Source organism: Lytechinus pictus, chromosome 2 (genome assembly GCF_037042905.1).
Source record: "Lytechinus pictus isolate F3 Inbred chromosome 2, Lp3.0, whole genome shotgun sequence".
Taxonomy (NCBI): Eukaryota; Metazoa; Echinodermata; class Echinoidea; order Temnopleuroida; family Toxopneustidae; genus Lytechinus; species Lytechinus pictus.
In genome coordinates this window covers 24,516,185-24,660,000 of record NC_087246.1, presented here as the reverse complement: position 1 = coordinate 24,660,000, position 143,816 = coordinate 24,516,185, and the positions used below count along the sequence as shown (strand labels likewise).

The window sequence follows — 143,816 nt, the reverse complement described above, 5'->3', positions numbered from 1 at the left end:
ACAGCAATACAACAAAACTAAGATATCAACAGAAAAAAATAATGTAATAAAAATACTAATCGTGGCGATGATGAAGGTGATGCTGCTGCTGATGATGGTGATGGTGATGATGAAGGTGGTGATGATGATGATGATGATGTTGATGATGGAGATACTGATAATGACAGCAACAACAAAAATATTAATGATGATATAGATTATAATGACTATAATCAAACTGATACAAAAATAGTCAAGTAGTAGAGTGGTAGTTATGGACATATTAGATGTAGTTGTCATAGCAACGGTATTCGTGTCATTTCGACAGGAAAATAGCCTCTATATTCTCTTCTCACGCCTAATTGTCAGAGAAAATACATTCGCATATCGACCTTTTGTTAACATTAAACATTTCATGCCAGAAGTAGTTCATCGTGAATGTGTATAATGTATTATTCTGTTAAAATATCATGACCTTTCTTGAGTAGTTATAGTAGAGTACCTGGGAGAGAGCTCGTTTTCAGCAATTAATATAAATCATGAAGACGTCTCTATGTGGTACGTTAATGGGGAGAAGCCTTGATATCCTTTTGTCATTTAAAGATCACTTCCTGAGGAGGAAGTAAATTGAAGCACCCGAACCGTCAACTAATCATCGTGGTCATATAAAAAGAAATAGGAAACAAAAAAAAAGGAGTAACGATAAGCAACGAGCCATTGAATCATTGAATGTCGAATATTTCAAACGTTTTTTTTTTCTGAAGAGGTTGTGTCCAAGGATGGCGGAGAACGGAACTTCAATTTTTGTATCTTTTTTTTAATCGAACGAATATTCTTAAAAAAAAATATTGATTGCATGATGAATTAAAAATGTTGACAGAATAGTTAGAAAGAAAGAGAAAGAAAGGCAGTGAGATGAGGAAAGAAATAAACAGAGAGGGAGGGGGGGCAGAGAGATGAGAGAGAGAGATACATGTAAGGGGAGGAATAATGTTACAAATGTCATTACAAGAAAGCATGTACTAGCATTTTCATTAGATAAAAATTCTTAAGATTTCATTTGAATCTCACCAATAATCAATAAGGATACAATATGTAATGGCATATGGCACTACGTGAACGATGTGTTAACGAATATAAAGGAATATAAAACAATATGAAAAGAAACATAGACATCAATTATACTATAGATACACGGTATGTATTAACGAAAAGCCGATGAGAGGGGATTATGGGGAAAAGAAAAAAAAAGAGAAAACAAAAGAGTTAAAGAAGATTAGGAACAGGAAGAAAGGAGAACACGAGACAGGGGGTGTGATGGGGGGAGGAGGGAGGGGGAGATATAGAGAGAATGGAAAATATATTTTTTGTTCAAATCATATACGCTAAGAGGAAAAAAGCGTAAACAATCGTGATAATTTATTTGTAAGACAATTATAATAAAATGTGCATATATCGATCCAAATACAGCCTTCATACAAAATATCATATTTTAAATATTAAATGGAAGTATTAACAACACCCAACAAAGATTTTTAAATCTTATACAACTTGTTGTATATCCACAAGTGATTTGCAGGGGCCGCGGAAGCGGGGGGGGGGGGGCTTCAGCCCCCCCACTTTTTTTTTCCAAAACCGTGTACAAAAACGAAAAAAATGACCATAGGATTGTGATTTTTTGCATGGTCAGCCCCCCCCCCACTTTTGGCTCTGCCCCCCACTTTGAAAAACGTTCCGCGGCCCCTGATTTGGTACATGGCTCTTAACCAGATCAGTGGATCCACTGCAGCTTCTATATGGCGCCTTCTGAAGAGTCACGTGATTATAAATAGATTTATGTTGGTGGCGCCATCACATATTCGCTTATTGTGATAGATATAGTATGAGGCGTGTTTGCGAATCCGTAGTTGTTTCAGATGACGTCAACATCGACTACATAATCTGTTATTTGCAAAGCTAAAACGTTTTATACTTTATCTTTTTTTTCATTTTTAAAGGATATACTTTTAACTGGTGTATGCTCAAGGTGTCATCCTGTTGTTTTTTGGTTTGTATGTATGTATGTATGTATATATATATATATATATAATAGAAATAGTCTGCTTCGGCATATGGAATAAAATAATCATAAATGGTTTAGTAAATGCCGTAGAAATAAAATCGTACATATATATATATATATATATATATATATATATATATATATATATATATATATATATAATTGAAAAGATGCTACAACAGCAAGAAACAAGAAAGCAAGGAGGCGAAGCTTGGCCTGGGTTCCGGCCCTTGGGCCTTCTTCAGGTATCTAAAGATGAACAAGAGAAACAAATGGCTATAATGTACAAACAAATTCATCGTGTGAGGATATTACCAAATACATATATAAAATTAGGTTACTACATTACTGATACTTGAGTAAGGCTAAATTAAAGTTAATAGCGTTTTGGCAGGCCTTATGAGACCTATTAACAAACGTCTTGTGAATATTTATAAGCATATATATATGTGGACATATACTATATGAATGATGTATGTAACTATAATATATAACATAAAAATAGGTTTATTAGTAAGGATATTCGTTTATATTATGTACTGTTTATATTAAAATTATAACAAAATTCACATATAAATACGCACACTTTAGTAAGCACGTAAGTACTCTCGGATCGCACACACATACCATTCGCGCATCCTTTCACATACCTATTCATGCACACACACACACATACACAAGAATATCCTAGAAATACTTCATAGAGCTAAAAAATTATACAATGTATGTCCAAAAGGTATTACAATATTGTAAATATACGTAGTCTTGCTATGGTTCATGTAAATATATACAATACATTTATTTCTACATTATATTTGTTTGTAATGTGTGCAGAATATAAGAATATAAGACATATAATAAAGGATTTTAGGTTCCAGTCTCACCACTTGAAAGACATGTAGGACACTCTTCAGCGTCCAAGTAGAGGAAATTAGCTCGCTCAATTCGCTCGCTCGTACATAGATATGCACGGTCAGCCCAATCGTTATTCTGAATAAACATTAATATTACAAAAGCCATAAAAAATCGTAATAAACATTATCTGTTATCACAAAAAGAGATAGATGGTAGTTATTTTATTATGTATCTACCGTATGCATAGCTAATGATAATAGGTGGGGGGGGGGGGGGTTGCTCACAATAAGTTTGAAATTTCAGCTCAATATTATCCCCCACTGTCCGGGACGGACTTTCTCCAATGGCAAATCGTATTTTGGTTCGAAGTTGGTTTTCATGGTATAGCTTTTAAAGTAGTATCAATTGAAATCAGGATGATGACGATTTGGGATCGTAACATTCTCTCATCAAAAATGCAAAACTATGGAAAATTAAACTTTATTTCAACACAAAGTCGCAGATTTCTATCGATTATGGTAAAAAAAGTAAAAAGTGTATGAACTGTTTAAGTGAATTTAGCATCAGCAAAAAAAGTGAATAAAAATAAAACAAAAATAAGAATCCTGATTCTCCTCAGCAACTCCTTGGTATTGGTGGTATTTTTTTCTTTAGTACGACCAAGCCCATACTTACTTAAGCTATTACTTTGTTTTGTTCGCATTATGTTGAGTTTGAAATGCGTATCAGCAGAATAACTATATTTCCGATAATACTCGCGACCTTCTCAAAGTATTCAATAAAACTATGTACCGCAAACAATGGAAGCGAAATCGATTCTAATCCCTATGCGACAGCATCGTTCTTGATAATACTTAGATTGCGTGTTACAAGGTATCCCTTCATTTTGGTCACTTTTTCCCCCTTTTCATTCTTTTTCGTGAGGTGGTAAGACATATGTAAAGCTATAGATCATTTCGAGTACAGGCTACTCTTTTATTGATCTCACTTGTGAATGAGAGGAACCAAAGCATATGCCATATACCGGATTGTTTGTTGTTATCTTAGCCCATATTTCAATAAATCTTTCAAATATATTTATAAAAAAAAATATCTTACTTAGAGTCGAGATATACGGCGGAAGACTTTTATCTCCAGGGAAAGACGTGATGATGGAAAAAAGGGAGAAGCACAACAAAACTAAAGTGTTGAGAAAAGAGTCAAGGATGAGGAAAGATGGAGAGGGATAGAGGGAGGGAGGGAGAGAGAGAGGGAGGGAGAGAAAGAAGATAGAAATAATAAGAGAGGAGGGGGAGAGGGAGAGTGAGGGAGAGAGAGAGGGAGAGAGAGAGAAAGAACATACATATGTAGAAACAATGAGGAGGGAGAATGAGGGCAGAAAATATGTACATTCAGAAGAATTAGAATAAAAAGAAAATACAGGCAAAGAAAGATAAAGGCATTACAGGAGAAATGACGTAGAACATGTAGAGATACAGAGAGAAATAATGAATACATGAAATATGTAGAGAAGAAAAGAGAAAGGGGCAAGGGCGAAGAGGGAGAGAGGAACAAAGATGATCTATAGTGAATAAAGGAATTTGATTCTGTAAAAAAGAAGTGTGGACGCGGGAAGAGTCCATTATAGAGCCAGAATGTTATGGTTTAGATGCAGCGGAAACTGGGTTAAGAGAAGAATAGACAGCGTACAGCAATCTTTGCTGATGCATTACGGATACAAGCGAAAAACGGGAGATCTCCTATAATCAATATTATTCTGATATTTTTTCTGTGTTTGATCAAAAGATTCCTTTTCAAACGATATTTCTTCACTAAAACAGAGTGTTTTCTTTACATACGTTTAAAGCCGGCGTTCTTTGTGCATTTTTTTCATTTTACCGTGTTAATGCTAAAATCCACTAATTTGAAAAGCGTCAATAAAATTAATTAAATCTAGCGCACGAAAGCTTGACCCGCTCTGACATTTAAAGATATCGTATTAATTCTTAAACTTCTAGATGTTTGCAATTTATAAAGATATAGTTTGGCTTAGCATCGCATAATATTGTACGTTTTTCCTTTTGGCTACGATAACTGACACCGTCCTTTTTTGTAAATGATTTAATATCCTGGTTTTTCGATGTTTCAGTACTGGAATATATCTCCCGAAATTTCCATCATGAGGTAAAGTTTTTATACACTTTATATGTGTGGGTGCGTCGTGGTCTAGTGGTTCTGACTATCGCCTTTCAAACAGAGGGTCGTGAGTTCGAATCCTAGCCATGGCGTGTTTTCCTTCAGCAAGAAATTTATCTACACTGTGCTGCACTTGACCCAGGTGAGGAAAATGGGTACCGGCAGGAAGTAATTCCTCAAAAAGCTGTGCGCACCAGAATCAGTAGACTAGCTCAGCCAGAGTAATATAGGAGCGCCTTGAGCACATATAGCAAGGTGGATACGTGCGCTATACAAATCCTATATTGTTATTTATTATTTAAACATGATTATTATTTTCTTTTCTTTTAAGTTCAACATGTTTAGTGCATATTCAAAATGTTCATTATAACTTCAGTCGGCGCAACCCAAAACTTTATATCTATCTATTTGTTTATTTATCTATCTATCTATCTATCTATCTATCTATCTATCTATCTATCTATCTATCTATCTATCTATCTATCTATCTATCTATCTATCTATCTATCTATCTATCTATATATCTATCTATCTATCTATCTATCTATCTATCTATCTATCTATCTATCTATCTATCTATCTATCTATCTATCTATCTATCTATCTATCTATCTATCTATTTATCTATCTATCTATCTATCTATCTATCTATCTATCTATCTATCTATCTATCTATCTATCTATCTATCTATCTATCTATCTATCTATCTATCTATCTATCTATCTATTCATTCATTTATTTATTTCACACGGTTAAAAGCCCATTCAGCATAGCTGTTTTTCAAAGGGGCCGTGAAACAATATACAATATTAGATACACAAAAATGATCATAGTTTTTTAAGCAAACAAAGTAATTCATTAAAAAATAACAATATTACACGGATACAAACAACTAAAGTGGATAAATTAACATTAGAGAGTGCAAGTGGGATATGAATTATTAAAATTCAGTTATCTTGCACTTAGGTATACAACTAAAAATATACAAATCGTTATTCCCTATTCCCCCCTTGTGTTTCCCCGCCCTTCCCAAGTGAAATCATTATATAAATCTCAATCAATTTATCTACCTCTCTTTTAATTCATTCATTCATTCATTTTAATTGATTTACTGATTAATCGATCAATCAATCGATTTACTATTTTGTTCTCGAGGTTGCTCATGGGGATGATTATTTAAACAGCACATAATAATATAAATCATTTTCTTTTTACCTTGATTAAAAAAAAGTTTTATTAAGGGCGTTTTGTACGCAGATGATTTCAACCACCTTCGTCAGTTGAAGCCGGTGAGGAGACAAAAAAATTCACCAACACAGTCATGTTTAAAAAATGTATTTGACAACAATGTAACAATTAATTCGTCAACAAGCTTCATGTTAGATCTGTATGACAATCTCAGAACATTCAACGACAATTTTTCTACTCCGACTGCTTCCATTATCAGCTTGTCCGCCTTTTGTGTTTGAAATTCTATTATCTTTCCTACCGTTCATAAAATGATATAGCTTTTCTCACTTCAATCTATCGCATCGCTGAGATCCGTAATTGAAATCAATTCTGCAGTGCGGTATTACAGATTATTAGTGCGGTTTGCCGTTAGTTAGTATGTTATCTGATATGATTTTGACTTACAATTATTCCTCATAATATCATTGAATATCAATTGTGGTCAATGCATAATTATTGTTGATTATAGACATAGATTGGTAAATAACAAGATTCATATTGATAATAAGTTTTGACAGTGATGCTGCTGACGATGATGACGAAGAAAAAGGAGATGGTGGCGATGACGATGACGACGACGACGATGACGATAATTACAATAATAATAATCGAAACTGCTGCTGCTACTGCTATACTATTTCGTAACAATTACGTATTCTGCTACGATAAAACCTGTAGGAACTCGGCAGGACAGCTGCTTTTATTTTTGGCTAGTATGTAAAAAAAATACACAGGAAACATTTTACGCCTAAGGGGGCTTTGCAAGAAAATATTTGCAATCAATTATAATCAAATATTTATCAATTTTACAATTGATAGATCAATTTTAACTGCGTCAAATCAGATAACTCTGCTTGTTTCAGGAAGCAGATTAGCAATCAACCACAAATTTGCAATTAATTGCAAGATTAATGATTAATTTAGGAACCAATACTTGACTTGCAATTGATCGTAAGTTCCTTGCAACACCCCATAAGTTAATCAGGTATAGTGGCTGACCTTAAATACGGCAGAAATTACTCTCGGTACTTTTTTAAAAATCAAAGTGGAGACAATGGCAAATCGGGGATTCGACCCCACAACCTAACGGTTATTACGTACAGTTTACCATCCACGGTAGATGTCAAGTAATCAATTCCTGTAATGAACATACATGCCCCTCCTATATTTAATTACTTCTTGGCCCCGTCTTACAAAGAGTTACGATTAATCCAATCAATCGTAAATCTATGGAATTTCATCCATACCATATTTTTTTGTACAGAAATTTGCACAATGTCCTTAGTAAACAAAAAGAATCACACTGAATCTTCAAGAGAATGACGAATGTATGAATATACATCACATCGAGAAAACATTTTGAACAAATTTGCATTTTAGATGTTGACGTTGCTGGCTGTCCATTGTTGTGATTGATCGGATCAATCGCAAATTTTAGCAAAACGGGGTCCTGTTGTCGGTCACATAATTATGCAACCAGAATTGCTGTTGTATTGCATGAAGACTATTGACTTGTCTTTAAATCCTCTTTATGTCCCTTATTTCTATCTCAACAAGACCAAAACCAGATGTTACGTGGATGTTTGTTGTGTACCTGCATACTTTAATACGATGTAGAATTATATACAAACTCGTCTCTAAAAAAATAGTAACTAATATAAAATTCTGAGGAAAAAAACAACTTGTCGTTTTTTGTTGTCATAAGTCTAATGTATACCTATTGCCATTTTGATAACATTTCAATCACATTCTTTGATAGAAGGTTATTTTCGTCTTCTCGAAATCTTCATTAATTCAGTCCATTGTCAGGATTGTAAACTCATAAAGTCATTTATTGCTCGAACCGTAATTCCGAAACAGCAGTAAGAATATATATAATCGTAGACCTAAGTAAAATCCCCCACACCTAACTACAAACTGACAAAATACCACATAATATACGGAAGTATAATACACCGGTATATATGTGAATAACTTTTGCATGAACTACGTTATGTTCAAGTAAAATGTTTGACTTTGTTATCATGATTATATTTGATGTGAGTTTCTCCCTTTTCTTCATTCAACGCTCAAACTCTCTTTCTACCTATACCCCACCCCTCCTCTTTCCTTCTCTCTCTCCCCCTCTATTTCTCTTTCTCTCCACCTCTCTCTCTCAGTCATTCCTTTTCTATATTAAGCAAACCTCAAGAGCAGCCGCTCAAGAGTGGCGTATAAATCTTTGACAGATTGAAAAAAAAAACCGCCATCTTTATGACAACAAGCTTCTTTCAACATGTGCAATTGAGTAAATCGTTGAGAATCCTAATGGTATTTAACAGCGGTTAAAAGTGATTTGGTTCTTTTACTTTCAAGTGGCTTACCTTACAATGTTTTGTACAATATTTCAAAGATGACTTAAAAATCCCTCGACTGATGCCTAAATCATTGAGAGACAACGCTCTTTTTGTATTTCAAGCGTGATCAGTTATTCTTTTGGTTAGTATTTCAAAGAATTTTTTTTTTCATCTTAAATTATTTTGCAGTTGAATGACCGATTTTTTTGTTATTTATGACGTGAAATACTTATGTCTCACATAAACATTTGAAAGATATAAACTGAAATGGAATAAAAATTCTGATCTTTCTAGCAGATCATTCATCATTTTATAGTGTCTCTATCGGAGTTCGCTGATTATCAAATTAACGTGGTTTTTCTCTGTCTGAAAAGGGGAACATTCAAACAAGTTATAGCCCTCACATAAAAGTAAGTGGAACTTACAACTGTTACAATAAACCACTTTTCAAAGGTCGCGGGAGGGGCACCGAGAGACCCTTTTTTCTCTCCTACCTCTTATTATTTTTGTCATGGCGATATTCCTAGAAGGTTCCTTGTGTGTGTCATTATCACAATTAAGAAACATTTTATTTCTATTCATTCTTTATTTGTTTTCTGTATTGTTATCTTTACTCTGAAGCATTTACCAAGGATAATGGCCCTGTGAAGCTGAAGCCCCCCCCCCCCCCCGATTTAGTTATGGGGGTGCTGCCTGTATCATCCATCATAGGGAAATGTGGTAGGTAAGCTAAATAGTTCATTTTGTATCAAGACTTTTTTTATGCTTGTCAATTATTTCATGTACATGTAACAAGAGCACTTTCATTTTGTAGCAAAACCATATTTTTTTTGCATGTCAAATTGAAACCAGCACACGCTGTTAAAGATCGTTCCGTGGGTGCTGATAGTTGATAAAAGAAAATAAACTAAAGTCATTAATCGGTAATCATACATACGGTGTTGAGAGAGGAGCATGATGAACTGATGAAGACAGAGCGAAAGAGAGGTGTGATATATATATTTCTTTTTAAGAAAGTGGGAAATAAAGAAAGGGAAGACTAAAAATAGGTAGGAATTGAACCTACATATTCCAGAAAAGATGAAGCGATTGCTGTACCCCTTTCCCGTCTCTCCTTTTTTTTTCAAAACGAAAGGCAATATCTACTTATATATCACTACAATTTTATTTTGTTCAGATCATTCCTGTCACATACCATCAAACCCTGACGGCTTCTTATCAATCTATAAAAAGGTAACTTAATAACTCTTTTCGCGCCAACAGAAGACACTTTCATCTTGTTCATCAAAAAAGAATCCACGACTGACACCCAACACCCCCTCCCGCTTCCTCCTTCTCCTCCTCCTCTTTTATGAGATGTAATTCTTCACACTGTTTGTCGAAATTGATTCTTTAAGATAGTATTCTCGGCTCCTCAACAAGTCAAACAATAATGATGGAGAGTGATTGAGAATACCAAGCCACAGCCGAAAAGTAGTTTCCGGACTAAGGCCGAGTACCATCGATTTATATATTAGCCTCTCTTTAGAATTTCGGCTTTGGCGCTGATATCTTTTTTTGCCTCCTCGGTTTTTCTTCCCTTATTCGATACATGGCAAACAAAATCAAAAGTGCTTTTCTTGTGTTTTCCTTTCTCTGGTTTTTTTTGAGCAGCTTACATGCTTAGGCTACCGAATGTTAGATAAAGTATATTGATTTAAACAAGAATTACAATAAGCATTGAACATGTTGAAAACTGTAAGTTTTTGAGGACCTGACAGGTATTGAAAGATCAATGTGATGTCTCCCCATGAATCATCGTAAACGCTCTATATGATTATTAAGATTGTATAACGGTTAGTTTGATAAGGTTAAGCTTTAATATTAATTGAAGATGGCCTGATATGATGTACCCCTTCCCCGAAATCATTTCATATTTTGATTCTTTATAACATTTAACTATCCACTAGATTACGTTGAAGTCATGGAGACGAAAATATGGAGGGGAAAAATATGGAGGCAAGAGATCTATTCGATCTTGTAAGCCACCGGATTTTTAATCCATCACGAAGTATAGCATCTAGATGTTTGGCAACTGAGGTTCAAGTACTTTTCAAAAAAAAAAAACTCTAGTCCGATAAAACAAGGCATAATACAGATCAATTTAACCCTCTGAATGCCGCGAGTGTCAAATGCGGGAATTGTGGTGGTATTCCCGGGATTCCATCGGCCTGGATAACACGGTCTTACTCGGTAAACATCAGTGAGCATGATGAAGTCAACATCATGAATGGTCAATGAGTTAGCATCCTCGCTCCTTCATTTTTATTTTATATTTTTTCTCTATATTGAGACGACGAAAGTGATACGCAGTTTGCTTTTGGCTCGAAACAATTAGATCTCTATTTGCCGAACGATTAGACTCTTCAGATCTCGGCTGGGCGAGGCGAAGGCACGGATTCGTCACAAAATGCCGATGAAAATCGATTAGCTCCTTCGTCATCATCCCCGGAAAGTTGGCGGGGCGCGGCCCGCTCGCGAGCCCATGAAAGAACTCGTAAACGAGCTTCCTGATAAAGTGTGCGTGGCCTCCTTTTACTTTGTATGCATTTCTTCTTTCTTGTCTTCGCTTTGACGATAAAGCATACGTTCCTTTGCATGCTCTTTTGATAATGATATCAAACGCTAACATCCTTGACAAATATTCAATTATTATGGAAGATACCAAGGGAATTTGGGTCAATGTGTCGACGATGCGCAGCTAAGTGGGCTTTCTTAATGGAAAATAAAGGAAACAATGATGGAGAACGATTACGAAGTTGTTCAAAAATATTTGAGGCATTAGAAAATGTACATTTATAACAAACACGTCAGACCTCCGGCAAAATTTGCTGGGGAAAAGTTGTCATAACCAATGTTATATGACCAGGGAAATGAGCTCATTGAATGTTCCTAATCCTTTCACTTAGGGGATAAACAAGTCAAGTCGAGTTGGACAAAGCATTTAATATGTGAAAGGGTAAATATGATGAGGACGAAATGATGACAATGGTGACGATGTTGGAGAATGGGATGATGAAGTTTTTCGGGAACAAATCAATTAAGATTGAATTTCCTTGTTGATTCGGTAGGATCGCGCGCGTCTTTATTTGTTCCCGTCGCATTTGAGGCAGGAAATTTGAATTAAATGGCAAGGAGATGGAGATGGAATGAAAAGCGTAGAATGAAAAGATCGCTACATCATCCATGTTATTAAAAAAAGGGTAGGGAGCGAAACCAAGATGTGAAACCCATTTTTTTGTTCCTTTTCATTTCCAGTGTGGTAAGTATAATATAATCAAGAATGTTTTACAAGATCCTTCATGATTCAAATAATCTATTGTCTGACAAAAAAACAACAACAAAGACATTTGTCTTTCACGCTGGCAAACAGGCGTATTCGAAAACTGGAGCCCCTCCCCCCAAATGAAATACTTTTTGTTCAATCAATGTATTGTATTTTCATATCTATCGAATTTCATTGAATATGACGTCTTGATTGGCTTTCATCATGTCTATCATGCCTTATCAATTAAAAAAAATATTTCTTCAGCATATCCTTAAATAAGCACCCTCCATTTCTTTTCTTACGCCACTGGCAACCCTTGCCTAATTTCAAACAATAAATATAATATAAAAAAGAAATGCAAATCAATGACAACAATACATGCATCTTGTAATTCTGATTATTTTATGCATCATAAAAAGGGTCAAAACTTTGAACAAGAATTACAAGAATGAAAGCAAAATTAGTCAAACAATTAGAGGATTAATTGTGTGTGTCATCAATTTAATATCAATCTTGCGTGATAGATCTAATTAACTAGCACGCTCACATAACTAGCATGTATAAGAAAGCAAACACGTTATTTAAAATCCAAAAACCAACATGATTTGATAAAATAACTTTGAATGTCTGTATGCTAATATTTAATGTGCAAGTGTGATTTTATAATTGCTCTCTATTACTTCGAGATGGGACTTACACAAAAAATATAAATAAAAGCTTTAATGCATGCTATCTGTTAATTGTTATATTTATGATTTTTGATACCAATGAATAAAAGTTGACCGAAGATGGAATGTATTACTTTACAATTTCAAATAAATTTACCCCCGTATTTTTTTTTCATGCTGATAGCTTGCAAAGGATAATTTTCTTGCGATAAACTAGCAAATTACTTTTTGATTGATTTAATTAGGCGTGCATTCGAAAGAGTATACTTGACAACTTGAAAATGGCGACGTCACTGCTTGGAAACAAGTAATCGAAGCATCACTGTGTTTGCTGACATGCTTTAGGCTTGATGAAAGCGACGATTTCATCGTTAGTCGCGAGCCATCGATCAAGTACTATAATCGTGGGTATATGGGTTGATTCAATTTAAGAAAAAAAATTCACCTTCCGTCATTTATCTGAGGTTGATGCAATTGAGTTTTTGCTTTACGAGTTTCCAGACTTTCCATGCAGTGTTTGAGCGATCGAGAGTAAGTAAAACTGAAATTCCAAATAATAAGATTTGCAAGTAGCAAGTGAAAGAGCTTCACATTTCGTTTAAAATATCAAAATTAAAGTTTCGTTTTCTGAAGATACGTAATGACTCTAAACACATTTATCTCCATTTATTTTGATGTCAATCTCTCCCCCATTTTTTTTATTACATAAAGAGAAGTGATTATGAATAAAAAAAAAAATCTGATTTTTTTAATCAGGGAGAACACACTACATTCATTTAATATATACTCACTTAATTTTCCATCATCACCACCACCAACACCACCGGCAACACCGCCACCACCACCATCATCATCATCATCATCATGCACCGACACTACCACCATCGCCATCACCGTCATCACCATCATCACCACCACCGTCACCACCACCACTACCACCACCACCATCATCATCATCATCATCATCATCATGCACCAACATTACCACCATCGCCATCACCGTCATCACCATCATCACCACCACCGTCATCACTACACCACCACCATCATCTTCATCATCATCATCATCATCATCATCATCATCATCATCACCATCATCATCACCCCGTGACCACTAACACCCCCACTATTACCCCCATCCTCTTCCTTACCACCAGCATCACAATTCTGTGTATTCTCTATGCCGCCCTCTCCTCCAAACAATACATCTCTCACCAATGACAACCGTCACCAATCACTAATCTATATATTGAAGCATCACATTATCAACCCAAACTGCAACCAAATGAATTCTAAAAATCACACCCTCGTTTAAAACTGTCACTTCAAGTTTTCTTCCACAAACAAACGAAGCTCATCAATTTTCGAGTTTATACGCTCCTTCACTCTGCGAACAAAAGAAAACGATCTATTAATTGCACATGACCGTGTTGAAAACGTTCAGGTTACCCGAAGGCTCGAACCAAGTCTACGGCTCGACAAGAAAGGGCCGCCGCCTATTATATGCTTTTTGCAAGAATTAAGAAAAAGTGAAGTGTTTGTAAGGACCCCCTGTAACGCTCATGAAAGTCAATTTCTTTTCTCACAATTTACTACGACTTGGTTGACGGGAGCGATGGATGACGCGTGCACGACTGTCTAGAGACCTGCCCGAACACGTGGGCTCCTTTCCTTCTTGATCCCGTAGACTGCTGCATACAAATGATGAACCGAAATTTTTATTGAGACATTAGCGGACTAAACACACGTGGTATCAATTCGCATGGGAATCCGATTACTGTTCTTTAATTAGTGTATTCATCTTTTCATTTCAACTACACCACAATTTTTCTATTTTTTAATTTAATTTTTAATTTTTAATACTCTGCTGGAAATAGTTATTTCTTCGTTTCATTTCGCTTTTTCCTCATGACGATGTAAAATTCTTTCTGTCTTTTAAATATATTTCCCCTGGTTTTTGAAGTAAGACGATGATGATGATGATGATGACGATAATAATGATGATGATGGTGATGATAATGATGGGTGACGACGACGATGATGATGGTGATGACTATGATGATGATGAGGAAGATGACGATGATGCGATAATGACGTGATAAAATTAATATTATGAATGTGAGCCAGAACTATGCGCGTATCTTTTCATCGTGCTGTCTGATAGAGATTTTATTCCTCCAAATATAATTGTCCAAACATTGGAAGGAATGAATATGTTGAGTAATGAATTCGAAGTTCTTGTTGTTCAAAATGAGTTTTTGTTTAGTCTCGTTTTCCAATTGAATGGGCAAGTGTCCCAATGAGGCGAAATTTTGAAGAGGCAGGGGCTACCGTTGTTTTTCATATTCGTATTTATTAATCTCCGCAGAAAATGATACAAAATTCTCAATTTAGCGTAAATTCGATAGCATTACTGATGATAAATAGGTGTAAAAACCTAAATTATTATATTGTTTTTTTTAAGAATGTAATACGCAATGTAAACTTGAGATGGACATGTCAGTAGAAATAGGAAATTCTACTGGAATGCATATAATGAGAATCCCACAGATATGGGGATATTTGGGATATAGTCAATTGATTCTGAAAATTTGAGCGCGAACCAAGCAAGCATTAAAGCGGGACAATTTTTATAATAAATAATTGATTTATTAATAAACGGGCAAGAATTTTTTTTTTTTTTTTTTTTTTTTTTTTTTTTTTTGGGGGGGGGGGTGTTGTTGATGGGAGAGGGACTCCAGCTTCCTTTAATCCCCTATGTGGTATGCCTAACAATTTAGTCTAATTGGAATGCTCCCTAGAGAGTGGAGAAAGTGCAAAAATTGCGTGTCGGTATATCAGGGTCCGATTCATTAGAGGTAATAATATCCGTCTGTAAAGCGCTTATAGAAGAGACATCGTTCAGATGTAATAAGCCTATATAGAGACTGATAATTATTATTTTTATTATCATTATCATTATTATTATTATTATCAGTGAACCTACGCCAACATCACTGAGATAATGAAGAATTAAGGCAATAATATTCTTGCCAACAAGTAAAGGCTAAAGGGGATATAGTCTCGGTAGTTTAGAACAAATTTTGATGTTATTATGTTTGGGAAATAATGTACGATAGAGATGTTCAATACGTTTACGTACGAATTACGCAGGGTAATTTGTTCAGATTTTTTTTATTGACAAAAGAGATCGTTTTAATTCCGGTCACTTCCCAAACTGAACTCAGAAAAATCAGGCGTTATTTTTTTGTCAAGAAATTACCGTCGTATAGCAATTGTAGTTGGTATGATACTTCACGAGTCACAATCACTTGTTCTATTATAACACCCCCTACTGAGCGAGTTTAAGCAACAGTCAGACAGGGATATTTACAAACATAATCTGCAAGCAAAACAAAAATCATTTCTAGAAATATCTAGACCTTCCCATTTTGTCAGGTTTATATCCTCTTTTATGATTTTCAGCTGAAGCATTGGTTTGATGGAGATAACTCAATGAAGCCCCCTGTAGGGAGATACATGACTTGGACTCCGGGAATCTCTAGGCGATGACTCGACCAAGCTTCCGCCGACCTGGCTGAGGTTACGACAATGGATACCGGGGATACGAAATAATTTTCTGCAGCGATATAGCTATTTTGTCTGAATAAACAACACACACTCAAAATTCTGACATGAATTTATTCTAACCATTAATCTTTTAAATGGTTATTCTGTTAGAAAAGCAGAATATTGCAGACTACAAATTAAGTTATGCAAAATAGCATTACTACCTATCTAAACTTCAACCTTTTCTTATACCTTTGATTAACTTAAGCATTCAATTTTCATTCACTCGGTAATATCGTTCAGATATTTCAGTCAACGCCCCAATGATACTTCGAAAAAAACTAGCTCCTTTCCTTTGATACTGTAAACAGTTAAAAAAACCCACATATTTGGAGGCAACCAGATGATTTATATTCTCCCCACAATCGTGACAATATCTCTTCGTTCTCAGAGCTTTTATGAAAATTGAATATACAAACACAGACTTTAAAAAAAAATAACCTTCCATTTTACTCTAATCCAAAAATAGGAATCTGCAGGACTATAAGTTCGGAGTTTTTTTTAGAGGGAGGGGAGGGGGGGGGGGGGGTGAGCTCATTCAATATTATTCCGTTAATTATATAGAAAATAATCACTAGATACCATATTTCCAATTCTGTCATTGTAATTATTGTTGTCGAGTTTCTTTGTAATTATGACAGATTTCTGTTATTTTGGGCTCGCTCGATCCTATGATTTTTTTTAAAAATAAAAGTGCATTGTGTCCACAAATCATCCCATCTTTGTCTCTCTCTAAAATTTTGACGTCTCTGGTGCATTGGTTGGTAACACTGATGATATATTTATTAATAAAAAGAGTTTCAATTCACTTTTATTTATTTATTTATTTATTTATTTATTTATTTATTTATTTATTTATTTATTTATTTATTTATTTATTTATTTATTTATTTATTTATTTATTTATTTATTTATTTATTTATTTATTTATTTATTTATTTATTTATCTATTTATTTATTTATTTATTTGTCGTTTATAAAAACTGCTCGACCTAACCAAGGAGCTCTGTATCAACAATTAGTAGCGTAATGGGTCAAAAAATTTGAGGGGGACAGACTACATGACGAATGGGGGAACATCTTCCAAAATATGTGAGCGCACGAAGCGCGCGGGGAAAAAAACTTTTCAAAACAAAAATCAAATTTTGTGATAAATTATGAAAAAATTTTTTTAGAGAAATTTCATATTTCAGTCTTTCTTTTCCTTTCAATTTCTCTTTTTTCATGTAAAGTTTGGGGGTACCACGGTCCTCAACCCCAATGTGTTCGCCAGTACATTCAGTATTGTTTTAACCAATATTAACTATAATTGCTAGGTTCATATTCAAACAAAGCTTATAAGCTGGTTAAAAAAGATTAAAGAGACTGAGAGTGTTCTCAACACAATTAAGAAAAAAAAATCTCCGAAAAAAATCTCTGAATACTGTATATACTGTCATATTTAATGATGCGTGTTAACGGAAAGAAATAATTTTGGAAAGGTATATCCTTTGCAATATACTTGACAAAATTTCGGAGTAGAGTCGCTACAAGCACAAGGAATGTAATATGCTAATGAACACATGTATGACGAGATCACTTCAAACTATTGAAGTATTAATAGGAATGGGACAATGAAATGTACATTTTGTCATGACAGCATGATGTGTGCGCAGCAGTATGTGAATGAACAGAATGGGTAATTCAAGACTCAAGAGGACGCTATCACGATGGATGTGGTGTTGCAGCTTTGATCTTTTTTTTTTTTGTACAGTTATTCGATTCGTGGTATTTTAAAACAAACACTGAAATAGATGAAACAGAATACATCATACTATGTTCCGTCTCACCAATGTGGATATTGCACGGAAAATGAATTCAGATTATATGATTTCAGTATACCCCTGAGGCAGTGGGCCTAACAGAAATCTTACCAACAATCTTGTACGAGTACGAATGACTTTAATATGCCCCCCCCCAATTTGTTATTGTGTTAAATTACAGCTCAAATGTACATATGTTGAGTATAATTTTACAGTAAATAATCACATTTTCATGACAAAGCATATCCCTGTTTTTTTTAATGAAATTATCCAGCAATATATTGTTGCTATGTCAGGACAAATTTTAAGCTCATATATGGATAATTCATATTCAAGTCGTTCGAAAAGTATCGCGTAAGTTTTCTCAAAGTTTTAGGAAATCATAATATAAGTCAATGATGGATCAGTGATAACTGGCCCTGCACGTTGAATTCTACATGCCTCAATTGATTTTGTCTGTATAAGTTCATTGTAATTATTTCGACCACATTACTTTGTTCTGTTGAAAATGAAATAAAATAAATTGAATTGAAACAGTAAGATCAAAGCTCTTTGACAAGAATGAAGCAGAGCGCCCCCACAATACATAGTAAGCCGTTGGGCGTTGTGGCGTGCGCCTGTAATCCAAGCTATGCGGGGAAGTTACAAATTGATGCAGAGGTTCGAGCCCTGGTCACGTCTTTCGGATGGTGACGTTAAAGGTCGGTCCCAGACGTAAAAAAATGATATCTGATTGATACACGTCTGACAAAACTCAAATACACACACACACACACGCCGAATGGTATCCAGTTTCCCCAGCTCTACCTTATTCTTCCCTCTCTCATTTTCTTCCTTATCCCCCTCTCTCACACGCACATAAACCTCACAGCTCAGTACACTTGCTCACAGACACTTTCACACACAGAATCAAAACCCCACTATCATCAGCATCATCACCTCCAATACCCATACGACCCCACCTTTCTCCATACATAGCAGTCATGCGAAATCTAGAAGTATATATGGTTCAGCACAAGTATACAACACGCAACGATCACTGTTTATCAATTACTTCAAGACACGATTTAGATTATTTCTTGATTAGACTTTCCTCTCGTGTTGTCACAGAGCTGCATGATTTCATGAAGAAGAGGAAATGAATGGCGATAGACTGGAATATACAGGGAAAATTACGGGAAAGTTTCCTCTTTATTGCCAGTGTATTTTCATTCTAAACGAATATATTGAAAACATTCTAACTTTGGGCCAGAAAGTACAAAAAGTATTATTCGGACATGCATGATCTCACCATCGATATAAAGGTGGAGGAATACCCCCAAATTGTGTACACAATACCGGGACCAAAGGGAGATGTATAAAGACAGAGGAGGGGCGGGGTGGGGTTGGGGGTAAATAGAGGCTGACAATTTGGTTGCGGAGACAGAGAGCGAGTTCTATATTTATCAAGTCATTTATTAAAGTATATTTCAGAAGCATTTATCTATAAAACAACATAGAACATAATATAGGCCCATATACATGTACTGGCTTAATTGTTCCATTTTCGACTCTACGTGGAATGCCACCCTAGAGTTTACTGTATTTCTAACTATTGCAATAAAAGGCCTCTTTGCAAAATGTACAAGAACAAGTTTCTTATTTCAGAATATCATCAATTATATATGATAAACGTCATCATCAATGTCGATTTTCTGTCTGAGAAAGACAGAAGATAGTAGGTCTATATTCAAACGTACATTTCCAATAAGCATAGTAAAGAACGGATTGTCTACATAATTTTGGTGTATGATAACATTTCTTAGAGAAATAGAATGAAATATTACCTTAACCAAAATCGTATATTCCTATCATGGTTATTGCAATTTATGGAAATCTCAGAGAACGACACACAAAAAGAAATACAAAACAAATCAAACAAAACGAACTTAACACAACAAAACAAAGTGAAACAAAATAATTAGAATTAAAATACCTTTTTTAAGTGGGTAAACCCCCAAAGTGCTTGTCACCTTTCATATTTAATACTACTTTATATGGATGTTTATGTCCTGAAACGATTAATTAGATAAATTTTGAAAATTTACATGAGAATATATTTTAATTTGGTGTCCGATAAAAAATAAAACATCTGTGTACTTCTTTTTTTTAATTTAAATTTTTTGATCTGAATCTTTTTCACAAGCATGGAATGGACTTAAAGTTTCAGGATATGACTTTTTGTATTCTGATTCCCAATCACCAAATCTGTAATTTAAGTGCTCAAACTGCCCTTTTGAATTGAAAATCACCAAGAGATTGTGATCGATATCTGCAATATTTCACGAGGAATCGGCGGTTGCACAAAAAGATACACCGTTACACTTCTGTAAGATCGGAAGGTTAAATGATACTCACAATATACTGATCCGTTACCTAAACTTTACACAGGCTTAAAGCAAGTAAAAGTTAGAGTAGAAGATATTCATATTCGAAAGACTTCATATATACATGTATAGCAAAATAAGTTCAACGGCCATAATCATGGGTGTCGATCAGTATTCTTGGTTGGGGGGGATGATGACACAAAAGTTCTTGTGGATGGGGATCTTTCAACATTACCCCCACTAAAATCACAAGTTAGGACATTTGGGAGTGATTGATATGCATGGTGTTCTTGGAAATTCCTTCATTGTTGTAGTGTACTGTACTTATATAATTTTTTTTTTTATTCAATTTGTGTTTCAAGTAAGCCTATTCTAAACTCATACGAAAGAAAAAATGACAAAAATTATCTGGAACATGTACATAGTGATCTGTTGATTGAGCATGATGTATACACAGGGGCATCGATCCATTTTCCAGATTGGGGGGGGGGGCAAAATCATGAATCAACGTTCCAAAGACGCTCGATCATATAAAACGAACAAACTCACCCACACACCCCTACACCCCCACACATGGGCCTATATTATATATATATATATATATATATATATATATATATATATATATATATATATATATATATATATATATATATACATATATATATATATATGAATCATGAGAAAGAGACACATATCTCAACCTCACCAACAATGCGAGCGCGAAGCGCGAGCTGAAATTTTTTAGTTTGACATGAAAACAGGAAAAATGTACCTGTTTAGGTTTGCTTGTAGTAACTCATGAGGAGCACATGTATCTCACTAGAGAGCGAGCTAAAATTTCTTTATATTCTGACGTGAAAGCTTGATATTCTAAGCACTTTTGGTACCAATGATTAAGATGGGTATCTAGAAGAACAATAGATGCGAGCGCAAAGCGTCAGCTGAAAATTTTAATATTTCGATCTGGACAAAAAGACAATTTAATGGACGCTTTTAATAAAGAACAAGATATATATCCAACAAAAGATTATTGCAAATCGAAGCGGGAGTTCTTTTGAGGTATAGAACTGAAAACGGGACATTCTATTCACCTATTTAATCATGAAAAGTATGGGGTTTTGGTACAGAAATGATGCGAGCGCGAAGCGCGAGCTGAAAATTTTTATATTCCGATCTGAAAAGCAGACATTTTGAGCACGATTTTAGATCAAAATCGAGTTGGTATCTTAATCTCGCTTGCTGGTTTTAGTGTAGCATTACATTCTTATTTTATTTTTAGTTGCACATGCGGAATTATTGGGAGGGGGGCAAAACGATATGTTCCCCCCAAATATTTTCATTGGTGGGGCTATTACTCTAATAGCTATATGGTCATTCCTTAGACGATTTATCTTGCCACCCTTTTACTCCCGTTTGTTTTTCCACCCTTTTGAATTAATTGATTTATTAAAATTAATTCATTCACCACTGGTGGGATGGAACACCCTATCAACAAAAGTTGTTTTTCGTTGGGTTCCTTTTATGTCATGTGTTAAAAAATATCATATACATAAACATTTCATTCTTTTTCATCTTGAACTTCCACCCATCTGTTTAATAGTCCTGAAAAAGAATGTTTTCATTTAATAACAATATACACAAATTGCGAGGGAAACAAACTGATTGATGGCATACTATAATCATCACTATAATCATCATGATCAAACTTTTCATTTTTTCATCATCATTATTATAATTTTTCTACCCTAAATTATTGGGGGGGGGATGCTAATACAGGCCACCCCCCCCACTTGAAATATTGGGGGGGGGGATATATCCCCCCCATCCCCCCCCCGTGATCGACACCCATGGCCATAATAGCGAGTTTTTCCAATTGCAAAGGGGACGGATTCTAGAACATGGAAAATACATTGAAAATGCCCGTCAAATGACAGTGAACAGCTGAGAGGTATTTGTCGAATATTGGTGATCCGGCCTGGACAGTAGATCGTCCTACGATTTCGAGCTGACAAAAAATTGTAAATATGTCGTTTGTCCAGAGTCACGAACGACACTGCTTTTTCGATTCCCAGATTTTCGACAAAGACTGCTTTGTTGTGAAAGGCTTTTGACAATAGATTATCTACGTTCCAAAAGGCGTGTCCGTAGTGGTTGCAAAAACTCGCCAATGTCATCCTGCTCCTGAATCTAAATGGGGGGGGGGGGGGGGGGGCCTCAACCAACAACCTGAATACAAATTCAAGAAATAGATCTAAAAAACAGATTAATTATACGACTCCATGGTGTCATTGTTAGACCAAGTTCAAATCTACTTCCTTATGGAGAAGCCTAATCGTATTTAAAGCCCAAATAAAGCTTCGGTTATGGTCAATAGGCCTAATGTGAATCATACTTGAGCATCATCTAACATGTCAATCTCTAAATACGGAAGTGTAGTGGCTCATGATTTTTTCAACCAGCAATTGACTTAAACAAAAAAAGGTCAAATATTCAAATCTTGGCTATCTAGCGCCATCTATCGGTGAGGGTTTAATTGTCTGTGAAAAGGGCTTTTATCCACTCATCTTACAAATTTAGTGATTGGACATCAGAAACATACAGACTAGATTCCAATCCCATTACATTACAAGTCAATGAAAAGTTAATTGATTCCTGATACTCTTCTGGTGCTTGATCAAGTATTCATTTATCTCTCCTTCTCTCTTTAAAGAAAGTCAGTGCATTTAACAGTGTCACGTAAGGGTATAACGTTGTTAGTATATAGCTTTAGGAAGAGAGGAAGAATACAGCCGACAGATCATAATGAAACAATACACCCATGTTATTCTACCCGAGTTTACCATTCCAAAGCAGGAAACGTAAAATCACGATGGATCTGGAATTAAATGAAAATAAATAGTTACATCAGAGAACACAAATAAAAGGGAAATCAAGAAACATGTAAGGGATAGAAATAAAGACACGCCACATGGTAATTAACACACAACAAAACTGTTTTGGAGATTTTTGTTATAGTGTAGCTAGATTGATGTTAGTTGTTCTTTACCATGTATATGGACTGAAAGTTAAAGTTCTGCAAATATTGTAATCCAATTTCAATATTTCGAACTGCACTCTTAGATAAAACAAGTGGAATGCCTCTGGCCGTCTCACCTGCATCACGCGATTCAATATAGCAGCAGTGCTGATTTTGAAAACTACTATAACTCGCACAAGATGTTCAGTGATACTTGGTTACTCTTATTTCCACGTTTTATGAACTAGACCAATACACTTATAGAGATATGATGGCAATTCAACAAATACCCCCAACGTGGCCAAAGTTCTTTGACCTTACATGACCTTTGACCTTGATCATGTGACCTGAAACTCGCACAGGATGTTCAGTGATACTTGATTACTATTATGTCCAAGTTTTATGAACTAGACCAACACACTTTCAAATTTATGGCTGTAATTCAACAAATACCCCAATTTGGCCAAAGTTCATTGACCCTAAATGACCTTTGACCTTGATCATGTGACCTGAAACTTGCACAGGATGTTCAGTAATACTTGATTACTATTATGTCCAAGTTTCATGAATCAGATCCATAAACTTTCAAAGTTATGATGGTAATTCAACAGATACCCCCAATTCGGCCAAAGTTCATTGACCCTAAATGACCTTTGACCTTGGTCATGTGACGTGAAACTCATGCAGGATGTTCAGTGATACTTGATTAACCTCATGTATAAGTTTCATGAACTAGGTCCATATATTTTCTAAGTTATGATGACATTTCAAAAACTTAACCTTAGGTTAAGATTTTGATGTTGATTCCCCCAACATGGTCTAAGTTCATTGACCCTAAATGACCTTTGATCTTGGTCATGTGACATGAAACTCAGGCAGGATGTTCAGTAATACTTGATTAACCTTATGGCCAAGTTTCATGAACTAGGTCCATATACTTTCTAAGTTATGCTGTCATTTCAAAAACTTAACCTCAGGTTAAGATTTAGTGTTGACGCCGCCGCCGCCGTCGCCGCCGCCGTCGCCGTCGCCGCCGCCGCCGCCGCCGTCGCCGTCGGAAAAGCGGCGCCTATAGTCTCACTCTGCTATGCAGGTGAGACAAAAAACCGTGCGAACTGTAACCCTTTTGTCCTATTTTGGAACCCTCGATAAAAATGGTTCCCCAAAAGATTCTTTACGTGCTCAAGAACCTTAAATGGTTTTATAAAAAACTAAAAAGTGGATGTTCAAGGTTACTCAGAAACGAAATGTTCCAATTGGGGAAACAAACCTCGAACCCCTTTTTGACGAGTCTGGATCTTTGATACTTCTGTCATACAGAGTAAAAATAAATAACAATTCTGTATAAATTTATCCATTCGTTATCTTTGCATAGGCCGGCTACTTAAAGATAACACAGAAGCCTAAAAACACAGCTCGTTTACCCATTACGTGCTTTATTTTCTCTCTCTACTAGTTTGCCAGATGAGCGATTTTAACGGGGGGATGCTTTCGAGGCTGCAGCCCCCCCCCCCCACAAAATTGTCCAAGCCCCCTCAATTTGTTGAAGGTCTTGTGTAACTCAAAGTTCCTAAAATGAACATTGCAGTGGTGGTATTTACTGTCTAATATCAATTATTCAAGTATTGAGAGATCAATAAAATCGTACTTAAATAAATGTCACAATAATCCAGGATATCATCTTGATTATATTTTACAACCGTGAATCAAATACATCAACGTTAACAACAGGTTCTGCACCTTCAGAATGTGACGTCAATCCATCATGTGACTCATCACGTGATTCGAGAGGAGCTCCTTCTTGTTCAATTGATAGACCTCCACTATCATCCTCCTTTCCGACATCTACATTTTGAAAAGAGTCACCAATATCTTCAAGTTCTAAGTAATCGTTTTCTACGCGCTTGGGAATGCCTTGGTCATCAGACTCTGACTGGTCACGTGATTCGAGAGGAGTGTTTTCATTCGTCATGCTGGTGTTAACATGATCTCCTTCTCGTTCAATTGCTGGATCTCCACTATCATCCTTCTTTCCGACATCTCTATTTTGAAAAGAGTCATCAATATTTTCAAGTTCTAAGTAATCATTTTCTACGCGCTCAGGAATGCCTTGGTCATTAGACTCTGACTGGTCACGTGATTCGAGAGGAGTGGCTTCATTCGTCATGCTGATGTTAACTTGTTCTCCTTTTTGTTGTTCCATTGATACGTCCTCATTCTCTTTTCCCACATCTCCATTTTGAAGAGAGTCGCCAATATCCTCAAGTTCTAGGTAATTGTTTTCTACATGCTCGGTGTTGCCGTGGTCATGATTTTTCTTTTCAAAGAGAGCATCTCCCTGTAAATTAATTGTTACCGTTTCGCTCTCATTCTCGGCATTGTCCGGGCCTTTAACTCGATCCACGTAATCATACTCGTGGGTGTTTTCATCGGTTGTCATGGTTACATCATCTCCCGCCTTGGAAGTCTTCTGCTCATCTCTTATGGTGTGGTAAATGGGATCGTCTCTTTCATCGGATTCGGTTAGTTCTTTATCCGGCTCTTTTGTTTCATCAATATTTGAAAGCGCATCCTTGAGTTCACCGGTACCAGACGACGCACCAAACCCGGCAGGGGGAACTTTGGGCGCGAAGACGAACATGTTTGGATCAATGTCTGAGATGGAATCATTGCGGTTATCGGTATCACTCCTTAGCTGTAAATGAAGCAAAGAGCATAAAACAATAAAACATCATATTGTAGTGAGTGCCCCCTTGGTTTCAAAAGACGTCCCTTAAACAAACGCTGTAAGTTTACAAAAGTAAACAACGAGATTGAGGTACAACGTAAAGTGTGGCTAGGCTATAGTAAAAAGCTAAAGTAATTCTTTAGGGATAAACGAACAGCGGTGAGCCTACAATGAAATTGGGATGTAGAAAGATGAAACTTGGGCTGTCTTACATTAACATTTCCTGATCAAAGCAATAACGATGATTCTAGACGTTTCTAGTGCATACATTATACGGGCATGTATGTACATCATGCAGCGTGTTCAGATATTACTCCAGCTCAGCAGGGAAACCCTTTTCAATGTCATACCCTCTTTCACCTCACCTCGGTGGAGGCGTGGAGCCTGAGTGGTGCCTGTGCATACATATCCCGCCAAACTGCCAAAATACCCCCAAAATTCCAATTACAACTAAGTGTGCCTACATCAGTCACGCGTCACTCAATGCCTTAACAGCTAAATCAAATGATTAAACATCAATGGCTACTCACGTTGGATGTGGTACTGAACACTTTGCTATCTGCATTGCTGGCTGTGTTACACTGATACACGTCTGTGTCATCTAGTTCACCTTTCCTACAGCAATCTTTACATTTTAAGTTTAGACTGAAGATACAACAGACTACGATGACCAGACCAAACCCAACACTGATCCCGGCAATGGCCCCCGCGGATAACTGTTCAGGCGCCACTGAAACTGAAATAACAATAATAAAAAAAAAAATCACGATTCACAACATTCTAATAATTATGAAAGTGGGGAGTCTAACAGTTGGACATGCAATGATAATGGTCATCAATCAAGACCTTTCAAAATTGTTTTTTTTTTTTAATGTTACAGTTACTATGCAATTGATTTATAATATACAACCCTAATAAACCCTTGAAACAAGTAGGCCAAGAACATCATTTAAAATAACATAACCTGAATATTAAAAACTAACAGAGGTGCTCCGATAAAAATGCACCAGATTTTTTTTCTCATAAAGGTCAGAACTTTAACTATCAATCAGGGATGTCACTACTAACGTGCCGTCCTTTCAAAGCCCTACCTTCTAGATTCGGATTGCAAATAACCGTTGCGTCTTCCAAACCGTCTGGACAAGATTGCGGGGCGTTGGAACCGCTTACAGAAGAACTGCATGCCTTCACAGCATTTTCTGTCCCAGCACACATCAGGTTAACAAGAAACACAGCGCCACTGCCGCTCTCGAAACTACCCCTTGGTTCCTGGGCAAGGTTCGGATATCCGACTACTCGACAGACGACGTCAGCTTCACTTTTGTCCCAAGACGAACCAGCACAAACCCGGCCCCAGTTACCCCTGTAGTAAACTTCTACTCGACCTTCGTTTGGTGTTGATCCACCGGATAACCGGAGATCAAGCTCTGAAAAGTATGCACAAACATTGAATTATTGTATATCTCACTACAATCGTACAACAGATGCTGGTTATTTAATTATTTTGGTTATTATTATTATTATTATTTTTTTTTAATCTTAGACATCATCTTTAGGGTGATATTTTTAACTACCAATCCAAACATCGAAGAATGAAAAAAATACATTATAACACAATATACATAATTTGGGGGTGCCGATTATCTAGTTGCCTATTCAATGGCGCACCATCATATTACCCGGCTTCAGTTCCAGCTGTTAAAAGCACTCGGTGCGTTCCATGAATTATTCCTACCGGGTACCCATTTACCTCACCTGGATTGACTGCAGAAAAGTTAAATACACCATGCTTTAAAGGAGAGATAAAGATATTATTGAAGGTTTGTTTCATGATACCCGCCCCCTTTAAATTGGAGAAGGTTTTCAAATCAAGAAATTGATGATAACATTATTATCAAACACGTTGCTCACCCTTGGCGGAGCACTGAACCCCTGCGTCTTGGGAATGCTGGCAGACATCCACGGAAGAATCAGTCTTTGAACAATCCTGCAGTCGTTGTTCTCCACCTGTACACATGACGTTAGAATAGAAGATAGGTCCAACTCCTTCACCGTACATCACATCGTGTCTGATGGCTGTTCTGTTATCAAGCTCCCGACATAGCACCGAAGCATCTTGGGTATCCCAGGTGTCGTTACAGACTGTGCCCCAACGACCATCGACTCTGACTTCGACCCGTCCTTCGTAGCTCCCACTTCCGCCATAAAGACGAATGTCACGCTCTGATTAATGAACAGAAGAAATAAAATGAGAGAATAATCATTACAATTAGAAGTTAAGAACACATTTTTCTTGACAATGAAAAAAAGGAAGAAAAGTAGAAGATATAGGGCATAGGAGCCAAGCTAATGCGTAAGATAAGCGATGAATACTTTCTATTTTTTTATGTCGATTAAAAGTATAAAAGTACGCGTAGCAGTTAAAGCAATTGGGCGTTGTGGCGTGCGCCTGTAATCCAAGCTGTGGGGAAGTTACAAATTGATGCAGAGGTTCGAGGTTCGAGCCCTGGTCACGTCTTTCGGACGGTGACGTTAAAGGTCGGTCCCAGACGTAAATAATCATATCTGATTGATATACGTCTGACAAAACTCAAATATACACACACAAGCACACGCAGCAGCAGGAGTATAGTAGTAGTACCGTACAACTATTTAAGCAGCAGTAGACGTAGAAGTAGAAAGTGAAGTAGAAGCAGACGCAGAAGTACAAGTAAACGTATATAAGAGTAAAAGTACAAGAAGTAGAAGTATATGTATAATTGAAATAGAAGTAGAAGTAAAGGTAGAAGCAGAAGTAGACGTACAAATAGAAGTAGACGTAGAAGACTTAGACGTAGTCGTAGAAGTAGACTTAGTAGTAGAAGTAGACGTAGAAGTAGAGGTAAGAGCAGTTGTATAAGTGAAGTAGAAGTACACGTAAAATCATATGAAAGTTGAAGTAGTAGAAGAAGAAGTAGAAATAGACGTAGAAGTAGAAGTAGACGTATAAGGAGACGTAGAAGTCGAAGAAGTAGAGGTAAAATCAGTCACAGAAGTAGACGTGGACGTAGACGTAAAAGTAGACGTAGAAGTTGAAGTATATGTAGAAGTAGACGTAAAAGTAGAAATACGAGTACAAGTAAAAGTATAAGAGAGAAGTATAAGAAGAAGTAGATGTAGAAGTAGACGTCGAAGTAGACTTAGAAGTAGACGTTGACGTCGACCTAGGCGTAGAATGTAGGAGTAAAAGTAAAATAGAAGTAGAAGTAGACGTAGCTGTAGAAGCAAAATTAGACGTAGAAGTAGATTTAAGTAAAAGTAGAAATAGAAGTAAAATTAGACGTAGAGGTAGAAGTAAAAGTAGGTGTAGACGTAGAAGTAGAAGCAGTCGTAGAAGTAGAGGTAGAAGTAAAATTATATAGAAGTGGAAGAAGAAGAGGAAGTAAAAGTAGAAGCAGACGTAGAGGTAGAAGTTGACGTGGATGTAGAAGTAGAAGTAGACGTAGAAGTAGTGTTAGAAGCAGACGTAGAAGCAGAAGTACAACCCCCACTATTTTTGTCTAAACCGTGTACAAAAACGTAAAAATTACCATATGATCATGATGATTGTGATTTTTTGAATGGCCAGCCCCCCACTTTTGGATCAGCCCCCCACTTTGAAAACCGTTCCGCGGCCCATAGACGTACACGTAGAATTAGAAGAAAAAGTAAAGTAGAAATATAAGTAGAAGTAGACGTAGAATTAGAGTAAGAATTAGAAGAAGACGTAGAAGTAGAAGTAACAGTAGAAATAGAAGTAAAAGTAGACGTAGAAGTAGACGTAAAATCAAAAGTAGATGTAGACGTGTAGAAGTAGACGTAGAAGTAGATGTAGACGTAGAAGTAGACGTAGAAGTAGAACTTGACGTAGACGTAGTAGTAGTAGAAGCAGATGTAGAAGCAGAAGTAGAACTAGACGTAGACCAGGGGCCGCGGAAGCGGGGGGGGGGGAGGGCTTCAGCCCCCAACTTTTTTTCCAAAACCGTAAAAATGACCATATGATTGTGATTTTTTGCATGGTCAGCCCCCCCCCCCACTTTGAAAACCGTTCCGCGGCCCATAGACGTACACGTAGAAGTAAAAGTAAAGTAGAAATATAAGTAGGAGTAGACGTAGAATTAGAGTAAGAATTAGAGTAGACGTAGAAGCAGAAGTAGACGTAGCAGTAGAAGTAAAATTAGAAATAGATGTAAAAGTAGACGTAGAAGTAGACGTACACGTAGAAGTAGACGTGAAGTAAAAGTAGATGTAGACGGTAGAAGTAGACGTAGAAGTAGAACTTGACGTAGACGTAGAATTAATCACACGTAGACGTATAAATTAGAATAGACATAGAAGTAGAAGTAGAGGTAGAAGTAAAAGTAGAAGTAAAAGAAGATGTAGACGTAGAAGTAGACGTCGAAGTAGAAGTAGGCGTAGAAGTAGAAGTGCTCACAGGGGAGGGGGGGGGGGTATGGAGCTATATCCCTCCCAATATTTTAGGCGTATGGCCTGTGATATCATCCCCAAATATTTTACAGTCGGTCATCATAACATTCATGATGAATCATAATTATGTCAAATATTATGATGATGATAAAGAGGGGGTACAAGATGATCATGATCACGATGGTGGTAGGTACTAATTGTCGTATATTTACTTGATGACCATCACTGTTTTTTCTCGGATTTTTTTTCATGTTTATTGTCATTGAATGAAAACATTCCTCTCAGAAATTATTAGATAGAAACAGATGGGTGGAGAAAGATGAATTCCATGATGAAATAGAATAAAATGTTCATAAATCATTTTATTCACATGACATTATATTTTGATTTAAATTTACCCCTCCCCGCAACATTGAGCGTAGGGTATGCCCCATTTACTTATCACCCTTTGAAAAAAAATAAATCTTCCACAGGTGTTTCCTCTTTAGTATTATTATCTTACTATGCGTATGACGCAGGGTAATGTCACTTTAATTTCCATGAACTGTCGCGGTCTAAGAGATAACCGCAAAAGGCAAGATGTTTTATTTTACTTGAAATCAAAGAAATACGATATTTGTTGTATTCAAGATACACATTTTGTTCCTGAAATAGAGAATGAAATCCGCAGGGAATGGGAAGGTAAATGTTTCTTTTCTTTTAACACATCCAACTCCAGAGGGGTAGCGATTCTTATTAAGAAAACCCTCCCTGTTGATATAAATAGATTTAAAGTAGATAACATCGGTAATTTTGTCGTTTTAGATATGTTACTGTATGAACATAATATTACTCTCGTATCGTTGTATGGCCCGAATTTTATAGATAATCCAATATTTTTTTCAGAGATCCAACAAACCATAATAGACTTTGATAATCCACATACGGTAATTTGTGGAGACTGGAATTTAGTTCAAGATTTTACCTTTGATACCTATAACTACTTGCATGTAAATAACCCACGAGCAAAACAGCAAGTGGACAATATGAAAACCGATTTGGATTTATGCGACTCTTGGAGAGTTTGTTTCCCAGACAAAAGATATTATACATGGCGACAATCCACCCCCTTTAAACAGAGTAGATTAGACTTCTTTTTAATTTCTTCGGAACTCCTTTCACTTGTTCAGAAAGTTCGCATTTTTCCAGGTTATCGCACAGATCATTCTTTAGTTTGTCTAAGTCTCAACTTGAATAAGATAAAAAGAGGTCCTGGTTTTTGGAAATTCAACAATTCTCTATTGAAAAGTGATGAATTTGTTTCTAATATTAAAAAAGTAATAAAAGATACGACTATATTTTATGCGAGAGACGAAGTAAAATTTGATGAAAATGATCGAATAGTAGGTGATTGTGAATACACTATAAACGATCAGTTATTTTTCGAAACTTTAATAATGATAATACGAGGAGAAGCAATATCACATGCCTCCTTTGTAAAAAAACAAAATATAAACAGAGAAAAAGACTTAGAAAAGAAAATTGAAGAGCTGGAAAAAAAACTGGTGATCACCGACGATAAAATATCTATTTTGGATCAAATTGATAAAGCAAAATCAGAACTGGAAACATTCCGTTTAAAAACTAATGAAGGAATTGCGATTCGATCTCGGATTAAGTGGATGGAGTTTGGTGAAAAGCCTTCTAAATTCTTTTTAAATTTAGAAAAACAAAATTGCATTAATAAAGAAATACGTCAGTTATCCACTGAAAATGGTGATAATTTAGAAATGCAAAGTGACATAATCAATGAAATATTTAATTTTTACTCTAATCTTTATGCGGAAAAAGAAACCAACGTAAGCAACTTGGAATTATTATTAAATTTTCCTGGTATTCCTAAGTTGTCCCCTAAAATGTCTTCCTTATTGGAGGGTCCTTTAAATGTTGATGAGGCCCTTTCCGTTTTAAAGCTCATTAAAAATAGTAAATCGCCCGGACAGGATGGTTTTACCGTAGAATGTTATCGTTATTTTTGGGAAGATATTAAACTTTTTTTGGTTAGATCATTAAATTATGCGTATTTTTCAGGACATATGTCTAATTCACAAAAAATGGGAATAATTACTTTAATTCCGAAAGGAAACAAACCCAGACACTTGTTAAGAAATTCGCGACCTATCTCCCTATTAAATGTTGTCTATAAAATAGCGTCCAGTTGTATAGCAAACAGACTCAAAGGTGTTCTGTCTTTTTTAATTCATCAAAACCAAACTGGTTTTTTGAATGGTCGCTTCATAGGTGAAAACATTCGTTTATTGTATGACACATTACTTTACAGTGAATTACATGATATAGCTGGCATGCTTCTGGTTGTTGATTTTGAAAAAGCTTTCGATTCTGTATGACATAATTTTCTTTTCAATGTCCTGGATTTTTTTCGCTTCGGTCCATCCATTAAAAGCTGGATAAAATTGTTCTATGCAGACGCAACCTCTTGTGTGTTAGTTAACGGACATTGTACAAATAGGTTTAATATAGGAAGAGGGTGTCGTCAAGGAGATCCTTTATCTCCCTATCTTTTTTTGTTAGTCAGTGAGATTCTTGGTATTTTAATTCGACACTCAGCATGCTCAGACAAACTAGAGGGAATGCATATTAAAGGGAAAACACTTAAAGTGTTACAATATGCAGATGATACCCTTTTGACACTCAATGGTTCAGAACAAGATTTAAAATGTGCCCTTGATACACTTGATGAATTTGAAAAATATCCAACCTCAAAATTAACATAACTAAAACCCAGGTGATATGGATTGGGAAGAATAGAACTTTCAAAAAAGAGATTTTACACGAGTACAAACTGAACTGGATTTCGGAAGGATATTTTAGGTACCTAGGTATAGACTTTTCAGTTGAACTATCAAAAATGGTCGATTACAATTATCAAGAAAAGTTTAAAGAAATAAAACGTCAGATGGCGGTATGGCGAAAAAGATCTTTGACTCCCTTAGGGAGGGTAACCATTGTTAAATCTATATTTATACCGAAATTGAATTACTTGTTTTTATCTTTTCCAGAACCAAAATTAGAAATTATGAATGATATTCACCGATGTTTTTACGAATTTATATGGGAAGGCAAACCTGATAAAATAAGTAGGAAACAAATGTGTCAACCGTATAGTGAGGGTCAGGGGCGTCGATCCATTTTTCAGATTGGGGGGGGGGGGGCAAAATCATGAATCGTTCTAAAGGCGCTCGATCACACCAAACAAACTCACCCACTCACACACAGGCCTAATTATTATATATATATATATGTGAGAAAGAGACTCGGACACAATCTCACCAACAAATTAATGCGAGCGCGAAGCGCGAGCTGAAATTTTTTAGAATGCTGACCTGAAAACAGGAATGGTACCTGTTTAGGACTGTTTGTAGCAGTAACTCATGTGGAGGATACATATCTCACTATACAGATAATGCGAGTAACAAGAGCGAGCTGAAATTTCTTTATATTCTGACCTGAAAGATTCATTTTTGGTACTAATGATTAGAATGGGTATCTAAAATAACAATAGATGCGAGCGCGAAGCGCGAGCTGAAAATTTTGATATTTCGATCTGAAAAAATTGACAGGTTAATGGACGTTTTTAATAAAGAACACGATATATATTCAACAAAAGATTATTGCAAATCGGAGCGTGATTTCTTTTTAGGTTTAGAACTGAGAACGGGACATTCTGTTCACCTAATCAATCATGAAACGTATGGGTTTTGGTACATAAATGATGCGAGCGCGAAGCGCGAGCTGAAAATTTTTATATTCCAATCTGAAAAACGGACATTTTGAGCACGATTTTAAATAAAGAACGAGTTGTGTATCTCAATCTCGCTTGCTGATTTCTGTGTAACACTGCAATCTTATTTTATTTTTGCACATGCATGCGGAATTATTGGGGGGGGGGGGGCAAAACGATATGTTTGCCCCCCCAATATTTTCATTGGTGGGGCGATCGCCCCCCCCTGCCCCCCCCCCCCCAGGATCGACGCCTCTGGTGAGGGTGGTGTTAGGATGACTGATATTTTTATCCATTCGAAATCATAAAAAATTTCATGGATAAGAAGGTTCATTTCTTGTTCTAAAAATCTTACTTTTCACATGTTTCAATCATTTTTGCCTGCAGAATATACATCTTTTCAATTATTCATGGGGGCTGAGCATTATAAATCACTTGCTATATCAATGAATAACCCATTTTGGGCACAGGTATTGTTGGCCTTTTCAGATCTTTCCCGCCTTATTGTTGATGACGTTGCATGTCAAGCCCTTTGGAATAATCCAAAAATTAAAATGAATAATAATGCAATATTTTTCAGGTCTTGGTGTGCTAATGGGGTGCGTTTTGTTAATGATATTTTGGGAACAGATGGAAAATTTCTCTCATATTTTGATTTTCAACGCAAATACAATGTACACGTCAATTTTCATCAATATTATGGCCTGTGCAGCGCCATTCGATATGGTTTCAATAAACATGTAATACCAAAAGCTATGGAACCTATTATTCCAGAAGCACTATTTTTGATAATTAAAGTAAAAAAAGGTTGTGCTCACATTTACAATATTTTTTTGAAGTATAAGTTGAAAGATTGTAAAAGTCTAATCAAATGGAAACAGACATTTGACTTTGACAACACGATATGGAGGTTCTACTATCAAATAGCTTTTTATTCAACTGCAGATGTCAACATGAGATGGTTTCAGTTCAAAATAGTGAATAGAATTATTTATATGAAAGATGCTTTGTTACGATTTAAATTGGTTACAGATAACTTATGTACCTTTTGTTATAATTATGAAGAAACTATTATGCATATTTTTTGTTCTTGTGCCCACACAAACGAACTATGGTCTCAACTTGAAATTTGGTTTTCTCGTAACAATCTGAATATCAAAATTTCAAACCAGAATAAACTATTTGGTTTTTACGGAAACAACAATGGTGCTCATAATTACATTTTTATAATCGTTAGAAAAGGAATTTTTGCAGCAAAATGCAAACACTGTCTTCCAGTTTTCGACCATATTTTGTCTGAAATAAAATCTTATTATGGTATGGAAAAGTATATATATAAAACAAATCTGAAAAAGAAGAAATTCATAAAAAGGTGGTCATCTTTTACTTTATTACATTAAGTCTCTCAGATATCATTCTAAAATACATATATATATATATCTTGTATGGATTTTTTCTTTCCTTTGCACTTTGATTTTGCTTTTTTTTATACAAATGTTACGACAATTTCATGGAATATTGTTTTGTACATATTCAACTTGTGTGTCATATACTGTGTTAATCATTCAATCATGTATTGTCAAAAAATATGTATTATAGTGATTTCAATAAAGGACCCCTGTGGAAGGGTTTAAAAAAAAAAAAAAAAAAAAAACCCTTTGAAAGTCAATTTGTTTTTGTTAGTGTTATTTAGTTAATTAGTTTTATGATTTAAAATAAGTGCAGAACATAAAACGGAAATGAGAATTGAAATAAAAAAAGTGTATAAAAAGGAGATAACCATGAAAATCGACAAGAGTCCTCAAAATGACTAAATTCAGGTAAATTTTTCAAAAATTTCAGCTTGCGCATTATTGACCTAGTCCTTACATGTATAGTCTTATAGAAATAAAGCTAACATAACACTTAAAACAAAATTCAGTCTTAAGGACTACCCCCCCCCCGCTGGCGTGCAGATGAGGGGCTAGGGTACAAGGACCCCTCTCCCCCAAAATGAAGACCAAGAACGAAGGGGAAAAAGAAATGAAAATAAAAAGGGTGGAATATTTTTTAAAAATATGTCAAAATTTATCACAAAATATGATTCTTGTAATAAAAATGTTAAGGATATTTGCCCTTTACGCCATGCTCGCTCGCAGCATTTTTATAATTTTGACCTTTCGCAATATCTGGGCCCTAAAAGTTTTATACTCGATACGCCACTGATCCCCCCCCCCAAAAAAAGAATAAAACAGGAAAAAAAAGGGAAAAGATAATCGCTAACATAGAACGTTATTTGTGTCAGTCATCTCGATCAATACACATGATCAAGTAAACGCATAGAGTTAGAATGAAAAAAAAAAAGGAATAAGAAGTAAGATGCATACAATGTGAGAAGAAGATTTAGTAGTGGGCCAAGAAATAGAAGTACATTTGGGCGTGGGAGTACACATCAAACACTGTGGTGTTAACCGGTGTACATACAGGACCACATCAGTTATTTTACACCGGTGTTAAATTGACAGTGTTAGTTTAACACTTATAGGTATTATTACAACACCTTTGGTAGTTACATTGGCACTTTTTGATGTTCAATCTCTAGGGTGTAATTTTCATACCTCAGGGTGTGGTCCTATATTAACACCAACTGGTGTCAGTTTTAACACCACAGGAGGCGCGATAGCTCAGTCGGTAGAGCGGGGGTTTCGGATTCCGGTGACCCGGGTTCGATTCCCAATTGGTGCGCTAATAGTGCCCTTTGGTAAGGCATTAATCCTCATTACCAGGTCCCTCGGAGAGGACCTTAAGCCGTCGGTCCTCTGGTTGCTTGCTTACAAGCATTCATGCTTTCTTAGCAATCAGGTTAACAATCACTACCACCACCACCACCTCCACAGTTTTTACAGTGTAGGATAAGCACTTAATATTTGATATAGAAATGTGATACTTGATTGGTGTAATCATGGACCTAATGCATGTTTCATAAAATGTTTATAACGTGGTTATGATATGACAGTGGTAATGAATGCCAATCAAGGTACACAGTTTAAAATCAATATGCTCCTTTGCAATCATCCATTGATCCTATGTGAATTAAACTTTCAAAAAGGCATTGTTTCTGTCAGACATCTACTAACTCAGTGTCTTTGAGTTGACTTGATTTTCTTGGTGCAATATATTTTTTTAGAAATTCCATTTAATTATAACCTTTTTCCATTAAATAGATTTAACCTCGATGAAGTAATTTCTTTTTTAAAATGAGTAAATGCCGAAAAAGGATCACGTTGCACATGTTGAATGTACTTATAAACTTCAATTAACGCCTTATTTACATAGGATTATTCATGAAGATCAAGTAAATGATAACATTTAACCTAACTTTTATTTGTGTTCGAAATTGGATGTGTAAAATAGTTCATTTTTGAAGCAATTAAAAAGCAATGCTATATAGACGCTCAACTGAAAATTCTGGGGGTTTCGAGTTTCAGGGATTATTTTCACAGTTTTAACCTTATAAATAATTACCGGTATTAAGTGACAAAATTAAATCTAATATTTAGTTTAAATATGATATCAGTGAAAGTCGAGTGGTGCATCTTTCGTGCTAAGATAGTCTCCTCCCCAATTTTAAAATATTACAGTGATTGTTCAAATCAATTTATTTAAGTCGATTTAACATGATTTACTTGAGTAAAATGGCTGCAAAAGAAATAAGTTAATTCTGATTAAAACTGCCAGAAGTCAAGTTTGCCACGATTTTATTAAGTAATTAAAACAAATAATTTGTGACTCTGTGAATAAATCCGATAACTTGACTTTAAAATACCGGATGGAGATTATCCCTCCTGAGTTTTAAAGGCAGCTACGTCAGATTATTTTAATATAATCATATCATTTTTATTTCAACATGTTAATAGGAACGAGGAAACAGTATAGGTTGTCATTTCAATCATAATGATCATAATAATGACAACTTACATGTACAAGACTGCTTTACTGAACACTACTTCTGGACCTGACCCAACGCAGGAAGGATACTCTAGGCCTATATAATTTACGAATCAGAAATAAAACAACGGGCTTGAATTTCCTTGATGACAGGAAATAAAATGGCAGTATGCATGGAGATAGAATAACAATATCCTTATTGAGAGAGAGAGAAAAAAATCATGCTTCAACTAGAATATTGATCTGTTATCATAACCGAGTAGCGCTGCAGTGGAAGGCGTTGATTGACAGAAGACAATCGTGTGTGAGGATATATTCTTAATATATCATGTGTAAAGAGCATATCGAATAAAGAATACATATCATATACGTATATATATTGAACCTAACGTCTTCAAAAAAGAAATACAATCATCATGCTAATGATTAAATAGATTGATCAAATAATTGATGCATTATATTAAATTTACCGATTTGAATTGAAATCCAAATTAAATTCACTTAACTAATAAAATCAAACAAAGATGTAATTTCATATTAGATGTAATACATTTGAACTTCATAAAGGCCTGTCGTATCAGCTTACACTCATGAATGATTCGTCAACATAACAAATACTGAGTACATATCCGGTATGATAATAATAAAGAAAATAAGGTACTGCAACAATTAATAATGATCTTGAGTATCATCACGAGAATGATGATGATGATGATGATCATTGGCGTACAGTGGATCACTTTATGGGGGGGGGGGGCACCAACAAAAAATTTGAGTCACTTAGTGGTCGCGCGAGCCATGTTTACTGACATAATAGAGACATTTTGAGGACTGTGCCATTAAAAGAATATGCATCGCACTGATAAAATGATATTTTATATTCAGACCTAAAAAGGGATAAGCATTTTTTGTACTAATGATAGTACCTGTCTCTCTAAGAAAACAATGCGAGCGCGAGCTGAAATTTTTGTACATATTGACTCCGAACAGAGACATTTTAAGGACTATTTTAAAAGGAATTCATGAAGAGCATACATATCTCAACATAGTCATCTAATGCAAGCGCCAAGCAAATGCTGTTTTTATAGCATTACACCTAAACACATTAAGCACTTTTTGTAGTCATTGTAATCATAAACATTTTACTATCTCACTAATCAAATATTTAATCCCCTTGAACAGGATTATTCATCTCATTGAACAGACAATGCGAGCACCAGGAGTGACGAAGACATAGGCCCTAAGCAAATTATGTTTCATACAGTTATGAAATAAATATTTCTTATGTAATATAATATAATATATATATAGTATTATGGAATATAATATATTTTTTCTTTCCCCACTATACCTGACTACGTTTCTTTCTTTCTCCCTCTTTTTTCTTCCCCCTTTTTGCCAGCCGATTGTTGGAGGGGGGGGGGGGGCACGTGCCCCCGTGCCCATTCCCGTAGTTACGCAACTGATAATGATCTTGATGATTATGTTTATAATGCTGACGATTATTTTTATCATCATGATGGTGATGAGAATGATGATGATGATTATAATGATGAAAATAATGAAAATCGTAACAATGATAATATGAACACTGATGCGAATAAAGATAACAAGCGTAACGCTAAAACTAATGAAGAGGATAATAATATTCGAGAAAAAACGACATTTCAAAGTCGACTGCTACTTGTAGTTCCTTAGTTGAGTTAAATACAAATGTTATATATTATAGCATTGGCAAGTGCAATTGTGAGACGAAGGCGGGATTCGAACGCCAATTTTTTTGCAAAGACAAATCTAATATACTATACTTATACTAAACTAATATGCAACTCTAATATACAAGTACATTACCTTCGAATAAAATCTTTAGGATTAAAACTACAGAGAGGATTTGATTAATCCCGAACTACGCTCCACCTGGATTTGTTTTAAATCCCTGCAATTGAGAGTGCAAATTTCCAAAATAAGCATTGAGTGTTAAACTTCGTTATGACCTGTTACTTTAAATTCATTATACGGTTTTTTTTTTCTCTCTCTCATAAATCGCATAGAGTGTAAATCAGTGCGTAAATCAACGTTTAATTGACAATAGCAACATGTAAAATGACGCACTGATTTTTTTTTATTCATTTATTTTCCATTATTCACTTCCCGATTTTCTAAAAGGAACTTGCAAATGAGCTAAGCTCAAATATTAATGTTCGAATATCATCATGAAAAGATATCAATTCAATTCAATTCAATTCAATTCAATTCTGTATTCCATTTCCATTCAAAATATGATACAAAGTAATATAAAGTAATATAAATCAAGTACAATTTTACAGACGAGCATTCTTACTTCGTAAAACAAAACAAAAACCGGTATAATATTGAGCATAAATGGAAATGAGGGGGGTCCACTAAAAAAGCAAAGCTTGTAAAGTGTGGTTATCAACCAATCCATCACAATTAAATTAATCAGGAATAATAAGGACTGACATCATGTTATAAAAAGCTCTGATGGACCAGAACGCAGAATAATCTATACATATTTAATTACCTTGGAATATAAATGAAGTCAATTTATTTGCTTAATTGTATGTTTTAATTTTTTAATCAAATTGATTCATTACGTAGAATAGGAAAGTAGAATTCAAATTAATCTTTATACTATTATAAGGATATCAAGGATAGAAAATTTGTTTCATTTTTGGTAATGTGGAATTAAGACGATGATACCAGTCTCACTCATTTCTAAATAAATTCCATATTCATCCTAACATGACCATGGGATTAAGCTATTAACAGAACAGGCAATCAATATACAGTCTACTTGAAAATATGATGTTGTATAACCGTCATTTTAACGATATGATAATGATATGATAACGAGGAACGAGTGGCCTTCACTTTTTAATCTCGTAATAAAGAGTCTGAAAGCATCGTTTAATATACAATCAATTTTCGCCACCATTGCTAAATTGCTACCTCATAAATAACAGTCTGGTCTATAATCTAGGGCCAGACAGAATAATGACTTGACCTCGTTAGATGTTTCAATAATTTATTATTCATTTGAATTACCAATTACTTCATTTATCTACCTCTATATGTACATGTATGTCTATCTATCTATCTATCTATCTATCTATCTATCCATCCATCCATCTATCTATCTACATATTTATCTATCTACCAATTTATTCATCCATCTACTCCTTCCTTTATTCATTCATTTGCTTATCTTTTATTGAAGTTAAATCCTGAGAAAACTGAGATTTTGCATATAACATCTCGTCACAGAAACTCAGATAATGTTTCAACTCTAAACATACTGAATCTTGTTGGTACTATCATTGAACCAGTCCCCAAGGCACGGGATTTAGGGGTAATTGTCGAGAATGAATTAGGAATGAAGTCCCATGTTAACAATATTATAGAGTCGCAGCAATTGGCTTAACACAAAATTTGAAAAAAACATATTGAGAGGAAAACAACAGAAAAGTTTGTACATGCTTTCATCTCAAGTCATCTCAAGTTCTTCTCAAGTCACTTCGATACTTTAACATTAGTTTGCTTTTCGGAATCAGGAATCACTTCTCGACAAATTACAACATGTCCAAAATTCTGCTGCAAGACTTATAACTCGAAATGGGAACTCAACTGGCTATCCATTCGATCAAGGATAAAATATAATATAAACTTCTCATATTAACATTAATGTGTATACATGGCATTGCCCCTGCTTATCTTCAAGAACTTGTCCAAATTCATAAACCCAAGCGTAATCCCCGTTCTGGTTCAAACCATTTTCTCTTTGAAATTACTGCCAAGACCAAATCATATGGGGATCGGGCTTTCAAAAAAGCTGCACTGGTCAGCACGTACAATGGAATTCTCTCCCATCGAAATATTACCCAGCTTGAGCAATTCAAAGTGCATGTTAAAACCCACCTCTTTCATAATGTTTAACTAAGTTAGGTTTTTGTTTTAAATCTACCATTCTTACTATACTCCCCGCTTTCCTCACGCATTTGTCGCGCTCTGGCTTCATTGTCGGTAAAATATATTTGTGGTATGACGGTCCTGAGCAAAAGCTTTAAAAATATTACATTATATTAGTGATCTGCTAATAATTGGAGAAAATGAGGATTTGTACATCACAATGACTCGGCCTAGATGCAGACAAACCGAATTCCCAACAAGGTATTAACATTTACATCTTTATTACTGTCTGATATTGTTTTTAAACTTACACAAATCTTATTTTCTCACAATTCTCTTTTCCCTCCAACACCTGTCTTGGATTGGATTCTCTTTTGATGTAAGCAAGGGACCGTCGAAAATGAATATCACATTAACAGTTATCATGGTATTAAATTTTCACTAGGAGTATATAGGACACCGTTACCGCAAAAAAAAAAAAGAAAAAAAAAAAGAAGGAATTTCTGACTCGATACCCTAGTGGAAGTACGACATTCGTTAATTTGCACATTGGCACATCTGATGATCTGACTATACAACCCTCTTAGCATGCTGAACAAAATTTCAAGGAATATACATAAATAATGTGCTGTGGCGATGGGAAGGGGTTCTACCCGGGTGGGGAGGGCAGTCAAATGCGGGGTCAAATGTATTGTTGTACAATGCGTGACCAAATTATTTCCAAACACCCCCTATAGGCCTGTGCAAAATAACTCCTAAACAAGTTTTTCGCGTGCCAGAATATGACCTCGGGGAAAAACAAAACCTAAACACGTTTGGCTAGTCTTAAAAAAACTTTGGAAAAAAATCATACCCTAAATAAGTTTGACCCCGGCGATTGACCATTGACCAGTCTTTCAAAACCACCCTTTTTCTTGAAAATCGGTGTTTTTGATGCACGCGCGGCCCGCGTCCAAAACCGAAAAAACATAACTTTAAACGCGTTTTTTAGGTCACGCATGTGTACAGCAAAAAATTTGACTGGACTTTAGGGCTATTCTTGGCGAGATGATTAATTGAAGCATTGTGTACATCAAACCATGGACCTACTACACGTATGTTCACGGCCTCAACTCAGTGGAGCGCGCCATTGAAAGGCCTTTTCGCCTAGCAATATTGTTAGCGACGTTTGTTAGCATCACTTTGCTCACTCTCCAAAATGTCTGCGACATTAAAATTCTAAAAACAATGGATTTGTTCAATTTTAGTGAGGCTATGAATGTTTATCATTTACATTGACTATCAGTGTACCAACATATACCGAATTTACAAGCAAGTGTGGGTAAGACTTTGAATTATCAGTCATTTCGATGCAATCCCAAAATTGATGAAAATATAACAGAAATTTGATATAGCATTGCAAAATCCTTATTTTCATATCCCCTTAATTTTTAATCATTTGCAAAAGCATCTTAGTACGTTTCTTAGAATTTTTCACAACTGATAACGGTGGTGGCTTATTAATTCTAGTTTTTTTTTAAGAAATGGCAGGCATTTGAAATCAGGTAAATTGTTGTTATATTTTTAAAAGAAAATCGTTAGATTCGAACAACTTACTAATAGTTCTCCAAAAGAAGGGTTATATTCAATTATATGTGTGTAAATGATACATGACGACAAATTTTACGAGTATATCATTGCATGTTGGATAACCTTTTCCACGATGAGTTTCGTAATTGAGAGAAAAATCAAGTTCATTCCTAGCACGCGAGCCGCAGAATGATAAATTTTAGCGTGCGCACACGGGCTGATCGCCGTGTCTGCGGGGACGGATATCTAGTCCCATACTGGTGTAAGGTGGTATTTTCCACGTACCTTTTCCCCTTGTAATGACCACTTCGCACTTTAATACTTAATTTTGACACTTAATCTGTGAAATTAATGGTTTAACGATTTTGGAAAATGTTCGGAATATACCTAACACATAAATGATTTCATTTTCTAGAATTATTATTTCTTTCCTGAATTACCAAAAGGCAAATTTAGGTCAAGATTGCATATACTCACATTGACTGTTTAGCATAGCGCATATCTATTACAATTTCTATTATGTGTGTCTATATTAGATAAATTGTCCTGATGTAAATATATGTTATAGAATCATATTGGATACAAAAATCATGACGGGTGTCATGGTCTGAGTTTTCTTTGTGTATAACAAACAAAATACTGCATGATTCCAATTTTATTTGAACATGTCATCGTATGCAACGGCAATTTCAATCAGTTTATAATGTTCTTTTGCTTAGTCAGCGTTTATTTTTCAATGTGCAGAATTGGTTCGCAAGCGGTTTTTACACCAAAGAGCTTGCCAAAGAGCTCATTCCTGGCACTTCGACTAAAGATGGATATGATTATTTTGTTTCTCATGGTTATCCATTTTTAAAAACAATATTTATTTACTGCAGCCAACGAGTTCCTGACACAATTTATTTTTTGACTAAAAACTACATTATGAATGTCCCCCGAGCGGTCTTAAAATAAAAAAGAAATACCCTTTTTCGCAAATGAATCATAGTTGTAGCTGTAAAATTACTTTGTCTTAATTCCTTTCCTCTTAATTTAATATTTTAGTATTTCATTTACATAACCTAAATGAAGGAGGATTCGGAACGATCAGTTTGATGATTATGGGTGTGAAAGGACCCCTCCCCAAAAATAATAATGAGTAAGAATAAATAAATAAATGAATAAATAAATTAAATTAAATTAAATTAAAATAAAAGTCAGTAATCTTTAACAGGATAGTTCGAAAGCTTATTTTCAGTGGGGTCCTCAACACGTATAGAATTGTAATTATAAAAGGTAAAATCTGTTTACACTATAAATATGAATATGAACTACTATTAATAATAAATAAGATCTTGAGATGGTATGTACAAGAAATATATAAAAAAGAGAACGAAGAAGAAAGTTGAAGGTATAATGTTGTCTCAAGCGGATCGGGAGAAGGGGGTGCTCCTTTCCCTCTCTTTTCCAATACACCGGGTGAGTTATGTATATCTCAATATTGATTTTATAACAAACTACTTAAAATCCCCATTTCATGACAGATTATAAAAAAATTCGGCTTACGATTTGTGCTCGCATTGATTGTTGAAAATATATTAAATCGTGCATCATAATTACAAAAGTGCTTTAAATGTCAATTTTTCAAGCCATAATATTAACAGATTACGCGCTCTCATTAGGCTTATTAGACTAATAAATAAGATATTAATTTAGTAATCACTATGTCCTTGTTTTCAGAATGGAATATCGACAAGTTCTATTTCGTGCTTAGGAAGAGAAATAGGAAGACAGTCATCATTTTCATTTGATGACATAATGTTCTTAGGATGTCCCGGTCCTAGGTCAAAACTCAAAGGAATAATATTGAAACATATCGGCTCTTCTAAAACTGTGATCCAAATCCACCTCACAATTGTCCTACAAAGTGCTTGAAATACAGAGATTAAATTGTCCCTTTTTCAGATCGGAATATCAAATACTTTAAGCTCGCGCTTTTTGCGCTCGCTTTTTTGATTTTCATGATGTAACAGGTATTTAGAATGCCCAGATTCTAGGTCGCGCATGTTTATTCAGATACGCAGCTTGTTCACTATTTAAATCATCCAAATATCAAACATTTTGTGCTCGCATTATAAGATTTCCAATTATCATTTTCATGATTTACACAAAATGATCAGAGTGTCCCATTTTTGGGTGTAAATCTCGAATTTTTTTTCCGCACGCGCTTCGCGCTCGCATCAATTGTTTAGTCATTTACTTATTATTATCACGATTACAAAAAGTGCTTAGAATTTCCGTACTTCGTCTAGAAATGTCAAAATTTTCAGCCCACGCTTTTCGCTCGCATTATTTGATTGTTGAAAAATGTAAGGTAGTTGCGGTGGATACACATCTGTCTTAGGATCACAAACATTGCCCAGAATATTTAGATTTTAGGACAAAATACTTTGCACTCGCACTAATCAAATAAGGCTTATGAGATTATTATATATTTATGTTGATTTATAAGAATAAAGCTTAGACTATTATAATAAAAGACTACCCCTTCAAAGATACAAACAAAAATCAACTTCGAGTGGCCGATCGGGAAAATGTGGCTAAGAAAATTCGGCTCCCCCCCCCCCATATTGGCAAAGGCTGGATCCGCCCCTGTCTACTGATAACTCTTGAAGGGGGGGGGGATGAGTTACCCTTGAATATTATTGTTGAATATTCAGCTCAATATATTGCTTTGACCCCCATCCCTTCACACACGTTTTGTATATCCCCGTCTACTAACAGCTCTGGGGGGGGGGGGACCATTTTTTTTAAACTCAACATAATTATTGCTCTCACACCCCCCCCCCCCCCGATCAGATGAATTACGTCACTTGACGTGCGTGATTTCAATTGCAATATAGCCCCAAGATCCACTGACTATTTATTTAGCTTACACATTAAAAAAAACTGGAGAGTTGTCAAACTCAACACAAATATACAATAAAATAACAACAAAATAACATACTATAGAAAGAAAGTATTAAAAAAATTGAGAACTTAGTACAATAAAGATAATATAATGTTGAATTTTTTTACCCCCGTCTCCCACACTCGATCTATTACGTATTAGACAATGATATGAAATTATGCTGATCTGCCTTTATTTGCGCACGATATTCTTAACTAAAGTCATGATATGACCATTGATATAATGGATTATAAATTTTCATAGTTTGATCACACCATATCCACTTTAAATCCCTGGAAATTCCAGCAACAATACATGTTGTCATGGTACGACACACATTTTCTTTATTGAAAAGTATCACGACACCAACGTTGAAACTGTGCAAAGGCCTTTAATGGCGAACTCCACTGGGTTGATACATAGCCTATGGGTGATGAACATACGTGACTAGAGATGATCAAACCGTTGTTATCCAGTGATACGCATGGCAAAAGATGCACAAAGCATGGCGTGTACTAAAGATAATGTCAATTTTGAGCCTGGAAATTTGTATAGCAAAGCACAACGGAGGTAATATGACTGTAGAACTACAACCGGCCGCGCCGCAATTCCATGCCTAATCAACTACGTTTAACATAAAAAAGAAAACTGCAGACACTTACGTTGCGCATAACAACTCGTCTGAAGTAGGGTAGTCATGAGCGCTAGTTTCCAGGCGTTGATAACACTTCGAGACACCATCTTTGAATATCAGTGTGAGTTTATGAGAGAACAAGAACTGCCAGTGAAGGCCGGTCAACCCAACATGACGACTATAGCAATCTATGTAAATCTCTTATCTCATTCTCAGGGAGAAAGGTGTAGAGTCGGCTTACATCGTCACCTGGGCAATCCACAGACTTCTGATACTGATAAACGTATCTTTGCTAAACATAATAATGATGTTTACTTCCTCAACGCAAAACGCGCGGTCTGCTGCAGGTTCTCTTTTCCCCCGAGTTTCAGGTCATCGGGGGTGGGTGTGTGCGATACCACCAACGTCATCGTGTATTTGAGAGTCACTGTACCGTCTAGCTCTCGATCAAAATACAAAGAGGATTTGATAACAAACCGATATGATTCATGACAATAGTATATTGGGGACGTTGGTTTATCCTTACGTATGAATACATTCACCACAATATAACACTCTTTATGAATTTCAGTAGATTTTATTCCACACACGCATAAACCGTGAAAGTCCCTCAAATACTCAGTTAATAGTTCCGTTTTGAATAGAACATGATTATTCAGTCATGTCAGTCAACATGCTAGTTTCAAATTAAGAAATCGAACTTCCTTAGTGACAAAGTGGAGGTCTGTTAACAAACCGATGAAACCAAAATCGTCAAAATGAATATATGGGACCGAAATGTGACACAATTATACAATAACAGCCCATCAATGGAATGAAATATCCAGGGCACTGCATGAGAACAATTTTTTTTACTGGGGTGCTGATGTAAATTTGAAAAGAAGAAAAAAAAAGGTTTTCACTCGAAAATGGAGTCATTTTAGTGACACCTCCAGCACCCCCGCTTCCCAGTGCCATGGAAATACCATACTACCATCAGATATCTGTTTATCTGTTCCGTTATATCTATAAAATATATATCTATATAATATATATATATATATATATATTTATATATATTTATATTTATTTTTTGCTCTGTATATTATTGGCTTGAAAATAGTTTTCTTCTGTATAATTATCATTTGCTTATATCTGTTATTAAGGGAGAGCATGCAGGACAAATTCGCTCCATTTCCCCTGCTCTTCTAGAGCCGCCATTTCTTTGGCAGGAATGTCGTGATTTATCATAAATACAGACCTCGGTAATATCTACCAAATATCCTATTTTCACCGAGGACATCCACATGCATGGTTTTGAAAAAACGGGCCCTATAAAGAAAATTTCCGCTTCTGGGCGAACTTGCCCCACCCTGAGGCAAGTTCGCCATTTGGGCAGGCGAGTTAGCCCATAGGGAAAACAGTGATAAAGAAAACGAATGATGGGTTCAAAGGCATGCACAAAACATTATGTTGATACAACAACTCACCGGCGGATCCACGGGGCCTGCAACATTTATACATGGATTATCCATGTATAGTTGTTGTATCAACATAAATAAATGCGTCGTGCCTTTGAACATGATTATGTCCGTATTGATACTACTTTTTAACATAATCTATGAAAAGTTATATAGTGATTTAGGACCAATATACGGACATAATTATTAAGCATGTCATGTAATGTATACAAGAACATTTTTTCATATGTAGATAAAATCAGGGTGGATCGACCTGCACCTGCCCCGTTGCAAAAGAGCGAACTTGACCGACGGGCAGCCATTTTCTTTTCTTTAGTTCTTCGCAAAAAATATACAACCTATGTTGAAGTATTGACGTCATATTTCAGTAAGCGAATATAACACCTTTCTAACAACAACACTTTTTGTAACTGCATTCGTGAGTGTCTATAGAGAAATACAAGAAATTTGAAATATTTTTGTTTTTACAAACTGGCCTCGAAATGGATAAGCAGTCAAAATTTTATGGGATTCCGAGCATATGATCTCTCGCCAATGTATGTTGCTACCTTGAACCTTCGGGTATAGGTTGTCATTACATCATCAACAAAACTTACATCCAATCACAGCAAAGGGGAGAATCACGTGGGCGGACTGGCCTCGCTCTCCCATAATTATGTATCATTATCGTGCTATGTCTTGTCTTGAGTTAAGTCGGCATATGCAGACTTGCTGTACTCCGCCAACTTTATTGATGAGTGTGAGATCACCAAGTAAGCAGGTCACTTACTTACTAGGTTTTGAGTGATTTTGGATTTGAAAGAGTCCAATGAGTTTATTAATGTTGTGTCCATGTTTAACTCGTTCCAATCTTTAGTAGTTCGAGGGAAGAAGCTGTATTTATGGGCATCCCTTAACTAGTAGACGCCGGAGCTTGATACTCTAGTCTGCCGGGTGGTTTGCTGGATGAAGTTTTTGGGGTTGATGGCAACAAGACCTTTTATTATTTGGAACATTAGGCTCAGTCTACTGTATTTCCGTCTGTCTTCCAATGAGTCCCATTCTAAGGCCCGTAACATGATTGTGACACTGCTGGTTCGTCTGTAGTTCCCCATACAGAAACGAGCTGCCTTTCTCTGAATGGCTTCTATCTTCTGGGTATCCTTCTTGTAATGGGGATCCCATGCAGGGGAGGCGTATTCCAGGATTGGTCTCACCAGCGTTTGGTAGGAAAGTTGTTTTGTTTCCTTGGGAGCAGACCAAAATTCCTTCTCAGGAAACCGAGTACTCTGGAAGCTTTCAGACTTTGTTGATCTGGGCGTCCCAGCGCATCCTGTTATCCATTTTAACACCAAGGTAAGAGCATGTAGACACTTCTTGTAGTTTTTGGCCACAGAAGGTGTAATCTCTTTCTGCAGGTGTCTGTACTGCCTTGGATGGTATTTTCATGATGACACATTTGGCTGGATTGAAGGACATGGCCCATTTATTCTGCCACTCTTCTAGTTTTGACAGATCGTCTTGGAGGATTTGAAAGTCATTAGAATTTGTGCCAAAAGTGTAAATGACGCAATCATCGGCGAACAGCCTTGTCGTTGGCCGGAGGCCATCAGGTAAGTAGATCATTGATATACATAAACAAATCTAGCGGGCCTGTTACTGTGCCCTGGGGCACTCCTGAGAGCACTGGCAACTCATCAGAGGGAGATCCATTGACTGTTTGGGAGCGTCCTGTGAGGAAGTGTCTTTCCCACTTTAGGAGCGATCCAGTAATGCCATATGATTGAAGTTTTCTCAGTAGTCGTTCGTGTGGAACCTTATCGAACGCTTTGGCAAAGTCTAGGAAAGCTATATGTACAGACTTTCCTTTCTCAATTAGAGCATTTGTTATGTCATGGATAGTAAGTAATTGGGTGGTAGTAGAACGTTTTGCTCTAAAACCATGTTGGTTGTCAACCAAGATTTCATGCATTTCCAAATGCTTCATGATATGGGAATGTACAATATGTTCGAGAATCTTACAAGCAATACAAGTCAATGATACTCTTCTATAATTATCCGAGTCTGACTTGTCCCCTTTTTTAAAGATAGGATAAATATCAGCCCTTTCCACTGTAAAGGTACATAACCCTCATTTATTGAGGACTGATATATATCAGTTAAAATTGGGGTTATTTCATTTGCTACCATTTTAAAGAGCCACGGAGGAAGGTCATCTGGACCAGATGCCTTGTTAGGATTAATATTCTATATGTATATCTGTTTAAGTACTCCAGATTCACTAGTAACAAGTTTGTGTATCTCCGGTAGTTAAGTAGAGATTAATGGTACATTTGTTACATCTTCTTTTGTGAAGTTGCTTACAATTAAATACCTTGCTAAGAAGCACAGCTTTCTCTTATCAGCACTTATTATTTTATTATTAATTAGAAAATCGTCAATACCAGTACTTTCTTTCTTTAATTTTGCAAATATAGACCAAAAAATCTTTGGGTTTTCTTTTAATGACATTAGTAAATTGTCTGTTATATACTCTGATTTAGATTTATTTAATTATGTTTTAATTACATTGTAAAACTTTTTGAAGATATCCCAATCTTTGGGCAAACCAGATCTCTTTGCTTTATTATACAATCTTAGTTTTTCCTACACAAGTTCCTATGTGTTCTTGTGAACCATGGTAACTTTCGCCTATCTGCCTATAGACATGATAGAAGCCAACTTTATTGGTACATGGTCCTTCATTTCAAGCTTATCCCATTTATCCTGCGTTGAGCATTTCATAAAACTTTCCCTGTACCGCTTACTAAACTGGTTTATTCTTTCTTTAATTCTTTCCTCGTCAGCTTTCTGTCTTTGGAAAATTTCTCGTTTAGGTTTGCAATTTTTTCTTACTTTAACATTGATTCTACTATCTCATGATCACTAAGCCCTGCGATGACATTTACATCCTGGACGACAGCAATGTTATTTGAAAAAAGAAGAGGTCTAATATATTGTTTTCCCTTGTTGGGCTATTTACTAACTGTTCTAAGCCATTGCTAATTGTAACATCTAATAATTATTCAGCAGTTTCTTTTGAAGCTGAACCTGTTTGCAATACAATTGCATCTTTCCAATCAATGTTACTTTGGTTGAAATCTCCTTGGATGATGACATCATAAGTCTTAACATGAGTATTTATCAAGTCAAGTGAATGCACAGTAGTCTGGTAGTCATATCATTGTGTTTAGGTTTATAGACCGTAGCCAATGAAATTGGTATTCTATGTGTTAGGTTAAGTTGACACCATGGGCGGAAATCTGTCCCGAAAGGTAGGGGGGGACCACAGGGGCGGATCCAGCCTTCGCCAATAGGGGGGGGGGGGGTTCAGCCATATTTTAATCCCCGATTGGCCGCTCGATGATGATTTTTGTTTGTTTCATTAAAGGGGTAGTCTTCGTGGTCACTTTTTAGCTTTATTCTTATAAATCAACATAAATATATAATATCATAATCAATATTTATATAATGCGAGCGCGAAGCGCGAGCAATTTTTTTTTTTTTTTTTTTAGGGGGGGGGATTTTACGTATTTTTTCCTAAAATTTTAACATTCTGGGCAATGTTTGTTATCCCGAAAAAGATGTGTATGCAAATAAATAAGTACTACGAACGCGAAGTGCGAGCAGAAATGATCTGATGGAAAAGGTACCTGTTAAAGACTGCTTGCAGTTAGCCATGAAGACGTTACATATTTCAACAATTAAATAATGCGAGTGCGAAGCGCGAGTTGAAATTTTTTGACATTTTTACCTAAGGAATGAAAATTCTAAGCACTTTTTGTAATTCAAACAGATAGGTATATAATTAAACAATTGATGCGAGCGCGAAGCGCGAGCGGAAAAAAAATCGAGATTTAGACCTAAAAACGGCACACTCTATTCATGTTTTGTAAATCATGAAAAGAATGAGTAATAGGGGATCTTCCTACATTAATAATGCGAGCACAAAGCGCGAGCAGAGTTTTTGATATTGTGATCTGAAACTGGATAACGATTTAAATATAGAACAAGTTGAGTATCTGAATAAACATGCGCGGGCGTGTTTCATATTCAGACCTAGAATCTAGGCATTCTACACATCTTTTATTATGAAAAATCAGAGCGAGCGCGAAGCGCGAGCTTAAACTATATGATATTCCAATCTGAAAAAAAAAAGTTAATTTCAGCTATTTATTTCAAGCACTTTGTAGGAAAATCGTGAGGTGGATATGGATCGCACTTAATAAAGAGCTGATATTTTTCATTATTATTTGAGTTTTGACATAGGACTGGGACATCCTTAGGACATGTCATATGAAAATGATGACTATCTTACTATCCCTCTTGCTAAGCGCGAGATGAAACAAAAGGGACAATTTAATCATTAAATTAATATCTTATTTATTAATGCCTAATGAGGGGGGGGGGGGATCTGATGATATTATGGCCTGAAAACTGGACATTTCAAGCACTTTTGTAATTCTGAATAGAATGCATCAGTTAAAATATTTTTTTAACCATTAATGCGAGCGCAAAATAATAGGTACTTAATAAATCGAAATTTGCGAGCGCTCAGCACGAGCAGAAAATTTCAATATTCAGACCATAAAGCTATAATTTCAACAGAGCACCTTTTAAAAATCAGTTTGTAAATCACACAAAATAATGAAAGTTCGATTTCCGAGGTGAAATGTGTAATGTATATTGACTTCCAAACTTGATATTTAAGATCCATATTGAACAATCACCTAACAGGCAATGCGAGCGCGAAGCGCGACCGAAAATTTTATATAGTGACATGAAAGATTCTTTTTATTTTCCAAGTCTTCCCCTCATCTTATTTTATTCACTCTGGAATATTTGACAAGCAAAAAAAAAAGTTTTCACCCAAAATGTAAGGTCATTTAGTTCAAAAGACATGTATTATTTCGAATGTGAATGATGCATTTTTTTCCATCATAAAAGACCAAAAATAGTAGGGGGGACATTTGATATTGTGTCCCCCCTACTATTTTTGGTAGGGGGGACACGTCCCCCCTGCCCCCCCTGGGATTTCCGCCCATGGTTGACACCATGTAATTTATGATCCTTTCTCTAAGTCAGGTCTTCTCACAATTGGCAAATTAGTTTTATGCCATGAGGAAATCGCCACATCACTTTCTCTGTCCTTTCTATGCACTGTATAACCACTAGGCAAGAATTCAGCATCTAACGCTGAGGGACTCAGCCATGTTTCAGTACCAAACACAACATATTTGTTTCGTCCATACTATTGTTTGAACTATCATCACTATCACCATACTCTCATACTCCAGAATGGTGTCTTAAGAGCCAATAATCATAATCTATTCTAGCATAAAGGGATTGGAAAGAGGGTAAAGAAGGGAATAACGAATAGAGAAGGGGGCTGAGACAAAGCGTCAAACTTTTCTTAGAGTATATTTTTTTCGGGTGCAAGTAAACCATTTTTCAATACATCATCTCAGTAATTTGTAAATATTGTAATTAATTTGTAATCTTGTTTGATTTTTTCTTCAATAAACACATTTCTTATATACAAAAATTTGAATTCATGAGTCTTTTTTCTAAATTTTGATTTTTGTGGTGATATTCCTAATATTACTCGAAAGGCGATCGTCACGCTGGCGCTTGATGGCGCTGTATTCGAAATCCCTGATCTTGAATTGATTAGGAAAGTGACCGACCCATGAAAATGTTTATAAGGAAACATTAATAAACATGCACCGAAAATAACGAAAATAGAATTAATCAATTTGTTTTTAGGCCTTTTTAGATGATGACATGCGGGTGAACATTTGTTTAAGGTTATACTTGTTTTTTTTTAAATCAACTAACTATTTATTTTTTCATTAGTCACTTTATTGGCGAATCATTTAAAGAAAATTATACAATACGCCAAGGATAAAATTCATACAAAAGAGACAACATCTTAAAACATAATACAATATAATATCTCTTATGGGCAACGATTGAGACAGTAGAAAAAAAATGCAAAAGCGGTGCTCAATAGCTAAAAACATAAGCCGTGAAAAACCCATAAAAATTAGCCGTGCGAATTTCTGCATAACCATATAAATCAACTAGGAATATGATTGATTAGTTCGCACCTTTAAATAAAGCGAAATAATCCACTTCAAATTACTTTCAGTTATCCTTTTCACTGTTTATCACTCTTATTTCACTATCTAAAGCAGTTGATATTCTAAGAGTATACGGCGTAGCATAGTTATGCATCATCGAAAACGTTAGTGCTTAAATCTATCACTTTTGAGTGAAATAATTCACTTGCATCTCTTCTGTATTCAATTTCTTGAATACGTTATAACGATTATCAGGAATATTTCTTTATTTTAATTTAAGAAATTACAGTAATGAAGTGCGTTGTAAATTATATGTATAATCATTGTTATTAATTTTGAGGACTTGATTTTATTGAGAGTGGAGTGTAAGGGGAGGGGGGGGGGGGGGCTTCAAATCCCCTCCCCTCCCTGTAGAACGGCGCATGCACTAATCCTGATGTTAATTATTTACGGTGCCAATGTTTGTATTATATTCATATTAATGTTTCACTATTGATTGGTCGTTAATCAATTATTTATTACTTTTGTTTAAAACTTTGATTGTAAACAAGTTTGTTATTAATATTGATATGACTTTTAGATACATGTCTTTTGACTTGTGCGTTGTAAATACAGGATATACTCCAATAATTATAGTTTCGATTAAAGTATATACCGATACTTGGCATAAGCTTGGTATATGGCAGTGTACACTTTCAGACGAATAATTCTGTCATATAGCTACCAGATCTAGCTCCTAATTACTCCAAACAGTTCAAGCGTAAACACTGTAAAACCTGTTGTGTTATATACTGATACCGGTTGGGTTTAATAGACCATCTTCAAGGAGGTTTGATTTCAGTAGGTAAGTACAACCTTAATGATTGTGTCAAAATCCCGGGGGGCACTTCCATTGACGAGTGGATACCATGCGCGACCATGAGGTCTCGAAAAGCACCCTAAACACGTATTTTCCATATTCTGAAAATGCACCCAAGTATTGGCGTGTGAAACCCTACCCTTAACAAGTATTGGAAACAAAACGATACTCTTGGCAAGTAGTCCCTGAAATGAACCCCTAAACAAGTACAGCGATATTTTATTGTTATGTCACGGGTCCGTCGGTTTTACCTTTACACATCATTTGGTTTGGTAGGGCCCCACACCTCGTGCAAATCGGACTCTAAACACGTAATGTTTTTTTGGGCAAAAAGGACATCCTTTATAAAATATTTTAATTTTGTTTTATCATCCCCGCAAATTTGACCCTAAACACGTAGCTTTCTCAGCGAAAAAGATACCCTTTTTTCATTATTTTTGTGTTTTTGACACCCTTATCACGTTACGTACGTAACGTGCCCTATCTTAAAAAAAGACATCCTTTTTACGTGTTTTTTGGGGTCGCGCATGGTATCCACTCGTCAATGTAAGTGGCCCCCCCCCCGGGGTCAAAATGGAAAATCAAACATACTTCGATATTTCAAATGCTTTTCATCTTTGTTAGTTTGTTTGCGGATCAGGGTATTTTCTTCAAACGGTGGTGTTTGTATAAAAAAAAACTCACTATGGTAAGGGATCGTTCAATTTTTATACGATCTTACATCATATTCCTTGGCCATTAAAGAAGAAGAAGAGGAGGAGAAGGAGGAAGGAGAAAAGGAAGAAGAAGATGATGAAGAAGAATAAGAAGAAGAGATGAGTCAAAATGTTACCCCAAAGTGGTATTTTTTATTCAATTATTATATTGAATGCCAAAAATTTCCATCGAATATTCTGGTACATCTGGCCGATTTGACATGCCATATTTATTACAGACGTTATTATTATTATTTGAAAATTGTAAAATTTCAAAGTGATATGCGCCCTATCTAAACCTCGTGGCTCTTAAAATTTTACTCTTTAATAAATCATGGTTAACCGATCCCAGTTGGAATAGACCCGACTAGGGTAACCAACACATTTTGTATACAGTGCAATTCAATACAGCGAATTGAGGATAATTTTTATTTTTATTTATATATTTATTTATTCATTGTTTTTTTGTACTTGACAGATAGCTGAATTCCCATACTTGTCAATTGTAGTTTGGTCATGTCTTCTTCAATACGTGCCAATTCAAGGGACGTCATGTCGACGTATGAAGATCACATTGTTTCTTCAAGTAACCCTGATCATAAGAGGGATGACAATGTCTTGTCATCAATGGGTGAAAACAATGAGATGGACAGAAGCGAATTTTTATCAGGCGAGGACAGAAGCACGAGGGATGCGGATACTGATGGGCACCAACATGGCGATGACTCTGGTGCTGTTCCTACGCCTAAGGTCTGGCAGGAACCCTACACTTGCAGTGTCCTGGTCTGTCTTTTTATAGCAATAGGACTGCTAGTAATGTGCATCCCAATATTACCAAGTAGAATCAATTCTGCTTATGCGTTCATCTCCGAGTTGATCATTATTAGGACCATTGTACTGATTATTGTCATAGTGTCAACCTTTGCTGTGATGGTGTGGTTGAGTCTCAGAGTAGTACAACTGCATAATAAAGGTTTGGTCCTCTGGCCTCGCCGGTGCAAACACTGTGCTTTTGCACTGATCCAGATTAAACTTCTCGAAAAGACTCTTGAAAAACGGCAGACCTTTAAGCTGGACAAGCTGAAGCAAATGCAACGAGAAATCACGAAATATGGGGAAGAGCCAACAGTCAGCAACGTCACACAAAATATAGTTTACATATTTTCAGGCCTAGCATTCTTATATATATTCACCACATTACTGAATATATATTTATGTTTTGATAAATATTCAATGAACAGCCCCGCTAATGCCACAAACACTGAACTTATTAGTGTATTTGTCGGCTATTCATGCATCTTTGCAGTTGTCTACTGCTTAAGTTTCCACCTAATTCCTAATTATTGTGACGCTTTCATTATAGCAGTGCCACGGATGCGTTGGACCTCTCTTTTATTGATTGAAATGGGAATATGGATATGTATACAAAGATTGGTCTCGCCGTTTACCTACGATTTCGAAGATTCCTCTGATAAGCAGCGCATAGTATATCTATGTTCGAGGAACGACTCCGCAGGAGAATTTGTGAGTGGCGTTTTGTCCATCTTTCAACCATTTACGATAGAACTTCCCATCATGATTACTTGGTTGTTCATTGAAATGAGATCACAATTCCTTCCACAACAAGCCTATGACATCATGAAAACCATCCATACAGAAAACGGTATTTCTGTCATTGGTCATGACCTAGTTCGCCGATCGAATTGGAGCAGTCTTCGAAGGATCCTCTGTAATTCTTTTGCAGTCCGTGGGAAGATATCGAACCCGAATGAATCCTACGTTCGTCGGTTCCGAAGTTCTCAATCAAATGGAGGGATCAGTTATGAAAGCATCGAAATGCGGTCATTTGGGGCTCATGAGGACTCACTTGGTTGTCGATGTCCTGAATGTGTAAAGGTATCACCAAACCCAAATGCATGTAACAGGGTGTCAGCAGGAGCTCTATCTAATAACATGGAAAAGATAGTAGCAGTAACATTATTGATATGCGTCGTGTACCTTGGGTTGAGTAACCTTGTTCTAGCAGGGAACTACCCAAAGCTCCGTGGTCGCTACCTTCAATGGTTTTTGAGGATGGCATTCTTCACACCCATGATTATGATTATTGTCAGGCATAGAAAATTAATCCGAGGGGATGATGGAAGCCATGTGGCCAGGGTAGAGGGCGCCATATCTCAGGAAAATAACATAATGTTACTCATAACAGTGACTGGAGCCTTCCTGTTTGAAACGGCTTGTTTTGTTTCTTCTGTTGGTAACCTTTATACAGTGATAGGATTGTCTGAAGATGAAATTGCGATGAATATTGTTAGTATTTTTGCCAGCTTGTTTGGCGTTTGCCGAAAATACTACCAATCTATTTTTCTTCTCTGCGTACAGCGCCTCCAACCAAGAGACGATCGCGAGAAAAAGTGGACCTTACTTTGTTTAATCGTTGTTGGAATGACCAACGTAACTCAATGGATGTATGACAGTCTGGTTCACGAAGAAGGGTCGTCTGTAGCATGGCCGACTTTAAGTATGTTTTTTGATGGCAAGATCGGAGCGGTCATCGGGATGCTATGTGTTCCTTTTCTTCATTTGTACGAGCTTCATGCGGCAACCATTGCATATGAAATGTATAAGGTTATTTGGAGGCTGTAGAAATCGTAGAAGGAATTTCGTAAAGGCACAGATGAATACATGTTAAATTTAAAAATGTAAAAGGAAATATGGATCAAAGGATCTTAATTATGTTAATGGTCAGAAGCTTTGGCACCGGAGCAAGTAAATACAAGCCATTGCTTTTCAGTGGGCCTCTCCATTTTTACAAAATATAAATTATATTCTAGTGTCATACTTCATTTGTTATTGATTGCAATTAATATAATGCTATTTAGTTATTTTAAGTGTAATAATGGTATATATATATTTTTTTATTGCATTGACTTAATTTTTTTCGACCAAACTGTATTTTCCTGCTTAGTATTTTTTTGGAAATGAAATAAATGAAATGAAAGTGAGAATGAAATAAAGTTAGTGATAACAAGTAAGGCCAGACTAAAGAAATGGACATCATGAAAAATTGAAACAGACATGAGCAAGTCAACATTTAAGTATTTTTTAGATTATTCTTACTAAGGACTTTTTCTTCAATTCGTTTTATTTCGTGTTTTAGGATTAAGTCTTCCTAAGGTAGAGGCACATTTGTGGGCTGAAACGTCTGATGAAGAAAAGTATTATTTAAGGTAGTGCCTTCTCGTGTATAGAGTATGAAATAATTATATAATGTTGTATTGAAAAGATAATTTGTATCTACATGTATCTCCCAAGATGGGAATTCGGCGAATGGCGACCGCCGAAATATGATGCGCGTGGAAATTGCTAATCTTTGAGAGACGGTTAGGCTTTTAAAAATAAGAAAAAAATGTAGGTGTCCTAGCCCAATAGATCAGTTGCTGTTTCAATCGATTAGAGATACATATAAAGCACATGTGAAATATTCAAGCAATGCATGATAGTTTGTTAATTATACAGTCATATAAGATTACATCTAGGCCTATTTGTATTTTCTTGATGAAACGAATGACACAAGTTCACAGAAAGCCTTGCATCATGGTCGAGAGCGTCGAAATTTATATAGATCAATCATTCATGTCATTAATCATCTTGTTTAGGAAATCTTAAAGAAATAGTCCCATTGTAATTCAAATCATTGCTATAATAGTTTTGACCATTGCTACAAATTTTCATTGTAACTAACTACCACCATTTCTTTAATCAATTGAGAGATTTCATGTTGCATATTGTACATTGTCTATACAACCTTTACTTTATCATTCTTGCGAATTGATACTTGTTTTTTATTATGATAACAACAACCATTTCCTTATATGCATAATTGATTGTTGAGGTTTCATTGCAGTATATACGGTTGTTATTAATGATTAAGTATTTTTTAAAATTATATTCGTACATTTTACAGTGACGATTGCACAATGTTTTTTATCGTATTAATTTGTATGGGCTCGAATGTCTTTACTGGATTTGTATTTTATTGAAAATGAAATAAAGGAAATTAAGTAGAATGACATTTCGTGTAATATCTATCATGTCTATGCGGTCCATCAATAATTAGTCAATATGATAAAAAAAATAGTCAACAAACCAAATAGATGAAGTGAAAATTAGGCCATATTATGGTAATTGGAATAAATGACTAGTGAGTAAAGGACCAAGATTGCTGGACCAAACAATAATCGGACCAAATTGATATTGGTAAAGTAGGTCCTGTAGCCATGTAGCTGTTATACGATCCAAGAATACTGAGAATAAGACCATCATCATTTCATTTGTAAAATTTTAATATTCTTTTGCATTGACATAATAAGTCAAAGATGGTGTACAGGTCCTATTTGGTATGATTTGTCTAAATAGGTCTATTTACGAACGAGAGATCAGATTCATTAAAAATGCCCTTTTAAAAATGAGAATCTATTTTTTGACAGATTTTAACATTATCCAGACTCAAGAATCATATATTAACAATTCGAACTTTTCTTTTCCCCTTTTTTCTCGGTAATGACAGTTGTACTTGGAGGGGCAACATCCCCAAGCCCCCTGTACCCCCTGTACTACAGACTCTCGATCAGCTTATGCCGTGTTGTAGCCTCATCATGAATATTCATGAGACCGTATACATTTCAACCAATCAGGAGGCAGTATATGACCGTAATAGGTAAACCTGTTTGGGAAAAAAAAATCGCTACCCGCGGGCCCGGACCCCGAAAACCCACCCCCCTCCCTCCCGCCCAGAATACGCGCATGGGCATGGTGCGACACTTTAGAAACTTTCTGAAAGGAAATGTCTAATGTAAAATATCATGTGACAAGCAATTCATGGTATACTCACTGTATACCATGTATACAGTCCCCCTGTCCCCATGTCCCCCTGCGGCCGCCGTGAGGGTGCCTTGCGGCCACCTCGCGTTTGCCGTAGTATTTGTCAAAGCGCGAGCAGAAAATTTTTATATGTATACATTTTCAAGTGATCGAAAAGGTATACCTGTTAAGGACTGCTTGCACTTAGCCATGAAGACGTTACATATTTCAACAATCAAATAATGCGAGCGCGAACTGATACATTTTGACATTTCTACATACAGAATGGAAAATTTTAATCAATTTTTTTTGTAATCGTGAACAGGATAGCTATATAACTAAACAAGTCATGCGAGCGCGAAGCGCAAGCGGAAAATCGAGATTTAAACCTAAAAACGGGACACTCTATTCATGTCTTGTAAATCATGAAAAGAGTGAGTAATAAGGGATCTTCCTACCTTGATAATAGGAGCACACAGCGCGAGCAGAACATTTTTGATATTGTGATCTGTAACTGGCTAATGATTTAAATAGATTAAACTATTTGATATTCCGACTGAAAAAAGAGTCAATTTCTGCTCTATATTCAAGCACTTTGTAGGAAAAGTGTGACGTGGATATGGATCGCACTTAATAAAGAGCTGATAATTATGTTCAATTATTATTACTTTGAGTTTTGACATATAAGACCGGGACAGACATGTCATCATATGAAAATGATGACTATCTTCATATTCCTCTTGCTAAGCGCGAGATAAAACAAAAGGGACAATTTAATGTCTAAATTAATATCTCACTCATTAATGCCTAATGACGGCACGAAATCTGGTGATATTATGGCCTGAAAAAAATGGTAATTTCAAGCACTTTTGTAATCATAAATAGGATGCATCAGTTAATATGTTTTTAACTATTAATATAATGCGAGCGCAAATCGCGAGCCAAATTTTTTGATAAAGTGTCATTAAAAGGGGATTTTAAGAAGTTTGTCGTATAATCAATATTGAGACATACATAACTCTCCAATCAAAATGCGAGCACAGCGCCAGCTGATACGTTTTGACAATCAGACCTGAAAATGGATATTTTGAAAAGTTTTGTACATTGACTTCCAAACTTGATATTCAAACTCCATATTGAACAAGATATCAAAATCACCTAACAGGCAATGCGAGCGCGAAGCGCGAGCGAAAATTTTATAAAGTGACATGAAATATTCTTTTTATTTCCAGGGGCGGAAATCTCTCCCAAAAGGTAGGGGAGACAAGGGGTTAAAAAAAGGTTATCGCCCAAAAGTAAGGTAATCTCGTCCTAAAATGCATGTTTTATTTCGATTTTGAACGATGTATTTTTTACCATCATAAAAGGCCACAAATAGTAGGGGGGACATTTGATATTGTGTCCCCCCTACTATTTTGAGTAGGGGGGACACGTCCCCCCTGTCCCCCCTGGGATTTCCGCCCATGTTTATTTCCATGTCTTCCCCTCATCTTACTTTATTCACTCGTCTCCTCCTCTTCTTTTTTCTCCTCTCTTTTCCCTCCTTTTTTTTTCTTTTTTTAAATTTCTTTACTTTTTTTTCTTTTTTTTTGCTCCGCCAATAGGGGTCCCGGGCCTCTCGGCCCCCCTGGATCCGCCTATGGGGGTCAGAAGTCAAAACTGTTTGGCCATTTAGTAAAGACAAGCCCCCCCCCCCCAAAAAAAAAAAGTGACAGTTGTTGGGCACCGTGTTGTCCCCCTAAAACTGTTTTCCTATTTTTTCTTGCTTTTTTTTTTGGAGGGGGTCGATCGAACCCCGGAACACCCCCTTCTACTGGCTTGAAGTTACAAAGTCGCAACGAATAAATTTGGGATGGAGGGGCAAATATTATGATCCTTCAAGAAGTTAACACGGTTGGGCACGGTTGAATGTTGCATGTATAATGCAAGTTGAAATTAACTATTTGTGCTGTACAGGGCTTTAGTACCGTCTTCCCAAATATTCCTTCTCTTCTTTATCTATTTATTTGTTTATTTATTTGTTTATTCATTCATTCAATGTTATCTATTTATTTATTTATTTTTATTTTTTTATTTATGGGGGGGGGGGCACCCGATGCCCCTCCCCAGTGCCCCTGGAATTACCCCGCACTTTACACGCCGCAACATAGCGCTCACTTACCAGAGTTTTGAAAGAGGGGCTCTGGACCTTACGCATACCCCTCTTTAAAACCTGCGAATGCAGTCCATCCAGTGCGTGTGAAATCACTTACTCGGTGCTGCTGTCTGACCCCTTATTCCGCATCAAATCAATATTTGTTGAATCTAATTTACATCAAGGGCAATTTGACAAAGCAAACGATTGATAGTTGATCAACTGTCATCATGACTAGCAGGACATAAAGGTAAAATAAATCTATATTTCGGTACCGTTTTTATTATTCGACTGGTATACGAAGAGTAAAGTGACATCGATCGGCGGACATGCATTCATTTGAGGGAGAGCGTCGGGCTACATGTTCAACCAGAAACTCGCATTCTTTGACGTTGAGATCATGATTCGTGGTGCTAACAGCAACAGTAGAGGATTTTCGTTCCCTGGAGGCTTGCTCCATACGATCTAGCGAGTAGCGAAGGCTCTTCTGCTGGTAATCATTAACCTAATTGCCTTGACAAGACATTCTGATGATCTAGAGACAGGAGTCAGGAGCGGGGAAATGAGGCCATGATGATGAAGAGAGAGATCATTGCATTTATCATGGAGTCGTTATCATTGCTTCTTGTTTCCTACATGCTTCTAGTGACACCTGTCGTCTCGCAAGGGCAAGGTCTGTATATTAATCATACAGGGTTGTGCAATTTAATTGGCATAGAGTCTACCTGTACTACTACTAGATAAATACTCCCCTACTATATTTCATCTATAATCTGCATTACATTATGTGGGTATACGAGTAGTATACGTAGTAACCAATTAGTTGTTTCTCTGAATATATAACTTCCTTTCTGACAGTATTATTGTGAACTTTAATGATGTTCAGTTCTTTTCCATTTTCTTCTGCCATTTCTTCAATTTTACTATTTTCAATTTCAGTTTTCTTTTCTCATCCACAAAGCTCATTCCATATTCAGGTTTATTATTTCCTTGTCATAATTATTAACAGGGATAGTTACCATCATTGTTAAATTTGTTAGTGTTGAAAATGGTTATGATTTATATTTATTTCATGATTGTTGTAAGAATGATTATTGGTGGTGGAAGCCCAAAAATTTATAGGGGGGACCAACAAAATTTTTTGACAAGCAAAAAAAAAAAAAGGTTATCAACCAAAATTTTAGGGGGGTCCACCTTAATTTAGGGGGGGGGGGCGCAGAAAACAAAATTGACAAGCAAAAAAAAGGTTATCAACACAAACTTTAGGGGGGGATCGTCCCCCCCCCCACCTCAGTTCAGGGGGGACAGGTCCCCCCGCTTCCGCTGCCTATGAGTCTCACTCTCATATCTCCTGTGGAATTTCTTTTCAACCTACTACTTCTTATACTACTACTACTGCTATTTACTATTACTACTACTACTACTACTACTACTACTACTACTAAGTACTACTACTACCACTACTACTACCACTACTACTTCTACTACTACCTCTTCTTCTTCTACTACTACCTCTTCTTCTTCTACTACTACTACTACTACTACTACTACTACTACTACTACTACTACTACTACTACTACTACTACTACTACTACTATTACTATTACTACTACTGCTGTTACTACTGCTACTACTACTACCACATACTAGTACCGAACTACTACTACTACTACTACTATGACTACTGCTGCTGCTGCTGCTACTACCACCACCATTTATATCTGTTTTTTTTTTACTCTATGTAAGTATTACTACATGTGACATGGCTTTACTGCTGCTACATGTAATAGTAATACTGTCTACATATTAATCTAATAGTTTTGAATTCGAAATATTCAGGGAATATATTTTTAAACTGCATCTGCATTTAAATTCATGCTCAATCTTAATACGGATTGTAAGAACAAAAATGTACAAGTTTATACAGCACTATGTAGGGTGGATAAAACCAAATGAGTATATAAAAAAAGACAAAAAACCTGAAAAACATGAAAAATACACACCCAAATAATTTAGTATAACCTTGAATGTATTATGGCACCTGCATAATGTTGTTTATTTGAGGAAACAACCCATCCATGAACTTGTATTGATTCATCCATTCTTGTGGAGTAATCCATAGGGCATACTTTGTGCTCAAGTTCCAACTGTAATGTGGTTCTTTTATAGGGCCTTAACTGTTTTGTAGGAAAGAGGATTAAACTTTCCCTTTATCCAAGTTCATCTCCTATTCCCATTTGGAGCTCAGTAATGCAGATTATAGAGAGTTACATCATGGAGTATTTCCACAAGTCAGAAATGAAAACTGGCAATAACGAGCTAATAATTGTCATAGGCCTAAAGGTGCCAGTTCACTTTGTAGCCTGCGGTACTTTCATATATCATATTTTAAGAATATCCAATCCAACACAGCAGTGGGGTCAATTTTGTGAATTATTTATAAATAGGATATTTCATAACACTTTGATTTTGTTCTGTCTCTAGTTTAGGCTAATTCAGAAGTTATTTATGTGTTTTTTAAAATAGAATTTGTGGCCCACAACGTTGTTGCTGAGGAGAATTCTAAATCATACCAATTTGGGACTCACAACACACAGTTTTTACTCTTTGGCAGATAATTGTTGCAGTGCCTATTGTATAGTTTTTCATTTTCAGTTAGATAATCTAAAGATCATTATTTTAAAGCTTATTAAAAGTAAATTTGTATTCCAAAATAAGTTGTGAAAAAGACAGAAATCATTAGATATCTTGTGCTGGAACAATGTAATATGATTGATCATGTTTTTGTTATTTTGTTTATAATTAGAACGCATAAAGCTATTCCTAAACTTTCTCCAACAGTATAGAATATTACAGTTTATTTTGTTTGAACACAGTTTGAGGAAGCTTTTGAGACAAAGATCCCAAATTTTCACATCATTGTTTCATAAAAAATTAGTTAAAAGTTCTTATTACCCCTTTCTGAAATGTGCCACAGTTATTTGATACATGGCAGTAGGTTTTGTCGAGAGGTATCAACACTTAAAAAAGACAAATAATATCAAAGCATAAATTATGGAGATGCCTTATGTATATATATGCATATATTACTTATGATTTTGAATCAAACAGACACACTTTAGACTAGAGTAGACATCTAGACATTGTTAGAAGGAAATTGTTAGCGAGATCTTATCGAATGGACAGAACAGTGGATTGTGCCATATCATGTTAGCCTACTTCCAGTGTACATGCAAACAGTTCTTATCTCTTCCACAAATAATACTCATTTATCTTAGACAATTAAGGAAGGACATCAGCTTGCTCTCTCCAGAATTGGGTGGGTGGGGGGGGGGAGGGGAAGCCCAGGGAGGGGAACATCGTTACAAGGTTGACCTTATACATGTACGCTTACATGAAAAAATGTGAAAAGTATTGCTTTCATGAATCAGTGATATACATGTAGGTGCATAATGTGTGAAAATTGAACAGGGTTTCAGAATTGCTAAAAAGCATGATAAAATATATCTGTATGTACAGTGGCGTAACTACGGGGGGGGGGGGGGAGCATGGGGGGGGCACGTGCCCCCCAATCGGCTGACAAAAAAAAAAAAAAAAAAAAAAAAAAAAAAAAAACGGGGAAAAGGAGAAACAGAGGGAGAAAGGAAGAGGAACGTAGTGGGAAAGAATAAATAATTATTCATTATAATGGTATATGATATTATAATCATGTTATGTTACATAGAAAAAAAATTTATCCTAACTTAATGAAACTTTATTTGCTCAGGGCCTATGATGTCATTGTTCCTGGTGCTCGCATTGTCTGTTTAAAGAGATATATAAACCTGTTGTACGAAAAACTCCCGTTTCAAGTCAATATAAACCAAATATATTATTGTTTTATGCAGTGACATATGCTTCTTTTTCATGACTACTTAAAGTGATTGCCCCATGTTAAGGTCTTAATATAAAATATTTCCTGTCCGTGATTACGTTCGCATCCGTGGATTGGTGAGATATGTCTGCTCTCCGTGAATTCCTAAAATCAGTCCTTAAAATGTCCCTTTTTCTGATCTGAATATCAAAATTTTTCAGCTCGCTCTTCGCGCTCGCATCATTTGGTTAGTTAAATACGTATGGTCTTAGTGAATTCCTACAAACAAGCTATAGAATGCCCCTCTTCAGGTCTAAATTTCCTAAATTTTCAGCTCGCGCTTCGCGCTCGCAATATTTGATTAGTGAGATGCGTATGTTATTCATGATTACAATGAGTACAAGTGCTTCATAAGTGTTTAAATGTAATTCTATCAAATTCAGCAAGCACTTGGTATTGGTATTAGATGACCACGGTGAGATATGTATACTATTAAGGGATTATTCCTATAACATAGTCCTTAAGATCTCCCTGTTTGGGGTCAATGTATACAAAAATTTCGGCTCGCGCTTCGCGCTCGCATTGTTTAGCGAGACAGGTACGTATCGTGATTACAAAGTCGATTATAATGTCCCTTTTTAGGTCTGAATATCAAAAATTTTCAGCTCGCGCTTCGCGCTCGCATTATTTGATTGATGAGATGCGTATTTTTTTTATTCATGATTACGAATGACTACAAGTGCTTCCTTAAAATGTCTCTATCAGTATACCTGACATCTGAGCGCGCTTCGCGCGCTCACTAAGTGACTTAAAATTTTTGCTGGTGCCCCCCCAATGCTGTGACCCACGGTACGCCACTGTGTATGTACCTACTTTTCAACAGGCCCTTGATAAATGATATTATATTAAGTATGATTAATATACTTAATATTTTATTTTTAAGGATAGAATAATGTATTAGAATATATTATGATTGGTGATTGTTGGGGATTTTTTACCTGATTGCTAAGGAAGCATGAATGCTTGTAAGCAAGCAACCAGAGGACCAACGGCTTCAGGTCCTCTCCGAAGGACCTGGTAGTGAGGATTAATGCCTTACCAAATGGCACTAGCGCACCAATTGGGAATCGAACCCGGGTCACAGGAATACGAATCCCCTATACCGACTGAGCTATCGCACCTCATTTATCTTGGACAATCAAGGAAGGACATCAGCTTGCTCTCTCCGAAATTGGGGGGGGGGAGGGGAGCCCAAGGAGGGGAACGTCGTTACAAGTATTGCTTTCATGAATCAGTGATATAGGTGCATAATGTGTGAAAATTGAACAGGGTTTCAGAATTGCTAAAAAGCATGATAAAATGTATATATACCTAATAATATATATTAGGTATATGTATTATATTATAATAAAATGTTTAGGCATTATTCCTGCTAATCCTTAATTGAATTTCTGAATGCTTAGACAAAGATTCAATTATTTTGTGTGTTTTAAAGGGCAGGTCCAAGCTATTGTCCCCTCTGAAGCCAAAATTAAATTTTTGCCTAAATCTAACATGTTGTATGTCATTTTAAAGCTTATACTCTGAAGTTTTTTGCCCTATATTTTGTTCTTCTGGAAACGTAAAGTTAATGAATGCCAAGGTCACGATTCCAAGAAATCATTAATTAGCGTGACGTACGGGACATCACATTTTTTGATCTGCAGATAATGCAAATTATATATTTGCAAATATTTCTGTGGGGACTTGTAGTGCTAAGTTAATGCAAACATTTGAGAAAAAAATGATTTCGAAAATTAATTAATGAAGTTTATTATCTGGTGTCCAATAGGCAGTGTCCCGTACGTCACAATTTAGCGTATGTTTATTTAGATTCTAATTAAGGAAAAGTTGAACAGTTTTCTTCACACTTTGGAGAGTTCTAATTTATATTACTGTACATCCAAAAAAAAATTTGAAGTGAATTTCATGTTTAATTATATCAGCTAATTAAGCTTTGTGACGTATGGGACAAATGTGTGACGTATGGGACACTCCATACTTTATACATAGGATTTCTAATTAGGGTTATTTTTCAATTAGAAGCAAAGATAAAGTAAATTGAGATAACTGATATTATATCAGTGGTTGAATATTGGTAAAAGGCTGATAATAAAGTTATCATTTGTAATAAATAACATAATGTATATTAGCATACTCGTTAGTACATATGTCTTTAATATGTTATTAATTAAATTTTTCATAATTATAAGGTTATATAATTACAATGTTATGTTTTGTTTCATCATATACTATAATAGAAATATATATCAATCATAATAATCGGTGTAAAACTTACTTACTTTGGTTTACATCCAGTTAATTATAAATTTTGATGAAATTTCGCTTTCCCCATTCGTTTAACACATGGAATTATATGCAAGACATCTTTCATAATATTTATAAGGTCGTAAAGTGTTTGCTATGTTTTGTTTCATTGTATACTCTTAAAGAAATATATATATCAATCATGAAAATCCATGTAAAACTTAACTTACTCTGGTTTATATCAAGTTAATTATAAATTTTGATGAAATTTCACTTTCCCCATTCATTTTACACATGGACAAATGTCCTGTACGTCACATGTCCCGTACGTCACAGCGCAGATGTTTATATTTTGAGCTATTACATAATAACAACAATGAGTTCTATCATTTAATTCATGGCTTATGAAGCTTGATAAGATACAAGATGAAAACATGATGAGAGATTTCCAGCTTATTTCAATTCACAGAAATTTAATGACAAACTTTTTTCAAAAAAAAATCAGCTTTGTCTGGTCCCGTACGTCACAGCGCATATTAATTAAAATATTACATCGTTAATGGAATTGTAGATCACTAATTTTTTCACTGAATAAAGAGGGCACAACTGGCCTTCCAAAATCCATAAAAGATTCTCTGTTGTGCATTTATTTTTCATATATAAATTTAAAGTCTCTAAATGTCCCGTACGTCAGAAGTCAAATAGCTTGGACCTGCCCTAAAATACTATTTACCCATTGGTTGTGCGTTTTTTTTGTTTGTGACAAGTTTAGTGATGTGAGCAAATGTGTTACCATGTCATATCACAAAGAGGGGCTTAATACTGCCACTACGCAGTGTGCCTACATTGTTTCAAAAGAAATCTGCGGATCAAAATAGTCTCGGAGCCAAAAAGTGTTGAGAAGCACTGCCTATAATTAGCTGTGTTTACATGTTGACCACTATTCAGTATTTACACAGTTTCTTTTCTTTTTTTCTGCTCAGAGTGCTGCAACATCCGACTGTCAGGTGGCATGTTTGATGCTGAAGGGAGAGTAGAGATCTTCTACTCCAATGCCTGGGGTACAGTATGTGATGATGACTTTGGTATCCCGGACGCCAACGTGGTGTGTCGTCAGTTGGGCTATGTGGGAGCCATAGAAGTCTTTGCAGAAGCTCACTTTGGAGCTGGGTCAGGGTCTATCTGGCTTGACGGAGTGGGTTGTAGTGGTAACGAGGAGAGTTTGGTATCGTGTCCGAATAACGGATGGAGGGAGCATGACTGTACCCACAGTGAAGATGTCGGAGTCTCCTGCTATTCAAGTGGTAAGGTTCCTCCCTTTATTTCAAAGATAGAAAATGATAAATTAATTTCATTACCATTTTTTCTCATGTTTGGGGGAACAATGGGAAAAGGTTTGACAAGGGGCTCAGATGAATTAATTCCATTTGTTCAACAATTACTAGTACAATGAATGAGGTTTAATAAAATTCTTAGCTTCTGAGATGACTTTTCAAACATTCCATTCCAGTTCTTTATTTAAAGAAATGGTCCTGAGAAGAATTGCTTGTGAAGCTTAGAATTCTCAGCTTTTGTGATGATATACTGCAGCTCTTACAAATGTTTCATTTCAGTCCTTGTTAATAGTAATGTTGTTGAGGTTAAATGCTTGTGTTAAGTAGAAGATCAAAATATATTCAGACATTGGGGTCTTTGTTTTAAATTTCAGACCAGTATAAGGTTCGATTAGTTGGTGGCGAGACCGACTATGAGGGTCGGGTCGAGATCAATTATAAAGGAGCCTGGGGATCGATTTGTGATGATTCCTGGGATATCAGTGAAGCTACAGTGGTCTGTAAGCAGCTTGGATACACGGGGGCGCTCCAGGCTGTGGGGGATGCTGTCTTCGGCACAGGGGATGGTGTTATCATGCTGGATGATGTGAATTGTGTAGGGAATGAAGGAACGCTGGATATGTGCATGCATCGTGAATGGACAGAACATGACTGCACTGGGGTGGAGGTCGCTGGTGTCCGCTGCGATATTGAAGGTATGTGTAGAATGAAGCTGGAAAATCGTCTGGATGAATCCTTCAGTTTAAAGTTTAGTTGTGTTTTGGTTACTTAGCTTTGAACAGGATGATACTGGTAATGATAAGTGTAGGATGACTGGTAATGATACATTAGTCGTCACAAAATGATGCAATAATAATGGCGACTAAGTAACCATGGTATGGTGGTACAGCAATAATAGTCCAGTGATGGAGAGGATGATATTGATGATGATGATGGTGATCATGGTTAAGATGTTGATGATGATGATGGTGATTAAGCCTTAATGGTGATCATGGTTAAGATGATGATGATGCTGATTATGATTATGATGATGATGGTGGTGATGAAGATAATGATGACGATGATGTTCAGGTGTTGGTGTTGATGATGTTATTGATGATGATGACATGGTGTGTTGATGATGGTGATTATGACATTGATTACGATGAAGATGATGATAATGATTACAATGATGATGATGGTGATTATGATGGTGGTGGTGGTGGTTATAGTGATGATTATGATGACTGATTTGAGGTTTGTTTGTAATACCATGATCATCAAGATTGTGTTTCTTCTTCCATACAGATCATATAGTCAGACTCGTCGATGGTGGAGCCCCGAATCAGGGTCGCGTAGAGGTCATCTTCAACGGAACATGGGCCACCATCTGTAACGAACAGTGGGACATACAGGATGCCAATGTGATCTGCCGTCAGCTTGGGTACATTGGAGCGTCTGAGGCTGCCATGGAAGGAGAATTCAGCCCAGGATCTGGTAGTATAGCTCTGAGTGAAGTCCGGTGTGAAGGATGGGAGCACGAGATCAATGACTGCTACCACGGTCTATGGGGTACATCCGGATCCACCTGTTCACATGAAATGGATGCTGGGGTCAAGTGTGCTAATCAAACTGAATGTAAGTAGAGTGATTCATAACACTTCGGATCAATGGACTTCACTGTATATGTTCCAATACCAATGTCTTCACAATAGTAACCTCAATAACCTGCCTACTGAAAATATTGTCTGACAGGTTTTGTAGGCATAATTTCATTTGATCATTTTTTCAATTTGTTATGTGATATTCTTTCATTTTGATATGTTTATTGTTTTATAAGATCATTGAATGAATAAATCAAAATAAAAAAAATTGTATTGCAAGTATATGTGCATGCATGGACATTGTTCATTAAAATGATATGATATTGATTTGTAGTTTGTAAATTGTAGATCTTACAAGGAAAACTTACAAACATACAGTGGTGCTCCAAAGTTAGTGAAACCCACCAGAAAATGAACATATTTAAAGTGTTATCATGTGTCCATGACTCGAGTCATCCTCGGTTGTCCTAGCAAAGTTACTATTAATCCCTCGGGGCTTTACATGTAGTAATGCCAGTCCAACCTCTGACAAATAATTCTCGCTATACTTACTCAAAGTCTGGTATATTTTTACATATTATTTGTTTGTGATTGAGAGGACTTTCATACTACTTGACCTAGATTTAAGACTTACTCTAATATCTCTGTTCCCTCATCTGTCCGTTTTACATTAACATACATGTAACATAACCAAAAAAAAAGGGTAGGCCTACTCTCAGGATCATATCAAATTTGTACAAACTACAAAGCCTTGACTTGACAAAAAAAGAAAAATACATATTTAAAAAAAATAAATTTATCTTTTTGTAGACAAAAGTGCATCCTTCTTCTCTGTATATGATCTCCTGTTCGGTTTCGGAGTCCTTACAATATTATTTTGCTAGAAATAAATTTGATTATAAATTTCTAAATTCAATGCTTGTATTTTTTCATTCAAATTAAGAGTACCGCTGAAAATTGTCTATAACCTAAACCTTATCCTTGCTCATTTTCAGTTAATATTCGTCTTGTTGGAGGAGATGTAGAATCAACAGGACGAGTAGAGGTGTTTTATGATGGAGTTTGGGGTACAGTCTGTGATGATCTATGGGATTTAGCAGATGCAAGGGTGAGTTCTTAATCCCAACTGATACATGTATGCTTCTCTTGTTTTCCATTTTTTATACCTTTTCCCTCACTCTTAATTTTTGTTGTGTAATTACCATTTTAAATGTTTAGGATAGCTCCATTCTTGTTTTATTTTTATTCAAAATGACTTATTAACTACTGCAAATTTAGTGGATATTTAATATAGTGTTATAATTTGTTGCTTTCTATGCATCCTGCCAAATATTGAACATGTTTAGTAGAAAAAACAAGAAATTCAAGTAAGGAGAGGGGAGAAAAAGAAAGAGAGAGAGGAAAAAATCACAGAATGGAGAGAGGGATACAGAGACGCAGGTTATAAAATGAGTAAGTGGATTAGAAATAGAATATTTTATGTATTCTTGAAAACAGGTAACAAACCAGATGAAGAAGCAGAGTGGGACAAAGGATGGAAGTGTGTGGTGACATTTGAAGACTTGGAGAGTGGAACTTTCTGTTGTCCAGTCATGTCCAGGGGCGGTATTCTGAAAACGTTCTTATCTTAATTTTGTTCTTATCTACGTCACGATCTCAAATTGGTATTCTGAAAACGTTCTTATCTTTTTCTTATCTTTTGTTCTTATCTTTTTCTTATCTTGCTAAACATCCTATGATGTGCGCGTAAATGTATTACTCGCGCATATAATACAAAAGCGCGCTAAAAAGATAAGAACAAAATGAAGATAAGTGGTATTCTGAAAACGTTCTTAACTTTTTTCTTTCTTATCTTTCACGATATTTATGATAATATTTAAGATAGCTAGAGGGTTATCACATCTCACGATGTCCGCGTTCTTTCTTGCTTAAAATCGATGGCCACTAGTAGTAACAAGTACACACAAGTATTTCTCCCACCCTTTCTTTCATTCACCCTTTATTTTCCCGTCTCTTTTTTCTATCCCTTTTTTCTTTCTTTCTTTCTTTATTTATTTTCTCTTTTTCTTCCTTTCTATCTGTCTGTCTTTCTTCCTTTCTATGTGTCTGTCTTTCTTCCTTTCTTTAAGTTCATTCTTCTTTTATATTTTTTGTTTTATTCTTTTGAATCTTTTAATTACTTTACTTTTCTTTCGCTTTGTTTCATTTATTCTTCATCGTTCTTCCTTTTTTATTTTCCCTTTTAATTTTATCCCTTTCTTTCTTTTCTTGAATAAGTCTTTATTTCTGCTTTTATTCTTTCCCCTTTCTCTCTTCCTTTCCTTTTCTTTTCATTTTTCTTTCTTCCGTCACATTTTTGTAATCTTTTTATTTCTTCCTTATTTTTTTCTTTCATTCTTTCGTCTTTATATGTGCTTTTCCTTTTTTCCCCTTTTTCTTTCTTTCTTCCTTCCCTTAATATTATTTTTTCCCCTTATTTCTTTTTTCTTTTCTTTTTTTCCTTTTTATTTTTGGGTTCTTTTTTTTCTTTTTTCGTTCGTTCATTCGTTTGTTCTTTCTTTTATTTTTTTTTTCATTTTCTGCTTCCTGACACTCTTGTGTCTTATTTACTTTCTTTTTTGTGTTTTATTCTTTATTCTCTCATTCTTTTTCGTTCATTCTTTATTTACTCTCTTACTTTACTTTCCTCTCTGTGTCTTTCTTCTATCAATTAAAAAAAAAATATTTTTCTTTATTCTTTCCATTAATGTTTTTTCGTTTTCTTTTTTTATTCATTCTTCACTTTTCTTGACTTTCTATTTTCCCTTTTCGTTCCTTTTCTTTATTTGAATTTACCTTTCTTTCTTTTTATCTTTCTGTAATCTTTATTTTTGCTTTAATTTTTTCTCTCTCATCTTTATTTCTTTGTTTCATTTTCCTTTTCCTCTCTTCCTTCACTTTTTACATTTTTTTATTCTTTCGTTTTCTCTTTCTTTCACACTGTCTTTTTTTTCAAACTTTTCTTTTTCACTTCTTCATTACTTCATTTTATCATCTTTTTATCTTTTTTTATTTTGTCCTTTTACTTTTTTCCTTTAAGTTTCTTTCTTTTCTTTCTTTATTTTTTCTTCCTCACTTTATCATTGATAATCGTTCTATTTCTTTTTCCTTATTATTATTATTTTTTTTTCTTAAGTCCTTTTTTATTGCTTACTTTCGTTTACCCTTTATTTCTTTCATTATTTTCTGCTTTGTTCCTTTCATCTTTTTTTTAAATTTCTGCTTCATTCTGACACCTTTCTGTCTACTTACTGTCTTTCTTCATATTTTATTGTTTATTCGTACCTGCTTTATTTACTTTTTTTCTTTCTTTATTTTGTGCACGTGTCTCGAAATAATTATCAGTCATTGCGTAAAAAATGCCTATTTCGCGCAATGCGCCAGAAACAGTGTACGCACAGCGCCCATGATATTCTCTTGACATAAGGAACGGTTCTATTGGTTAAACTGCCAATATAAAGCGCATTTTGATTGGTAATATCCTAAAAATGGGCGTGTTGAAGATAAGAAGGAGGCAGTCCTTACAGAGATAAGAACGCGTTAAGAAGATTTTCAGAATACCGATTTGCAATGATTTTAGCGTCTTCTTATCTCATTGAGATAAGAACAAAGATAAGAACAAAGATAAGAACGTTTTCAGAATACCACCCCAGGACTTCCTTTCGTTGAACCATAAACATTGATCTTCAAAACAATTCTCCAGGCAGCCATCCAATCTCAATGTATGATCTCGTTTTCCCCCCTCTCCGCCAGGTTGTTTGTCGACAGCTTGGTTACCGAGATGCCTTGGAAGCGACGGTCTCGGCTGCTCATGGTATAGGTAATGGTCACATCATTCTTGATAACGTCCAGTGCATGGGAACAGAGGTGAATCTAACTGATTGTCTTCATGATGGGTTCTTGATGCATAACTGCCAACCAAACGAAGATGCCGGAGTGGTGTGCCAAACGGCAGGTAAGCTCTGTTCCACGAGGGTTCTTGTCATTAAAAAAAAAAAAATTTAATTCATTTTTGCTTTAAGTAACAAAATAACAATATGTGTGTATACTCTTGTTTATTTGAGGTATAAAAAAAGGAACTCATGAGTCTTCCCATTTCTTCTCATAAATTTGATGTTATAAACTGACCCTTTTTATATTTTATTACGGATATGAAGTATATGTATTTTAACTTCAATTGCCAAATTGACCATAAGGAAGTTCCTTTCATTGAATAAAGATAGATTGCACTTGTTTGCAATGCCACATGTTCAGAACGAAATCCAACCCTGTATTACATTGTAATGTGGAAAAATCAAGTACAGTATGTATATCATATTTCATACAATGAAATACCCCGAAATAGTGAGTGGCTGATGTCATTGTTCCCCTCATTTGCACACTGACCAGGATAACTGTATTCTGAAAGTATCAAACATTTCATAATGTCACAATATTTACTTTATATTTTACATCTTATTTTGGTGAAGTTTTCAGCATTATTCTTCGTTGAATTTTTTTTAAATTAAAAAATCACCATTTTGCTGGGGGTGGGGAGAACTTGACATTTTATGTATTGATTTTCTGTTTAGATTTTATCAATCATGGCCATCTTTGATGACATTTTATATCGTTGAGAAAATTTCAATCTTCTGTTTTATATACTCTTTTTGATTGTCTAAGAATAGATTTATTATAGAATAATAGCAATATGTGTTATTGTAATTGTGAGCTAGTTTAATGAAAGATTACCCTGATAATTTCATTTTGCATTAATACCAAGTTCTTTCTTCAAACAAAATAAATCGTTTTGCATTAATACCAAGTTCCTTCTTCAAATAAATTTTTTGTTGTTGCATTGATACCAAGTTCTTTCTTCAAATTAGAAACACCCACATCCATAGGTCTTATGAATATACTGAGCAAATATGACTGATGTCAAGGCTTGACAATGTATAATGCTATTGATGTGACCTTATTAATTCTTGTTCTTTAGTCAGGCGTGAAGTAGAATTATGTGTTTCTATTCAGAGTGTTTGAAGTGGGTGGCCTAGCTGTTGCTGTCTGGTCGATATCATTCTGGTTGAACTCACTCATTGTAATTCAATATGAAATAAAGTAGATAATATGAGTGATATCCTGGTTCTGTTATGTTTATATTTTGTTTACATGATACAGCAATTTTATATTAATCCCATATAACTGAAATTGTTTGCAGTATTTTTGGAGTGAGAGAATTGCGTCCATTCAGTTAATATTTTTGTATATCTTATGATAATGCAAAATCAGAAAGTTTTACTTTATTTCTTGAATGTATTAAGTTGCAAGTTAAAATAGCGAAGAGACCTAAGATTTGAACAGCAATTTCTCGAACAAACGATTTATTATAGATTTTCATCTGATTTCATTTGTTTATTCAGTAATATTAACTAAGCCATTAAAATGTAGGTCAGTTGAATGATTATAGATAAATCATAACCTACATGTCTAAAGTAAAAATGTAAAAATTTCTTCCGTGACTTTTGTTAAAAGACTCTACATGTACATGTGTATGTTTTCTATAAATTCTTTGTATTCATATTTTGTTATGTATTACAGTGTACGTTGAATCATTTATTTTGGCAGTTGTTTTGTATTGGATTTAAATACTAGTAATTAATTCTGGGAAAATTATGTTTCCATTTGAAAACTGTAAAGTTAAGAGCTCAGAATTGAATAGATATAAAACAAGTTATAAAAGTGCTTTCTATTATAATTTTTCATTTGTAAAGAAAGCTATAGACATATAGCTTCAATTTCTTTTCAATTATTTTCTCATATTCATTTCTGTGTAGATAATTCATACACTATACGTCTCGTGGGTGGCAACGTGGCTTCCGAAGGTCGTGTGGAGGTCGTCTACAACGATGAATGGGGAACAATATGCGATGATGACTGGGACATTGATGATGCTAGAGTGATCTGTAGACAGCTGGGTTATACCAACGCTGAGAAGGCAACGAGTGGCGCCAGCTTTGGAGAAGGAACAGGGGTCATCTGGCTTGATGATGTGATGTGTGACGGATCAGAGGATTCTATCTTCACGTGTCCCAGCAGCGAGTGGGGGGATCACAACTGTGAACATGCAGAAGATGCAGGGGTTATCTGCACTGATGATGGTAATTATAATAATAGGCATTTGTATAGCGCCATCTATCTAGAAATATTCTATTCCTAGGCGCACAAGAAAAGAAAGAATGAGAAAGTTTGGATGAGTGTCAAAGTGCCAATAACTAATACTGTTAGAAAAGATAAGACTTCAGTTTAGATTTGAAGGTCTCCAGTGATGGTATAATTCTGAAATTCAACAGCAAATTATTCCATAGAGAAGGTGCTGAGGCAGAGAAAGCTCGCGCACCATATGCTACACGTATCTTGGGAGTCTTAAGAAGTTGCTGGTGTGATGATCTTAGGCTATGAGGTGGTGTATAAGTCATGACAAGGTTTTATAGATATCTTGGTGCCATACTGTTTAACACTTTCCAAGTGAGAAGAATTATTTTAGATTCTATATGCTTCCGGATTGGCAACCAATGTAACTTTTGGAGAATTGGTGAAATGTGTTGATATTTTGATGTACAAGTTAAAACCCTGGCAGCTGTATTCTGAGCACACTGTAACAACTATATAACATTGACTATCATAGAACATTTTGATCTATGGTAGGTGGGACCAGGTAATAGGACCTGAAGAGTTTAGTTTATTTATTTATTTTTTTTTTTGGGGGGGGTGTAGGCTCGGAACACAAAAAAAAACATCAAAAATGATAAAAGCTCCCTAAGTCACAATACCTAAAAGCGAAAAGCGGTTATGTAATTTTCATCGACTGTGAGACATACTGTAACAAGACCCATGAATGGAAAATCCTTTTACGCAAACCTCAATAAAAACCTGATAAGAAGTCCAAATTTGAAATGAAATTCCTAACCCCGTATCTCCAACCTGAACCCGAGTCCTCAGTAGGCCTACTATATACACAGTGCATAGTGTTTGCATATTTTAGTAGCTCCATGGTGTTTGTGTGAAAATGGGAGTATCCTGTAAGGATGTGTAAGTCTAGAACATCTGCACAAAACCATGTTTAGGGTGTCCATAAGTCACTTTTAAACCAAACTTGGGTTGTAGAGGTACTTAGGAGACCTGCATGTTATGCTGCAGTCGGAGGTCACATGGTAAGGTCAAAGGTCATTTTGAGGTCAACGTAAAATTTTACATGCAAGACTCTCTTTTGACAAATGTTATGCCATCCCAGTTATTTCACAATGAACTTTCGATACAATTCTGTTTCGTGCTGTCGCAAATCGCGATATTTCTGGTTATTTTCACAAGTGGGCGAGACACTATTTGTCGTATTGATTGACTGCGAAAGGATTTCACATCTGTACATTTGACTATACAATGGCAGATATGGAAAGAATGTGGGGATTTTCCAGTGAGTATGTGTGACAGCTGTCGGTTGAACAACAATAGTTAAATGTCTTGTGTATTTTCTGCAGGTTCTTCCCAGATCCGTCTTGTCGATGGCAGCGATTCGCGTGGTGGTCGTCTGGAGATCTACTTTGAGGGTACATGGGGAACTGTCTGTGATGATAACTGGGATGATGTTGACGCTGAAGTGGCATGCCAGGAGCTTGGTTTTCCAGGAGTTGAGAAATCCAAGGCCAGTTATCCTGCAGGTGAAGGAAAGATCTGGTTGGATGATGTCAACTGCGATGGCAGCGAGAGTTCTATCAGGTACTGCAAACATAATGGCTGGGGAGAACATAACTGCGCCCATCAGGAGGACGTAGGAATAGTGTGCAGAAGGCTCGGTACTGGTGAGTGTCATCTACTCCATAACATCCATTTTCTTTAAAAGAATGTCTCCCAAAATGTAAAGCGTACTTGAGTACCTTAGTACTAAGCCAATGTTTGCACTAACAATGAAGACCTTATTTCTGTTTTCATGTATTTTATCTTTATTGTAGGCTTTTGATTGCTACTTTTGTATTATTGCTTAGTTATGTTTGTTGCAAGGTCATTCTTTTTCCATGCTCAAACTGACTTATTTTGTCCTTTTTCTTCCCAGAGAGCGGATTGTCTCGAGGTGCTATAGTTGCCATAGCAACAGGATGTGTTGCAGTGGCCGTTCTCCTCATGGTGGCAATTACATTTTGCTACAGCAGGACACGTAAGCCAGAGACGAGAGAGCCACGGTCTACACGATCACGAGTAAACTCGCCATCCACCAGCTCAAGGCCCCCGCAGGTGTATTCCATTAATCAGAATGTGTTCTATAACAGCTACGGTCAAACCATGCATATCAACTCACCTCCACCACGGCTTGCCTCTCCAGGACCATCCAATGAATATCCTCAAGCTCCATTCCCTTTGCCTGCAGAACCACCACCTCAGTATGAGATGATCTCAAGCTACACTCCTCAATCTGTCTTCCATGGTAATGCAGCAAGGGAACCCGTACCAATAAATCTAAACCAAGCTGGAGCTGATGGAGCGGTAGCAGGGCCATCAACGTCCTCATCAGAGGTTGCCCACACCCCTGGCCCTTCTGCCTCCACACCCTTCCCTGCTGGCCATCAGCAAGCGGAAGGGTATCTCCCTTCCCCTGTTCCAGACTTGGTGTCATCCGGGCTTAGACTGCCATCTGAACCTCCAAGTTATTCTGCTGCTTCCCAATGCAGTAGCAACCTTCCCCCAAGGGGTCCTGCTCCACAGTACTCCAGAGAGAATGATGCTCCACGATATTCAAGAGATGATAACATCACATCTCGTCAGCAGACATACAATTCTAGAAACAATCATGGTGCTGTAGGGCGGGATCCTCTGCCCGTTCAAAGTGGTGATCATTTCTATTCAAATGCAGCTTTTAGTGGAGATGTAGCTGCAGATGATGAAACTATGGAGATATGAGGATGAGATCTGAAAACGCTGTTGATCTGATTAAATGTACAATATTTTGTAATAAGGTGTACCCAAACCAGGTTTGTATACTATGCATAACTAATATTTATTCGCATTGCACTTTGTACCTTGTCTTCCATTTTCAACATGTTGTTGTAGAAGTTTAGCTTTGCACGTGTGTTTCGGCAGCCTTTCATATTTATTAATCTTAGTTTATGAATTATGATCTTTCAAAAATCAAGGTATACTCTAGGTACATGTATTACCTAAGTGTATTTACCTTTGATGTATGAATATATAGTTGCTTGCTTTGCAAATTGAATATGAAGCAATACTTTCTGAGAGAAAAAAAGTTTTTTACACTACAATGTTGTTCATCTTGAGGTTAACATATTCTGAAATATTATATTACCTCTATAGACACTTAAAATACCAAAGATAATGGATGGTATATTGATTGTCATGATGTATTTAAACTTGGGATAACTTGACCACAGCTTTATGAAATGCCAGTTGTAAACTCATTCCCCAATTAAAATGATCCGTATCCTGCTGCAAAAAGTTGTCAAAAATTTAATTGAGTCCCAAAATGGGAATAGGAAAATTCGAAATTGTAATGAGTTTTGGTGAATTAATTTATATATTATAATGCCACGAATAATGGAAGAAATATTACGAAGCCGGCATTCCATAGAGGTGTGGTCTAAAATTCTAGTTTAAACTAGGGTTAAACCTAGGTTTGATTATATCAGAATTCCACCCAGTGAGTTCTGTTTGGGTTTATGTTAATTATGTGATGCTATTGAAGCAGATCATAATTGAATGCTTGGTTGTGTGTGACCAAGCATTAAAGGTCAAGTCCACCCCAGCAAAATGTTTACAAGAATAAATAGAGAAAAATCAAACTAGCTGAACGCTGAAAATTTCATCAAAAGAATGTAAAACAAGAAAGTTATGGCATTTTAAAGTTTCACTTATTTTTCACAAAACAGTGATATGCACAACTCAGTGATATGCAAATGAGATGGTCAATGATGTCCCTCACTCACTATTTATTTTGTTTTCTATTGTTTGAATTATAGGATATTTCATTTTTTAAGATTTGACAATAAGGACCAACTAGACTGAACCATATAGTATCAAAAATGCTGATTCCAAATGTTCATGGACGAATTAATCATTGTTTCACTTCACAATGAGGAGAAAATTGAAATATTTCATTTTATATAATACAGAAGAAATAGTGAGTGGATGACGTCATCAGTCTCCTCATTAGCATACCGACCAGGATGTGCACATAACTGTTTTGTGAAATTAAGCGAAATTTTCAAATGTCATGTAACTTTCCTATTTTACATCCCATTTTGATGAAATTTGAGTGTAATGCTTATTCTCTTTTTATTCAAATCAACTTTTTGTTGGGGTGGACTTGTCCATTAATTCTGCCTAACTTATACTTGACTAATGAGCGATGAGCAGTTATAAGGCAAGTATTTATGATTGGTCATGGTCTTGAGATGGGGATGGGAATATCAAGAAACAGGGATCCAAATCACTATTCTAGCAAAATGATCTGCATTTCATGTTATATAATATAACATGAAATGCAGATCATTTTGCTCAGGCAGTAGTATACTTGTTACCTGTAAAATACTCCAATTAGTGTGAAAATAACTCATGCATGTAATTCGTATTAATGCTCTCGCTTATGTGTATTATTTGTACACCAAATGATAAATTAGCATCTTAAGAATTGAAGGCAAAATCTACCAGAAAAAAAGCAAGTTGATTTTGAATCAATAGAGTAAGATCAAGCAAGGTTAACACTAAATTACATTGTATGCAGAATAAAGCTTTGTCGTTACTACCGATAATTTTTGCCTTCCTGTAGTTTAACAAAACAGCAATGGGCAGTTTGCACATGAGTTGACACCCATGGTTTATAATAGATCAAGATCATTCTTCTTGTATTATATTTGAAATTTCAGGCAATGAATTTTGAGAAATATTGAGTGAACAAAATCATTGGCTCTCTCATATGTATTCAACTAGATTCTGCACGAGTCACTGTTTTGATTTCCAAAAATTTTAAAACTTGGCATTTGTCATTTTCCTTGTCTACAATGGATCTTTAATATTTTTTATGACATTTGTCAAGGTTATGCTTGTTTGAATTTTGTGTAATTAATCAGAATCTTCCCATGTAAAATTGATATGGTCTATGAAACAGGACATGTAAAAATGTATTTATTTCATATTGGAATGTTAAGATGTAAGTTATTCCTATCGTACTATGCATTTGTGAAGGCCTACTTCATGTATTCTATGCAAATAATCAGTACTAAAGTAGTTCATCAATTACTTTTAAACCAAAGTAGATTTTCATAACCTTGGTTTGTCTTACGAAGCCAAACTTTAATACCTTGATATTGAAATATAAACCTAGCAATGAAATATTAGTTAGGTTACATATGTTTTACGTCGATTTATCTGTGTTTTGTTGGGTTTTATTCAAGAGAGGAGGCTTATTTGCAGAATGAATGTAATGGCCCAAATTTTCCTCATAAAAATATATTTTCTGTAGGGCAATATGGACTTTTGGTGCTCATTTTATTGTGGCTGATGCTTTAAACCTCTTTGTGAATTTGGGCCAATATCTAGTTGATAAAATGTGATCATCTTGAAACATTGAAAGCCATTTTAAATCTTCTATGGAATTCATTTTTAGACTGCACAAACTTTTTATGCTGACTTTTTATGTAAACATTTTCATGAAGGCAAGATATTAATTAAATCATGTATTATTAGTACTTTATACCAATTATTTGTTAACAGTACTTTCCATTTTTTAAACCATTTTTTAACCATTTTTTAAGAAGAAAATTACTTGAATTGTATAATTATGATTGTTCAGAAGTATAAATGAGATGTTTCATTTCTACCTCCCTTTTTACCCTTTTTATATGCATTTATAGACCTAGATCTGTTTCATAATACAATTGACGAAAGAGAAATTGAAATATCATTCTTTACAAAATAGAGAAGATTGCCAAATTTATTTTTGTTGAAAATAGATTTTAGTATAAATATAGTCAGTTACATTTCAAAGTCTAGTATTTTGTAATTACATGTATTAGGTAGAAGGTTATCAGGGTATTATACGACTGTAAAAAATACCTATCTAACTATTGATTTTGGATGTTATGTGATTGATAGTCCCACAATGTGTATTGCTCCTTGTTCCATCTCAGAAAAAAGTGAACTCCAGTTAACGTTGAAAAAAAAACCCAGAGAAGGCATGGTGAATGAAATAAGCCTAATATATGGAACTGTGAATCATCTGATTCTGAAAGCAATGATTAGAGATCTTAAAGAAATTATTGTGCAGTAAAAGATCTCATTCAATGTTGATTATGAGCAAAGTGTAAATAACATTCCAGCTCATTTCCTATTTTCTCTATTTAAAAAAAGTAATTTTAAGTCTTTGCTATATTTTAGGAAGAGATACTATCTAACATGAAACAAAGAGGCTGATACAGAGTTTCAATGAGAACGATGACATAAATAGAGATAGAATATATACATATATTGTCCGAGTAAGATCACCAGTTACTATCACCTGAGTTTTCTGCAAGGGTAAAAACGAATCTACCGATGTCAGTATCGGGTAATTCTGTATCATCTATAACATAAAAGACAACTTCAGATGCATGTTCATAGCAAACATGGAAGTAGAATAAAACAGGGAAGTATTTCTAAAGGCTGTCCGTAAGTTACAAAAATGAATTTACGATTGACTGGTGATGCCTTCTGTGCTAACCTGTAAATGAATGAGAAAATGATTAGCACCCAGCAAGGTGTCACTATTTATCGTTCTTAAAGTTGTTTGTAACTTAGGAAGAGCTTTGTGAAACGCCCCTCTGAATGCACAAAATGTAATCATAATTGCTTTGCATGAGGCTATGATATACATGTAAATTTCATTTCGCATGTGATGTCAGAATCCCAAGTTTTTGTCTCACCTGCATAGCAGAGTGAGACTATAGGCGCCGCTTTTCCGACGGCGACGGCGGCGGCGGCGGCGGCGTCAACACCAAATCTTAACCTGAGGTTAAGTTTTTGAAATGACAGCATAACTTAGAAAGTATATGGACCTAGTTCATGAAACTTGGCCATAAGGTTAATCAAGTATTACTGAACATCCTGCCTGAGTTTCATGTCACATGACCAAGGTCAAAGGTCATTTAGTGTCAATGAACTTAGACCATGTTGGGAGAATCAACATCAAAATCTTAACCTAAGGTTAAGTTTTTGAAATGTCATCATAAATTAGAAAATATATGGACCTAGTTCATGAAACTTATACATAAGGTTAATCAAGTATCACTGAACATCCTGCATGAGTTTCACGACACATGACCAAGGTCAAAGGTCATTTAGGGTCAATGAACTTTGGCCGAATTGGGGGTATCTGTTGAATTACCATCATAACTTTGAAAGTTTATGGATCTGATTCATGAAACTTGGACATAATAGTAATCAAGTATTACTGAACATCCTGTGCAAGTTTCAGGTCACATGATCAAGGTCAAAGGTCATTTAGGGTCAATGAACTTTGGCCAAATTGGGGTATTTGTTGAATTACAGCCATAAATTTGAAAGTGTGTTGGTCTAGTTCATAAAACTTGGACATAAGAGTAATCAAGTATCACTGAACATCCTGTGCGAGTTTCAGGTCACATGATCAAGGTCAAAGGTCATGTAAGGTCAAAGAACTTTGGCCACGTTGGGGGTATTTGTTGAATTGCCATCATATCTCTATAAGTGTATTGGTCTAATTCATAAAACGTGGAAATACGAGTAACCAAGTATCACTGAACATCTTGTGCGAGTTATAGTTGTTTTCAAAATCAGCACTGCTGCTATATTGAATCGCGCGATGCAGGTGAGACGGCCAGAGGCATTCCACTTGTTTTGGTTTTCTTTTATATCCAATCAGTCTGCAAATCAAAAAAGGCCGCATATTATGAACTGATTTCATGATTGGTATCATTGTCTTTTTTAAAATGTGTAAATATAGTCAACATGCTCAGATATGTCTGTGACAGTTGTAGAGGACTCCAGCATTGGTAATAAGTATGTGAAACTATAAAAAAAAAAAAGGAAAAAGAAGAAGACACAGAATGGTGAATATTTTAGAGAAATCAGTCAAGGAATAAGAAAGTTATGACTTTTAAAAAAATGAGATCACCAGAACTATGTAACTTCCAAATTGGCAATGTGGTGTGTAGATTGTGTCAAGCAGTAGGGTCTATATTCTCCCAATAATTGTGTACGTAATTATCAGGAATGTATGGTTTTCTACTAAGCACCTTCAGCCTTGGGTGGTAATAAAGATATAACATAGCATATTGTTATCTTTATAAAACAAATAAACCAAAAAGAATATAGTGATGAGTAAAGCTTTTGGAGAAGATGACATTTTAGTCACCTTATGTATTAGAACGAAATTGAGGTCTCCCCACCTTACAACTCAATTACATCATCTATCTGGGGCCCGTTGCAGAAAGAGAAAAAAATCACGCGCAACTTGATTTTCAACCAATCAACAGTGCGCATTTGGGACTTGCGATTGATTTGTTGGCTTGCGTTTAAACGCAACTCTTTCTGCAATGGCCCCCTGGCCTGTTAAGATTCCCATGGGTATGGGGATTACAATTTTTTTTTCTTACTTTTGAAAAGTAATCGTTTCTTCAAAACTGTTATGTTCTCACTTATTTGCTTCTTATATTTTTCTTGTTTTTTTCTCTGTTTTTAATTCATTTGGTTTGGATTTCCCCTAAACCAATGTCTGTATACATGGACCACCATATGGCAGTAGTAAACAGGTCAATAATAAAGAATCTTCCATCTTGTGAGTCCAATAATTGGCATGTTACCACATTCCTCTATATTTTTTTGACACCGTGACTTTTTATATACATTAAATGAAATGTATTTGTACATTCTATGATGATTCCTATCCGTCTGTTATATTGGCATGTTGTGACCATTATCCTTGAATGATCAGATTACTGACTTGGATAGTATTGGGGAGTTTATATTTACTTGATATTTATTATATTAGATGCGATCGGGCATTATTCAGATATGTAGACAGTACATAAGGTTATTGTCTAACTTATTTATATCATATTAAGAGAATAAGAAACGGAAGAGGAAGAAGAGGTATGAAAAATTGAAGAGGAAAGTAGGTCAAGACGGGCAGGCGGGAGGAAGAGGGTAAAAGGGGAACAGAGGGGAGGAAGATAGGAAAGGGAAAGGGAGGGGTAAAGAGAGGATGGGGGAGAAAGAGGGGATAGGAATATAACGTGAGGGGATCATTCAATTTGACAGACGTGATAAAAAAATCACAACAGAAGCATACCTGGTATATTTAATATATTTCTTTGCAAAATACATGTATATGCATAATTTACAACGAATACAAAAATCTAGGTCTTTTGGGAGCCAAGAAATTAAAGTGAATTGATTCCCATTCAGCTGGGGATGTAATTGTTATATTCATCAATCATAATTACACCATCATCTGATTCATGTAGAGTAGGTTCAATGCGGTATAAAAGAATGATAATATATTGTAAAAGACATTTCATTTTCACGGAACGCGCGAATAATATTGTTATATGTGCTATAATAAGCAAAGTTATTGCTAACTCATTTTATACATTAGAACTAAGCAATTACAGGCAAACTGATATTTGACAAATAAAATAGTGACAAAATCAGAGACATTACATATTTTGTGTCAGTCAAGAAAACCTGAAGGGTATTTTTCTATTATTTTTTTTCTTCATGTTTAAATTGAAGAAAAAAACAATTCTCGAAGGCTTATATCATGAAGGAATTGCTTATTGTGTCACAGGCTCTGGAACGTCCATCTTATGTTGGCCTATAGAAAGTTTTATCCATTTGATCTAAACCCCTTTAAAAAAGTTTGGAAATCTGTGTTTGGACATTAATTTCTCCCTACTCCCAATTTCACACAATGCATATCGTACATCATTCAAAAGATAATTTAATTCTCTTTAGAATGATACCATGCTTGTTATGATCATGCCATCACGAAAAGAGCAGGATTCAAAAGTGTTGGATGAGGTCTGAATTGAAAAGCTGCAAAACGAGCAGAAATAGTAATGAAGGGTCAATACCATGAATACAGAACAGAACATGATCCTCTGTGTCAATTGGGATGAAAATCCATTCAAATCAAGCCCCTGCTTCAGTAGTGATGGTTCTGTGAGATAACATGGTTTGAGTCGTGGTTTGAAATACCCATTGATGTTTTGTTTGTTTATTGTGTGTTTGCTTGTGCAGAGGTGTGTTTGATTCCATGTTAATGTTGATGTTAAGGTGCATGAAAATAATTAAAAGAAACCGCTGAGAAAACCACTCATCACCACTGAAAAAAGAACAGTGACTTTCAATATTGTGTCATTTTGCAACTTTTGAATTTTGACCTTGCCCCACATTTCAAGGTACTGCATCTCCATGTGAACCATAATGATATCATGTAGGGTATCATTTTAAAGAAAATTAAATTCTCTATTCATTAATATTAATTACAGATTGATAATTACTAAATACGATGAGGGATTATCGATCAAAGTCAGATTTCCAAACTTTTTTTGAGGAGTTTATATAACAAAAACACAAATCATGAACATTAAAGCAATGCAAAAGCAACAATTATCTTTGCATGAAAAAGTTCTATAAAATGAAATGAAATTCACCAAAGACTAATGTTTACTTTGCTATATTTCACAAGGGGAGCGTTTCATGAAAGGACTTGTCAGACTTTTCCTAGTGTTACCATAAGGACGGTGCTTTGCAGCCAATCAGAATCAAGGAAAGATGTCAGATCTGACAACTTGTCGGACAAAAATGTTGATGAAATATCCATTGTTTATGTTTAAACGTATTAGGCTCTGAATCTGATTTTGACTTATTCCTTGGTGTAGATGTCATGATGAAGCATCTTCATCATTTATTTTGTGAAAATCCCTTTCTGGAAGGATCCTCGATAGTAGAATCTTCCATTGATGCCCTGGCCGAAACTATGAGATTTTGATTCTCCATGCAAAAATCACTTTTCATATTGGCGCTAATTGTTTTATTATTATTATTTGACCACAAATGATATTCCTTCCCAAAAAGGTACATAATATTGGCAGCTGTCAATTGTGCAAGTGGTAACGCTTGGTATCTTGAGAAATTCCTTGATGGCCCTGACCCCCCCCCCCCCCGGGTCTGACCCTGCCTACTCTATAAAACAAACGCATATTTCGATAAACTGATTGCGTAACCCCATTTCTTAATTGACAGAAATCGGTTGAAGTCTAATAATAGTCTAATTATTGTAGAATACTATCCGTTGACAGGAGTCAAGCCCCTGTCGGGAGCAGAATGTGAATGTGGATAATAGTTCGTAGAACCACTCGCGAGAGATTCTGCAGCGGTGGATGATGGGGGCAAGTATGGTGGTGGAGGGGAACGCGTGCCGCCCTCTGGAGAGAATGCGGCAGGATCCGGTGGTGGAGGCGGATGATGGGTGGAGTATTTAAAGATGGAGTCATAGGATGGGGGAGCGGTGTCTGGCCGAGAGAAATAATTGCCACTGAAACCAGGACCGTAATCTCGTGTCACCCGATGATGATTAGAAGAGGGTGGAGGAGCAGAGACTGGTGTTGTGGAAGTCGAAGAATGGTTACAACATCGGCTTTTTTGGTAGGCAGCTTTGATATATTGACCCAGGACAACGATGAAAAGTCTAACAATATTCTAATTATTGTAGAATACTATCCGTTGACAGGAGTCAAGCCCCTGTCGGGAGCAGAATGTGAATGTGGATAATAGTTCGTAGAACCACTCGCGAGAGATTCTGCAGCGGTGGATGATGGGGGCAAGTATGGTGGTGGAGGGGAACGCGTGCCGCCCTCTGGAGAGAATGCGGCAGGATCCGGTGGTGGAGGCGGATGATGGGTGGAGTATTTAAAGATGGAGTCATAGGATGGGGGAGCGGTGTCTGGCCGAGAGAAATAATTGCCACTGAAACCAGGACCGTAATCTCGTGTCACCCGATGATGATTAGAAGAGGGTGGAGGAGCAGAGACTGGTGTTGAGGAAGTCGAAGAATGGTTACAACATCGGCTTTTTTGGTAGGCAGCTTTGATATATTGACCCAGGACAACGATGAAAACAGTCCCTCCAAGGATCCCGACGATATGACCCGTTTTAAAATGGCTGTAATCTGTGAAGGAAAAAAAACAATTGAATCGATTAAAATGTATGATTCCGTAAAATAGGGTAATTATAGATATATAGGAATGAATCAGAGAAAGGAAAGGGGGATGAATTCAATGTGATCGCCAAGCATCAAGAGCGCGCCGGACAGTTCTCAGAAGGGCGAAAAATCCACCTGCGCATTGCTTGAAGAGACATCAAAATGTGCAAATAAAGATCCATATCGTATATACTTTATTTTAGTGATTTCCAATAAAAGGGAAATAAAGAAAATAGTGGAAGAGGCAATTAATAGACGGAAATATAGAAAGCTGGTAGGATATATCGACAAGTATAGTATTTCCATTACCTCAAGTTGTTTCATAAATATCTTCCTGACTCGCTGATAAAAAAGTGTGTTTTTTTTCTCTCAAGTTAATCCAAGTTCAGCCAGTTTAAATTGTATCACGTAATGGTATATTACACCCTTCCCTAAAGCCGAAACTCATTAAATGGTTTCTCGAAGTATACATACTGTAACAACTGATTGCGACATCTTGGGTGTGGTCACAGCGATGGACACCCCATCTTGCATGGGTGCAATAGACCAATGAGCTTTCTGTGCCATCGCAGTGAACGTTGTCCAACCATATAGGACCTTCGGTAGATTCGGCACTCATCTTCCACTTGTCGACGTCATCGAAACCCAGTGAGTTACACACTACCCTGGCTTCGTTCAGACTCCAAAAAGTGTCGCATACTGTACCCCATGTGTTGTTGTAGTAGATCTGAACACGTCCGTACCAGTTTCGACCTTGGCTGTTTACCAAGGCGACAGCTCCTTTTGTATCTCCTGAAACCAATGAAATAGACATGAAAGGATGTTGATAGGTAGGGGAGGCAGGTATATACGGAGGGACGATCGAAGCCTAGGAGTCTAACTCATTCCACGGCGCCAATATGTCATACCGGTGTGTTTGTTGGCTCAGCTGGTAGAGCGTCCGTCTCACAACCGGAACCCCGGCCGCGTCAGACCAAAATAACGTTAAAAGATGTGGGTACTGCTACCCTGTTTGACGTTTAACGATTTATGGAATATATCAAAGTCGATCAGGCTGTCCCCGAACAATGGCTGGCGGGCCTACGATCAATATTTGGTCCAAATTAATTTCCGGAGTATTTTTATTTCAGATTTCTATTTAAGATAAATAAAAAAAATTATGGATTTTCATTTTTTTGTCATTTTCATATCGTTATATATCCTGTTAAAGCAGAAATATAATTTTCCGTAATTGATGACGTCTTGGAATTAAATAGAGAAACTGCATATCTCTACAAATATGGCATTGCATGTGGCTAGTTTAAAATCCATATAGTCGTAGTGATTGCAATTGGACATTTTGTTTAAAAACATGAACAACAACAAAAAACTTTTTGCTAGTACGCTTCTCCAAATTTCAGTTTTTTCTTTAAGAACATCTTTCTTCAGGAACCCAAACATTTACGTGACAACTATTCCTGCTACTTTTTCATGTTTACCCACCTTCAGCTTTCTGGCACGTGACACCAGCATCTTCACCATGGAGGCAATTATGGCTACTCCATCCATTATGACGACAACCAGAGAGTCTGCTTTCTGTTCCTATACAATCCACGTTATCAAGCCATATCTGATCCGTACCTTCACCGAAGTGTGCTTCACTATGGGAGCTGACCACTCCAGGGAACCCTAACTGACGACATACGACCCTTGCCTGAGGTATATCCCATCCATCATCACAAACAGTACCCCATTCACCGTCGTGGTATATCTCTACACGACCTTCTGATATGTCATGGCCATCGGTCAAACGAAGGCTGTTCTCGGCTGTGTCAAAATAAAGGAAAATTATAAAGTTATTAGCAATTTCTTTCATTTGACATTCGATATCTAATCAGTTCCACATGACATGAACGACAAATTTGTTCTCAGGAGCACAATAGCGTTCCCCGAAGGATCTCGAAAACTGAGGTAAAATTCCATATCCACATGCATGGATCCAAAAGTTTGCCATGACGAGTGGATGGATTTCTGTAAAACAATAAAAAAAAATGTAGCATGGTCCTATACTTAGAAAAAAAATCAAAAAAGTTAAGAAAAATGGGGATGATATCGGAAGGTGAAAGACTTACCTATTCCCGGTGTACAACGGACTCCAGCATCCTGCTCGTGAGTGCAATCACCTCCACCCCATCCACTATGAGTACATTCATCTAGTCTAGGTTCTGATCCAGTACAGTCTACATCGTGGAGCCAGATCACCCCTGATCCACTACCAAAGTACGCCTCGGGGTGAACCGATATGGCCGAACTGTACCCCAGTTGTTGGCACACTGTGGTCCCGTCCTCGATGTCCCAGCCATCATCGCAGATAGTACCCCATTCCGAATATTTGTAGATCTCAACTCTACCCTCATGGCTGGAAGATCCACCGACTAATCTCAGATCGCCTTCATTAGCCCCATCTACAGATAAGATACAAGGATGATAAAGGATCTTATATGTACTCTGCACTCTAAACTACCAATCATGTACCCTGATGACTCCTAAGGATAGATACCCTTTTCTCCACGGTATTCACGCCCAAAGATCGAGCAGTAGCATTTGCCAGAGTTGAGATATGAACCCAAACCTAATTGATAGGCCAATGTGTCACTATCAAATTCAAATCAAATGATTATCAATCATTGTCCAGAAACGTAAATGGAGCATAGAGTCTTTGGAATAAATATTTATGATACTCAAAATTTGCAAAAGCGATTTAAAAAGGTCTAATGACTTGCTATAGCTGCTAAGATGCTATCTTCGGCAGTTATATAACAACTTGGTGTTTAAGTTTTGGGGTGTTCGAATAATACGATGTTATCAAATTGTATAAAATAGCCAAACTCAATTTACGAAAGAGTGGTTGACAACGAAATTATATATATTTGATGATTATCAAAAATCGCTTTTCATACACAGGACAAAACATATTGAGCACTAAACTGCTAAACAGGGCCGAATGGACATGGTGGAGAAAGACTTGTTTACGATATCTTGAAAACGCCAATCATATATCACGCAAAAATTGAATTATGTATTATAATGTAGAGCAGCAAATGCGACGCAGGGCAGAGTGTTCTATATGGCAGTCAATTCATTAGTTGACCTACTCTAAAATTTGCAACAATACTTTGGTAAAATGGGAAGGTCAGAAAGAAACTATGAAGTCAATATTAGTTTATGAAGTCAATATCTTACCGTTAGAACATCTTACTCCTGCATCCTCGCTATGAACGCAGTTATGAGAGCCCCACCCGCCATGATGACAATCTTCGATATCACCTTCGAGTCCTGAACAAGATACGTCGTCCAACCAGATCTGACCACTACCTTGACCAAAGTGAGCATTTCCTACTGCTTCGATGGCTCCGGAATAACCAAGTTGTTGACAGACTACGTTGGCTTCTTCTTGGCCCCAGGAATCATCGCAGATCGTCCCCCATTGTCCGTTGTAGAAGATTTCAACACGCCCTTCTGATAAGCTGCTACCTCCTGTTAGACGCACCGTATCAGTCCCTGAGTCATAGAAAATTATTTATTTTTTAAAATAATTGCTTCTGAGAGAAAAAATATTTAAAAGGTATTCGGAAGAAGCTACTTTTGAAATAAATAACCTACATTGCGGAGATATCTTTGTGTGGCTGAACCTCCGTCTGATCCCCACCTTTTTTAATTGTTCCTGTTTTTCTCTTTCTTATTATATACACACGTACCCAATTATTTTAATATTTTCAAGAGGGATCCGCACTTTACAATCATTGCTTGTAGTGGACTCGACTCCATCCCCATTTCCATAAATGCTTTACCGCTGTACGCGAAGAGAAACTGATGAAGACAATATCTACCCAATAAAAAAACAATTATTAAGGGACATTTTTACTTACCTTCGCTACATATAACTCCAACATCCTCATAATGGCCACAGTTGTGAATGCCCCATCCCAGATGAGAACAATCCTCCAAGGAACTCTCAGTTCCTCGACATTGAACATCGTCCAACCAGATCCTCCCGGTACCCTGACCATAGAACGCTCCTCCCACGTAGGACGACCCCCCTCTGAAGCCTAACTGACTGCACACCACAGTGGTCTCGTAGTCACCCCAGAGATCATCACATACTGTACCCCATTCACCATCATAGAACACCTCAACCCTACCCTCTGTGTCACTACCGCTTCCAGATAATCGTACACCTGTGGCATAGGGAAAACATGACAGCGGTGAAAATACTTTCAAAGCCCTAACTGAAAAGAATAAAGGTGCTTTAGAAGAGAGAGAGAAAGAGACAACTGTAAAAAAAAAAATTGGTGAGAAAATGGATTAGCCAGGAATGAGGATGGTGGAGACTGTGAAGAGAGACATCGGAACTGCGGGTGGGGAGGGGGGGGGGGGGGGTGAGATCTTTAAAGAAAGAGGGATGTGGATCATCCTGACAAGGGGACATAGAGATGGCCTCAACTTGAGGATATAGAGACATGACGAGTCACACACTGTTTGATTTGTCTAAGGCTTGGTTATGGGACAATTTGTTATAAATATAAGTAAAACTTGTGTAATTTGACCTTCCGAAAGACGATAAGCATACTAGGGAAGAATACGTTTGTTTTGGGATGAGAAAAGACAAATCTATACCAAACCATAACCGATTGTATTTGATTGCTATATGACGTAATTGCGATTATACATGCATGGATATAAGATGCGTCTTTATTCTTATAAAATGATTGCGACAGTATACACTCATTGAACTTCAGTATTCATCTGATGATTAACATGATTAAGAACTTTGGACAGTACGCTCCATGTGCGACTTTTACGCGAACTTTTGAAACGTTTTATTACAAATCAGGTTGCAGAACAATAAGGTATGCCGCTGTCTTTAAATGTATATTTCTATAATCATGAACACTTATCTCGGTCCATTTTGTAAGATATATTTTCTCATATATACACTCTTAAAGAGGATTGGCCAAAGTAACGAATCCGCTGGTGAATAATAAATCCGACAAAAAAAATCATTACAAATCAAATTGCTGGTATATATTCTAACCCATTAATTTGTTCATTTTTTATCATTTTTCTCGGTCGGATGCATTATTCATCAACAGGTTGGTTACTTAGACCAATCATTTTAAAGTGTATTTTAATAAACTATACATAAAACAGTTTTGATGAATCAAAGCGGAAGGCACATACAAGCATCTGGCTTCAAAATAATTGAAATAGTCGTCATTGGTACCGCTTGTAACATGACTGTGAACATGCATTTTCTTTACAAAATTAAATATTGATATACGAATTAGTAGTCATTGTCCTTTAAAGCTCATTATCAAATCATTTCAAGGGGATCTTCAAGAAACTTATTAAAACTTTCGGTTTTTAATTAACTATTGGTAGATTAGTTTGAATCGTAGCAAATCAAAATGCCAGTATTGACTCCCGGTATATACGATTACTGTATATCAGTTAACTGCAAACTGGCAAATTTGCAATTATGATACAAATTTAGAGACCGAGAATTAGCTTGCATTTATTGTGAATCTCTTGCAATACATCCTAGGGATGCAAAGAGAATAAAACAGTAATAAAACATTAATAATAACAATCAATATCCAGGACTGTGAAAAGTTCTTAATGATGTAAGTAAATAAGCATATATAATTCAGTACTTACTTATAGCAGCTGTATCCCGGCGCACGATCAAGTTACAGATGAACCAATAAACGAGGGCCCGCAAAACTTTCTGCATACTTTGACCAACTTTTCAACTTTTCTTATAAGCCTTAATCATTTTTCCCGTTTGATATGGTCTATTATCCTCGACTTTACTCTAAACTGATAATTTTGCGTATCTAAATCACATTATATTGCCAATGTTGAACTGCGATCACACCTCCAATTTGGGGGACTCTTCTTGTCTTGGGTATTATCTTCTCTTTACTATACTCACTATATACGAAGATTATATACTTAAAAAATCGCCCTCAGCAAATCACTGCCAATGAAGATTCGGTCCATTTTAAAAGTGTCGCTCTTTATGATTATGAATTATCTCTCTAAATAGCGGAAAATGAATAGGAGGTTGCCGGAAAAAACAACAACAATTAAAAAAGTGAAATAAAATGGTTTAGGCGGACTCTGCACAAATATAGAGTTTTAACGAAACACGTGTTTTTTTTTCAAATAAATTTGACATATAAATGAGGATACGCTATACCGGGACGCTATACACTGAATCAAGCTATCTTCATATCTGTCTTTCTTTATTTACCCCCCTCCTCTTTTCCTTTCTATGCCTACCCTGTCCATATGTTTCCTTCCCTTTTAATCCCCTCATACTTGACCAGTACATATAGGCCTATACCTTTTTTCAGAACTTTTTTCCCCGTTTTGACAGCGACCTGCCCGATGGGGTCGAAACTCTATGGTCGCATAATTGTATTGGTTGGCTTGATAGATGTACCTTGTAAATCCAACCCTCTCCCACGGACTGCGGACAATAGCTGAAGGTCCTCATACCTTTTGAGTTCTTATTATGACGTATATGGGATAACAAAAGAATGTATACAACCATAGTCAATAAAGCCAGAGTATCCGCCATTACTGTTGTAGTGTCGCCAGGCCGTGATTACGTAATCAGTTTTTAGTCGTTGGTATTAAGACCAGTTATGATCAACGAAATGTAACGTCTAGCTTTATGGTTAGATGAAGATGGCAGTCGAAGGGCAAATCGTCTGAGAAGAAACACACAGGCCTATTATGAATTGAAAACTAATTTATCTTTCCAAAACAAATTAATTAAGACAAATAAATAAAAGAGGGCCAGCTGCATGTCTGCAACTGCTATTTTAGTAATTTATGCACAACTCAAACCTGAATACAACACACGATTAGAAATATATATTTTAAAAAGACACCAGAAATTATTTTAAGTTGAATCATGTTAAAAATTGCCGTAGCCATCGAAAGAGGAGTAGATCTTTAAACATCAGCCTAAGATACACGAAGGTGAAACAAAGTAATGCATGTATACGTTGTGATTATGAATTTCAAACATCATTATAGGACCAAAAGAAAGACAACAACAGAAATTATTCATCATGGAAAAAAAGCATCCTTATAAACAAATGACAATATTCCATGATATAATTTGAGGTCCTTTTATTACACTTGAGGTATATCATTAAAGATACGATAACCTGTCAACATAATTTCGTCTTTATAAATATTTTTGGTTCATAATTTCACCAATGATGGACAGAAATGATAAGCGTCAGTGAAAACTCTTATCAGTATTAATTTTTTAATAGTATATTAGGGGGTAAACTTTTACAAACTTTGTATTTTTATTGAATGGAATTCTGTCTATTCAATGGGAAGTTTACGTTGACGAAAAGGTGACTTATAGCAGAAAAATATTTTAACAAATATTCGTGAAGGTTTGAAGAAAAGTATCAACAGAGTTATTAGAATCTCATTTTTCTTTTTATTTGTGATGTCATAGGCGAGCAGCTTCCCCAAAATCGTGTATATTATAATTAGAAGACGAATAAAATGAAATGAAATTTTCTGAAAAATTAGAAATCAATTTATCGTATATACCTTCAGTATATCAACATATATTCACACTCGCTCATTATCAGAGTAAAACAAGAATTTGTCACCATGAACCATGACAAAATAAATGAGATTTATATTAACATATAGGGCAGCTGACGTCACAAATACAAACTTTACATTCAAATAATTTTCTGAATTTGTGATGAGTTTTCCTTAAACCTTCATCTATGTTTTGAAAAACAAACTCTTTGACAGGGTGAACTTCCCCTATAGCAAAATCGTGTTTGTTACCCCCAAATCCAGGCGTGCCAGATGTTAGATAATATGTTGATACACTCAAACAAATGAGCCAAACAAATATATTTTTATGCTTTAGTAATTTATTTTTGTCAGTATTCTCTACACTTCTGCTTCTTATAATAACTAAACCGTTTGCCGACGTAAAGTATTCACTGCAAATATAGATTTGGCGAATGGCACGACAGACATCGATATAATCTTCATTAACAATTTTTATACGGTATATACATGCACTATTCAATAACAGAACAGGATATATTTTTTTATATTATTGCGATAGGCTTCTACTTTGAAATTATGATATGAAATATAACATTTAAAACTATTAGTTTGATTGGTATTGTAGCTAAACAATAAGCGTTATTTCTATCATCAAAAGGTCCAGCATCAGGAATAGGTACTATGATTGCAATATATAAGTTTTTGTTATATATAATACAAACACAATTTTACTTTGAAATAGAGAGATTAAGAAGGTCCAACAAAATATATCACTAAAATAAACAATAGACATTAATGTGGTGGACGGAATGAGCATAATATCTCTTTAAAATTTTCAATCCATTGATTAAATGGATTTTTTTTTCTTCATTTCATTTCATATAAGCACTAGAATTTCATATAAATCACTGAAAATGTCACTCATTCATAATTTTATTTATTCAGCCATCATTTGCTATGGCTACAGACGTATATTCATCAAACAATCCATATTCATTCTATAACTTAACAATCCATCTACTCATATTATAGTGGGGAGTTTAAGCTACACGACAAACGACGAATTCAAGAACATAAAAATATGTATTGCCAAATGCTCTTCATGACAATGAAGAACCAAGAAGTCTTTGTCGAAAATTGGTGAATCAAAGCAGCATTTTCGTCCTGGACAAATAAATTATTTGCAATTTTTTCGTCAGCTCCGAAGCATAAAAACCAACTATACTGTCTCGGTGCACCAATTTTTTTTTTTGACAAAGCCCTCCATGCTGTTCATTGTAATTTGACGGGCGTTTTCAATACATTTACCGAGTTCTTGAATCTGTCTTGCGTCGCGGATCTAAAGCTCCCTATTTATAGCCGAACGATGATTTTTCATCCCATGGATGGATTTACTTTGTAAATATAATGTGATTTCATTTGATGGTTAAATCTGAAGGCCTATATTATTTTAAATCTTTTCTTGAACCAAATACATTTCAGCATATACTTACAACACCAACAACAAAATAAATAGGCATATACATGTAAAACGTCAAGAAAAGGGATCGAATTTAACAGAAATTCAAGAAAATGTACAAAGACTTCTTCAAGTATTGTAAAAAAAAAAAGAATTCAGCCAATTCTCAATATGTTCAGTAATTTAGACATGTTAGATGAAACCATAATTGTTTTGTATTTGTTTTCACAAAACTATGTTCATCCATGTTCATGACATAGGAATGCAGTCATAAAAAGCTTTAATATCAAAATATAAAGTAATAATCAACATGAAATTATCTGATGATCTTCCGCTCACTGACAAATATCGATATCACTAATCAAGTTTACACTATAACGATCAATAAGACATTGGATACCCGAGATCAAAACGCGGTATAAACATCATGAACATGGAAATGTAACATTAACCATAAACAACTGTAAATGTCGACGAAACGTCTCTGGTATTAAAGAACCCCGACATTTTCTATCAAGTATACCAGAGAGTGGAAAATGAAATAATTACAATATACAAAGATCAAATAAATCTATGAAATAAATATATACAGAGAGTTGTCAAAATTGTCGTGACATTATGTTCAAAAGAGAATACGTAAAAAATGAAAGACTCTGAAGATATTGCCAACTGTACCATGGACGATACAACGGTAAATATATTTACACAACGTTAATTGTTTTATGTTGAATCTATTAACTTATTTTAAAAGCAAACTATTTTCGAAGATATTTATCTAATGCTCTTACGAATGCCCTATGATTTGGAGATGATATTAACATGATTAATGTAAACAGAAGGCAAGACGTTAAAAACTGAGACCAAACGATACATGTACATGTCTATACTCCATGACATTATTCAGTACCAATAAAATCTTGATCACATGTATAATAATTTGAGGGAAAGTGCGTGCCTAACTGATTAATATTCATTCATTTTTTTTAAATACTGGGGATGATTATATTGTCAATTGAAAATCTACTGTAGATAGCTTAGTGAAACTGAATCGTCATACATTCGTTTTGATTAACTACATCTATCATCAGTATAATTGTTGGGGTGGCGGAACATGGGTTGGTGGAGGTACGTATGCTTGGGGTACGGGGGCAGGTTGGGCTAAAGGTGGTAGATCAGCATAGGGGTTGTATTGGTCCCCCGTTCCACTGGGAGCCATGGGAGGGGGGTAAGACGAAGGAGGTGCACCTGTTGGAGGAGCTTGCCATGCGTTGTTGGGGTACATACTACCAGATTGAACGGGGGCAGGATGGGTGTGGCCTCCAACGGGGTTAAACGTGTCCGGAGGTGGTGGGGGAGGGTGTTGGACCCCATGAGGGTTGGCATAGGCTGTGGGTTTGTTGATCTCATCGTATGAAGGTGGAGGTCTGTTCATGCCATCTGGTCCCGGGTTATCATATGAATTATAGGTGGGGGCCGAAGTTGGATGACGCGTAGGGGCAACATCAACCGGCGTTACACATGAAGATGACTTACAGGCAGCGTAAATAAGGCCTATTAGTAGAACAGGGGCTAGGATAGACCCCACCGTGATACCAGCGATCACCGCAACTCCAAAACCATATGAACCAGTATCTTGACCTTGAAAAATACAAAAGAAAAGGATTTGTTGTAAAAAAAAGTGGCTTTTCCAGATCAATTGCTTATATTGGAACACTTGAACCACTATGAGTGGATTAATCAGCTCTTTCTTTTCTTTACCGGATGCTTGAAAAGTTATAGCTATTAAAACCAAGAAGGTGCCATGAGCCTAATTACATCAGGAGGGCTAAAGATATTCGTTCGACCCAACCCATTCGAAATTTTTCAATTTGATATTGCTGATTGACAAAAATGTATGAATATGATTCAAAATCTAACACTGATTCTAGAAATGGTAACTACTGAACTTCCTTTGCCCAAATTGGGAAGATATATCAATGATTTGGCACTATTTTTTGACTGGCGGAAGAATTGGGGCTATTTTACTGTTTCAGTTGATGAATTTGATCCCATCATAGTTATCTTCATAAATGGCGATTTATTTTTAAAATGAGCTGGCTACGATACCCTTCTCTGGTCAGATATGGAATGTCAGATATATATCCTATCCAAAGGTAGTAAACATTCGACCCTCTAATTTCACATTTATTTTTTATGAATTTTTGTTAAGTGCCATTTTAACACACAAGTCTATGGGGAATGTTTTACGCGCGTGAGACCAGAATGATTGCGTTTTATCACTCATTTTGATGATTGCGCTAATTGGGAGTAAGACTTCTTTTTCCCTCTCCCTCTCTCTCTTGCAGGAAATGTAAGTAAAAAAATATAACTGCGGGGATTGATCAGTCCTCCGTAATTCCATCTAAACAAACGTTTGAAATTAATTTCGAAATTTCAAACTAAAGTCGTTTACTCACCGTCGTAGCATCTGACTCCAGCATCTTCCGAATGATGACAGTTATGAGTACCCCATCCATCGTGTGAGCATTCATCGATACCATCTTCTATTCCTGAACAAGATACATCATCCAACCAGATCTGACCACTACCTTCACCAAAGCGAGCATTTCCTACTGCTTCGATGGCTCTGGAATAACCAAGTTGCTGACAGACGACGTCGGCTTCTTCTCGGCCCCAGGAATCATCACAGATCGTCCCCCATTGTCCGTTGTAGAGGACCTCTACTCGTCCTTCTGATGAGACATCACCATCCGAAAGGCGTACATCAGCATCATCATAATAATAGTCTGTATAAGCGACGATTAAGAACATTTTAACGACATGTATTTTATCATGCCTAATTTATACTCTATACAAAGTTGACTATAGAGACAGAAAATATACATTCGATCTTTGCACTAGATTTCTAAAACATACCGGGCAATTGCCCCCCCCCCCCAAAAAAAAAATGGGCGGGGGCAAACATATCGATTCCCCCCAATGATTTTGACATTATTAAATATATTATGTAATGTAAATGCCTGTATCGGAAAGCACCATCAAACCAGCAAACTTGGCATAAAAATACTATTAATCACACCGAATTGCCGCGCGCGCTAATCCATTATAAAATAATTTTAGATGTAAGCTAAGTGCGCCGAAAATTGTTGAAATTTTTACTTCCACTTCTGCATCCCCCGACGCCATTGGGAGGTATCAACGTTTAGAACACAAATAACTGTCGAGATATTTTCCGCAAGAGATTCACTGATTTATTGCCATAGAGCAGTACCCAACATTTTTGACATAGTGGAAATGTGACTTCATAATATCTTCATTTCGAGACCAATTCCTGTGCCATGTCTCATGAGCATTGGGCAAAAATTGAGGAAGCATAGTTTTATATGAAACGGATCAACTACTATAATATACGCCAAACAATTTGCTCTGATTCCTATAAATGCCCCCTTTAAACGTCGTTTGTTAGGGTATGTCTCCTTTCTTTCATGGATAATTATTTTACATATTGTATATTCGTATTATCGACCTCCTCATACTTACCACTTACGTAACACTCTACCCCGACATCTTCGCCGTGATAGCAATTATGAACGCCCCAACCATCATGATTGCAATCTGCTAGTTCGTACTCATTCCCTGTGCAGTCAACATCATCCAGCCAAATATTGCCGTATCCCTCCCCGAAGTAGGCGCTGGTGTAATATGTATTGGCGGACTCGTAACCTAGTTGTTGGCAGATGATGTCAGCTTCATCATATCCAAACCCGTCATCGCACACCGTGCCCCAGCTTCCAAAGTAGTAGATTTCCACCCTGCCCGCGTTAGCCGAGGATCCACCAACTAGTCTGACATCTGAACATAAGAACAAAATCATGTATATCAAAGTTTTAATTAACCTAGATACATCAGATATGAGAATGAAGTTTTAAAAAATGAATGGATAATATTGTTCTACTTTTGAATACACTTCATATATCTAACCGATTTACAGGCATGTTATGACTTCGGTCATTGGATTATATCGATGTTAATACATTGTGAACCATGTATCTCGACTCCCTAGCGAGAATTCCGGCAAGGCGCCATTTCACAAGCGCACACAATATGCCAACAGAAAGTGACTTGCCAAAGGGCATTATAGCACCGGTCGGGCAGGATTTGAACCCAAACAAGAACAAAGTGAACAAACCTTCTACATCACCATTCCCATTTCTACTCTATCTCTAAAGAAGTCTCGAAATTAGAGCAATAAACTTTAGTGAAGAGAAACAAAATAACATAAAATAAGTAGTGGACGTGTTAGATGGTGAAAGATGATATAAATGTAACTGAAAAAGGCACGAATACAGATGTATAAGAGAACGAAATTAAATGGAATATAATGAATAAATGCAAATGTCGGTGATCCGAATATGAATTTTAGGTGAGATGGAATCATAGATAAGTGCTTAATACAGATTATAATTGTGTGAATAGATACTAGACGCCATGGTTGATGATCAGTTTCGGTAAAATGGAGATGAATACATGTATAACCCCTTGAAACTGTGTATCCTTGAAGAACCTGAAAATAAGTGAAATATATGCATGATTCTACTAGAATTTTCACTAAGGTCTATGTAGGTTGCAAAGCGCCTTTTCTGGTTTCTGAAATAAAGTTTTGATATACAGAACAGGCCCCAATTGAGAGCAAGCATGAGTGATCGATAAATTGGCGGTAATACGGAGGTGAAATGGCCGAGTGGTAAGGCGCCAGATTAGACGAGACACATGAAAGTCCGGGGTTCGATCCCAGCCACGGCAGCTTTACCCGTGAACACGGCACTTAATCGAAAGTGCTATTTTATCTTACATTATAATAAACGGAAATGCTTCATGCGTTCTTGGAACTATTGGTGTGGACTTTTTTTCTTCAAATCTATTACAGAACAAAAGCATGAATGCTACAATAGATATAAAATGAATCAAGTTGATAGGCTTTTCCGGGTAAGAGATTAAGTGAAATGGTTCGAATGATGGTAATGATTGAATTGGTAGAAAAATAAACGTTCAATGAGCATTGATATTTGACATTAACGTGATTAATAAGATTAGATGGGTATCTATCTCTATACAGAAGGTGGTAAGATTGTTATTGTTAAAAACGTATTAAATATCAGGTAATCATTTATATCAAGTCCGCGTGGAAAGTAGAAACATGTACTTCAACGCAGATTCTTTTTTTTAAATCAAAATGTTAAAATGTTTCATGAATTAATAAGTTAATTAATTTATGTCATATCTGTGTGGACTCCCATCCATGATGACCATGGGCGTAAATCCATGACGTCATACTATTCAAGGGGGGGGGGGGGTGAAACAATAGTTTATTTCCCTGATCTATATACTGTAAAAACGCTTTTTAAAACTTGAAGTTGATTGTGTAAGCCCGTCACTCTAACATCAATTGTTTAAAGTTTGAAACAAGTTGTTTAGATTTTTTTAACAAGATGTTGAAAAAGTTTGAACAATTGTGTTAAAGTTTAAACAACTTGATGTTAGAGTGACGGGGTTAAATAGCGTGATATTCATTTTCACTGTGAAGGTTCAATGCTTGGATTTAGGCCAGTGTCCATCAGTCCATGATTATCAAAGCTATCGGATCATTAAAAAAGCGTAACAAAATGTCCCAATATACATACACAAAATAAAACATTATTTATCACTATCAACATTACTTAATTCATCAGTATATTACTAGTGTGAGTTTTCACACTGAAAATTGATTCATGTTTACTCACCATACCAGCTCTGTCCTTCAATTATCCACGAAAAATTAAAGAGAAATGTCCAAAGTATCCAAAAGCGGACTCGAGATATTTTGAAGGCAACCATTTTTAGTTTACCTCGCAGTTTAGCGAATGGCGTCCATTCTTCTTTACCACGCACTGTGCAGGTGTGTGGATGATATTGGTGAAATGGCGCACGAAAAATCGGCCATTGTTCGTCATGTTCGTGGCGTCCTGTCGTCAGGCACACAATGTCCAGCATTAAAGATGATTGTAGTCTTAACGTTCAGACCCTTTGTAGTATTCATGAAGCCTATATCCCCTATTGTCATGGTCCTGGGAAGCGGAGGTGCTGTGTATGTTATTTTCCATAGGCAGCACCCCTGGAAATCTGCTAGGTATGCTAAATAGCAGAAATGTGACCAAAATGGCCTCCATTCTGTACATGTCGTTAACCCCATTTTTGCGTTTCAAATTTAAACCAGTAACCCCTGTTACAAAATCGTTCCAGGGCCCTGTATATTACCTGTAATCGTATCAAAATTGTCGTACTTTTAAAGTATTCTTATATTTTATATATCTTATTCTGTTTTCATGAAAGATAATAGGCTTATATTTTACACATTCAAGTGTTCTATCCTTCATTGATCTGAATACAACATCGTATTTTTTGTAAAAGATTGAATGGGCGATTCCATACGTGTCGTACGGGACATTTGGACAATTTCTAGTTTCCTAGCCGAATGCTTGAGCAATATTTTTTTTTCTTTGTCAGTGATAAAGCTTTGGTGGGTAGTCATGTGAAAAACTAATAACCAAAAAAGAATGATTATGGATAATTTATAGGTGAAAATGATGTGTGTCGTGCGGGACGCAGAAATGTCCCGTATACGACACGCAACATTTTAAGCTCTAATTCACCTATGGACGACATATTTTTGTTGGTTGTCAGTTTTTTGCATGTCTACCCATGCAGTAGTACTTTAATATTACCACAAAGCAAATTGAAGCTCTTCTTTTGTTTGGACAGTAGGTTGATAAATGTTGTGAAAATGGCTGATTTTTCTAGCATGGAATCGCCCGAATGATCATTTATCATTACCATTACATTGCAGGGCCCGCTGGTAGAGCAGTTTTCCGAATTGAGGTGGCTACCCTGGGTAAATGAAACATTATTATTATCATTATCATCATTCTTCTTTTTCCTATCATCATTATTATTATAAGATCATTATCACAGTATATAGTTATTAGTATTATCATTATTTTTATCATTTATTATTATCATTATTATTAATATTGTAATTAATGTTATTATTATATTATCATCATCATCATCATCATTCATCATCAACATTATCATAGTTATCATTATTATACTTCTTATTTTATAACTATACAGCATCATGATAATCGGTTTCAATGTCATCATTATCAATAATCATTATTATTAATTTGTACGGAAGGAGAGATTCCTCTCCGTAAGGACGTATCATTGGGCCTATTAAAACAATTTTTGGTTTTCTAATTCTCATCATCAGTCATAACCACATTGCCAATGAAGTTGTCTTGTAAGCAAAATCTGTTCTCTTTAAGATTTTTTTTTTTTTTGGGGGGGGCGGGTGTATGCCTTTTTCTATGTGGCAATTTCTATTTATTTATTCAATCAATTATTTTTGTCAATATTTTTTTTTCATAACAAAGGCGGGATTCTTGGCTCCAATTGCCAACTACTTTGGACTTTTACTCATAGAAAAGGGGTTCTTAGACTGTTATATGGTTGTCCCATATTTGGATCCTTTAAAGGTTCACCAGAGGATTCTACACAGCAACTTTGCAACGTTTCTAGGTTCTACATTAATCCATGTAAGGTTTTTGAGCACGCAAAGAATCGGTTTGTGAACCATTTTTTCTTGAGGGTTCCAAATAGGGACAAAATGTTTCCAATCACTGAATTAGGAATACGTATTTCTAGGTCAGTGGTTCCGATTGTGGCATTATGTTACAATGATTGCAAAGATATGGAATTGAAGTTTAGTTAGAAATCAATTCAAATTCAATAATCGATGACCAGCTTTCTTCGAAATCACTCGCCCGATTTATGAAATCCATTGGTCCACTCCTGGGAGAGGGAGGCTACCATCACGAGACAATTTTTTTTTTAATTGAAATACATTTACAGATTCGTGAAAGCACATGTTTGACTTTCACAAATAGTGCAAGGAAAGGTCGCATGTGAATAATCAATTATAATTCATGAAGTACTAGTTATGAGAAGTTCTTATTATCTTCAAGTCAATTTAGATTTTCATTTATTGCTCTACGAAGTATTTACACGTGTAACACGCATTACAAATATATTGCTTAACATCATGAGACGAGCGCATGCTCGCATATTATGTTCTCATAATCATATGTGAACATGATGAATAACAATAAAGCTAAATTTATATTTTGCTTCCAAATAGGCTTATTCACCATTCGCTTATTTCATAAGGCTTAGAGAATAAAACATTTATTACCATGCATTAGATATGTACATAAGGATATCGTATACTGACTAGATTATGAAAGGCATGCGTTTATTCTTTCATTCCAAATTAAATACTAATATTACTAATATTTCTGTATAAGAAACAGACCTTGCAATAACATCAATTTTAATTTATGTGGCATGTACCATGTGTACGGAGATTAAAATGTACATTATAGGATTGTGATGTTATCATTTTTATTTTCGAGACCAGTTGAATATATCGGAGGGTGATACCAGCATCTCTTAAAGATCCACAAAGTTGAGTATCCACCTGTGGGGATTCTGGTGATCTTCTTTATACATAATTCATCATTGATTTTGAGAACTCTATAGTATAGAGACTTTAAACAGTTGAACTGGAGCCTCATGGAATTAAGAATTTTCTGGAATGACCGGTTCTTGACCCTAGACATGTTCATGACATTATTATATTCTGGCAAACCTCGGTACTTTCTAAAAAAAATTCTTACACTCTCCAGGATGAAATATGTTTAGATAGACGGTGCTATATCTGCCTACAATCATATACAAATATAAATTATTAATAATTCTACCTATTCCATATGTATAGGCCTTAAGTAGGATACTTTTTATTATTTTTTTTCTGAGTGACCCCTTTTCATGATGGTTTATTAATGTATATAACACTGACAATGTGTATTTTCGAACTAGACGTTTGTTGACATTGAAACAGAAATCCTGTTCAATTGAAAGGAAATCACTGAAACGGAAACCATTATCAACACTAATGGGGCGTTGCGAGAAACTTGCGATCAATTGCAAGTCTATTTTCGTTTCCGAAATCAAGCACATGCCGTGCAATTAATTGCAAATTGTGACTGATTGCTAATCTGCTACATGAAACAAGGAGTGTAATATGATTTTCTAAAGTTAAAAAAGTGATCAATCAACTGTAAAATTGTCACAGAATATTTGCGATTGATTGCAAATATTTTCTTGCAACACCCCCTAGATCATATAACATTACTGATATACGCTTTCCATGCAGATGCACCAGTGCACCGCGGTCTTATGAGGACAGCGACGTATGAGGCAACATATTTGAGTAAGCTGTAATGTTTCATTTGTAAGAAAGTAAAGCTTGCGAGTCCAAATATTAAAAGTTTTTAATCAATGAGTGAATGACAAATAATTTTGCGGTAAATCTGGCGTGTCAAATGGTTTTATTAAGTTCAATTCATTTATTTATTTTTTCTCTAAAAATGATTACATACACATATATGTATGTATATCAAATACATACATAAGCCTTTATCTTTATGGCCAATAGGACGAAAAAAGGGCTTGAAATAAAGTCAACGGTGGATTCATCGGCGAGATATTAAAGAAAATTCAGCAAACATTATCATGCTCAGTGAGTGATTTCAGTAAAAAAAAAATATATATGGAGTGATCTCTACATTGCGGAGGGGGGACAGGGGTGTCGGAGCGAAGTTGAAAATGGGGAGGTTCAGGTAAAAGGGCACTTCCTATGTTTGAAGTGGGCATTATCTTTACAAAGAAAAATGACAAAATTAGTATATCTACACCACTCTAAATAAAAGAGAACGTGTTCAAATTTCATGAAACGTTTAGCATGTGACAGCAACCCCAAATCCCAAAATTAAGCTCATGTTTCATTTATTTCATTTTACTTTATTTACTTATTTATTTATTCATTTACTCATTTCTTATTTAATTTCTCGCAAAAGGAATACAAGAAATTACAAATACACAAAAATTGAAATACCCATTAACCAGAGACCAGGGATAGCTAAAAAGACACCAGTTTTAAAGTCTTTGTTGCGATAGTATACCGAGTCAACATCATATTTTAATCTCAGAAGTGGTGTGCATTTTTCTGACTTTGCAGTAAGAAAATGTGTAGGACATGAATTGCATTTTAAGCACAATTGATAAAAATTGATATTTGTATTTGCCTACATGTAGTCATGACGTTATATTTAATAAAATGCCTATACGATTTTCAACAACAGTCGCAACGCTGTGTAGATATAAACATCGCAGTGTAATACAGCATGTTTTATAACAAAGAACACCGCGTTATCCTGGTTGATAAATGTTCAGATAGAGCAGACGGGAGAGTCTTCCTCATTTTTTTAATATACAAAATGATGTTTAGAACTTTCACAGAGTAGAAGGGTAGTTGTTATCTTGTTGATGAGGAGGGATATACATAACATATGCTTGAGGGACAGGAGCTGGTTGAGTAAGAAGCGGAGGAGCGGGATTCGAGATGGATGCATGACCAGATCCTGTAGTTCCTCCTTGTATGCCTGGTGGTGGATAAGATGAAGGATGCGCTCCGATGGGTGAAGATGGCCATGCAGGATAGTGCGACCTTGGATGAGGAGCATCAGCTCTATGTTCCTCTACCCCAGCAGAATACGGGATTGGTCCTGGAGGTTCTAGAGATTGCCCTGATGAGGGGTAATACCCTGGTCCTTGCTGCGGGGGTGGTGGGTAAGAGCCACCGGTGACGTGGCCCCCTACAGGATCGAATGCCTGTTGTGGTGGTGGTGGTGGTGCATTATGGTGATCGGGATAGGCTGAGTATTTGTCACGCTGGTCATACGATGGTGGAGGTGGGGCACTCCGTTCGGATGGTTCCGCATGGAGGGTGGATGGGTTGTGGTATGTTATAGGAGCAATGTTGTTGATTGGTTGATTCGTGGGAGGTCTACTCTGGGAGTCTTTGCAAGATGTTGCGATGACGCACACGAGTACACAAAATCCAACAATGGATCCCACTGCTATACCGGCAATCTCTGCTGCATTCAAACCACCATTCCTACCGTCATCTTCACCTTCATAAAGAATAAATTTTATAGAGTTGTATAGAGTTTTATAGACATTTGTTACATATAAAATCAATCTATGCCATAATGAAAATGTCATCACATTTTACTGATTAGGATAATATCAAGATCAATCAAATGAAAACTGCTAACAGCGGTTGAAAGGATAACCGTTTTTATCAACCGAATATTAAAAATTCATCTCTCCTTAACGTTTGACTTCTATTAGAAGATGAATATCCCTCTTACCATCATAACATATAACACTTGCATCCTCGTGATGTCCGCAATTCTCATTACCCCAGCCGGCATGGTGACAATCCTCAATGCGACTTTCACCTCCAAAGCACGAGACATCATCCAGCCAGATCGATCCTGTACCTTCACCGAAATAGGCATTCCCTGGTGCTTCAGATGCCCCCGAGAAGTTTAGTTGTTGACACACTACATCGGCTTCATCACGACCCCAGGAATCATCACAAATCGTACCCCATTCTCCGTCATGGAGGATCTCGACCCGTCCCTCTGAAGACGTGTCCCCGCCAATAAGCCTCAAAGCTGTTGAATTGGATGAGATAGACCACTTTATAATCAGGCGGCATAATCAATACATATTTCATGTAAAGAATGCATGGTACTCGTATTGTTTCCATATTTTTTGTATCTAGCTATGTCAAACTATGGGGTCAGATACATTAAAAGTAGCAAAAACTAGCAAGCAATTGCTAGCCAAGCAAAACACCCTGCCTTGAACAGCAATTGCTTAATTTCGTATGCATAACCATTTGCATGGGCTTAAACCCATGCCTTCAGAAAGCAATTGCTAGCGGTGTGAGCAATGGGCCAGACGCATAAAAAGTATCAATTGCTTTTGCTAGGCTATTGCTTGGCTTTTGCTTGATTCCGTTTAAAAAAAAAAAATCATGTTTATGCACCTAAAGGCCACCGCACACCTTACGACCCGACCAGTCGCCGACTGGCTTGCGACTGGGTGAGGGGAGATGTGACGTCACAGCTCTTGTCAGCTTCGAGTCGCAGACCGGTCAGAGACAACAAGTCGCAAGGAAAATCGGAAGGATTTGACATGTTGAATCCAACGAACGTAGAGGGCAGCAACACACAAGCGTGTTGCTCTAAGGAAGGTCAACTCCGCTCGAATTTTGTGACCACTTTAAAAAATAAGGTGGGGTTTTGGGAAATTTGTCGAGTTGATTTTTTTTCATTTGTTAATTTCAAATATTTTTTAATGAACAATTATTAGATCGGTTATTCTGGGTATAAATATTACTTTCATTTTTAAAGAAAATATTTAGCTTAAATAATAATAATTTTGACATTTTTCCTCATTTTGGAATATTAAGCCTGTGACGAGGATACCTCATATCTCTTATTTTCTTCTGCTGAATTTCGCTGCACCACTAATAAATGCATAGACAACCACCGTAATAATCGAGGTCATTTTTCTGGCCTGGGTGCGCCGAGTCTGAGCCGGTCGCGCAGCTAGCTAGTGACGTTGATGATGCGCTGGGGCTTCAGGCGACTCGTCATAGATCTAGCAACTTAGACACTGACGTCTAATTTGCCTGGCCTGATTTGAAGTGTAATGGCTTCAGGGCTGATGTTTATCAACGATGATTGTTCAAGGTTAGATTTCAAATTTTAAATGTCATTTGACTTTTAAGTCTATAAATCTGAAATAAAGGCGCTGTATCCCCGAAATCCGGGTCTAAATTTCAACTCTGAGTCCGAGACCATGGCATGGACGGCGAAAAAACAACCCATGCATCGGATGCATTGCATTGGCTGCGCGCTGCGCTGCAGCTGCACTGTGATGATGGGTTCAGCGAAGAGCTCAGAGAAAATAAGGTGGTTATATTCAATCCCGAAATGCTTTGCGAGTGGTCACAAAATCGTCTCGACGCAAATCACCTAATACAGCCGTCTGGTGAAATCGCTGATAACAACAATCACCGATTTGGTAATGATTTTAGTTTCTTGAAACTTATATTTGTAAAGTTTTAAATATCAAAGTATGTTTTTATATGTATGTATATTCCTCAACATATTTTTTAAGTTATCTTTGATATTGTTGTAGTCATATTCTTTCATATTCGTTTTTTGATCGCTACTAATTTGTTGTTGTATTGGATCGGCATCAACGAACGTAGAGGGCAGCAACACACAAGCGTGTTGCTATAAGGAAGGTCAACTCGATACGCGCATGCAGCTGAGCTGCGCGCGTATTTTATTGTTCATGCCAACGAAATCAAATGCCGATCCAATACAACAACAAATTAGTAGCGATCAAAAAACGAATATGAAAGAATATGACTACAACAATATCAAAGATAACTTAAAAAATATGTTGAGGAATATACATACATATAAAAACATACTTTGATATTTAAAACTTTACAAATATAAGTTTCAAGAAACTAAAATCATTACCAAATCGGTGATTGTTGTTATCAGCGATTTCACCAGACGGCTGTATTAGGTGATTTGCGTCGAGACGATTTTGTGACCACTCGCAAAGCATTTCGGGATTGAATATAACCACCTTATTTTCTCTGAGCTCTTCGCTGAACCCATCATCACAGTGCAGCTGCAGCGCAGCGCGCAGCCAATGCAATGCATCCGATGCATGGGTTGTTTTTTCGCCGCCCATGCCATGGTCTCGGACTCAGAGTTGAAATTTAGACCCGGATTTCGGGGATACAGCGCCTTTATTTCAGATTTATAGACTTAAAAGTCAAATGACATTTAACATTTGAAATCTAACCTTGAACAATCATCGTTGATAAACATCAGCCCTGAAGCCATTACACTTCAAATCAGGCCAGGCAAATTAGATGTCATTGTCTAAGTTGCTAGATCTATGACGAGTCGCCTGAAGCCCCAGCGCACATATCAACGTCACTAGCTAGCTGCGCGACCGGCCCAGACTCGGCGCACCCAGGCCAGAAAAATGACCTCGATTATTACGGTGGTTGTCTATGCATTTATTAGTGGTGCAGCGAAATTTAGCAGAAGAAAATAAGAGATATGAGGTATCCTCGTCACAGGCTTAATATTCCAAAATGAGGAAAAATGTCAAAATCATGATTATTTAAGCTAAATATTTTCTTTAAAAATGAAAGTAATATTTTTAATATTTATACCCAGAATAACCGATCTAATAATTGTTCATTAAAAAATATTTGAAATTAACAAATGAAAAAAAATCAACTCGACAAATTTCCCAAAACCCCACCTTATTTTTTAAAGTGGTCACAAAATTCGAGCGGAGTTGACCTTCCTTAGAGCAACACGCTTGTGTGTTGCTGCCCTCTACGTTCGTTGATCGGCATTTGATTTCGTTGGCATGAACAATAAAATACGCGCGCAGTTCAGCTGCATGCGCGTATCGAGTTGACCTTCCTTATAGCAACACGCTTGTGTGTTGCTGCCCTCTACGTTCGTTGGTTGAATCCTTAATTATGACTGGATCGTAAGCTCAATCCAACCTCCAGCCAATCAGACAGCAGAGTTGCATAACGCGTATTATGATAAACAACGCGCATACGCAGTAGTAAGCGCAATTTTCAGATGCTATGCCAAGAAGCAAAAAGCGCATGCGTGAGTCGCAGATCGGACTCGACTGGTCGGCGACTGGCTTGCGACTGGGTGAGGGGAAATGAATCGCAAGGTAGTCATAAGCCACGACACCGCACACCTTGCGATCCGATTTGCGACTCACGCATGCGCTTTTTGCTTTTTGGCATAACAACAAAGAGAATGCGTTTACTACTGCGTATGCGCGTTGTTTATCATATACGCGTCGTGCAACTCTGCTGTCTGATTGGCTGGAATTTGGATTGAGCTTGCGATCCAGTCATAAGGATTCGACATGTCAAATCCTTCCGATTTTCCTTGCGACTTGTCTCTGACCGGTCTGCGACTCTGAAGCTGACATGCGCTGTGACGTCACATCTCCCCTCACTCAGTCGCAAGCCAGTCGGCGACTGGTCGGGTCGTAAGGTGTGCGGTGGCCTTAAGGAAAAGATGTTACATGAGAGAAATTGTATTATGCACACCTCTGCCATGTCTGCATTGGAGTCCAGTTCTGTCAGTCTTGTTCGCTGCAGCGCACAGCGTGACCTCGCTATTGTCCAAACCGCTAGCAATTGCTTTCTGAAGGCAAGGCAAGTTTTAAAGCACAAGCAAAGGGTTATGCATACGAAAAAAAGCGATTGCTACGGTATGATCTTTTGCTTGTCTAGCAATTGCTTTCCAGCAGATGCTTTTTTTTATGCATTTGACCCAATAACAAACCACATTAGAAGTATCTGAAACAATCGTAATGTAAAACATAGGGATCACCATCCTTATAATACTCATTTGGTCAGATGCATAAAAAATAGCATTTGCTGGCTAGCAAATGCTTTAAGCACAAGCAATTAAGTGATAGCCAAACAGAAATCAAACGTGATGCATGAATACTCACTCGCATCCGGGTCAGTACATCTCACCCCGACGTCCTCAGAATGAGGACATACATATAAAGACGGTTCCCAATAAAGGTCGCAGTGAACCAACTTTGCTTCATAGCCACGGCATATTAAATTAGCTATCCACACGCGACCCGAACCTTCTCCGAACTCAGCGTTGTAGTAGGCTCGTTGTAGACCACCGTAACCAAGTTGTCTGCATGCTACATCTGCATCGTCGGGATCAAAGGAGTCATGGCAGATGGTTCCCCATTCACCATTGTGATAGATCTCTAGACGTCCGTCGTAGGGTGTGCTTCCATTTACCAACCGAAGACTGTTTGCAGGAGGGGCTAATGGGTCTGGTGTAGGGCTTTGAGCTAAGCCACGCCCATGTTTGTGAGAGATAACAGAAGGTGAATATAAGAAACAGATATAGGAAAAAGAGATTTTTTTTGATAAAAACTTCAATCGTGAAATTAATGCGTTATTATAGTAGAACACACAATTTTGATACAAAGCTCATATGGATATACAGTATCATAATTATGATTCCTCTTTACATTGTCAACGGGTATCGCATCATTATCAGGCTACATGCAGGCACTGATCTGTATATTGGTTACATCGTTGTTTAGTGAAGAGAGCATGTTTAATCTGCATTAATATAGTGATTGTGACTCTGCCAATGTGAAAGACCCACTTGTTGTCAATAATTCGATTTTGCTAAGGCATTTGATACTGGAGATGGGGGAGGGGCGTGATATAGTTATCTTTAAGGGCGTATCATTTTCTCCGAACATAAGCCTGTCATTTGCCGAGTCCCGCAGGGCAGCTTCATGGGCCCGTCCTTGCTCATGTTGTCGTTTTTCTTTTTTACATAAACGACATTGAATATGATATTCTTTTAACCCTATGCTTTCAACATTTTTTTACATTGTGAAGTTGTGTTTCAAAGCAAATTTTGAACAGCGAACTTGAAAATAGTTCCAAATTAGATAAAGCAAACAAACTGTCTCTTAGAAACTCGTAACATACGATTGATACTTTGCAAAAAGTCTCCCCAATATGTACGTGCGTAGTAATGATGCAGCAAGGACCTCCTTAGGACCAGTGGCGTATTTTTCAAAGGGAGGGGGGGGGGGGCAAATTTTTATGGAGGATACTTCGTCCGCGAAAAAATTTGAAAAGCAAAAAAAAAAAGGTCTTCAACCACAAATAAAGGATTTCGTACCAGAAAAAAAATTGTCAAGCAAAAAAAGGTATTCAACCACAAATAAAGTACCAGAAAAAAAAATTGACAAGCAAAAAAAAAAAAAAAAAAAGGTCTTCAACCGCAAATAAAGAAAATTTCGTACCAGAAAAAACTCGTCAGGGGGGGGGGGGGCAGGCGTACGTCCCCTGCATGAGTTGTGACTCGTCAGATGGCAATTTGCCCCCCTGCCCCCCCTTAGGTACGCTAGTGCTTAGGACCTACTAACAGCTCCAACGTCGTAGCATAGACGTGGGTGAACGGAAAGAACAATCAACAACTCTGTCCGTGTCTACTGCGCGACCGCCGAGCACATTCAGTTGTCGCTACTATGTTGAAATTCCGAAGCACCTGGCGCCAGCTTCATTTAACTTTCTAAAGAATGTGAAGTTGTCAAGTGTATGCTTCGTCCGCATCAGGTCCTTGTGAAGTACCCACTAGGTTTATTTTGCGCGCAAAAGCGGACTACGCTGCGTCGAAGCGGTTCCCGCTACGTTCTGACTACATCCAGCAGATTGGGCGACTTGTACCTTACCGTCAACAACAGTTCTCGCTACGCTGTCAGTACGCTGTAGCAGTTCCCACTGCGTCATGGTCATTTTTCTTTGCCGCGAAGAGAACTGCATGGACGTAGCGTTTGTGTAATGGGGGTGGCGCTAATTCGTCCAATAGACGAGACAAAGCAAGTCGCGCAATCTGCTGGATGTAGTCAGAACGTTGCGGGAACCGTTTCGATCCAGCATGGACCGGTTCTGGGCGCAGAATAAACTAAGTGGGAACACCGGACACGCAACATAAACCTCACAATGACGTGGTGCGGACGTAGCACGCACGTGAAAATTTCACATCTTTCGAGAAAATCAAACGAAATTGGTGCCACGTCCTAGGGTTTCTTCTGAACTTCAAGAAGGTAACGGGAACTTCATCTGGTGTAAAGGGATATAAGTTTCTGCGCAAATCGTTTCCGATATGCCTTAATATTTATTGTTTGTAATTTGCCATGCGTGAACGATTTGCTAAGCTGTTGGTTTCTAATGAGAGATGAGATTCCATTCTGGCCATGAGTATCAAATTTATAGTAAAAACATACATGTATTTAATAATTGTGAAATCTATCTCTAAAAACGGGTTTCCTTTTTTGTGGGACGCACGGTATTTCCAATTCGCTGAAATTTCATCACTCACTAATATGCTTCGCTACGAGTACCTAGAAATCGTCATAGGGTGTTTTTATAGAAATGATTCCACTTACGATAGCATTCGACACCAACGTCCTCATGATGACCACAGTTGTTGTTTCCAACACCTGCACTCCAACACTCCAGAAGCTGACTTTCATAGCCCCAGCAGCTGACATCATCCAAGACGATATTTCCGCTTCCTTCGCCGAAGTAGGCATTGTAGTGGTAGGCCAATGCATAGTCGTATCCGAGTTGTCTGCATGCAACATCGGCTTCGTCAGAACCCCATCCATCATCACATATTGTACCCCATGAACCAGAGTAGTATATCTCTACTCGGCCTTCACTATCCCGAGAGCCACCAACCAGCCTTAGATCTGTAAAGAAATTAGCATCAATTTTGCGCATATCATTGGCGTACTGATGATGGAAGAGGACTTGGGCTGGAGCCCATTTTCTTCCTTTAATAAACATCACAAAAACAAATGTTTTTTTCAACGTAATGTTTATCAAAGAGTTTCCTTGAATATATTATGATCGTGTTTTACAAACCAAGTCAGAAAACTGGATAGATTTCTTTCTTCATTGTTTCACTTGCTTTCAAGTATTAATTACTGCACCTTTAAAAACATATATCAGTCCCCGGCCCTTTTTTTCCCCATTAGGACGCCACTGTGGCACCCGTGGCGACCTGTTTCAACCCGATAGAGGGCTCCTACTATTAATGTTGTTAAATTGTTGATCTCTCGCTTTTCGTCCTTTAAAACGCAGCCACAGCATTTTGAGAGAAAAGGGAGAGAACAAAACATATAACGGTAAAAAGTGAAGAAAAAAAAATCTATAAAATGAAAGTACCTTGTCAGCCGCCACGGGTGCCGCAGCCGCAAAAGAGCGTTTTGCAGAAAAGCGAAAGAACAAAAATGTGAAAACAAAGTAGAAAAAAAAACTCTATCGGGGAGTTTTGAAGTGAACGGTGAAGGGAGAGAACAAAAATGTAACAACAAAAGAAAAAAAATCTCTATCGGGGTGGAACAGGGTTTTAAAACTAAGTACCTCTTCAGCCGCCACAACGTTTTGAAGAAGAGAGAGAGAACAAAAATTAATGTAACGATAAACACCCCTCTACCCTCTGTCGGGGTCGAACAGGTTTTTTTTTTAAATATATTTATTTATTTAAAACGGTTTATTTCAACAAGGGTATCTATAGCGGCTGAAAAGCCGAATTGCATAACCCTTTATAATCATTTACATAAAAATACAATCAACATCAAATAAAAAAAACTCAATTTACACGAATTCTACATCATAAGAAATATCAAAACACATAGAAAGGTTGTTTATCATGTTGGGGGCGCATGTATTAAATTATGACATTCATCCCCATCATGATAAACCAAAATTGAGAATACATGCGGTCAAATAACATAAAAACAATGAATTCTGACTAACCAGAAATTAGCACGGAAGAGATGGGAACAAAAAGAAGAAAAAAGGAAGAGAGAGAGAGAGAGAGAAAGTGAGTGTGAGAGAGCCTGAGAATATCTACTATCATAGATCCTGGTAGATTTGAATGATTCAGTATAAGGTGTACATTATATTAGTTTATTGGCCGCAAGAGAAGAAGCATACAATCCATAAATACACTGATAATATCACGATATAAATTAACTGATAGTACATGCATTTAGAGATAAAATTGTGTTACAGATTAATTCAAAATTCACATCTGAATGGCAAGATTCGTTTTTCTTTCCCGTATTAACATGATTCAAAATTTTATAATGAAATAATGAGTTCATCATCCTAAGTTGTTTACTCAAAGCAAAGGACAGAGAGAAGAAAAGAACATACAATAGGAATTAGAAAGAGAGGGAAATTGAGCGAAAATCAAAGAGAGAGAAATGGAGGGAAAGAGGGAGAAAGGGAGACCTAAAGAGAGATTGCGAGTGTACAACAGATGGTTACCTAGTACCTCTTCATCAGCCGCCACAAGGTTTTTGAGTAAAAGTAGTGAACAAAAATATAGCATCATGAAAAAAAAAAACTGTTGTGGATATTCAGGAATTAAAGTCTCGTGCTTTAATCGCGCAGCCTTATGAATTTCGTGCCTGCTGACCCTTTTTAATCACCATGATTAAACAGGAATCAGGTATATTGTCCCATGCCAACTTGCATATTTTGCTCCTGCTTATAATCTATATTTTCCGTGCCTGTTTTGTGCATGCTTATGCACAGTATATTTCCGTGCCTACTTGCCTATATATGCTTGCTTACTATATTCATTTTCCGTGCCTTCTTGCAAATTCTGTGTCTGCTTATGTGTGATTTTAAGAAATGTACTTTGATGATTGTGGAATATGAATAAATAAATGGATAAATAATAAATATCTCTCCGTGCGACGTGCCGCCTTGCAAATTTCGTACCTGCTTACACCAAGGATCGACCAAGACAAAAAATAGGGGGGGGGTGGTAATCACTATTATTTTTGGGGTTCTAAATTGCCGGAATAGAATAAGGCGGCTAATCAGCATTAGGTAAAGTCTCACATTTGCTTCAATACACAATGATTACAAAGTCAAACTTGTGTTTAATGTTCCATCTTTACATAATGATGAAATAGAAGAAAAAAAAAGAAACTAACCAAATGAACCAACTCCAACAGTGAAAATGGCATCGAAAATTGATTGATAATTTAAGAAAAATTGTCATACATGTACGATTAATTTCCGCATCATTTTCATGTAGGCGGTGGACCTATGCAAATGGACGAACCGATGATAATTTATTACCCACTCACTTTTTCTTTTGTGCTATATTTTATGAATGATGACATATTTCATTGATTTACTCCATTGATATTAAACTTGTTTGATTCCTAATGGGAAGTTGAAGATCATCATTGTCATAATATGTTATGATTTTGTGGACCATGAAATATATAAAAATGAATTGTACATAAGAATGCCAAACAAATAGAGAATGTTTGACATAATGACCGGGCATTATCAGCTTCTGTATTTGCATACTGACGAATGACGATATAGTAACTGTTTGATGAAAAAAGTGAAACATAAAGGACATAATTCACTTATTTGTTTTGTTCCGATTTTCATGACATTTTCCTTGTCTAATTTTATTCAGATCATCTTGTTGAGAGGGTGAACTTGACCTTACCGAATTACGCTTTCGTTTATGACAAATATTTACAAACCAACGAACAACAAAAAAGAGACCTGTGATTTAAAATGAACAATAATTGAGCTTACAATGAATGGGTAACCATACATAGAAAGTCCCTTAAATTTTATACCAAAATATATGTGCGTTATAACGTTAATTTACTGTGCATGGTTCATGAATAATACAGTAGGCTTATTAAAAAGGGAAAAAATGAAATAGTTGAGATGTACGCTTATATCGGAGATAATCAACATTTTAGAACGATTTAAAACGTCATTCCTATAACAACAAGTTTATTTTCTATAACGTGCGAGGAAACTTATTTATCAGACATTGATTCCAATGTATTGTGCTAGCACTGAAAATTGTGTGTAACAATGGCGGAATAAAAGGGGGCGGAAGCAGTCAAGCGTAGGCCTTCCCCCAAAAGTAAATCACTGCAGTGACAAAGTAAAGGTGTCGATGCATGAGATTCATAGTTACTTACCGTACCAATTCTGTCCTTTTACCACCAATAAAATATTCATGAGAATAAATGCCAGAAAGTAGAAGCTTGGCTTCCAACGCCAGAATGTAGCCATGTTTCATCTATTAAACGGAACATCATAATCGCATCATCATCATACCCGGGGATCATACAGGCTATCCTAGTAAGACGTCATTCGACGAGTGAAAGTAGCATTCCGTTGCCATGCACTTAAGGTTACATAATCCTAGTCTTGGTTTCCAGCCCAGGTATTCCAAAATATCAATGGTCTTGGTTCAATTACCATTTTGTCATACATTAAGACTAAACATTCTGTTTCGCTTAATTCAATGCTAACCGAGACCAGCCCAGGTATTCCAAAATATCAATGGTCTTGGTTCAATTACCATTTTGTCATACATTAAGACTAAACATTCTGTTCGCTTAATTCAATGCTAACCGAGACCAAACGTTCATGTCAAAGTTCATGTTGCTAATACCTTTACGCACAAAATTAAGATTGTTTAAAGCCTTGTAGTGAAAATGTTCAAGGATTAATTGCATTGCAAATGGAGGCAAATATGGTGGTAAGAATACGTGTATTTTTCATTATTATTAAAGGGGAATCCAGCCTTGGCCATAAAATGTTGTGTTGGGAAGAAGAAAAATAAATCAAACAGAATGGTGAAAGTTTGAAAGAAATCGGACTAGCAATAAGAAAGTTATAGCTGCTTTAAAATTGAGATCACTAATACTATGTATATTTCAAATTGGCAACTGAGTAAGTAAATTATGACAAGGGGCAAGGACAACTTTCCCATAGGCCATGTACTTTATTATCAGGGATTTGTGGTTTTCTCCGAAGTACCCATTCCCCTGGGGCAGTAATCTAAATATAACCCAGGTAGTATATTGTTTTATGTCCTCATGAAAGAAAAATTTAATTTGAAATAAAACTTTTGGGAAAAATGACATTTTAGCCATAATATGTATTGGAGTACATGGAAGAGTAGTCCTTGCCTTACATCACTATGACATCCATATGCGGCCAATTTGAAATCTCCATGGGTATAGTGATTACCAAAATTTACAACTTTTAAAAATTCATAACTTTCTTGTTGTTTGTCCATTATTGTTCAAACTTTCGCCTATCAACTTGTCTGATTTTTCTTTTCCTTATAAAAACAAGTTTTTATTTGGGTTGGATTCTCCTTTAACTATTATATTTTCTGACACCACAGTATCAAAGACAATTGTTCATAATTTCATTCTAAGGCCTCCTCGACTCACCTCCCTTTAGTTTTCTCCTTATCTCTTCCTCCTCATCCCGGCTCTCTCTCTGTCTCTTTCAAGTTTGCCTTTATCTTTGCAGGAAATCGGCACATTTCAATCTTTATATTTGAAATTATTCATCATAATGGTGATGCTTTACCCATCATAAGTGTCTCTATTATGGTAACTAGGACCTATACTAGAAATTTATGATTCTATAGAGTATTTTAGTGATAGAGCCATTGGTTGTGAGTAAAAAGGCTTGATGCATCTCCATATACCGTGCTAAAAAATTATGTCAAAACACGTATTCAATGATATTAAATTGTAACGAACTCTCAAAGGCAAACTAAAAATCAAACTATATTGATTCTATTTAAATTAAAGCAGTTTTTCTTTCACCATCAAAGATAGCAAATTTTGTCGCTTGGGAGGCTCCGTTTCCTCAAGCAACTGGAACATATATATTATATATATTTGTTCCCCCAAGAGTGGGAGCTGCCTGTCAAGAATGTAATGATAAGAAAACTAAGTTTCCACAGGGGGGGGGGGGGGGGCAACGTGGGCAGGGGCGGAAATCTCTCCCAAAAGGTAGGGGGGACACAGGGGCGGATCCAGCCTTCGCCAATAGGGGGGGGGGCGGAAATTTGTTTCAGCCATATTTTCCCCGATCGGCAGCTCGAAGATGATTTTTGTTGTTTCTTTGAAGGGGTAGTCCTCATTAATCACTTCTTAGCTTTATTATTTCTTATAAATTAATATATAATATCATAATCCTTATTTATATGATGCGAGCGCGAAGCGCGAGCTAATTTTTTTGGAAATTTTATGTATTTTTTCCTAATCTTTGAACTGATTCTGGGCAATGTTTGCTATCCTGAAAAAGATGTGTATGCAACTTAATAATTACTACGAACGCAAAGCGCGAGCAGAAATGAAATGATGGAAAATATACCTGTTAAAGTAGCATTTAACAATCAAATAATGCGAGCGCGAAGCGCGAGCTGAATTTTTTTTTTGACATTTCACCTAAAGAATGGAAATTCTAAGCACTTTTTGTAACTCAAGCAGAATAGGTATATAAGTAAACAATTAATGCGAGCGCAAAGCGCGAGCGGAAAATTTCGAGATTTTAGTCCTATAATATTTACTGAACGAGACACTCTATACATGTTTTGTAAATCCTGAAAAGGATGAGTATTAATAATGCGAGCGCAAAGCGCGAGCAGAAAATTTTTATATACGTTTTGAACTGGTACCTGTTGAAAAGGTACCTGTTAAGGACTGATTGCATTTAGCCATGAAGGCGTTACATATTTCAACAATTAAAAAATGCGAGCGCGAAGCGCGAGCTGAAAAATTTTGAACTTTCTAAAGAAAGAATTGAAAATTTTAATCAGTTTTTGTAATCGTGAACAGGATAGCTATATAATTTAACGATTGATGCGTGCGCGAAGCGCGAGCAGAAAAAAATTCGAGATTTAGACCTAAAATGGGCCAATCTGTTCATGTTTTGTAAATCATCAAAAGGATGAGTAATATGGGGTCTTCCTACAATAATGATGCGAGCACAAAGCGCGAGCAGAAATTTTTTGATATTGTGATCTGAAACTGGATAATGATTTAAATTAGAGAACAAGTTGAGTATCTGAATAAACATGCGCGAGCGTGTTTCATATTTAGACCTAGTATCTAGGCATTCTAAATACAAGTTTAATCATGAAAATCATGAAACTTTGATATTCCGATCTGAAAAAAGTGTCAATTTCAGCTTTATATTTCAAGCCCTTTGTAGAAAAATTGTAAGGTGGATATGGATCGCACTTTATAAAAAAGAGCTGATATTATTATTACTTTGAGTTTTGACATAGGACCGGGACATTCTTACGACATGTCATCATATGACAATGATGACTATCTTCCTAATCCTCTTGCTAAGCGCGAGATGAAACAAAAGGGACAATTTAATTATTAAATTAATATCATATTTATTAATGCCTTATGAGGGCGCGAAATCTGATGATATAATGGCATAAAAATTGGACATTTCACTTTTGTGATTATGAATAGGATGCATCAGTTAATATATTTTTAACCATTAATGCGAGCGCAAATCGCGAGCTAAAATTTTTGATAAACTGTCATGAAAAGGGGATTTTAAGTAGTTTGTTGTATAATCAATATTGAAACATTTATATAACTCGCCAATAAAAATGCGAGCGTGCAGCGCGCTAGCTGATACGTCTTGGTCTTGACAATCAGACCTGAAAAGGGATATTTTGAAAACTTTATGGAATACACGAAAATAATAGGTACCTGATAAATCAAAATTTGCGAGCGCGCAGCGCAAGCAGCAAATGTTAACATTCAGACCATAAAACTGACATTTTTACAGAGCACTTTTTAAAAACCAATTTGTAAATCACACAAAATAATGAAAGTTCGATTTCCGAGGTGAAACATGTTTTGTATATTGACTTCCAAACTTGATATTCGAACTCCATATTGAACAAGATATGTAAATCACCTAACAGGCAATGCGAGCGCGAAGCGCGAGCGAAAAATTTTATATAGTGGCACGAAAAATTAGTTTATTTTCCAAGTCTTCCCCTCATCTTATTTTATGCACTCGTCGTCCTCTTCTTTTTCTCTTCTCTTTTCCCTCCTTTTTTCCTTCTTTCTTTCCTTTTTTTATTTTTTTGCTCCGCCAAGAGGGGGGGGGGGGGGCGGGCCCCTCGGCCCCTGGATCCGCCTATGGGGACAAGGGGCGGGACAATTTGACAAGCAAAAAAAGTTATCATCGCCAAAGTAAGGTCATATCTCGTCCCAAAATACATGTTTTATTTCGATTTAGAATGATGTATTTCTTACCATCATAAAAGACCAAAAATAGTAGGGGGGACATTTGATATTGTGTCCCCCCTACTATTTTGAGTAGGGGGGACACGTCCCCCCTGTCCCCCCTGGGATTTCCGCCCATGAACGTGGGTCACTCATCCCCATTTGCCTCCAAAGATACTGACACAGACTTAGCCCCCTCCCCCAATATATACATGATATATATCCTGGTAATTTTAACAAAATAACGCGATAATAAATTATAAGACAATCAATAACATGGGAAAATACATATCACTTTTTATTGAATAGATCAATTCCGGGACCTGGCTTTTATGGAGAATATAATTTTTCTTTGCCATTTTTTGTGTTTTTTTCTTTGCCATATACTACCATGCACTCAGTTTCATTTAATTTCACAATAACGTAAAAATGAATACAGTTTTTATATCTGAAAATCGTAATTGACAGTGTTATTCAAATGGCATGTTATGCCTATTAGCAATTTTAAATAACATTTTCCCACAAGCGGATCTAAAAAAAGAGTAGGGAAGTGCCCTTCGTTTCGCCACTCCCCATCCAGGTGCTATCACAGAACACAACCCCGGTCGGTACTTAGGAGACGTTTTCATTTATAAAATAAGATGCCAGACAAAAAAATGGGAATACAATTATAAGCGTTATTGCAAAAAGTACGATTCTCGACTCACATGACTTTCATCGTGATCAAATAACGTTCTTCCTTCGTTATATCTTCAATACACTACATTGTATACTTTCACATTCACATTTTTTTGGTTTTGATATCAACTTTATCCCCAAATTAAGATAAATGTAAGACAAAGCTGGATCCCTTCCCCGAGTCAGAGGTGAAAAAGAAGAAACTAAAGGCCACCGCACACCTTACGACTGTTCCCGATCCGATTTTGGAACAAATCGCTCATTTTCTGAAAATATGAATGGAAAATATCATTTTATTTGAGGTTAAAATTAATTGAAAGAATACTAACATAACCATTTTGAAAGATTGCAAGCCTTTATTTTGGAGTAAAGGCCAAATTAGTTTCAAATCGTAGCCAATCATACGAATGCTATGACGTACGTCATTACGACTAGATATTAAATTCGCTTATATTCTAAGAAGGATGATAGCTAGTCACAGATTTGATCATAGGTATTCGTACGATGATTTCGAACATTACACACTAATATATTAGCATCAAATTCTACTACATTTTATTCTGAAGTCGGGTCGCAGACCAATCGTAAGGTGCCAGTGCGGTCGACCTAAAAGATACAAATAATTATACGTATGAAGAAATGTGAAGGTGTCTATGTCTGTTTCAATTCCATTTTATATAAAATTTTACTTTCTACCAACAAATTTCTTCATTTTTTTTATTAACGTATATAGATTCATCCAAAATCAATTTGTCAGAAAGAATCTAAATAATTTATACACAAGTAATGTTTATAACGAAGAAGGCGTATTCCCTGGGAGCAAAAGATTGTAGAGGGATACGCCTGTATATAGATATACTGCTGTTATAGTACAAAATGCAAAGGGAAGAAGAAAAGGTGGAGTTCTAAGGAAGTATAGGGAGTGAATCGACAAAGAGAGAAGTAAGCGGGAAGTTGGGCATGAATTGCCAACCAAAATCAAAATCTACTCTATATATTCTTTACGTAAATCGGCCGCGCTACGGACACGACGGAACCCGAGGGTTGGTTCGCTTGAATAGCCCCCCCCCCCCCCCCCCGACCGGCCCAACTTTTCAATAAACGTATACAAAAACTAAAATGACCACCGGGGAGGCGTTTCATGAAAGGACTTGTCGGACGTTTTATCTGACAAGTCCCATTTTATCCGACAGTTACCATAGTAACAGTACCTCTCAGCCAATCAACATCAGAGAAAGATGTCAGATCTGACAACTTGTCGGATGAAAATGTTGATGAAACACTTCCCAGGAAAGCGTTCCATCAACATTTTTGTGGGACAAATTATCGGAACTGACAACTTTCCTTGATTTTGATTCACTGCTGTAAATGTTTGATAAAACATACTAAGTATGATAAAACGCCCGACACGTATTTCATGAAACGCTCGCCTCGGTCCAGTCCTACAAATATTTGCAATAGATTCAAATAGCACTCAAATAACGATTGATCTAAAATTCCTATCTATTTAATACACAAATTCAGATCAAGCTCTTTGTCAGCCCTCCTCCTACTTTCTGGTAAGCCCCACTTTTAATATCTTTCAACAGCCCTTTCATTTAAATGAAATGACACTTCTGCGGTGGCTATATAAAAAAAAAATTATGAAGTCGTTGTGACAGACGTGTCCCGAATGGTCGGTATACTAGGCCTATACCATGTATACTAGACATGCTAGATGATGATGATGATGGTGAGGATGATAATGATGCAAACCTTTGGTCATCTGAGCTCCGTGACACAAAGATTAGCGATTAATTGCTAAATGAACTGACCAATCTAGATCAATTTGACGTACGCATTTGGCGCAAAATACTCAGACCCGGTGGGCATGGTGGGTGTTTCATAAAGCTGTTCGTAAGTTAAGAGCGACTTTAAGAACGACTGGTGATTCTCTCTTACGCGCAAAACCCTCACCAATGAACGTTTTTGTGTATATTATTTACCCCAAGAAAGGATCACCAGTCGTTCTTAAAGTCGCTCTTAACTTACGAACAGCTTAATATGAAACGGCCACCATTCACAAGTGTTCTGTCATGACTGCTATCCATCGCTAAGCTTTGTGTTACGGGGACCTGGTTTGCAGAATCGAGATGGATCCATTTCAGTAATGCTCGGTTAATCATCATTATTTTATAATCAATGTTTAAACAAAATTGCCACATTTATCTACGTTACTACCAGTTCCAAGGGCAGCGATCCCTCAAAATTCGAATTTTTGTAAATATACGGCAGCCTATGGGAGAGAGTTGTCTTGTAATCATACTCCTAAAAAGTGCATGGCCTTTTCCATCTGGGAATGCTGGAGGAGATGAAAAGGAAGTACATGGATGTCTTTAATATCCTTGGCTACCCTTGGTGGAGATGAAAGCATCGTCTTTGATGTCACTCCTTACTGTACAATTATTGATGGTTTGTCTGCTGTGTGATGGTATAGACTTGGGGAGGAGCAGCAGGTTGAACAGTACACACGGGTGGTGGACCGGCATACACATCATAACTGGCAATGCCATGTGAGAGCGCAGGTGGGTTGATGAGTCCGGGAGACACTGGTCTCATGGACGCTTGAGGAGGTAGACCTAGACCTTGATGGACTGGGGATCCAGACGATGGAGCAGCTAGGTGATAAGTTGCGGTTGAAGTCAACTGTTCCTGCGGTACTACAGGAGCCCCCGGGTATCCCTGCGAATAGCCCCCTCCTGCGGGTCCAGAATGTCCTCCAGGATGTGGCATGCCTTGCATACCATGAGAGGCAGAAGCAGGATATGAGCCACTGTGAGGTTGACTCCCGGTCGGATCGGGGGCCGGATGGAATGGTTGTTGCACCCCTTGTGGATTGACGAACTTGTGTACAGTGATATCTGTGGCTTGGTCGGTTGGCTCTCCTGCTGTCGTCCGTCTAGATGAGGCATTGGATTTCTTACACATTTTGATGACCGATGAGATGACGAAGATTCCTGCAAAGGTTCCTGCTGCTATCCCTGCTATGAGTTCGTTACCAGGACCGTCATCATCATCAGCAGGACCTATAAGGAGAGGACATATTAATTTTTTTTCCTTAAATTTGATTTTACCTTTTTTATTGTTTCATGTGAATAAAGATCATACGGGAATTTAGATAATTTGAAAATATAATTCAATTGGGAATACTTTCTTGCTGTGACATTATAGCTTATATTGCATAACGCTTGCCTTTTATAAGATTTACTCTTTGTCATTTTTTATCATCCAAAATTTCATAAATCCATTGATTTATTATGGACTCATGAAAATAGCAAAATTATAACTAACGCATAGGAAGGGGGGGGGGGGGTTAGTCGGGGATATATTAGTGACCAACTCACGTGAGCACCTGACGACCACTTCGCCCGAGTTTCCACAGTTATAATTATGAATCTGTCGAGCTTCACAATATAAAACGGAGCTCTCGCTTCCATCGCAATCCAAATGTTCCAAATAAATGTTGTCGATTCCAGAAGGGATAGATTCCTTTCCATAACTCTCGACATCAGGGAAGCCCAATGATCTACAGACAACATAGCCTTCTTCGTATTTGAAGTCATCATCATTGCAAATCGTTCCCCACTTGTTCTCTAGATAGATCTCTACCCGACCATGGGTGAAATCCTCTCCATCAACCAACCGTATCTTGCCTCTGTAGATTGAGCTCCCTGGATGAAATTTTCAAAATGAAATGTGGAAGATATTATGCCGATGCTGAATGCAATCTTCAAATGTATAAGTGGAGAAATAATCCAAGTGATAAGCCTTAAATATTAATGCTAATTAAAATTTCAATATAATCTATGCTCAGGACAAATTTGTCTGGACAGTGAGCGTCGTTCGATGTTTTTTTTAATGATTTCTAGGATATCGCAAATAGCGTTGGTCCGGCTTCGAAATCTGTGTTCAAACATTTATGGGCATCTCACGATTTTTTACCCAGTCTTAAAGACCCAGACCGGAGCTTAAAGTGAAATTGACAAATGCTTAGCATGTCGACATAACGGCGTTATTATGTCAACATGGTGAAATACCTTGATATGTTGACACGGCGAAATATGTTACCCTGCTAAGCTGAAATGGTTGAATGTTGACTGGGCAAACGTAGGCCTGTCTTGCCAAGTTGACTTGTAAAAAGATGTATATCGACTTGGTGAGATACATTATCTCGCCAAGTCGACTTATGTATTTCGCCACGTAAGAAATATGTATATATATGTCATAAGCACACGAAAAATTGTTTTCTTCGCAAGATAACGTATCTGGCCATATTGACATAATAACATATTACGTCGACATATATTTCGCCATCCCGTCAAGTCTATGGAACTCTGAAGCATCTGTAAATTTTGCGAGGGAGATACGATGCTATCTTTTTTAAGCTTCGTCTCACCGAGACAGTCTGCAGGCACAGACCCTGATTGAAACTGATCAACAAGTGTGTCTCCAAGCAAAGACTGGCACATACAAAACTTGCTGTTTCAATTCAATACACAAGGCATTAGTAGACTGCAATTCAGACCCTTTACTCGAGTGAAGGGTTCACACATTATACTACCGAGACAGCTTCATCCAAAATGGTTACAGAAATGATAGTTCACCTTAACCAACATTACTTTTTAATTGACGGAAATTGCTGGGTCTATACCGTCTTTAACCTAAATAGAACAAGTAGATCGACAATCTTATCTCTGAACTCCAGAATTTCGTCATACTATGTTACATGATTGGTACAGCAGTATTCTCACCATCAACATCGCAAACTACCCCGTTGAGTGCTTCGGCTGGCACCTCATACGACTGAAATACGACGTTGCAATCACTCAAGCGACCCTCACTTCCATCACAGTCCACGGAATTGGTCCAAGCAAAGATGTCGTCATGTCTTTCATAAAAGTCCAACTCGAAGGGGGCATCACCATCATAATATTCTACTGCTCCCCCTTTGAATCCAAGCTGGTTACAAACCGTTCTGGCTTCGTTAGCTCCGAAGTGGTTATCAACGACAGCACCCCATCGGCCCCAGATACCGTGGTAGATCTCCACAAATCCCTCATGGATGCCCATACCGCCTCGGAGACGAAGATCACCTTTCACTGATGGATTTAAAAAAATGAGAGACTATCATGTACTTGACAATAAAATAGATTTATGGTTACACATTATACCATTATTAGAAGTCTATATTCTGAGGAGGCCGATGGTGTTCGATTTTGATGAAATTGTTAGCTTTATCATGTTTTTAACAAAATCAATATCTTGTTGGGGATATGAAACGGACCTTCAACGCTTAGATGATCGCTCCTCATCCGTCATAAGTAGTTTGACTTGTCAGGTTAAAATATTAAACCTAGTCATGTGTAGGTACATTCCCACAAATCAATTGGTTAGGACCTTTCAACTTCACCATGCTATATGAACTTAATCGATTTCAAAGTCTTCTGCAACTCTTCCTCAGGAAAACTTTGAAAGGGAGTGTGGGTTTGTCGTCTCCGTTGGTCAAAGACTAGAACTGATTTGGTGAATACTGTCTTTGAGTGCATGCTTACCGAAACCAGTAGCCAGACACCTGACCCCGATATCTTCCGAATGGTCACAGTTTGGAAAGCCCCAATAGTAATAGAGGCAATCTACAAGCTCACTCTCGTAGCCGGTACAATAGAAACCACCCAGATAAATGGTCCCTGATCCTTCACCAAAGCGAGCATCGCTGAAAACGACATCAACTCCAACATATCCGAGCTGCCTGCAGATTACCAGGCCATCGTCATTGGACAGGCCGGAATCACAGACGCTACTCCATTCACCGGCATGGTATATCTCAACACCACCTTCATAACTTGTACTACCGCCAACTAGTCGTAGACTGTACTCTGCTATATCTGTTTGATCAAGAAAGAGGGTCAGAGAAGGAGAAGAAGAAGAAGAAGAAGAAGGAGAAGGAGGAGGAGGAGGGATGAGGAGGAGGGGTGAGAAAGAGGAGAAGAAGAAAAAGAAGACGAATTAAGAAGAAGGAAGAGAAGGAGGAGGATGGGAGGAAAAGGCATGAGTACCCGATTGATCTAAACTAACAAAGTCCAATACAAGTTTTCTCAAAAACTCAAATTACCCCACCACTCTTTTGGGATGATGATAAATATCGTATCAATGACTGATATCAATGACTAGATCTAATGTTATATTTTTGTGACAGTGAAATCTAGTGACGAAAAAAAACTTTCCTCAATCTTTCTCAGCCCTTCAATATGTCCAAGCGGACCGTTTCGAGAAAAGAACCGTGCTGCATGCAACCAACCCCATTTTTTTATCTCCTGACCTAGACTAGAGCCTTAATTCACTTGATTCAGAACCCTCATAAAATTTGGAAACTGCTGATGGAGAATGCCTCGAACTGTTAGTGTATTGTATGAGATTCTGATTGACGTCTTCTAAAATATATTAATTGGAGATCGAATTTCTGCAAACTTGCGGAAGAAACAAAAAGAACACCTCCACGACCCATCCCCCTCAATTAACACCCCTAAAATATTTCTCTAATTTTTTTAATGAGAGTTTTTGGCACATATAACGAATATCAACTGAAAATTTTGCTGAATTTAAAAGAAATTCATGTTTTATCTTAAGTTTCATACCGGTACAAAAAATCACAAAAAGTGTTCGTCAGATCTTTCCTTTTAAATGCAAAGCTCGGTCGCTTCTCTTCCTCGAAGCTGCCTTGTGTATGCCTATGTTGTTAGAATGTTCTAATTCTTGCCTCTGACACTGGGCCCTGCCCCTGGAGAAACAAATAGATCCAGATCGATCTAGGCCTACATGTAACTCACAGGGGCCGCGGAACGGTTTTCAAAGGTGAGCCAAAAGTGGGGAGATGACCATGCAATAAAATCACAATCCTATGGTCATTTTAGTACGTTTTTGTACACGGTTTTGGAAAAAAGTGGGGAGGGGGGCTGAAGCCCCTCCCGAATCCCCCGCTTCCGCGGCCCCTGACTCAGATCCACCGATTGGGCCGATAGGTCGTCCTAAGACTAAGTCGACATCTAACTTAGATCTATCAACATCGATAATTAGTTAAATTTCTTATCCAACAATGGTTCCATGACATATTTGCTCCGCGGCGACAATTGCTCCGATGGAAAATCCGCACGTTAAGCCAAACATAAAATGATAATCCTCCAACACAAAATAAACCTTAATCTTTATACATTTACATTATTCTGAACCAAAAACTCTATCTAACCCTATGCCCTATTATGCCCTCTGAAATTAAGATTGGAGCAATTGTCGCAGCCTCGCAGTAGTCGAGTCCTGAGCAATGTCGTGTCACCCCTAGGCCTAACGTCATACAATACCCTCACCGGCCCGTCACTGCTACTCGTGAACGGAAAAGGTAACTTACCATTGTTTTGTCCAACAATTGAAGTTATTTCAACGATGACTATAGAAACGAAATAAAAGAAGAACAAGTTATTTAAGATAAGAATTGTCATTCTAGATTTAATTACCGGATCAGGCTAGGATTTAAGTAAAGGCAAAAAAAAATGTGTGAAAATTTACGCGCGTGTTTTAGGCAATGCGCGCCCACGTGTCCTCAAGCGCGCGATCGTTGTTGTACTTATCATTCACACCGTGTTTACACTTAATCGGCATTTGGTTCAGAACCAAATGCCGATGCAGAATCGGCATTTGGATTGCGTTTACACGTTGTTACAGCTCGCGGTTCAGAACCGCGAGCCGATGCAAAAACCTGAAATGATACGCATACCAACAATATACGTCATAATAAAGACAACGCTGGATCAGTGCGCTTACAATTACGTCACAATGATAAAGTAATTGAAATGCGCACAAATTGCCGGTGCAGAATCGGCTTTCTGTTTACACGTAGTAAAAAAAGCCGATTCTGCATCGGCTCGCGGTTCAGAACCTACTACTTTGGTGGTGCAAATTGCCGGTTCTGAACCGCGAGCCGATTCAAGTTGCTCGCGTTTACACGCTATGAAAAAGCCGATGCTGAATCGGCTCGCGGTTCAGAACCGCGAGCCGATTCAAATGCCGATTAAGTGTAAACACGGTATAAGTCGGCCTTCCAAGGCCGGGTACCGGCCGGGCTGACGGCCTCCCCTTTTCAAATAATCAAAATTCAAAATTCCATGAAATGATACGGTAGCCACGCTGATGATAGCGTTAAGTAAACTCATAGATTAATTTAAAGGGCAGTAGTGAAAATGCCACCCAAAGTGTATTAATTATCTCCATAGGCCTATGAATATTAATTCATACATTCATTCCTTCCTTCCTTCGTTCATTCATTTATAGAAAATCTATTATTCAGTCATTCACTCATCCAAACATTTATTTATTTATTTATTTCATTATTTATTCCTTCCTTCCGACCACCCATCATCCACTCACTTGTCTAGGTTTTTTTTATTCAACATGTTCAATTACCTATTCATTCATTTATTTATTCATTCATTCATCCATGCTTTCATTCATTCATTTTGTAGGCCTATCACTGGCGTGAATTCAAAATTTGGGGGACATCCCCACACCAGTGGCTATGTATGCTGGGATATAACCGTGTTTTATACTAATTGTTTAGTTAGAGGCATATAACAATTTTCTCCAATAACTATTGCTATAGATTTATGGTGATGTAAAGTGATGTATTACAGTAAATATCAATATGCAAGAGAGTGAAGCGAGCGAGCAAAATGTCAGTAGTTGGAAGACAGGATTGTTTGCAAAACTCTCTTTCTAGTGGTGTGCAATAATCACATCGCGGGCAATGGACACGTAGGATTAAACTGTCTAGATTTTGTTTAAAGAAAACTTAAGGTGGGATGAGAATGAAAGAATGGAATTGATTTGGTTTTAAGTCTCCTATGAACGGAGTATACAATTCACAAATGGACTTATCATAACCATACTCTCATGATGCAGCAGATAACATGTGCAAGAAGCAAAATTTAGGGATTTGCAATGGCCAAAATATTCATAGAATGAGCGCGGGAGCGGAGTATTCGCATTCTTAGAATGCAAAATTGGGCAAATTTTAGCACTTTGTCCGCATATAAAGATGAATCCACCTATCACCAGCAATATTAATCACGAATTTCCTTGTTGACCATAGTAGATTGCGAGACAAATGAATACCATCTAGCGATTATTTCATTCCGCAATAATGAACCTATTTAGTAATATTAATCATTTGCTGATAAAAAAATATCGTTTCTGTCTTGAAAAGTGGGGGAGGGGGATGATTGTACATGCCATCCCCACTCTCCGAAAAGTGGGGAGATATATCCTCCATCCCTTCCCCAGGGATTTACGCCAGTGAGGCCTATTTATTAATGAAGGCATACGTCGTCCATTCATCCTTTCTTTCTTTCCTTTAAAAAAAATGTTAGCAAAATAGTCTCACGTGCTATACACAAAATACGGTTACACTTCGTTATTCCGAAGGTTCGTAATTCCGAAACACGTAAATTGCCTATACCTCGATGTTCGTTAATCCGAAAACGTAAAAGGGTTCGTTAATCCGAACATTTGTGGCGTTATTCCGATGGTTCGTTATTCCGAAGGTTCGATAATCCGAAAACGAAATAAGGTTCGTTGTTCCGAAGTTTTCGGACTAACGAACCTTCGGAATTACGAACCTCATTTCGTTTTCGGACTAACGAACCTTCGGAATTACGAACTTTCGGAAATACGAACCTTCGGAATAACGAACCTTCGGAATAACTAAGCTTCGGAATTACGAATGTATGCGAAAAATACAGTGTCAAAATTATTCCACTCCGCAAATAGAATTATATGGTCACTTTGCAATTATTGTATATATTAATTACCCTAGAAACCTTGCATACGTTTGGCTGCTGAGCCCTGTTACTATGAAAGTTTCCGTGATGACAAAGTTACCATGGTTCCTTGCAAGATTTAAAGCCGTTCGTAAAATTGTGCACAATATGCAATGACGAAAGACTGAAATATGGCAGGCCAAAAGGAGAAATGAGAAAATAAAGTTTTTTTTTGTTGAATTCGCGTTTACGGACGTCGAAACATTTGTATATTAAGGACGTTCCACAGTTAAAATGAAATCCATGTCATTTTCACAAAAATTTGCACATAGATACTTTAGAACCTTAATATTCGAAATATGCAAAAAATAACATAGGTCCATGTGCTTGATTTTTTGCTGTAGAGCTTCAAAGTTCACCCAAATTGATGTTCTTAAGAATTGCGCATTCAAAAGAATTTGGCATTTTTAGACCGCCCAAGATTACTACAATGAGTTTAAACCTCTATTACTCAGTCAAAATACATGAAAAAGTCATCAAATTTCGCAAAAGAGTTAATAATTGAATCGTTAGAATGGAGAATCTATTTATAGTGCTATTTGTTTGCAATTTTAAGTTTAACAGCAATGTCAGTTCTTAACAAGTGGAATGCCTCTGGCCGTCTCACCTGCATCACGCGATTCAATATAGCAGCAGTGCTGATTTTGAAAACTACTATAACTCGCACAAGATGTTCAGTGATACTTGGTTACTCTTATTTCCACGTTTTATGAACTAGACCAATACACTTATAGAGATATGATGGCAATTCAAAAAATACCCCCAACGTGGCCAAAGTTCTTTGACCTTACATGACCTTTGACCTTGATCATGTGACCTGAAACTCGCACAGGATGTTCAGTGATACTTGATTACTATTATGTCCAAGTTTTATGAACTAGACCAACACACTTTCAAATTTATGGCTGTAATTCAACAAATACCCCAATTTGGCCAAAGTTCATTGACCCTAAATGACCTTTGACCTTGATCATGTGACCTGAAACTTGCACAGGATGTTCAGTAATACTTGATTACTATTATGTCCAAGTTTCATGAATCAGATCCATAAACTTTCAAAGTTATGATGGTAATTCAACAGATACCCCCAATTCGGCCAAAGTTCATTGACCCTAAATGACCTTTCACCTTGGTCATGTGACGTGAAACTCATGCAGGATGTTCAGTGATACTTGATTAACCTTATGTATAAGTTTCATGAACTAGGTCCATATATTTTCTAAGTTATGATGACATTTCAAAAACTTAACCTTAGGTTAAGATTTTGATGTTGATTCCCCCAACATGGTCTAAGTTCATTGACCCTAAATGACCTTTGACCTTAGTCATGTGACATGAAACTCAGGCAGGATGTTCAGTAATACTTGATTAACCTTATGGCCAAGTTTCATGAACTAGGTCCATATACTTTCTAAGTTATGCTGTCATTTCAAAAACTTAACCTCAGGTTAAGATTTGGTGTTGACGCCGCCGCCGCCGTCGCCGCCGCCGTCGGAAAAGCGGCGCCTATAGTCTCACTCTGCTATGCAGGTGAGACAAAAATGGCGTAAAAGATAACAAAATCCCAATCTAAAAAATGTAAAATTTCAGTAACAAACTACAAACGTACAATAAATGATGCACTTTATTCAAAATCCATGTCATTTTCACCACAATTTGCAGAGTTGTAGAGGAAGGTATACATAAGAGGTACAAACATTAAAAAATAGGGGTTCATATGCTTGTTTTTAAACTATCAGCATTTTTATTAAAGCAAATGTGCTTTTTAAAACACCAAAAATGCGCCAAATGCTTAGTATCTATGTGAAGAAAAAATCAAAACCACTCTACCATTTATTCAAACTCGGGGTAATATTCGTGATTCTTGGCAGCACTGCAGAGTAAAGTATTTTGAAATTGTAGAGAATATTTTTTTGAATGGTCCATGGAATAATTCCATTTTTTAGCTTCATGAAATAACGCATCGGATCTGCAGTTTAAGTGCAGAAGATGAGAAAAATCAGCTCATACCCGCAGCTAATTAATCACCTGTTCATCCATTGTGACGTTAGCGCGCAGAGTGTAAACTATGCGCAGATCATAATGCGCACAAACATAACTGTGGAATGAATTTTCTTTTAAGAATATTTGCAGGGTAAAAATTTTCCTTTAATTTGATCGATAGTTTTGGTTAATAATGTAGTGAAAATCCTTGGGGACATATTTCAGTACTTCATATTCCAGTCGTTACAAAGTCAAATGTAACCATGGTAACTGGTATAATCCAGCGTGATTGTGAAAACATGTATTTACTTCTTCCACTCTCACACATCTCTTTCTAATCCTCTCTCTCCCCCTCTCTGTGTCTCTCCTCTTTCCCTCCCCCTCTCTGTCTGTCTCTCTTCCCCTCTACTCTCTATATTTCCGAGGTGGAGAAATAGGGGATGGGGAGGGGTTACTTTGGATGGATAGTATACACAGATTGTAAAAAAGGGATGGGTGAAAGACTGTAAACTATGAACAGAGGGTTATCGAAAAGCATAATTGCTTATGCTGCAGTCACATTTCCCCTACTGTGGCCGTAAGGCGAGTAGAAAACAGCCGCTCTATCTGGTTTTATTCAAACCACCCATATGTAGCTGGTATGAACAAAAATAAATGTTAAAACGGCCCTTTTCGACTCGCCGTACGGCCACAGTAGGGGAAATATGACTGCGCCATTAAGTAAAATGATATGGCACAGATAGGTAAGAGGGAGGAGGGGACATTTCCTAGTTTAAGAAAACATGAAAGCGAAAATAAACAAGATAATACACTGCATTACAAGATTGGTAGATTTTATCACTATTGCATTTAACACATCATAACGAGAATATTCCCATGAATTAAATACTTCACTGGAATGCATATCAAATCTGCAATTACATATATATTTCAATCAATTGTTTTAGCATATATTCATTGATTTTTAATAAATTCCTTCCAAGTTAATATATAACATATCAATTAATATTTTTTCCTGGATAACCAATTATTCAAACCTGTTAATCTCAAGATATACAATACAATACATTAGTATTTATCATAAATAGACAGTTTTCAATATCAATTTTGATGACGATTTAATAATGCTCATCAATCATCATTATAATGTCCATATGAAAATATTAGTGCAAATGCCACTAAAACAAATGCATATCAATATTGTTATCATCATTAATGCAACCCAAATAGAAAAAATTGACAATTCTGAATTGTATGGACAATGATGATGATGAGACTTACTTTTACATCATTAGTATGGCATTATACATGTATCTGTTTCAAAACATTCAAAAACATTTATTGTATTCTTCACATAAACACAAAATCAGGAAAACGGAAAGACACTTTCCACTTTATCTCAAATCAAAATGTAGAAAAATTTCAAAGATTAATTTTGAAAATACACTGTACATATCTTTACATGTAGAACTGTAAATGAAACGATGTACTTTCTGAACCCAAAAAGGCAGTGGAAAATAGAATGCCATGACACTTTGCAGCATAATCATATATACAAGGATTTTCAGAATACGGATTTTATTGTAACTCTGAAGATACAAGAATATTTCTCTTAAGACAATTTTCAGAATACGGCCCCTGGATAGCTTTATACCATGGGCAGTATTCAGAGTACAAATTCATATCCCATTTTGTTTTGAATTTTGATAAATCGGAAGAGGCACATACAATAATGGAACATGGTAAGGTGATCATGAAGAATTGTAATACACACAAGAAAACTTATGTTAATGATAAACACAATATTTACTGGTGAATATAGATAAAAAGAAGAGGTGGGTACACAGTAAAAAAAAAACAAATGTTGTTTAAGCCTGTCACTCTAACAACAAGTTGTTTAAACTTTGTTGTAATTGTTTAAACTTTTAAAACAATTTGTTTAAAAAGTTTAAACAGTTGTTTAAAAAGTTTAAACAGTAGTTGTTAAAGTGACAGGCTTAAACAACGCGCTTAAAATTTTAAACAGCGTTTTTACAGTGTAAGTATGGACCATAATCAGGAAAATTTATGATTTCCTGAAAAAGGTCTCCCAGAACTAATATCAACTTATTTGAAATTGCAGGCACAAAATTATTAAACAAAAATCAAATGGGGATTTAAACTCAAATATTGCTTTTCAAAACAATAATAATGATGATAAATGATGACGTTTTGGATGATGTTGATAATGTAATGGTAGTGGTGGTGATGATGATGAAGAAGAAACTCACTTTATGTTGATAGATATGATACACAATGCAATACATAAATAAAATAGAAAATATACAAACATGCAGAACTTAAAAATATACTATTCAAATTAAACATAATACAGGGGTCACATGACGATTTAGAAAGGGGGGGGGGATCTGATCATCTGATCCCCAATCAAATCACAATTTAATGGTAATTTTCATGTTTTTGGACATGGCTATCAAAAGAAACCTGAAGCCACCACCCCCCCCCCCCCCTCCGTCACCCACAGTTCTGTGGCCCCTCCAATATGTACATAATCAAATAATGCAGCATGAGTATCATCTTTTGTAAGCAACATACATGTAAATAACACTCAGACTATAAACTGCAAGAGCGATGTTGTGAATATAATCAACCCCATGATAAACATTACACAAATGCAGTGGAAAGATGAATCATTGTTATAGTTGTTCTTGATTACAAACAATGGCTCAGATTTTCACTAAGAATGCATCCTGAGGAAATTACAACTTCATACATTCAGAGTTGACTTTAAATACTGTCAAGTTACAATTTGTTTCCCAAATCTAACAATTAAGAAAATTAATACAGCCAACTGTACACAAGAATATAATTTCAGAAGGGCTTGAGAGAATGTGTTGGGCATAAAAAAAGGTAGTATAGAAAAAAAATCTTTAAATTAACCTTCTTAGCTGAAGTGCATGTGCTCTTCACGATTTAAGGCCACTTTCATCCACATAATTTTTTTTTACAATTTCTGAGCAAGTCATTTTTAAAGAATTTTTTAAAAAAGCATGTGGTGCTCACTCAAACAGAGACTTTTGTCTTCAGACTTGTGCAAAAAATTGTACTAATATATAAGTGTGGAAAAAGCTTCAGGATATTACAAATATCTAATAGGATTGTCAAAGTATAAAATTTTTATGAACACTGTACAGAGATGGTATCATATCACTTTGGACCATTTCATCCCATGATTGGCAAATGCTTTGATGAAGACACACTAAACTTGAATAAATATATGGCAAACTGTCTGGGACCCATTAAAACCAGAGTTAAGATCACATCAATCTTTTACACAAGATGCACATTGGTAAAGTTCTTCATTCTATCTGACAATGAAGTAATGAACTCATAATCTGAAAATAAATAACTGAGTACCGGTAATGATTCAAAATTAATAATGATAGAACCCAAACAACCTACGTATGGCTTTGAGAAATTTTCGGCTTTGTTATACATGTAGCACACATGAATTGGTAAAATACAGTCACCTCACCACACCCAAATTTGTGCAACCAGTGTCCAAACCAAAACATGCGCCATCTACATGTTTTTTGGTTTATGTCAATTATAACGCCTATTGGGTCCGTGGATGTACAATATTAAGAGGTAGGTTTTTAATGCCTTGTGGTTAATAACTTTTACACATAGACCAATTTCATGGTGCGCATACATCTTACATCCACTGACTAAAGTACCTTGACAGAACTCAGCAACTTTTCGCTACAGAGATTACGTTGGGGATCCCATTCAAGAGTTTCTTTTTGAACAATTTGTACCTTTGTCCATTTCAAATACTTAACTGTTTTTATATAACTGTTAACTATTTGGCATAATTTGGCTTTGAGCATTTCTTGGAACAGATGCAAAAGAAAGTAGGCCTACATATTCCCATTCAATCCCTAAGGATTAGAATGTAATAAGAAATGTAGGAACACTGTACAAGTACCTAGTATTGATAAATATAAACAAAATTAAAACATTAAAAACAAAGATAAAAATATAGATCTCCAAAATATGGGTCAAAGAATATATAACATGAACATAAAATAACATAAAAGTAAACATTTTCACAAGATAAAATTTGCATGTTAAGCAGAGGTAAACACAGTAACATTTTTAAAATTTTCATGAACAATTAAGGTGGGGGAAATGCATGTTTGTGTGGTTGTACTGCAACTGTAATCCTGTGCAAAATGTTTTACACCTCTGACCTCTGGATATTCCAGGTTCACAGTACATTGAAAATAAAATTCCCAGAAAGATAATTGCTACACAAGATAACTGAAATAAATATATTACACAGAAGACAGAACAAGTCCAATATGATACAGGGTAAATCCAAAACTTCAATTTGTGATTCAAGCAAAGTTCAGTTTAATGGTCAGCACTTTAATATTCATCTAAGTATGCATTTTTTATTTTTACCAACTCAACTACAAGTATATTTCAATGATATCTAGCTAATAATCTTAATTACTGCTAAGTATTTTCTGAACTGGAAAAAAAAATTATCATAAAACTATTCTAACTGTCCATAAGGCCACATGTGACCTAATTTTGGATCATAAACAAATGTGAGGAAACAAAAAAGGCATATATTATAGATTATACAGTCTCTCACACAGCATTACTCTTTGGCCTTCAATTTCAGATCGTTGAAATTCCCGTTTTCTAATGCAATGGGCAAATCCCGACACAGCATTTGAACTAAAACTTTGTTTCATATCACTTATTTAGATAAGTAAATTAGTTATGTTATTTTTCCATTATTACCAGATTTCTGAGATATGATATTTTTTTACTGGAGTATAACTGGTGTAATATTCTATTTATATAATATTGACTGGCCTTGAAGGGAACATCAAATATGTCGCCCGCAACAGAATCATATTGGCCCCAGTCTTTACACACGGGCAATATGGTTCTTTAGTTTTAAGGGCAATATATTTGATGTTTCCCGAAAGAAGAGCCAGTCAATATCATCATTATTACCTAAGACTGTAGAATGAGTAATTCAAGCTATCATTTGGAACAATTTATATGCCTGTTTCCTTATCACTACTTCTGATTTCAGGTTATTCAAAAACTTAGCGAAGTAATCCTTGCTAATACCAACATGCTTATGTAGCGCATATCACTGCCAAATGCGTCCCTAGGCGCTTAATTGGATATTATAACCCCTGGCTTTAGCCTCGCAGCCTTTTACAGCACGTTGGCATTTCAAGGAATAAATTCCTGCCAGGTACCCATTTACCTCACCTGGGTCGAGTGCAGCACAATGTGGATAAATTTCTTGCCAAAGGAAATTACGCCATGGCTGGGATTCTAACCCACGACCCTCTGTTTCAAAGTCCGAAGACTAATCCACTGGGCCACAACGCTCCACAATGCTAAGCAATTGTGACGTAAATTGTTACCTTGCAGTCGCGCATCATGCACGGCAAGCACATACACTTAACACATAGAAATCTTGCTCTTGGATTTGTGTATGCAGTGGCCGCGCATTATCTACAATGCGTTG

General features: G+C 36.5%; 5 protein-coding genes across 5 annotated transcripts in view; 1 reads left to right on the top strand and 4 right to left on the bottom strand.

The window, feature by feature from the left end:
- Nucleotides 1–23,054: 23,054 nt before the first annotated feature.
- Nucleotides 23,055–47,781, bottom strand: LOC129282496 (uncharacterized). The gene is made up of 5 exons (XM_064113890.1): nucleotides 47,379–47,781; nucleotides 28,049–28,360; nucleotides 27,229–27,564; nucleotides 26,668–26,873; nucleotides 23,055–26,104 (listed from the first exon to the last, which is right to left on the bottom strand). The coding sequence occupies exons 1-5, from the start codon at nucleotides 47,455–47,457 to the stop codon at nucleotides 25,103–25,105; spliced, it is 1,935 nt and encodes a 644-aa protein (XP_063969960.1). The 5' UTR covers nucleotides 47,458–47,781; the 3' UTR covers nucleotides 23,055–25,102.
- A 15,735-nt stretch (nucleotides 47,782–63,516) lies between these two features.
- On the top strand, nucleotides 63,517–82,376 carry LOC129254526 (deleted in malignant brain tumors 1 protein-like). The gene is made up of 9 exons (XM_054892990.2): nucleotides 63,517–64,132; nucleotides 70,604–70,924; nucleotides 71,329–71,649; nucleotides 72,242–72,571; nucleotides 73,533–73,645; nucleotides 76,330–76,531; nucleotides 78,390–78,713; nucleotides 80,091–80,411; nucleotides 80,663–82,376. The coding sequence occupies exons 1-9, from the start codon at nucleotides 64,030–64,032 to the stop codon at nucleotides 81,502–81,504; spliced, it is 2,877 nt and encodes a 958-aa protein (XP_054748965.2). The 5' UTR covers nucleotides 63,517–64,029; the 3' UTR covers nucleotides 81,505–82,376.
- Nucleotides 82,377–87,926: 5,550 nt separating this feature from the next.
- Nucleotides 87,927–105,971, bottom strand: LOC129282508 (deleted in malignant brain tumors 1 protein-like). Its single transcript, XM_064095575.1, has 11 exons — nucleotides 105,683–105,971; nucleotides 103,443–103,754; nucleotides 102,359–102,688; nucleotides 100,989–101,540; nucleotides 96,536–96,622; nucleotides 94,747–95,055; nucleotides 94,061–94,378; nucleotides 92,950–93,282; nucleotides 92,321–92,644; nucleotides 91,313–91,630; nucleotides 87,927–90,805 (listed from the first exon to the last, which is right to left on the bottom strand). Exons 1-11 carry the CDS (start codon nucleotides 105,930–105,932, stop codon nucleotides 90,354–90,356), a joined length of 3,585 nt encoding a protein of 1,194 aa, XP_063951645.1. The 5' UTR covers nucleotides 105,933–105,971; the 3' UTR covers nucleotides 87,927–90,353.
- A 1,977-nt stretch (nucleotides 105,972–107,948) lies between these two features.
- LOC129254527 (deleted in malignant brain tumors 1 protein-like) lies at nucleotides 107,949–122,041 on the bottom strand. The gene is made up of 5 exons (XM_054892991.2): nucleotides 121,596–122,041; nucleotides 117,999–118,304; nucleotides 115,512–115,874; nucleotides 111,275–111,583; nucleotides 107,949–111,034 (listed from the first exon to the last, which is right to left on the bottom strand). The coding sequence occupies exons 1-5, from the start codon at nucleotides 121,687–121,689 to the stop codon at nucleotides 110,355–110,357; spliced, it is 1,752 nt and encodes a 583-aa protein (XP_054748966.2). The 5' UTR covers nucleotides 121,690–122,041; the 3' UTR covers nucleotides 107,949–110,354.
- A 17,028-nt stretch (nucleotides 122,042–139,069) lies between these two features.
- The window catches only part of LOC129282518 (phospholipase A2 group XV-like), a 19,543-nt gene continuing 14,796 nt past the window's right edge, over nucleotides 139,070–143,816 (bottom strand). The window contains exon 8 of the mRNA XM_064113877.1: nucleotides 139,070–143,816. This exon is cut by the window's right edge and continues 586 nt beyond it. The gene's annotated coding sequence lies outside the window, so the exon portion shown is untranslated.

What these genes read in the sequence shown, in the direction of transcription:
- LOC129282496 (XM_064113890.1), bottom strand. Translation starts at nt 47,457, where the DNA reads ATGGTGTCTCGAAGTGTTATCAACGCCTGGAAACTAGCGCTCATGACT. An exon ending in GGTTCAGTGCTCCGCCAAGG is followed by an intron (nt 27,565 to 28,048) that starts GTGAGCAACGTG and finishes CATACTTTTCAG; the next exon opens with AGCTTGATCTCCGGTTATCC. An exon ending in TGTTCAGTACCACATCCAAC is followed by an intron (nt 26,105 to 26,667) that starts GTGAGTAGCCAT and finishes CTTCATTTACAG; the next exon opens with CTAAGGAGTGATACCGATAA.
- LOC129254526 (XM_054892990.2), top strand. Translation starts at nt 64,030, where the DNA reads ATGATGATGAAGAGAGAGATCATTGCATTTATCATGGAGTCGTTATCA. An exon ending in GGGATTTAGCAGATGCAAGG is followed by an intron (nt 73,646 to 76,329) that starts GTGAGTTCTTAA and finishes CCTCTCCGCCAG; the next exon opens with GTTGTTTGTCGACAGCTTGG. An exon ending in GGTTATCTGCACTGATGATG is followed by an intron (nt 78,714 to 80,090) that starts GTAATTATAATA and finishes TATTTTCTGCAG; the next exon opens with GTTCTTCCCAGATCCGTCTT.
- LOC129254527 (XM_054892991.2), bottom strand. Translation starts at nt 121,689, where the DNA reads ATGGCTACATTCTGGCGTTGGAAGCCAAGCTTCTACTTTCTGGCATTT. An exon ending in AAAAGGACAGAATTGGTACG is followed by an intron (nt 118,305 to 121,595) that starts GTAAGTAACTAT and finishes ATTTCTTTACAG; the next exon opens with ATCTAAGGCTGGTTGGTGGC. An exon ending in CGTTGGTGTCGAATGCTATC is followed by an intron (nt 115,875 to 117,998) that starts GTAAGTGGAATC and finishes GGCGTGGCTTAG; the next exon opens with CTCAAAGCCCTACACCAGAC.
- LOC129282508 (XM_064095575.1), bottom strand. Translation starts at nt 105,932, where the DNA reads ATGCTGGACATTGTGTGCCTGACGACAGGACGCCACGAACATGACGAA. An exon ending in TGGAGTCAGATGCTACGACG is followed by an intron (nt 101,541 to 102,358) that starts GTGAGTAAACGA and finishes GTATTTTTCAAG; the next exon opens with GTCAAGATACTGGTTCATAT. An exon ending in GCCACCCCAACAATTATACT is followed by an intron (nt 96,623 to 100,988) that starts GATGATAGATGT and finishes AAAGTTGAAAAG; the next exon opens with TTGGTCAAAGTATGCAGAAA.